At 39.6% G+C, this 144179-nt stretch overlaps 1 protein-coding gene across 4 annotated transcripts; it reads left to right on the top strand.

The window, feature by feature from the left end:
• Positions 1-64542: 64542 nt before the first annotated feature.
• LOC131230285 (uncharacterized) lies at positions 64543-127004 on the top strand. Of its 4 annotated transcripts, XR_009163970.1 has the most exons (16): positions 64543-65087; positions 65542-65620; positions 78917-79006; positions 79087-79131; positions 97528-97563; positions 107335-107370; positions 107493-107562; positions 107840-107910; positions 108875-108985; positions 109079-109218; positions 109323-109362; positions 115069-115131; positions 115244-115443; positions 119105-119668; positions 120126-120200; positions 126265-127004. XR_009163970.1 is itself a non-coding variant. In XM_058226125.1 (15 exons), the coding sequence occupies exons 1-14, from the start codon at positions 64690-64692 to the stop codon at positions 119631-119633; spliced, it is 1905 nt and encodes a 634-aa protein (XP_058082108.1). In that variant the 5' UTR covers positions 64543-64689; the 3' UTR covers positions 119634-119668; positions 126265-127004. The 4 variants fall into 4 exon arrangements, 3 of the variants coding, with proteins under 3 accessions (XP_058082108.1, XP_058082109.1, XP_058082107.1); XM_058226125.1 differs by lacking the exon at positions 120126-120200 and having other exon boundaries at positions 107496-107562; XM_058226124.1 differs by lacking the exon at positions 120126-120200 and having other exon boundaries at positions 64544-65087.
• The last annotated feature ends 17175 nt before the right edge of the window (positions 127005-144179 follow it).

Below are 144179 nucleotides of genomic sequence, written 5' to 3'. Positions count from 1 at the left end.
AATTTTGATAGCCTTTCTATCACTAGGCCTTCGCCTTTTGATGGCTCTAATTATGCTTATTGGAAAGCCAGAATAAGAATATTCTTGAGGTCTATTGATGAGAATGTGTGACAAACTATAGTAACTAAATGGACTCCACCTACTATTGAAGTTATAGGCCTTAATAGAACTAAAACTCTAAAATTTACTCCTTATAGCACTTGGACCACTCTTCAGAGAACTGAGAGTAGTGCCAATGCCAAGGCTTTAAATGCAATTACTTGCATACTATCACCAGATGAATTCAAGAGATTTATATCTTGTGATACTGTGAAACAAGCCTGGGATATCTTAGAAATGACACACGAGGGTACGACTACTGTCAATAAATCTAAACTACAAATCCTCACCATTAGGTTTGAGGAAATACATATGGAAGAAAGTAAAACATTCATGGACTTCTATACTAAGTTAAATGACATAGTCAACTTTATGTGGGGTCTTGGAGATAGCATCCCAAAAAGCAAAGTCTGTGCCAAGATACTACGCTCACTACCTGAAAGGTTCAATTCAAAAGTCACGGCCATTCAAGAACTTCGTGATACAGACCATATACAAGTTGAAGAACTGGTTGGTTCTTTACAAACCTACGAGTTAAACTTTAAAGCTCCGAAAGGTAAATCTATTGCCCTTAAATCTTCTAAAAGTATTTCTCATGAAAATAACAATTTTGATTTAGAAAATTCTGAAGATGATATGACCCTTTTAGATAAAAAGTTTTATAAGAGTTTCAAAAGTAAAAAGAGGGTTGATGTTTAAAAACCTGTTGAAAAGAAAAGATCAAGATCTAAAAATTGGAAATCTTTAAAAGATAGCATTGCTACAGCTGCCATGAATATGGGCATCTAGCAAACAAATGTCCTAAAAAGGACAAACCTAAAAGGAAAGGTATGTTGGCTACATGCGATGAATCTTCCTACTCCGAAGCCTCTTCTGAGTCAGAAAATTCTAAAACCGAGTCGGGTAATGATGTTAAAGCCCTAATGACTCTAGCCAAGTTCACTTTCTCAAATAATGATACAACCAGTGAAGAAAATCTGGGAAGTGATCATGAGAATGAAGAAGATCTTCAGGATGCTTATGATGCCCTATATAGGGAAAATTGTAAAATATCTGTTAAATTAAAACTTCAAAAAGAAAAGTTTTTAAAATTGAAAGAGACTTTTGATAGTCTAGTTTTGGAAAAATCACACCTTTCAGATTGCTTTGAAAAAACTAAGTGTGACTTAGATTTCAAAACGTCCCAAGTTGAAAACTTAAAATCTGAAAATGAAAACCTAAAACTAGAAGTCTCTTCACTTTTGAGTTTGAAGGACACATGGATGTATGCCCAAGGTGATCCTAAATTAGAAAAACTTCTATCTGGATCCAGAAAATGTGGTGATAGATCTGGATTGGGCTACGATAAAAATACTCCTCTAAAATATAAGAATACTCCTCCTAAATTTATTAAAGGAGAGTCTTCTAACTCAAAAGAAAAAAGTCTAAATCAAAATATTTCTAAAACGACTAAAATTTTTCAGTCCTTAAATCATAAAAAGAACCATATCAACTATAAAAATTAGAACCGTAATCCTTTAGCTGAGAAAATTGTAGATTTGCTTCAGAAGCTCTTAAAATCTAACTCAGTGGGTAGGACGTATAACAATTATAATTAGAAGAAGACCAACTATGTTCCTAAACCCAAAACTGTAATGAAATGGGTCCCTAAGGTTGCTTGTTTGGTTGCCCACACCACATTCAAAGCCACGAGCCATTCAAAGTGGTACCTGGATAGTGGTTGCTCCAGACATATGACAGATAATAAAAATCTGTTCACTAGTCTTAAAGACATGACTGATGGATCAGTCACATTCGGTGATGGTAGCAACTGCAGGATTGTTGGCCAATGTACTGTTCAACTCTCTAACCTCTCTCTATTTGAGAATGTTTTATATGTAGAAGGTTTAAAACATAATTTACTAAGCATTTCTCAAATTTGCGATAATAATCATAGTATAAAATTTTCAAACTAAAAGTGTGAAATCTTAAATAAGAATGGTTCTGTAATATTAACTAGTCACAGAACTTCTGAGAACTGCTATATAGTTAGTGACTCAAGCTCATCTAAGCTATCGTGCTACATGGTATATACTGATGAGACCGAACTATGGCATAAGCGACTAGGATATGTACATTACCACAACTTGTATAGATTGAGCAAAAGTGATTTGGTAAGAGGTCTACCCAAAATAAAGAAAGTAAATAAGATATGTGGAGAGTGCCAAATTGGTAAACAAATCAGGAGTGTTCACAAAAAGATAAACTCCAATGCCACATCTAAACCACTCGAACTTCTCCACATGGATCTTATTGGACCAACAAGAACGGAGAGTCGGGGTGGCAAGAAGTATACTCTGGTCATTGTAGATGACTTTACTAGGTATACTTGGGTAGTCTTCTTAAGAGAGAAATCTGAAACTCTCGATGAAATAAAAAAGGGTACTTAAACGTATCCAAAATGAAAAAGAATTACAAGTCACTAAGTTCTGTAGTGATCATGGGTCTGAGTTTGAAAATAGCAGTTTTGAGAAATTTTGTAGTGACCAAGGAATATCATATGAATATTCTACTCCCAAAACACCACAATAAAATGGGATAGTGGAAAGGAAAAATAGGGTGCTTCAAGAAATGACAAATGTAATGTTAAATAGTATGAAGCTTCCTAAAAATCTCTAGGCTGAAGCCGTAAATACTGCTTGTTATATAATTAACCATGTTTATCTTAGAAAATCTAATAATAAAACAGCTTATAAGATGTGGTTTGATAAGAAGCCTTCTGTCAAATACTTTCGAGTTTTCGACAATAAATGCTATATAGTCAAGCATATCTGGTAAATTTGACACCAAAAGTGATGAAGGGATATTTTTAGGGTACGCTCTGAATAGTCGAGCATGTCAGGTACTTAACAAGAGGACGGGCGTAATACAAGAATCTATTAATGTGGTCATTGATGATCATTTGAATACACCTCTTACAAGTTCAGAATATGATGAGGCTCTTCTAATTAATAAACCAGACTCTTCATTTAATCAAAATAACACTGAACTACGAACAAATAAAGATCATCCTACTGATCAAATCCTTGAAAATCCTCTCACTGGTGTACGCACTCGTAAACAATTAGAAGATATGTGTAACTACGTGTGCTTTACATCTCAGATGGAACCAGCTACCATAAAAGAAGCCCTTACTAATGAAAATTGGATTGAAGCTATGCAAGAAGAGCTCAATCAGTTTGTAAGAAATAATGTTTGGTATTTAGTTTCAAGAGCAACTGATAAACATATTATCGGAACAAAATGAATTTTTAAGAATAAGTTTGATGAACTTGGTAACATAATTAGAAACAAGGCTAAGCTGGTTGTACAAGGGTACACTCAAATTGAAGGTATTGATTATGATGAAACCTTTGCCCCAGTAGCTCGTCTTAAATCAATCAGACTGTTTATATCTATTGCGTGCTTTAAAAAATTCAAAATATATCAAATGGATGTTAAGAGTACATTTTTAAATAGTGATTTGCATGAAGAAGTATACGTCGAACAACCAAAAGGTTTTGAAGACCCTAAGCATGTTAATCATGTTTATCGCCTAAAAAAGACACTCTATGGTTTGAAACAGGCTCTCAGGGCATGGAACGAGAAATTAACTAAATTCTTGTTAAGTCACGAGTTTGTTATGGGGAGTGTAGATAAAACATTATTTGTTAAGAAATATAAAGATCATATTTTAATTGTGCAAATCTATGTTGATGACATTATCTATGGATCTACCTGTGCTAACATGTCTATTGAGTTTACAGATCTTATGAAGTCCAAATTCGAAATAAGCATGGTTGGAGTACTAAATTATTTCCTAGGGTTGCAAGTCAAACAGTTTCTTGATGAATTATTCATCTCTTAAACCAAATATGCTCTAAACTTAGTTAAAAGGTTCGGATTTGAGAGTGAAAAAAATTTTGATACCCCAATGAGTACCACTCTGAAACTCTCTAAGGATTCAACAGATAAGAGTGTGGATCCTACGGTGTATCGCAGTATGATAGGAAGTTTACTTTATTTAACTGCGAGTCGACCTGATATTGCTTTTAAAGTTGGAATTTGTGCCAGATATCAATCGGACCCTAAAGAGTCCCAGTTAATTACTGTTAAGCAAATTTTACGATATGTCACTAGTTCAGCTAATCTTGGTCTCTAGTATCCACTTGATATTAGTGTGCAATTAGCTGGTTACATGGATGTTGATTGGACTGGTAACATTGATGATCGTAAATCAACCAGTGGTGGTTGTTTCTATGTTGGGAACTATCTAGTTTCCTGTCTAAGTAAGAAACAAAGTTTCGTATCACTCGCCACTGTTGACGCTGAATATATTGTTGCAAGTAATGCATGCACTCAGTTTGTATGGATGAAGAGAATGTTACGATTACGAAATTACGCAAGAATCTATAATGTTATATTGTGATAACACAAGCGCAATTAACATTTCTAAAAATCCTATTCAGCATTCACGAACCAAGCATATTAACATTAAGTATCATTATATTCGTAAATTAGTGGAAGAAAAGATAATTTTATTAGAATATATTCAAACCGAGAATCAACTAGCTGACATATTCACAAAACCGCTCGACATATTCAAGCCCAACCACGACCGGTCAAACCCATCTCTGATTATTTTCCGGTTAGTGCTTCATTTTTTATTTCCTTTTTGGATTTAAGTTCTTTGATCATCCTTAATCTTAATTTTGCTTCTTGTTTCAAGATTTATGGTGGTTTGAAAGTATTTCTTCCTTAAAATCTGATTTGCTTGGAATCCTTTCATTACTTTTTTGCAAACCTTTGTTTTCTTGTTTTCTTATGACAATAGAAGGAAGAAATAGGAAGAGAACCACTCGTAGTCCCTCTTCATCTCATTCCACACCCATTACCGTGCGTCACCTTCAACCTCCCGAAGAGGATCCCGAGAGTATGTGGGATTTTCGTCTTAGAAATGTTATTGTTGAGCGTGTTGTCATTGTTGATCATCTTGAGCGCTTCAACATTGTCCCTCTCCTTCAAGCTGTAGGATGGGAAAACATACTATCTTGGGGCGGTCTTGCATACCAATCCATTGCGCGGGGCATGTATGCTTGCATTACCGAGTTCTCTCAAGATGATTTGACATTTACTGTGTCATCTAGAGAAGGTCCAATTAAGGTAGACCATCATTTGATTTCAGCAATCATGAATATACCTGTTGTTGATGACGGTGTACCCATATCCACTTTATAAGCTAGACATTCTGAAAATGCTAAATAATTTATTACGAGAGTTCTCTATAACATGAATGTAGAATGGAACGGCAGTACTGTGCTAAGTTTCAAATATATGTTAACCAGATACAGGGTCTTGCATCGGATTTTTATTTCGAATGTCTATCCTCGCGCAGGTAATAAGACTGAACTGACCTCTTTTATGGCCCACATTATACATTCTGTTGTAATTGGCATCCACATCTGTCTTCCTTCTCTTATCTGTCATCATATTATTTAGTTTCGTTTTCACACTGCTCATAACGATATTCCTTTCGCTTATCTTATGACTGCCTTAGCTAATCATGCCTTGATAGTTATGCCTGTTGGAGAAGGTTCTATTAATCTCTGTCCATTTAACAACTCTAATATTAACAAGATGAACCTGGACTTGTCACTTGGTCAAGTTGATGGGAATGCTGGAGGAGATGAAGAAGCTGATGCTTTACCTCAAGAAGACGTTAATAGGGATGATTTATTTGATGAACTTGAATTAGATTCTGAGGCTGACCCTGATTATCAGCCTTCTGATTTTAATGAGAGGTTGTATACGCTTGAGAAACAGGTGGCTCAGATTTGTGTAACCTAAGATTCTCAATTTGCTTATATGCGCAAATATATGAGGCGCATTAATAAGAGTTTACATCAAATTGATCCATCAATTCCTGCTCCCTCTTTAGGATCTGATTAGTTTTCTTTTGATTTGAATGGTATATGTAATAACTTTATTCTCACTCTTTTCCTTATGACTGCTTGGATAATGTTGTTTAAACTCTTATCTATTCAGTTCAGATACTTTGTTTTATTTGATTTGGATGAGTTATTAATTCTACTTACTCTCTTATTATCTTCCTTTATCATTATTCGCTTCCTTTGTTATATTGTGACAAAAATGGAGAGAACATTGTTGAATGATATGAGGATAATGATATGAATATGAGATGATGAAATGTGACTAATATTTTTTTGCAGAGAGTAGCGGATGAAGGGGGAGAGTTGATTATTATACATGATATCATAATATGTTTGTGCAATATGTTATTTGAATATCTATTGCATATTGTCATTTTGATTTTGTCACAAATTTGACAAAGAGGGAGATTGAAAGTGCCATGTTGATAAATCCTAAGTATTGTCAAATTTGGGTGTGCCAAACCAATTCAGGTTTGTATCTTGATTTGTATCAAGCTTGTGCATCTGTTCACATTCAATCTTTGATGTTCATTCTATTTGTGCTAAATCTATCTTGCTTATATTTACGACGAACTTACCGAGATCTTCAAATTAGAAGAAAGTAAAGACTTTCATATATTGAGTGAAGATAGAATTTTCAAGAACATTGTGGTTCAAGATCTGGAACCAAAAAAGTACAAGAACTCAAGACCTGGCTGAATATTTTGTTTGGTATGTCGAGTTCAAGCTTTAAAGATCGTGAGAATTAAAGCTACTGAAGTAATCGATATATCAAGTGTTCATATGTTCTATCTCACAAGTAAGGTATGATTGACTTAAATTGACCTTAGATCATGATTAGATCATTTCATACTTTTAGTCGGTCATTTTGGTTATTTTATAAGTGTAAAATTCTGTTCCTTCAACTAGCCCTACCACTGGCTCGACTAATCCTAGTATTTCCTCGACCTGTTCTAGATTTGTCATGGATTTTTAAAATTTTTCTGTTGGTTTATGACCAGTCCTGGAAACTACTCAACCAATCATATGAATAGTGCTCGACCAGTCGAGTAGTGCTCTACTCGTTTTCCAGCGTGTTATCTAGACTCACACGACCAGTTGTGCGGTGTCCATGACCAGTCGAGCAGGACACTCGACTAGTCATGGGACCCACAAGGCCAGTCGTGCAACTGAAAAATCTTATCGCGCCAAAATTTTTGAAAATTTGTTTGGATAAGACCAGTTGTAGCTAACCAAAGGCCAGTCGTGCGAACGAATTTTTCACTTATAAATAGTGATCGAATTTCAGAGTTTTCTATTCAATTCTTATCATTCTTAAGCAATCACTCTGAGTTTATTTTAAATACATTCTAAGCTATTTTTGTGCATATTTTAGATTCATTAAAGTAGCCCTTGTAATTTGATTTTGAATCTCTATTCCATTCTTTTATTAAAAAGGGATATTCGATTTACCCTTTCTTGGAATCAAAATCAATACAAAACCCTTGCTGATTTAATTAAAAATCATCTAGACTTAGAACCTTATACACTTGTAACACTGAACGTTAAACATTTACGTCGTCATCAAGTTTGTTCTACCGGGCTGCTTCAGAATCGTCATACAGATAAGTATTTTCTTTTTTATAATTCAATTCCTTTTTGGTTTGTGAGATTGTTCCAATCTCATTTTTGGTTTGTCTGAGGTGATCCAAAAAACTCAGAATATGGAGTTTTTGAATTGTGTAAGCCCACTTGAAAGACACAATTGTGAAGGTTTTAGGTGAACCATGAAAAACCTATTTTGATTAGTGAACGCTAATATCCCGAGGGAGTGGATATTATGAGTGGAGTAGTTGTGTAGCTATTGTTTAATAGTTGGTGGACACACAAGTGAACCACTATAATTCTTTGTGTTTAGTGGATGTGTGGTTTATTTCTTTATCTTTTATGATTTAAGATTGTGGGATGTATTTGTGGATGTGATTGTTATAATAGATTAAATTCTATTTCTTTCATTTCCTCTTCAGTTTGAGTTTTTGATACTCACCCACGTTCTAGTAAGATTGTCCTACCATAAACCATTGGTTTTTGGTGTTAAGTTGTCCTTAGAACCAAGTTTGCATCAACTTCTCAATACTTGATTTTTTAGGTTGTTATTTCCTTTGGTTATTTTCATTTCATTTGGCTATCTATTGTTTATATTCTGCTTATTAATTTTTATTTGGCATAGTCCTATCCTCCCCCTCTAGGACATATAGCTCGGCCTTTTCAGACTGTCATTTTCCAATGACAATCTTAACACGGTACCCCATTGTACGATGAACAGACTATCGAAGATCCACCCACTATCAGCTATCTTGCCATGGAACCTAGTCCTGTGCGATGAACAAACAATTGCTGCAACGATTATCCAGCTATGAAGCCAACTGAGGGACGAACAGACGTCCACCATCCCGTGAACCACGAATGTCTTGCATAACAAATTGTTGCTTCTATTGTAATGGAAACATGAAAATTTTGATTGAAATAAAGAGCAATAAAGGAAATCCCACACTTGGAATGGAGATCTGTGATATCGGCAGTAATAGAGTGTCGATGGTATGAAACAACGACTGGGGAGAGGCGTGTACATGATCACTATCTTTGAGATAGTCCAGGCCCCTCGGTATGCTGAACCGGTGCAAAAGGTGGCCGATGTGACTATCTCCCAGGATACAACTCCCTAGCAAACGATTCTCCATGGTGTGCACTGGATGTAAGAAATCCACCACTAATCCCACACCACATAACACACCCCTTTCTTTTTGCCTAAGAAAAATAAAAAAGTTTTGATCCCAGAAATAAGAAGAGAAGAAAACCATAGAGAGGAGGAAGAGGTTTTTTCATTTTTCTCTTTTTCGTAATATACGAAACCCTAACCCTAACCCCTTATAAAGGACCTGATTATGATGTTTCGACTAATAGCCCTGTTAAGAGAAAACAGTTGTGTCGTTTAGATATGCCAGTAACGAAGGCACATTTCACATTATGAAAATGAGCTTATCAAGTGGGCCACATCCAACGGCCGTGATAAAAACAACGAATTAAAAAATATTTTATAAATCTGGACAAAACCTAGCCCATCAAGACTTGACTCAAGGAAGCCCATTCAGACCAATTGGGGTCCGATTGCACTCCCCCTGCACACGAATTTACGAGGGCATGCACATGTGCACACTCTTGGTTAAAAGTTTCTAAAGGATTTCCTATCAGGCCAGGGTTGCGTATGCATACGAGCTTAAGTATAGTTTAACACACTTCACAAGAGTCTATGGAGGACAAAAGCATATAAACCATTTTGCGTCTCCCATTCTATTCAATATGTGATTAAAGAAATTCACTAAAAGGCAAAAAATGAAGTAAATGCACTTTTTCTTTTTAAATGTGCATAACACAAAGTTCAGCTCGCAAGGAATGGATTGTTGTTCCTAACAATCGTCTAGCTACAAAGCCCGTTGAGTAGGCAATCCAACTTTCATACCTAAAACTTTCTTGCCAACAATAGAAAATCATTTCCTAAAGACCGTTTTACTATAAACAAATTGTCATTGGTTATCCTCTTGTTTTTTTTACACTCTTTTTAGTCAAGTGTAGTTAAAACTTCCTAGTTTATTCTTTTTTATCATATTCTTATATTGTTGAATGTGTACAAGTAAATCACATGCTTAATCATAAATAAAGTTCTTGTTCAAAATTTTAAAAAAAAAAATCTTTTTAAAAAAAAAGAACTTATTAGAAGTACCAAATCCTCCCTTTGTAAATTGCTTCATTTTGTACAATTAGTGGCCAAATAGTCACACATCTAGTCCTAAACTGACTATTTCAATGCCTGGGGTCACAAGGCGTTCGATTCAAATTAAGCCACTATTAATTCTAGTACTCCTGCACACACATGCATACATAACATTGAGACCAAATTCAAAACTAACAGTATCATGAGCCAGAACTTAGGCTTATTTGACTATCTAATTATTGGGTTGGTGGACCTTTGTTGGTCCACACTTTTGCATTTATATTTGTTCAATCAATCTAATTTTGGGAAATTTGCCTTACCGAGTGTGGTTACCTGGTTTAGTCGGTTTATTTTGAGTTGATGTACACCATGTGTACAATATCTAGTGCCTGTGTATTAAGCCTGGTACTCGGCCAGAGTATCAAATAACCCCGTAAATTAATATAGTTGACAGTTAGGACAGCACACAGCGAAATGGATTGCATGTCGCATGTAGTTTCCCTCACGTTGTCCCCCAAAGTACTCAACACCCATTTACTAATTATGTATATAAAGATTCCATTCTCTTCATTTTCATGAGAGAGAGAATGTGTGTGAGAGAGATGGGAAGGGCATTGGCGTTGGTGGTAGCTGCTTGTCTATTGATCGGGGTGCAATGCCATGAAAGCTTCGAAAAATGAAGCAAAGGTCATCCGAGTGGGTGGGAAGGTAATGTGCCAGGACTGCACCCAGGGCTGGAATGAATGGATACATCCGGCCACTCCTCTCAAGGGTACTCCTCTCCACTTCTTCCTTTTTCTTTTCCTTGTGAAATAAATTAGCTAAAAGGGTGCGTTTGGTTGTAACCAGTCTAATTAATTAACAGGCTATGCCTCCAGTTAAAGCGGGCCCCATCATTTTGGACTTCTCGGATTGAGGTAGTCGTTTGCGCCATTGCATTATAATTTTACAAGTGTATGAATAATCATACTCATGCGGAGGATCAACGCTCCAGATGAAAGGTGGTACAGTGTTATTTGGGTTTCATTTTGTACAAGTGGGAATATGGTACATTGATCCAAATATAAGGGAACTTACGGTGGATGGCCCATGTATCAAAATATCTCTAGCTGAAAGACCCCATCCTTTTGGGCCGTTTGGATTATAATTAGTTCACATAAGCTACTCATGCCTAAGTAGCTTATCTTGGTTTTCACTTATTAAGCAGATAAGTGTGTTTTCTAAACAATATACTTATCAGTAAAACAAAAGTAATAAAATAAGTTTGGTTTCTAACATCGTATAAGTACTTATCTCTCAAGTTCATTTGATCCGCCCTTAATATCTATTGTCCATCATGTGGGCCCAACCTTTAATGTGGCATGTTCATTATGTTGGGCCCACCTTCACCCTATCTTCAATGTGAATTGTACATCATGTGGGGCCTACCTTCAATGTGGACCATCCACCTTGCGAGGCCCACCTTTGATGTGGACTATCCATCATGCAGGCCTACTTTGGATATGGGTTGTCTATCATGCAGGCCCACCTTCCATGTTGACTGTCCATCATGTAGGCCTAAATTTGAAGTGAACCATCCATCAAGCGAGGCCCACAATAGGTGTGAGTCAGTCATCAAGCAGAAATGTCCTCATGCAGGGCCCAACTTGATATGGGTCTCTATCATGTGGGGCCCACCATCAATGTTATCATCTATCATGTGGGGCCTACCTTTGATGTGGACAATCCATTATGTGGCCCCACCAAAATCATAAGTCAACCTAATTATTTTTGGTCTTTGGTTCTAATATTGTACCAAATATTAAATGGTCGAGGTGTATCTTACATAAACATCAAAGTGGGTCTCATTAAGATCAACATTCATAGAATTCCCCTTTTTTTCTCTGAATGCTTCATAATTTGGAAAGGGATGCTGGGACTTTTTCGTCATGGAGCCCACCATAATATTTATGTAAGATCTACTCCGACCATTATGTGTGATCCCAGTTTAGGTCCTTAGTAAAACAAATTAGGCTGACTTGTAATTTAGGTAGGAAACACCAGAGAAAATAATTGGGAGAGAGACGTTGACCCTTGATTTTCCCAAAGCCCGGTGTGAAGATTATATGAAATCCACTCCAACCATAAGATGCCACACAAAAATTTAAGCAAGGGGCCTAAAATTCAGGCCCATCAATGATTTAGGTGGGCCATATCAAGGGAAACAATTTAGAGGGTGACTGTTGGCTGTACACTATTTCTAATCATGTGGTCCACCTGAACCACGGATGGGGTGATTTTGGGCCCTTAAATTAGTATGAGGTGATGCAACTGGTGGTTGGGATGGATTTTACATAAACATCACGGTGTGGGCCCCCTAATCAGACCCATTTGCTCACACGCCTACCCAAACGGCTGTTAAAAAAGGTGCAACAAAAGATACTGGGATGATAATAATATCTATTAATGGGGCAGTTATTTGAAAAACTTTTTGTAAAAAGATACTAGAATATAAATTCCTTATTAATTATGTAGTTAGTTGTAAAATTCCATTTAAGACTATGTTTAATAAGAAATGTGGCTATCAAGCAGAAGGTTATGAATGATTTTTTATTTTTTTTTATTCCATAAGACTGACAAAAAGGGCGTTGTTAGGCCTCCACACATTTTCACACTAACAAGTAGCTTCTCTTAAGAGGGATGGACAATTAAATGTTGGAAACATGTGATCATTCGAATCATTTTATCAAAGTGATCACTTCTTAAGAGGGATGGATGCACAGTCTAAGTTAAGACCTAAATAATGGAGGATTTAAATCAAAGATGACATGGTTTGTAATATGGTCAACATGGACCATCATTTCTTGGCAATTCATTGTACAACTAGAATGACAAAGTGATTTTGAGAAGGATGAGAACCAAAAGTGGGACCCAAATCATTGATAGTTTAGATCAAGGATTGGACCATTTATAGTATGAGTGATATTAAGCATCCATTTTTCTAGGCATTGATTGGACAGTTAGGATCATCAAACCAATGTGATCTTTAAAAAGGGGTGGGAATCAAGGGTGTGACCAACATGATAGATGATTAGATTGTTGGGATTTGGTCTGTGAATCACACAAATATATATCTATGATAGCAATCCAATGGCGCCAAGCAATCTCAAGTAACATAGAGATTTAACGTGGAAATCTTTTGTTGGAAAAAACTACGGCACAAAGCGATAAAAAATTTTACTATGAAAGCACAAATTACAAAGCTAGAGGACTTATCCGGCTTGAGCAATCCTCAAACCCCACATTTTCTCCACTCTTTGAAACCCTAGAATCCTTTTAGAAACCCTAGCATCCTTTTAGAAATACTTAGAACCTCTTAAAATACCTCATAGTCCTGTATCCACCCCTATTTATAGACTTAAAAAGAAGTAGAACTGGAATAGGAAAAAAAATTCGTAGAATCTGTGTTTCCGCAAATGAATCTGCGTAAACCTTCGATGTCATCGAAGAGAAACTAAAAGAGTCTAGTTACTAAACATGGATTTTGCAGAAATTTTTGATTACTCGACCTGGCTTCGATGTCAATGAACATGTCTTTGATGTCATCGAACACCCTTCGATGTCATCGAAAATTAACACCAATATGTCCAATGACTAACAGAAGAAATCCTGAAAACATTCGATAGATCGAGCACTGTTCGATGTCATCAAAGCTGACATCGAACAGTCAGTCGATGGCATCGACAAACTCTGTATCAGACTAGATTTAAGACATCTAATACAACATAAATGTGATTAGATCATTTATAATATGATTAATATGGATTGTCAATATCCATATACATTAATTGAAATATTGGGATCTTTCAACCAAAGTTAGATTTTGAAACTATGGGGAATCAAGTGTGGGTCCAACATCATGGATGGTCTAGATTAATAGTCAGACCTTTTGTATTATGATTAATATAGATTGTCTATTTCCCTTGGAATTGAATAAAACAGTTAGGATCATTTAGCAAAAGTTGGTATTTGAGAGGGATGAGCAATAATGGTGGGACCCACAAGATGGATGATCTAGATCAATGATCTTTTATTTATACTATGACCAACATGAGCCATGCATTTCCTTAACCATTTAATAGATTGTTAAAATCATCCATCAAAAAGAGATCTTTGTAGCGATAGGCAATTAAGGGTGTAACTCACATGATGGAAGGTTAAACTAATTATTAAAACATTTATAGTATGATCCATATTGACTATTCCCTTCCATAGCCATTGAAGACCGTTTGACAAAATTAATTTTTAGAAGGGATGGGTAAGGTGTGGGAACAATATGATGGATGCTTTATTGGACTGTTTTGTAAAATGATCAATACAACTATTAAATTCTAACCTATAATTAAGCAAACACAGGTATTCATGTTCAAAGGATCATAATCACCTACTCCAAATTATTATCTAAAAAAGGGATGATAATTCATGGCACTTATAATATTTGGGTATTTCAATACCTAGTAATTGAAATATTCAGCTCGCCAATACTTATTAAGTAATTGAAATATCCTCATCAACTTACTTGTAGACCATGTAAATACAAATATCAATACCACCATTAATTTCCAAACTATAATTAAGCAAACTCACCATCACCTACTCCAAATGTTATGATAATTCGTAGCACTTATAATATTGTAGACCATGTAAATGCAAATTGACTAGAGTTGTATGGCAGGCTGCAGGGTTGCCATAACGTGCATGGAGCAAGGAAGAGTAGTCCACTATGCAAGCGACGAGACAGATGAAAATGGTGATTTTGAGATGCATGTTAACAAATACATCAATGGGAAGGAACTGAATTGTGAGGAATGTCGGTTGCGGTTAATGTCATCGCCTGATCCACAATGCAACATTCTCCCCTACTTTGGTGGGGACCGAACTGGCGTGAAGCTCACTCAACCCTCTCATGTCTATCGCAATCTGATTACGTACACGCTGGGCCCATTCTACTTCACATCTCCAATGTGCGACGAACCTGACATGATTGAATCACAGGACAAGGAAGCAACTAGCGATTGATAGCTTCTTTTTTTTTCTTTTTTCATCATGCTTTTTTAAATGTAATTATAGAAGAGTTACTTTTTTGTTTGTTTACAATATATGTTAAAGCTTTATTAACAAAGTAGACCCAAGGTCTAACTTAATTAGATAATTGAGCAGCCTTTTTAAATTTTGTTTTAGACCTATGAAAATGCCCCAGCTTCTTCGTCTCCTTCTTCTTTTTCTTCTTGCTCTTTTATTTTTTTTTCTCCTGAAAAATAAAAATAAATAAATCAGAAAAATATTGGTAATTACCTTTAATTCCTTCTTCTTCTTCTTTAGAAAACAAAAAGAGAATGGAATAAAAATATTTAACAAATAAAATACTCATATTTCTTTCTTCTTCCTCATTTTCTGAAAAAAAAATGGGATAAATAAATTAGAAAATTAACGAATAAATAGAAAAAAAGCATTCTTAATCTTCTTAAATAAAAAAAAATGAAAATACAATATTAAATAAATAAAACAACTTACCTTCTTCCTCTTCCTCCCTTTTTTGGAAAAAAGAACAAATAAATAAGAAAATTAACTAATAAAAAATTCTTAATTTTTTAAAATATAAAGAGGATGAAAATAAAAATATCAAGTAAATAAAACAGCTGACATTCGTCTTTTCATTCTTCTTCTTCTTCTCCCCTTTTTTGAGAAAAAAATTGATTAAAAAAAGTTAACTAATAAACAGAGAAAAAACCATTCTTATTCTTCTTAAATAAAAAAGAGAAAATAAAAAGAGAAATAAAAAAAAATAACAGAGAACTGAGAATTGAGAATCGTGACCGCAACAGATAAGTGTACAAATGGAGAATTGAGAACTGCGACCTATGCAGCGCCTGCGCGTGTACCAACAGAGAACTAAAAATTGCGACCCCAATAGTGATGTGTACCAACAGAGAATTGAGAATAACAACCTATGCCGTATAGTTTACCAATAGAGAACTCAAAACCATGACCTATGAAACATAGTAAAGGGAGTTGACCGTGCAAGGCATTGGATTGACCGTGAAGTAAAGGTAATTGGCCGTGAAATGTTGAATTGACCATGAAGTAAAGGGAATTAACCATGAAGTGAAGGGTAATCACCGGAATTGACCGTGAAATGCATTGAAATGACCATGAAGTGAAGGGAATTGACCGTAAAATGCATGGAATGACCGTGAAGTGAAGCGAATTGAACATAAAATGCATGTACATGACCATGAAGTGAAGCAAAATAACTATGAAATGCATTGAAATGACCATGAAGTAAAGGGAATTGACCTTAAAGTGCATTGAATTGACCGTGAAGTAAAGGGAATTGACCGTGAAATGCATGGAATTGACCGTTAAGTGAAGGGGACTCATCCAAATTGACTGTGAAATGCATGGAAATGACTGTGAAGTAAAGGGAATTGACCATGAAGTGAAGGGGAATCGCCGGAATTGACTATGAAATGCATGGAATTGACCGTGAAATGAAGGGAATTGACCGTGAAATGCATGGAATTGACCGTGAAGTGAAGAGAATTGACTGTGAAATGCATAGAGCGCGAAATGCATGGAAATGACTATGAAGTGAAGCGAATTGACCATGAAATGCATGGAAATGACCGTGAAGTAAAGGGAATTGACCGTGAAATGCATTGAAATGACCGTGAAGTAAAGGGAATTGACCGTGAAGTGAAGGGGAATCGCCGGAATTGATCGTGAAATGCATGGAATTGACCATGAAATGAAGGGAATTGACCATAAAATGCATGGAATTGACCGTGAAGTGAAGGGAATTGACCGTGAAATGCATGGAATGACCATGAAGTGAAGCGAATTGATCGTGAAATGCATGGAAATGACTGTAAAGTGAAGCGAATTGACCATGAAATGCATTGAATTGACCGTGAAGTAAAGGGAATTGACCGTGAAATGCATGGAATTGACCGTGAAGTGAAGGGGAATCACCGGAATTGACTGTGAAATGCATGGAATTGACCGTGAAATGAAGGGAATTGACCGTGAAATGCACGGAATTGACCATGAAGTGAAGAGAATTGACCATGAAAGTAAATGAAATAAATGAAATTGACTGTGAACTGATTGAAATTGACCGCGAAGTGAATGAAATGGATTTTTGACCATCGACATGATGGAATCTTGGAAAATAACCACGTTGGCTAGAGTAGCTCCTCCTACCCCAAAATCATATAAGGTACGTCAAGTAACTAATTTTGGTTTAGAAGATATTCTTGTTAAATGAATAAAGAAAGAAACGAAAAAAAGAGAGAATTTTTTTTTATATGCTTATATATGCATATTTATATAAATATGTATTAGAAAAAATTGTAGGTAGAATAAAGTTCTCCATGTAAAAAAAAAAAAATGCACAGACTGCCGCCGCAGCAGTCCGTTTATGGCTACGGTTATAATCCGTAGCCATAGGGTGCCGCCAGATCGGCGTGGCCCCACCGGACAGGCCAACAACTAGGGGGGGGGGGGGCAGATTAGCGAGCCCACCCCAGGCAGTCCCTTTATGGCTACGGATTATGGTATCTATGGCTATGGTTATAATCCGTAGCAATAAATCTGAACGTAGCTTTCTGATACCACATTTCTGAAAAAGCAGGGGCATTTTTGACCTTTGGCAAGTCATTCGTACGGCTGGGGCTTATTCTGGTGAGGTAAAAAGAAGTGGGCTAAAAAAGGTAAATGGGCCGTAAATGGGTCGTACAGTGGAAATTTCTCAAAATTGAGCATTGCAACCCCAACAGAAAGCTGAGAACCATGACCTTAACAAAGAAGTATTGATAGATAACTGAGAATCATGATCATGCAATGCAGTATACTAACATAGAAAGAACTATAACCCCAACAGAGAACCAAGAACCATGATCCATGTAACGTAGTGTACCAACGAAACTGAGAACCACGACTCCAACAGAGAACTAAGATCCGAGATCCCAACCAAGAATTGAGAACTACGACCCATTCAGTGTAATGTACCAATGGAGAACTGAGAATCACAACCCATGTGGCGTAGTGTACTAACAAAGAACTGAGAACTGTGACCCATGTGGCGTGGTGTACTAACAAAGAACTGAGAACTGTGACCCATGTGGCGTAGTGTACTAACAACGAACTGAGAATCGTGACCCATACAGTGTAGTGTGCCAACAAAGAACTGCGACCCATGCATTGCGATGTACCAACAGAGAACTGAGACCCATGCATTGCAATCTACCAATAGAAAATCGCAACCCTACAGCACAATGTATTAATATAGAACTGCAACTCATGTAACACAGTGTACCAACAACAAACCATGATCGATGCCATGTGGTGTATGATGCAGGATATGAAATTAAATATGACATGCAAGATTTCAAGCTATATATCATACCAATTTTAAACAATTACAAAATTTCATATCCTACATACGATCAAACATTCAAAAAGGGAAATCTATGTGGGTCCAAGATACACAAGTTTAGGGCTGGATCAAATAAATTATAAACCAAACAAACCCAAAGGAGTGTAAGATTCATTCGTTCTTGTAAAGGATTGTTCCCTAATTCAAGAAATTCACCATGTTTCAATTCGAGGGAAAATTTAGGGTTTGCAAATTTGGGAATACTTGGGATTTGGGATTCTCTAGGGTTAAGGGCTTAGATTTTAAGGTTAAAGAGGAGGGAAATAGGGAAACCTAAGGTGAGCCACGTGCGTGGATAGCAACTGGGCCTGGGCGCACGTGTGTGATCCCTCGTCCGCACATGTGTGGGGCCTACAAAATCGAAAAGCGATTCCTAGGCTAGGATCGGCAAGGGGAGGACCACTTCCATACCAAATTTTGTGTCGATCCAATGCACGGTTCGTATATGGTGCTCCGTCGAAGTTTCGGCCCCTCTAATGGGCTAGAATCTAAAAATCTGTTGTAGAAGAGCACTTAGGTACAAGAAAGGGTGAATCTGAAGATGGGAGGGATGTAGAAGACGATGGGTGTGGGGTGTAAAGAAGTGGGGATAATTTGGGATGGTGTGGCTTCGCACCACGGTGGTTAGCCCTTTAAGGAAGGAAGGGTTTTGCACCCAATTCGATTCTTCAACCTAAAGAGATAGAGAAGAAGAAAAATCTAAAATTTTTATTCATAAACTTCATTAAAAAATATCTACATGGGGTTGCTTATTTATAAGAAAACTCTAAACCCCAAAAGCCAATTTTACCCTTGCGCCATGTGCACACACTAATACTTAAAGCTGAAGTAAATAAAATAATAACCAATCTACGCAATCAAATTAGCTGTTCATGATGTTTCTAATAACGAGAATAGTCAAAACCCAAAATCCTAGATCATCTAGGGTAGTGGGACACGATCATGAGATCCGATAGTAGAATCCATATGATGATCGGGTTCACTCCAATGCTCCATAACACAACCCATAACTAAGAGGCCCTCGATGAATGTCGTCGTCAATCCAGATCGATAGTGGGGCCGTCCTCCTCCTTGAATATGTGCATAGGGTGGGGGCGTGGGCGTGTGCTGATGTCCCCATCAGTATACCAACAATGAACCGCTACCCCCTTAATGCAGTTAATTTTTTATTTAGTTGTCTTTTTTTAAAATAAAAAAAATAAAAAAAAAAAAAGAGAGAGAGAAGGAAGAATGAAATGATGAAACTGAATTATTTTATTTATTTTAATTCTCTTTTCATTTTCTCTTTTTTATTTACGATGATTAAGAATGAAATTTTCTATTTCTTAGTTGATTTTCTTATTTATTTATTCTTTTTTCAGAAAATAAGTAAGAATGAAAAGAAGAAGGTAAGTTGTTTTATTTATTGGATATTTTTATTTAAGAATATTAAGAATATTTTTTTCTCTTTATTAGTTAATTTTCTAATTTATTTATCCTTTTTTTCTAGAAAAAAGGAGTAAGAAGAAAAATAAGAAAAACAAAAAGAAGAAGGTAAGTTATTTTATTTATTTGATATTTTTATTTTCATTCTCTTTTTTTCACGTTTTAAGAAGATTAAAAATTTTATTCTGTTTATTAGTTAATTTTCTAATTTAGTTGTCCTTTTTTCAAAACAAAAAAAGGAGGAAGAAGAAAAGAATAAGGTAAGTTATTTTATTTACTTGAATTCACTTAATCATAGAAAAAATTGATTATACACCAAATTTTATAACCATAATGTGGGCATGCCAGTAATATATCCTTGAATCTCTCCCAACATTGGAAGAATATCTCGTCTTTCTTTTGGGAGAAATTCATGATAGCACGCCTTAAGGTATTGGTTTTGTGAACTGGGGAGAACTTTTTAAGGAACTATTGGATCATCTCAGCACACGTGCCTATTGAGCGTGGTCTTAGTAAATGAAGCCATCACTTTGCCTCTCCTTTAAAGAGGAGAAATAGCTTAAGTCTAATGATGTCTTAAGAGATGTTGTGGTAATGTCAAGTCACTAAAATCTCATCGAATTCCTTGAGCTGTAGGTACGAGCTTTCTGAGTCAAGTCCATAAATTTTAGGAAGAAGTTGGATCACTCCCGGTTTGAAATCCAGGTTACCTACATTGACCAAAAAAATCATACAAGATGGTGTGATTGTTCTTACCAGTTGTAGGTAATCTCTTAAAGTTCTAACCGGGAGAATGTAGTGTGCTTCGTTCTTGTCATGCATCGTCATAGCCGGTGTCGCGTTCCGCACATGAATCGCATTGAAATTTTTTCTAGTTTCCACCACATTCTCATCAAAGAATGGCCCCTGCTCATGCATATTTGAAGCATTCACAGCCATGGTTTGAGATGATTCAGGTATACTCAGATATTTTCTAACTCGACGATAGATGGAAAGCTTATTAACTAGACCTCCTTCACTTAGAAGTCAATGTGTATGGTCACTTACCCACTTGGGCATGAACCAAGAGCATGAAACTAAATTCTAAAGCTAAACCTAGAAAATAAAATCCTATAGTAATTAGAATCAGCAAAAAGAAATAATAAGATGAGGGAACAAAGTTACCGGTCTAGGAGTGTCACGTCCCAAACTCGGAAAACGGGCTCACAAAATTCCCGATCGCCGAATCCAGTTCCGACAGCCTCCGTAGTGCCCCATTCTCGGATTCCGGCACTCTCATGCCAGATTCCGATCCTGGGATCCTACAAGGAGGATTTTCAGTAAAAAAAATTTTATAATAGAGCATAACCATAAGCATAACCAAGTCACAAAACAACATCACCACATATCCACTATATCGAAAACTTTTAAGTACAATGCAGAAAGGGAAATACATGGTGATAAAAGCTTCAAAATAAACTGATGTGCACTCCTGCCTCAGCCCTGCTGCTGTCCAACACTACCTGCACGCAACGATCGTGCATAAGCTTACAAAAGCTTAGAGGGTGGTGTAAGTGTGTGTGCAAGGCCAGCGCCAAGTGTGCAGTATCAGAGTAATGCGAAAATATGCGATAAGTCCATGAATGCTATCAGCTGTACCAAAGCTATATGATGCAAGACATGAATGCTATCGGCCATACCAAGGCCATGCGATGTGAGGCCTATGTAGCCAATGTCATATGCGAGATGCGAAGTAAGCATGTCAGTCCTCATCAAGTACACATATCAGTACAGTTCCTCTCTGGATATCACCGGGGTCTAATACACTCCACACAGACTGCCTCCTCCCTATCTACACAGTCGAGCAAGTGGAATAGACCTCACTATCCGCCTAACCAGTAGTCTACCAATACCTACCCGGCTCGTCGATAGTGGACTCATTTACGAGCTGGTCAAACTCAGCCTAGCTTATAGCCCCCTCACTCGGGCGGGTAAGGCCACACCCCCTTCCAACCGACCACGACACAGTGGGAGATGCGGCCTACTGGTATTCGGCACTCGGGCGCTCATGTATCCACTCGGTCTAGACGTTGGAGCATCTCCTGGTACCAAAAAGGTTCTGGGACTTTCACCCAAGGACATCCTAAGTGCCACAATGCTAGAGCCAATATTTTCGGTATCTGATACGACCATCCACGATGTGCCTGTGGAGGCCACGGCCCTGATGTCGCTAGGGCATGCAGTGATCAAGTCACACATATGCGGAATGCATGAGTCACATCGTCAAATCATGCAGTAATCCTGTGCGTACCACGCACTCATGTGGGGGCACTCCGTCTCATAAGGAGTCCCGTAAATGTCACAGCCCAACGGCTTATGCTATGATCAAACATTCCTCATATCAAGCATACATATGATGCGTATGGGCATGTATCATGGAGCTATACTAAGCATGTTATAAAGTAATGAACTATCAACAAGTATGGGCCTATCAATAGGCCTTAAGGAGAGTTACAATGCGGACATTTAACCAACATTGTACTTACAATGTGGACGTCAAACCAACATTGCTCCCAAGGCATGGCCCGCCATAAAATATCATTACACAAACCATAGGGAATCACACACTGTAATGGACCTATATATATCTCATTGGGCCTCAACCCATAGTCCTCAGATACATCAAATGGGCCGCCTTATAAGGGCCTTATATAAATCAAGTGGGCCGCATCAATGGGCCTTATGTACATTGCAATGGGTCATGTCCCATGGGCCTTTGAAAACATCACAATGGGCCTTGTAACATGGGCCTTATGCATGCCAAATGGGCCTAATCATATGGGGCCTTATGCATGTCAAATGGACCTAATCATATGGGCCTTATACATACCAAATGGCCCTAATCATATGGGCCTTATGCATACCAAATGGCCCTAATCATATGGGCCTTATACATACCAAATGGCCCTAATCATATGGGCCTTATGCATACCAAATGGCCCTAATCATATGGGCCCTAGATATATATACCAAGGTGAGCCTTAGTGGGCGGCCATAAGTAAATCAAGATGGGCCCCAAACATATGCCAGGGTGGGGTCCATTTGAACTACAGATCTATCTTATTATTATTATTATTTTTTTTTTAGTCTCAAGCCTTAAAATGGGCTTTCAAAACGATTGGACAGCTTGGATGCAGCACATGCATCATGATGGACCCCACTGTCATGGGACAGTGTGAATAAAACACATGAAGGGGGGTCCCACCGTCTGCCTGGACGGTGTGACTAAAACACATACATCACCTGTGGGCTCCAACCTTCCACTGCCTGTGGACGGTATGAATAAAATATATGCATCATTGTGGGTCCCACGTGGGGCCCACCGTAATGTTTGTTCACCATCCAATCCATCCATGTGGTCACATAGACCTGGACGAAGAGTAAAAACAAATTTCAGATTGATCCAAAACTTCTGTGGCCCAGAAGAAGTTTTCAAAGGCAGACGTTCAGTCCCATTGTTTCCTACGATGTGGGCCACCTGAGCTTTGGGTGAGGCTGAAATTTGGAGGACGGCCCTCTGCCCTAAGGGCCCACCATATGAACGGCTTAGATGACATATAAACATCAAGGTGGGGCCCACGGCTGGAGCCGTGGGACCCTGTCCGCTCGCCCGCCTGGCGCTGTCAGTGTCTCTGACGCCACAGCAGCAGCAACGCTGCTGCTAGTTAGTTATTTTTATTTTTATTTTTTTAAAAAACCCTTTGTTCTCAAGGTTTTGCACACGTGGGGCCCACATAACGGAAATCCGACCTCACCATCGATCCCCATATCTCAAGACTAGCAGGATGAGCCCAATATTCAGTATATTTTGGTGAATAAAAACAGCAGTTGGTTTTTCAACGGTAACCACCACTATTTTTCATACTATGGCCCACCAAATACTCGGATTTGCTTCATTTTTCGGCTCAACGCCTAAAATAAACTCGAGAATGGAATGAACGGCGTGGATTGAACACTTACATCAAGGTGGGGCCTACATGAATGGCACACCCAATAAGCTTTGGAAAAGCTAATATTTGTGTTTTCAATTAACGTCCAGGGACGTCCCTGGACGTCTGGACATAACACGTGCATTGGGGTGGGCCCTGCTTAGGCGGGCCATCACATGGTGAGGTGGTGTGGAACACATACACATGCAAGATGGGCCTCACCCACAAATGGATTGGGTCCAAACCATGCTTCATGGTGGGGTCCATTCGGGTGGGCCATATGGCCATTCCATCATACACAAAATACATAAATAACAAGAGAGGGAGAGAGAGAAAAAGAGAGTGGGACACGTGTGATGGAGGGACCCCGGCACTATGGGCCCTCCGTTTTAAACATCCAATCGTACATCAAGTGGGTCCCATTACATGTGGGCCCATTAAATTGAAATCCAACGGTAGAGATCCCTTCTCCACTAAAATATACGGTCTAGATGACCTTATGCATGTAAGAAAATAAACATCATGATGGGGTCCATGGAGAATGGCCCCATCATGGAATGATCTTAAGCATCAAGGTGGGCCGTTAGCCACATCAAGGGTCCAAAGTGAGATCCATACCATTGATTCGGTAGGCCTCACTTTGCCCATCATAAAACATGAAAAATCTAGTCTAATAAGCACCCACCGGTCGATCTTCTCGGTCCGTTGGAATGCCGGTCTCCTTAAGCTTCACTTTGATGGTGGAAGATGACAAGTGAAAGGCTAGGATGGAGGGATTTTGGGATGGGAAAGTGGGCCACACACATGCACTCTCTCACATGGAAAAGAGCTTGGATGTGAGCTCTCTCTCTTGCTTGGGATAGAGTTGAGAAATGAGAGAGAGAGAGAGGGAGAGATGGGATGTAAAGAGAGAGAGTGATGGATGTGAGTGATGGGTGAGGTGATGTGTACTTGACTAGCATGGGTGTGTAAGAGAGAGGGTGAGAAAGGGTTGACTTTGGAGAGAGAAAGCATGGGTTGCTTGTACTTGACATGAGGTGATGGATGGGATTGATTGATGGGATTGATTTGACATATTGTAGAGATTCTCTTGGGATTGCAAACGCGCGGCGTTTTCTTTGAAATAAACGTCGGCTCACATCTTCCTGCCAGGGTATCGGATCGGTGCGAGAGATGCGGCGTCGGAACCGCGGCGACGGTGCGGTCGCAATGGTACAAGTCTTGATTTAAGCCGACTCAAATCTACAGCATAAGGCTTAGGGTCGATCGCAACGTCGATTATACGTCACAGGTTGCCGAAATTCAACAGGAAGGATCGCGGGATTCGACGAAACAGTACGGACTAGGATACGGGTCTTACAAGGAGAACTATGATTAATGATGTTACGAAACAAAAATCAAACAACGATGTTAGTTTTAATATAGTTTGCAACACCCCTAACTAGAACTAAACTTCCTAAAATTAATGCCTAAAAGTAAATCCCTAGGTTAAAACTATATATCAAAACCTAACCAAAACCTAGGTATTCTCAGCATAAAATTCCCGGAAAGGGCGCTAAAAACTTGATAGAACCTAAGGGTTGACAACCCCAAGTATAGAGTTGCGATGTAGTAATAATTTGTTAACAACAAGGTCAATGCATGGGGAACTTGGTGAGAATATGTTAATAACTAATTTTATGAAAATGGTTAGTCTGGGTTTTTAATCCAACATAATAGAGTTGTAAAAACAAAGATAAAAAATACTAAGGATCTAGGAATCCTCAATCAATAGATTTTGAATTCAATTCATCTTCACGAGTTGATAACTCAACTAGAACTAGGTTCCAATCCATTCTAGTCGAAAGATAACATGTTAATATCAATCAAAAACATCCAACACATATTAGAATAATGATAGGCTTGATCTCTCACGAAGATCTAGGTAATCACATCGCAGGGAATTGAAAGCATCTAATATACCCGAAGGCGACAATAGATCAAACAACTTTACATATTGATTCCTTTCTCAATCTAGGAATTCAATAATATTAAATCACAATTTAACATAAAAATCTTAACTTTCATTGAAGAAATGAATTAAACATCAAATATCCATTGAAAGGTTTATCCCTTAGCCTTAGCTAAGAGATTAGCTAAGCATGACTAACATCGTTAAAATATATAAGAAAAACTAGAAAATACAAACTATAACTGAAGGATTGAGAAGGATGATTCCAAAGAACCTCCATAACTCCTAAGTCTCTCTCCTCTACCCTAATTCGTACCTAGGAAGGCCTAAAATGTCTTTTTAAATAGAAAAAGTTCACACCGACTTAAATTTTTGCACTTTTGTTATGCTTCGGCTGCAATTGACTATGGCCTTCAGTTGCACTGAATTTCACTTTGATTGCAACGAATTTGGTGCTCGGTTACAGCCGAATTTCTCAAATTTTCATATGAAGTCTCTGTCTTCCTTAGGTCGCACTGAACATGTTTTCAGTGGTACCGAACATGGCCTCGATTGCACCGAATGTCTACCCAAATTAAATATGAAAATCACAGTTTTGTTATTGGACTATTCTGTGCACATTTAGTCAAACCGAACCAACCTTAGGTAGGACCAAACAGTATGTTATTTTTGTTATTTGTATTGCGTGATTTTTCAATCTTTTCTCCACCTTTTATACTTGGTTTTCTTGGATATTTGGAATTCTTCATTAATAACTCCAAATTCTCCAAGTCTTCTCTTGATTAATCTTTTAAGGTTTAATCATCCTTCTTAAGCTTGCTTTTGTCTTTGCTTTATGGATTACCTCGTATGTATAAAATAAATATTAATTAATCAATTAAGCACTTCGAATGCATAGAAACTAATACAAATGAAAGGATAAATATACAATGTTTAGATGTTATCCAAAAAACCTCCAGGATTTCCCATAGAGGTTCGTCAGTTTTGTCCGCTTCAACTACATCCTTAGTAAACGGATAGATGTTGTGAAGGAGAGGAAAATGCAAGAAGTATTGGATCCCATTTTCGAAGATCTCCTTCAGAATGGTCAACGACTATGAGTGAAACATTGTAGAGGTGATGGAATTCGAAGCTTATTGTAGAACAGAAGCCAGAGGTGCAATGCAAATCTGGGATGAGTGATGTTTTTATAAGCAGTTCTATGAGTAATTAATTTCCCATTGGGTAAGGCATGGCGGTTGGGATATCCAAGTCAAGAAGTGCGGTGCTAGTTCGTTTCCCAGAAGGTTGGGATGTGTAACTGAAATAAATGAAAATTCCTTAGAAAGCAGCACGCAGATCCCTGTCCACATCAGTCCAGTTAGCAAGTGGCTATAAAAAGAGTCTAAGTGTTGGGCGACCGAGCTTTGAAGAAAAAGTCTTATTGATGAAATCACCAATAGCTTAGTCGACATCATGGTTTTGCATCAGCCAACTACAGATGTAATCATTTAACAAAAGTGGATGGTTCTAGCTGGCACATCACTTTGAATATCTCGAGTAATGACCAAGCGAAGTGGTAAGACTAATACTCAATATTCCAGAATGACAATTTAATGAGGAATACGTCATTCTACATTGTGGAGCAAAATATATCTTGGCAGATACTCGAATAATATGAAAATTAACAAATGCAAAGTTTATTCGAAAGTAAGCTGACCATTAGCCACACTATAGAAGTGGGCAAAAGTGGAAAAAGCAAAGAGAAAAGTAGATTAGCCGAGCGGCTCAAATGTTCAGGCATTCTTTACCTTTATTTTCTCAAACTCCTTGAGGAGTTGCTATTTCTCGGCCTCAACTTGTTCTTGCTATGATTTCTAGTCAGATACTTTTTCCATAAGGATGGGCATAAAATGCAAGAGACTCGGTCGATGTGGTTGCCATGCGAGGAGACTTGGTCCTCGACCTCTCTTTTCTCAACCAGGCTTACCTTCGACTGAGCCTGGTAGTTTAGTAATTTGTGATTTAATGAAGGAGAAGAGATCCCTTGGGACGACATGGTCCTTAGGAGCGTAGGAACACTCTTTTTCCTTAATGTGCTCTAGTAGCTCATTGTGTTGTGCTTGTAACACACGGAGTAGGGTATAGTTAAACTGGTGAATCCGATTCCACCCTAATCGGTCGTTCCATGCCAGTTTGTAGGCTTCACTGGCTGGTAGGGTATCCTCTCTGGCCGCAGCCTATTGTCTCAAATATTCAGCAATCTGCTCGAAATCGAAGATGAGTTGGAAGTAGCACTTCCCAAAGAAATGTAATTGTTTCAGTACTTGCTAGAGCTCTTCCAATGCAGTGTTTGATTAGGCGGTCACTGAAGCTCCCCTGATGAAGAAATCAGCATCAAAGAGCAGTAGGGATTGGTTGTGGTCGATGAGCCCCATGTCAAGGATTTCCTTTAGGTAGCACTTTTTGCATTTGAGGAAGAAAGAAAATCTTGGGTTGGAAGCCATGACTGTAAAGTTAGAAGGTTGGAAAGTTCAGTGTAATTATGATGGGCAAAGACACTTCGTGTTCCAGGAAAGTAGTAACATGCAGCCATCATGGCTATTATTTGAAATGATCATGTACGACCGCTCCAATTCTGGGTGCCATGTCATCAGTTGGTTATAAGGAAACAAAAAAAAAAATGAAAGAGCTAAGTAAGCGATTAATGATGAAATAAGGCTTGACGACCAATTTTATTGATCAATTGTTATAGTATAAAGGATAAAAAGTTACAATTAAAATGAAGAAAATTATTGAATTATCATTTCAACCTTTTCTAATCGACCCTTCGCCTTGTACAGAATAACTTCATGTTTGACGACCACTTGATGAACTAGGCCAATAACCTCTGTTTGAGCTTTAGCGGATGCGACCTGGTCCTCGACTATTTTCTTCTTTTGATCACATTCACCGCTCCTCTCTTCAAAATTTCTCTTCAACGTCATCAACTCTGCCTTTAAAGTAATAATTCATATACTCATTTCCTCCAACTTGGCATCAGATGTCTTCAACTTTGTGTGGCAAGCCAATAGTTTATTGACAATATCATTGGCCATAGTCGTTTGGGATTTTTTTATTATGTGCACAGCCTCGAAACGATCGATGATGGATTAGAGATCGTATTTTTCTTTAATGCATTCCAAGAAATCCCCTGAGACTCTCGTCCGAACAAGAGGATGCTTGATATTGATCGATTACCTGGGTAACCCTATCGATCATCTCGACCGATACAGTCCCTGACGACCTTAAATGCACAAGGGTTTTGAGTTCCTCCTTAAGACACTACAATTCGATTAAAAATGTAGGGGGCTTGGCCACCTTAATATCGTCGAGAAGAGAGTGATAGAAGGAGGAGAGTATGCCTTTAACTGGAGGAGAAGAGCTCAAGGCATCATTGACGATCATTGGCACTTGTATGGGAATTGGAGCCGTGCAAGGCAAAGGGATATCGGTCATGGGGATCTCCTCCATTACCTGATCAAAGACGACCACCTCGTGTGCTACATCTAGTTGAAGAGGTTCTTTAATGTCTAAGAGATGAGATTTCATGGTCGAAGGAAGTTGCTGAACGAATGGAGGGATAAGTCGAGTGGATGATCCTTTCTTTCAGCTCTGAGGAGTGATGCTCATCTTCTTCTTCTTCTCAGTCAATGACAATGGTCAATGTTTGAGGGATATTAACAATGTACTTAGACTCTATGATAAGAGTCATAGCTTCAGGAGAAGTATGAGAAGGAAGAGCTTCATTGCTTATGATTCCTTCAAAGTCAATAGTTTGCACATCAGCAATCTCAGGGATATCGGTCGTCGATTGGTGTTGTTTTAGCATTTGTGTCACGCCGATTTATTTTTCTGTGGCTGATAGTTCTCGAGTAACTACAAAAAATATATAATTAGCAAAAAGATGAGGTAAAAGACTTAGAGCAGTTACAAGAGTGAAAATAACATCCACCTAAATCAGAACGAACGGTGAGTGTAATGAATTGTTTGTCTACAGATTGAGGATTTTTTTATAACCTTCGCCATTACTCGAGTAGAAGTGGGGAATTGTAGCAGATTGGGTAATAGGGGGTAAGATATTTCTCATCAGAAGATCATGATTATTTACTATTTTCCTATCCTGCCACAATTTATTTCAACATTTATTATAATGAGCTTCTTGGTGACATTTCAGACCTTCTTCGATTTCTTTAAAATAGTCTTCAATAGAGAGCCCTAGCAAATATTTAGTTTTGAAGTATTTTTCAAATGATGACACAAGTTTAGTCGATGAAGTACCTGATTCTCGTTATCCTTTGGATGAGATCGGTAGTGGCCAATTCACTATGTCTGGCTAAGGAGGTGGATCAGAGCGTGTGAAGACTAAAGTAGGAGGTCATGGGGTGGGCTGAGAGGAGTTCTTAAGTCAAGAATCCTCTTTGGGCTGATGAAGACAGTCAAATCAATGGAGACGTTGGAGCAGTAGGTGCCTTTACCATAGCTTCTGGCGCTTTGGTTGAGAAACTGCCTCAGTCATTGAAGCTTGTAGAATAGAGGTAGTAGCCGATTTGGTCTTTGGCTTATTCGATTTTCAACTAGGAGTCATGGATGGTTGAGGTGCTGTTTTTTTCTTTTCTCGAAATTACATAGAAGAAGAAAGTTGAGTTATGATAACTTGAGGTGACTTATTAACTAACTTTTTATAATGACTCTTCTACAAATTGGTAAATGTTTCCATTACCTGTTGATGATTTAGGTAGATGGGAAGATTGAGAGTTAGATTGGTCGACTAAAAGTAGAGTTAAGAGACTGATAGAGATCAATTCGATCAATGATCAACCAAGTGAAGGGAGGTTGGTTGCAAGATGCCTGAATGAATGAGCAAGGAATGCACTGGACCAGACCAAACTAACTGGCAAGTAGGTTTGGACAATATTGCTTGATTCCGGCTTTGATATTCTTGCCAATGTCAATCATGTAGCCTTAGGGGAGATCCCTATAAATGAGGTAACTCTCCCAAGCGAGATGCATCTGAGACGCTTCCTAATTGTATTCATTCTCATAATGGCCAATGAACTAAGTTGGGCCACTCTTTATCAAGAAAAGGGGTGAACGACCAACTCCATTTACTTTTGTTCAGGGAAAAGAATAAGGAGTCCATATAGTCGGAAAATGTATGGATCTCCTAGGGATAATGGATGGCATGTTGACCATCGAAAGAATGAACAAACATCAGAATGAATGAGGGCATGTACAAGGGAAAGACTAAAATATTCGTAGATCCACATCGAAGAAGTCATAATGATCCTTCTCTAAGATACAGATCTTTGGTGGTGATTTCAAAAATACATTTGTACAGGTAGCGGAGTATAAAAGGTGTCAGAGTAAGTTTTTGACCCTGTGCAAGCACCTCAGCTAGTTGAACATACTTATTTGTGATATGAAGAGTATTACGCAGAGTAAATATCGATAGATCTAGAGTAACATGAAGGCCATATGTTCTTCATAATCGATCGATCCTTTACTTTGCAGTACATTTTGCATGAAATGTGAATAGGCCTTGCTTGCCTTATTTGTAAAACGTCTTGGTTCTTTCTAAGCGAAACTTGGGAAAAAGTTGGGTCAAAGCTGCAATGTCCAAAATTTGTTAGACTCATAGGGCCACATCCAAAGAAGAATGTATTTGTGAATGAGCTCCAAAATGTTAGTGCTGTTGTAAGAAGAGCAAGGTCTGACGGATAATTGTAGATGGAGAGTTTTATGCATTTATAAATGCCGGAGTTTCTCCATGTTAAGAAGAAACGCGAGCAAACCAAACATCCCATTCTGGTAGTAGTTTCGGCTAGGATTGAGGATTCTTTAAAGTGTTGGTTGTTTTTGGGATAGATTTAGATCGAATCAATAAAGTCTCACCTAGGCAAATAGGAAACATATGCTCCATCATACTAACTTCATCAGCATTAGTCCTAAGGAAGAATATTGGTCCCATACAGTGATAGTCTCTAATAAGTGATTTGAAAACTATTTCATTGGAGTATTTCTCATAAAGGGCATCTTTCACAGTGACAAAATCATCTTGATGAAAAAATGAGGAAGATGATGATGAATTCGAATAACGTAGAAACTTTCTGATATAGCTCCCTATCGCGTGTGCATTCGAGAGTGCCCGAGGATGATAGGCCCTTGTTCCTTCTTATAGGACATGGCACCCAAGCGAGTGACCAAAACAACTTTTGCTTCCCCGCCTGAGATTCCTGTTACCCCACTAGAGACTTCTACACCCCCATCCGAGTCTAGCACAACACCGACCATGTCCTTAAGTGCGGACCAGCTATAGCAGATGTTACAAGCAATGACCGTCATTCTTCAGAGAGGAGGCCGGAATAGGAAGGCCCCCTCCGATAACTCCCAGCAGCAGTGATGTCAACGGCCCCGGAGGCATAGGAACAATCCATCCTTCTGAGTATTTGCACCACCTATACGTCAGTCCTCCAGTGTATGCTTTAGATGTGGTGTGACGGGGCACCACATCTGGGAGTGCCCCCACCCTCGGCAGCCCCTACCACCCTGGCCGTTGTCAGGTGCTTGCTTTGGATGCAGTGGGATAGGGCATCGTAGGAGCGAGTGTCCCCGTCCTTAGCAGCAGCCTCCACAGCAGCAGCAATAGGATCCTCAGATATTAGGAGGAATCGTCGACGATTCGTGTGACTTGGCCCCTACACCGTCTTGCTAGATTACTCTTGAATGATGTGTCTTGGGAGTTAGAGCTTGAGATTTATGGGCGTAATCCCCATCTATTAGGTGTTTGATGATATGTTATGTTTTGATTATATATGATGTTATGTTCCATATTCCCTTATGAGTTATGCTTAATGTGATGGTAGTATAAATTTCGAGAATGAAATTTTTTTTAGATGGGGAGAGCTGTAAGACCCGTATCCCAGTCCGTTCTATTCCGTCAACTCCGGCGATCCTTCCCGTCGAAGTCCGGCAATCCGCGAATTATAATCGATGTTTGCGCACGACCCTAAGTCGTATCCTGTAGATTTGAGTCGGCTTAATTCGAGATTTGTATCATTGCGATCGCACCGTCGCCGCGGTTCCAACGCCGCATCTTGCATATCGATCCGATACCCTAGCATGGGAGATGTGGGCCGCCGTTTATTTCGAAGAAAACACCACGCATGTGCAATCCCAAGAGAATCTCTACATCATGTCCCATCAATCAATCACTCAGATCAATCAATCAATCACCTCATGTCAAGTACAAGAGCAACCCATGCTTTCTTTCTCCACAAGTTAAGCAAACCCCAAAAGTCAACAAGTCTCTCACCTCATCCATCACTCACCTCACATCCGTCACCCATCACTCCCTCTCTCTTACAACCCCCTATCTCTCTCATTTCTCAAACACAAAATTCCAAGCAAAAGAGAGGTGCACGTCCATGGTTTTTCAAGAGAGAAAGTGAGATGTGTGTGGCCCACTTCCTCTCCCAAAAACCTTCATCCTAGCCATTCATTTCTCATCTTCCACCATCAAAGTAAGACACAAGGAGATCAGCTTTCCAACGAACCAAGAAGATCAAACGATGGGTGCTTTATAGGCTAGATTTTCATGTTTTTATGATGGGCTAAGTGGGGCCTACTGTTGATGGTATGGATCTTACTTTGGACCCTACGTGTGGCTGATGGCCAACCTTGATTCCAATGATCATTCCATGATGGGGCTATTCTCCATTGACCCTATCATGATGTTTATTTTCCTCGCATGAAAAGAGATCATCTAGACCATCCATTTTGGGTGGAGAAGGAATCTCCACCATTGATCTTTGATTTGGTGGGCCCACATGTATTGGGACCCACTTGATGTATGATTGAATGCAAGGGAGGGCTTATAGTGACGGAGCCCTCCATCACACGTGTCCCTCTTCTCTCTCTCTCTCTCCCTCTCTCTTTCATTTTTTTCCTATTATATGTGATGATGTGGCCGTGTGGCCCACCCGGATGGACCCCACCATGAAGCATGTATTTTATCCAAGCCATTCGTAGGTGGGGCCCACTTTATATATGTATTGTATCCACACCATCCACCATTTGGTGGCCCACCTAAGCAGGGCCCACCTTATGTACCTGGTTTGCCCAGACCGTCGAGCGTCTAGGGATGCTGGATGTATGAAAACACAAATATTAGCCTTGGTTCAAAGCTATTTGGGCGGGCCACTTGTGTAGGCCCCACCTCGATGCATGAATGTAATCCATGTCGTTCATCCTATTTTTCAGATTATTTTAGGCGTTGAGCCGAAAAATGAACCCAATCCGATTTTCTGGCGGGCCATAACATAGAAAATATTGATTTTTACCATTAAAAATCGACTAGGACCCACCTTGAGCCAAAACATACCGCATATTGGGCTTGTTTGGTTGGTCTTGAGCCATAGAATGCAATGGCTGGAGTGGATCCACCTGATGCGGGCCCCAAATATGAAAAACTGTGAGAAAACATGATTTCAAAAAAATAAATAAAATAAACAAGTAACAGCAGAACGCTGCTGCGTTTTGGCGGACAGACAGCAAGGACCCACGGTCCCAGCCGTGGGCCCCACCATGATGGGTGTAGAACATCTACACCGTGCATTTTTTAGGCCCCTTCTTGAAGTGGGCCCCCTCCAAAAATCAACCCTATCTGGAACTTAGGTGGCCCACATCACAGGAAATAGTGGGATTGAATGTCTACCATTGAAACCCATTTGGGGTTTTCACAGAAGTTTTGAATTAATATGAAATTTGTTTTTCCCTTTCATCCAGGTCCGTGTGACCTTATCAACGATTGGATGTCAAATAAACATTATGGTGGGCCCCATGTGGGACCCATTATGGTGTATGTGTTTTACCCACACCGTCCATACCATTGGACGGTGGGACCACTAACATATGTGTTTTATCTATGTCGTCCAGCCAAAATGGCTGGGCTGCTGGACGACAGGGACCCCACCATGAGGTCCATGCTTTATCCATGTCGTCCATCCCTATGGGACCGACCATGATGCATGTGTTGCATCCAATCTATCCAACCATTTTGAAAGCTTATTTTAGGGCTTGAGACTAAAAATAAGGCAAATCTAGGATTAGGTGGACCACACTATAGAAATCAATGGGTTTGATTGTCCACCATTAAAACCCCTTTCAGGTCATTGTGACCTTATGATTAGATTGGATGGGAAAAAAATGTTATTGTGGGCCTTGGGAATTTTAATGGTGGAAATCATTATCACCACTTATATTGGGTGTGGCCCATTTGATGTACATATGGGGCCCATTGGTGTGGCCCATTTGATGTACATATGGCCCATGTGATGTAGCCCATGTCATATTTATGGCCCGTTGTTGAGGCCCACCTTGATGTGTATGAGGCCGTTGTTGAGGCTCACCTTGATATGAATATAAGGCCCATGTTATGAGGCCCTTTGTGATGTATTCAAGGCTCATGGGTTATGGCCCATTGCAATGTACATAAGGCCCATTGGTGCAACCCACTTGATCAATATAAGGCCCATGTGATGCGGCCCATTTGATGTATCTAAGGCCCATGGGTTGAGGCCCAACGGGATGTCCTTAGAGTCTATTGCAATGTGTGATTCCCACGGTTTGTGTAATGATGTTTTATGGTGGGCCATGTCTTAGGAGCAATGTTGGTTTAACGTCCATATTATAAGAATAATGTTGGTTAAATGTTCGCATTATAACTCTCCTTAGGGCCCATTGATAGGCCCGTACCTGTTGTGTGTATGCCATTTAGGCCCATCTTCATTGTAAGGACAGTTCATCACTTTATAGCATGCTTAGTATAGCTCCATGATTCATGCCCATACACATCATATGTATGCTTGATATGAGGAATGTTTGATCATAGCATAAGCCGTTGGGCTGAGACATTTACGGGACTCCTTATGAGATGGAGTGCCCCACATGAGCATGCGGTATGCGTGGGATTGCTGCATGATTTGACAGTGTGACTCATGCATCTCGCATATGTGTGACTTGATCATTGTATACCCTAGCGACATTAGGGCCGTGGCTCCACAGGTACATCGTGGATGACCATATCAAATACCAAAAATACTTGGTTTTAGCACTGTGGGCACTTAGGATGTCCTTGGGTGAAGATTTCAGAACCTTTTTGGTACAAGAGCTACTCTAAAGTCTAAACCGAGTAGATACACGAGCACCCGAGTGCCGAATACCAGTAGGCCACGTCTTCCACTATGTCGTGGTCGGTTGGAAGGGGGTGTGGCCTTATCCGCTCGAGTGAGGGAGCTATAAGCTAGCTGAGTTTGACCAGCTCGCAAATGAGTCCGCTATCGACGAGTCGGGTAGGTACTAGCAAACTACTTGTCAGGCGGATAGTGAGGTCTATTCCGCTCGCTGGGCTGTGCGGGTAGGGAGGCGGCAATCAGTGTGGAGTGTACTAGACACCAGTGATATCCCAGAGAGGAACTATACTGATATGTATACTTAATGAGTCCCGGCATATGTGTTTTGCATCTCGCATATGACATTTGGCTACATAGGCCTCACATCGCATGGCCTTGGTATAACCGATAACATTCATGCCTAGTATCACATAGCTTTGGTACAGATGATAGCATTCATGGACTTACCGTATATTTCCGCATTACTCTGATATTGTATACTTGGCGCTTGTCTTGCGCACACACTTACACCACCCTCTAAGCTTTCTATAAGCTTATGCACAATAGATGTGTGTAGGTGGCTTTAGGTTGCAGCAGCATTGAGATGGGAGCATGCAGCTATCTTCTGGATCTTTGATTTTGACATAAGTATTTCCCTTTCAGCATTGTATTCAAATGATTATATTAGTGGATATGTGGTGATGATGTTGTTTTGTGACTTGGTTATGCTTGTGGTTATGCTCCATTACAAAAAAAAATTATATTGAAAATCCTCTTTGTAGGATCCTAGGATCGGAACCTGGCGTATGCGCGTTAGGAGCCGAGAATGGGGTACTACGGAGGCTGTTGGCACTGGATTCGGCGATTGGGAATTTTGTGAGTCCTATCTCTAGGTTTGACACGTGGCAGAAGGACTGTTGCATTAATAGGGGGTCATATGTCACTTTCACCCTTTTTCCAAAGGCAAAGCGATGCAGGGGGCAATGTTCATCCCTGTTGATGTCAATTCCTACGAAAGCCAATCAGAGTGAGTTACATGTGATCTGGATGGATTTGCGTGGTATATTTGGAGATCAGTGCGGATATACAAAGAGGATTCTACAATATTACAACTGGAGAGCATCGAGTAACGCCACAACATCCATTAAGTGGTTGATTGAAGAACGGTCGTTTAAAAGTGGCTACAGGAGTAGAAGCAAAGAAAGTCATGTAATGTTAAACGGTTATAGTAACCGTTAGAACGTGGGAGGCATCTAGATGGCCGAAGTAAGAGTATAAATAGTAAAGGAATTCAAAATGAAGATTTTATCTCATACCAACTCAATCAAACCCAATATTATCTTTCAATTATCCTTTCAGTTACATGCCATTTACATTCCTTGGTGTAATCATTTTACCATTTTTGCAAGTCCATTATATTTCCTATTATAATCATTTACTTTTCACCTGCTATTTACATTCCATAGTGTAATCCATAACGTTAATCAAGTAGCTGGTAATCTTAGCTGTAATTTGGGTTTACATTTATACGCTGGATTCAGTTCTCCATTCAAGAAGGTGCTTCGCAGCTATTCTCCGCGATCAACTGTAAGAATTCCTTTCTTGATCTTTTCTCAGTACTGAAAAGTCCTTTTGCATGGAAGGCAAAGATGTAACCCATCATCAGAGGACGAACTCTACCCTCTGAATATCGCCTGATCCTATTTACATATTGAGGAAGTGGCTGAATATGAATACTACCCTCTGAATATCGCCTGATCCTATTTACATATTGAGCAAGTGGCTAAATATGAACTCTACCCTCTGAATATTGCCTGATCCTATTTACATATTGAGCAAGTGGCTGAATAGGCAGCCGATCTCATTTGATCTTGATCATATACTGCGTATCTGCCTATCTTGGCACTTAGGATCATAGTTATTCAGTTTGAATTGAGTTGCAAATTCAATTCTGGAATATCACATGACCAAATTTGAAAAGCAACCACGATGGATGATTCTCTCACGATTCTCCTAGTCTAAAAGACTGTCAATCATCCACGGTCGTCTTACCTGCTTGAACTATTACCAATAATTTAATCTACTTTATTTACTCTTATTTGGCTATTGTTATGTATCCAGTAAAATTGACACTTGGTCTTTTATTTCCTTGATTTTTTAAGACTTTTTTATTGACGAACGCAACTAAGTTACCACTGTCATGATAAGATTTCTTATCTTTGAAGCAAAAGATAGCTCATCCGAAGGACTAAGTCTTTTTTTTTTTGTTTATTTTCATAAATCGCTTGATTCTTTGTCAATAGTTGGCTAGGTAGTCAGGCCAATTTTCTTATATTTGGTCATAATCTGGCTATTTCGACGCTTGAGGTCATAAGGCGTTTGGTTTAATTCAAGTGGAATACGATTTTGGCACGTCCGACACAAATATACACACACTCAATCAAAATTGAGCCATGGGGTATATGTGGTCGTGTATTAGAATTAAATACCAACACCATCCAATCATTTGATAGGAAAATGGATGACCCATTTTATTGTAGAAAAAATGACTCTAAACATTGATCTGGACCATTTATGACATGGGTCTCTTCATGGACTATTGTAACACCTTGGTTCCCGAAACCCAAGTACACTACTCGTTTTCCAAAAACCCGAGTGTTAACCTTTAAGGGTGGCTCAAATTTCATGTACACAGTTTTTTTCTCTATCAAAGTTAGTTATATAGAGGAATAGAAACAATTAAGTATAAGAGGGAGTCTAAATATACAAAACCAAATATTTCAAGCGGTTACCTGAAAACTTATATAAACCAATGTCTTAATGTTTTACAAAACATGACAGTACAAATTTAATACAAATGAAGTCAGGAATAGAGAGTCGCAAGAGTATTTGGCTCCTCCTATTCCATATGAACGCCAGCATATGCGTCATCTGTGTCTCCTGCACACTTAGTATGGTTTGATAGCGTCAATGGCTATCCTAGTGAGGTATAACCCCCAAGATTTATCATATCATCAAGATAATTAAGCATAGTTATCGGGAATAGTGTATAACAATTATTCCATAATGATTATCATAGAAATTAGATAAGGTTCATCAGATACGCATTCATCAGATAAATTCCACAATAATGATCTTGTTTAAATGCATGAATGCATGCACATACTCACAGACCTGGGGATGCACATCTAGCTGGTAAAAAGTCACCCAAGGAGAACTAGCCACTCGAAAAAGTACTCAAAGGTACGCCCTAAGGAGAACTAGTCACCTGAAAAAGACCATGTAACAAGGACACCTAAGGTGAACTAGTCTCCAGGAAAAGTACTCAAAGGTACGCCCTAAGGAGGACTAGGCACCCGGAAAAGTCCATACGACAAGGACACCCATAGTGGTACGAATGCATGAAATAATAATTTATGATCACCAGGTAAAATACTCAATGGTACAGCCCATAGTGATCCAAGAAAACCCTCGTGTCTTACATCGATCACCCGGTAAAGTTCGCATGCCATGAAAATGCATGATTAGCCCAACCATTATTATTCCAATTTCAAACAATCATGTTTAGAAAGCACGAAGGTCACCGTGGGAGGTTTGTCACCTAGCATAGGCAGACAGCTCAAGTATAGTGTCCCATTCCACCATCCCTGGCTCATGAGACTAACAAATGTGATGTTTTAAGGGTAACCTCTTCAACTAGTGACCAATGGTAGTCCAACAAGTGGAACTTACCATTACAAAGTTATACGAAGACAATCTATTAAAGCCACATGAGGCAATTGTAACATAAAAGCCGTATGAGCCGAACATTCCATTTATTGGTGAGATAAGAAGGGATTATTCCCCAAAAGCCACATAGGCACAAATGATCCACGAGGAGGTAAGTCCATAATGTAAATTTATTTAATCCATTACATAGATGGCCACTAGTTCGAGGATTTTCTAAAAACACTATCAAGTAAGCACCAGTGATAGAATAAGCCACGTACAATGTCCTTACCATTTACACATATAAAGTGCGTATCTTAAATCAGAATAGGGATACTAGAGATTCATAGCATATTAAATCACTTGAATTTAAATCTAAACATGTTGTATTTATAAAGAGTTACTCAAATGGAACTAACATTCATCATTATTTTCACATTGTACTATATTAAGTAATCAACAAACTAAAGGGACTAAGCTAACTATCATGATGTAGAAAAGTTTGAAGGGTGATCCTCACCTTATGTAGAAATTATGGATAGTCTTAAGATTAATTCCAATCCCTACTTCTTGAATACCATCCAACAATCTTAGATTATCCTACAATTTTTATATAAGAATTAGAATTAAGACCTAATTCTATCTCGAACCTAGACTTGTTCTAGGGATTAATATAGTAATAAAATCTTCACATAGAGATGATTAGATGTCTACTACTCGAGTAGAAATGGAATGGATTCTATATGACTTGGTTCCACTTGATGCAATTTAGTGCGACTTGGGAACGAGTCTATAAGAATTCAACATGGTGCACCATAAGTTTGATGTTGGCAAGGTTCTTAGTTGGTTGAACCCAAGCTTGATTCAAATCCCAGCATGCCTCAATGAGTCAACACTAAAGGCTATTACCTTAACTTTAAAATGCTACAAAACTTGCATTAAATAAATGAAATAAACGAGGGTCAGATATAAGAGGGTCATTTACCTGATGTAGTGCCGCCAACATAGCCGACCTTAACTTGTAATTGTCTGAACTCACTCGTAGAGTAAATTATTTAACTCACTTAGTTCAGGTAGCCCTCATTCTCACACTCACTTGTTCCTTTTCTTAATCTCTCCTTCTTGTTTTTCTTCCAAAACTCCAATGTCTAACAAGTTGGCTGGACTCAACAAACTCTCCCTGACTTGGTGGGACGAGAACCAAGTTGACTAGGCACAACTCAACCATCAAATTTGCCCCACCTTTTCCTTTCTCCATCTTCTATTCACCTTCTTCTATTCCTTCTTGCTTCCCTCGACCCAATTACGACCAACAGCTTTGTAACATCTCGGAAAAATCCATACAAAGACCTGAGTACCACCTCAGGTAGAAATCACTAAGGACCAAATCCTTTAGAAATTAGATGTGGATTAATTGGGTGCTAAACTAGATTATCTATGAAATTAGCACTAATCACTTTAAATACGATCTGTATAACCCAAAATCTGCAGGATTGCTAACGCTACATTACCTAAAAACTTAGGATCCATCTCAAAACCCAGTTGCTCTTTAGAGCGCATCGAAACTCCATATTGGACATGGACCGCATGTCGGAAGTCCGATTTCTCCAAATCTATACGGTTATGACCGCCTTACTGGACTTGGCAACCATCTCGAAAATCAAGTCCTAAAGGTATCCAGAAACGCATAACATGAGCTCGGAGCGAAGTGTGTGAGAAACGCGAATATCTTTAGGAAATGAAGTGAAACTTAAGTGAATTGAGTCATTCGCTTGCAGACCGAATCTAAAGATTCAGACCGTCAGATTCTGACCTAATCACACCCTCGAATCAGGAAAATTTTCTAACACATGTCAGTGCACTTATGACCTTAATCGAGTACTAGTGACCGTTGAATTGAAACTGGTCCCCCGCGGCCAATCCACTAATCCGATCAGACCGAGATCTTAACTTGACCTAGATCCAATGTCAGGGAGCTTAAGTCTGACTACATGTAGAAAAGAGGCCTCCAAATGTGCTCCGTTAGACCGAAACGACCACTATTTGGTTATAACTTAAGTATACCATGGCCCTGGGGCCATTGAGTTCAGTTTTGGGCCTATATGAGGGCCTTAAACCCTCTCTCTCCCTTCACATACGAATTTGCAAACCCTAGAGAGAGAAGAGAGAAGAAAGAGAAGGAAAGAGAGTGTGTGTGTGAAAGTGGAGGATTGTTCCTGAGATTCTTCTCTGCCATTCCACGTGCTTAACCACCATTACTGTATTGCTCTTCTGGCGATTCTGATTCCATTCTTGGGTAAGAAATCCTAACCCTAATCTATTTTAGGGATTTAACTAGCGTAAGTGCTGAAGTAGCTAATTTATTTCATGCTATAGGTTGTTGTTGTGCCGTAGGCGAGACTTAGTGTTTAAACTAAATTGGTTACGAGTTTACTGGCGAAAGGTGTGGACTATAAATGTTTAGGTTATGGTTTTCAAGGCTTTCAATGTCAGTAATGATTTATGACTGGCTTTATTGCTATCACATGTGCTTAGATACGAGGTTTTTCGTACATTTGCTTATATATAGACTGTGTTGATTTATAACGCATTCCATGTGTTTGTTGAAATGTTTGAATGAACATGGAATTTGGATTTATACTCGCCATGATTATTGATTGTAAATACATGATTGTTGTGCATGTGGCAACCCCTATGTGAAGGAATTTGCCGTAATATGTGTTTTACTAATTTATTTACATATGTGTGATATGTGTAGTCTAAGTGTTTGATAAAATGCTTGAATGAGAAAATGCTTGTGTAAAGGTATGTAATGAGGGTGGTGAGATGGGACTCTCAACTCCTTTATCTATGGTTACAGTTTTCTCTATGTAACCTATCTTACTACTATATGGCTTAGGGATGAAATGCCTATGTATGGTAATATGTGGTATGTGTTTTGTTGAAATTTTCAAGTAATACTTATATTCAGTTCTAGTTGTTACATGTTTTCTTTGACTACCGCATGTAAATGCTATTGTTTGGAGTGTGTTTGGGGCTACGACGTAGTCCAGGCGATCGGTAAAGATTCCCGAGTTAGTGGTCGAGGTCGTTCCGCTACATCAGATGTGTTCGGGAAATCCAAGTCGTATGCAACTTTGCCGACAGTGGTTTGGCCACACGGAGTGCTTACGCACTCTATGTCGACTAAGTCAACGTACACTCGTACTAACCGAGCTTGTCAAGTAACTCGATTGACCCATTATATGTTCACCATGTATGGACGCTACTGCTTGAATATAAGGTACCAACTTACCAATGAAGATCTCGTTTAACCTTGGTACCTCGATCCGATAAGACTCATGAGCCGGACATGGTGGTATATGGGACACCGTGGTCGAGCTGTCGGCCTACGCTAGGGTGACAATCCTCCCCGTAGTGACCAGTGAGCAACCTAAACTAATGAGCCAAATATGGTAGTGTATGAGACACTATATTCGAGCTGTCGGCCTATGATCAGGTGATGAGCCCGTAGTGACCACGAGTATACACTAGGACTACGCTAAGGTGACGAGCATTTCCGTAGTGACCTCGAGTATAAACCAGGCCTGCGCTGAGGTGACGAGCCGCTTGATAGCGACCAAAAAACTGCCTATTGTATGTGACTACTAGGATTGACGACCCTAGATGGATCAATATTTGGGCATATGATATAAAGAGAGGTGCCTTAGCTTTTCAATCCTGCTGTATAAATATATTTAATTAAGAACTTGGTTAATCAGCACATGCACTACATTGCATGTGCCTTTGGCATTGGAGTTGAGCACAGCGGGAGTGTTGTATGCCGCGATCGTGAGATGATGTTGCAGAGGGAGTGTAAGTGAGGGCATACATCATTATCCCATATCATCTTTGCATTAACAAGAGCATTAGGACATGAGTGTTGTACTGCTTTATTATTATTGTTTGATTGAATTGATAACATGTTAACCTTTGCTTTATGGCTCCACTGAGTTGATCACTCACTCCCACATTCTAGGACGGTGTTTTAAACAAACCAGACCTTGTTATAGATGCAGATGATGGCAATGCTTTTGAGGCAGAGCCAGACTTTTACAATGATGAGGAGGATTTCTCCTACATGCATCTATCAGGCGGGTCTATGTAGACCGTGTTTTGATCGACGAGGTTACAGGGATGCTGTCTAGATGACATTACACTTGTCATTTTACATTTTGGAGCACCCATGTATATTCATTTTGTCCATTTTGGGAGTATATATGTATATATTTAACCTGGTAACATGTTCGCACTTTGGAGACTTACAATAGTTTATACATTTTATATAATTATCACAGTCTTCCGCTTGCATAATTTAATTGTCTCTAAAGTATGATATGCTGTTTGGTATAATCCCACTCATGTTTAAGGCACTAATACATATAACATTTAATCATCATTTTCTATGTTGCATAAGTGATGTGTTGGAACTCGGGAGTTGGGCTCCTGCTCGACCCTCGATTTTCAGGGCGTTACAAGTTGGTATCAGAGCATGATTTAGATTAAAATGGACCTGTGTTATGGTCACATGATGTACACTGACGTATTTTGACGTAGGAGGGTGCGAGAAAACATAGAAACGGATGTAGAATTCCCAACTTCGCCAAACGGCAAGATTGATCGAAATCAACTATAGAAATTAGATCCGTAGGCCTTTGTGATCATGTGAAATGATCCCAACACCTTTTCAGACCATCAATCAATGGGCTTAGATGGAAATTTAACTAGTTCCACATTTAAAAAAATAAAAGAGCGCGAATATACCCGAGATGGAACCCGAAACGACTCGATTGGAGTCGAGGGGCCAAATCGATACAATTCGGGGGGACCCGAAGTGGACCCCGCACATATATGGCACCCCAGGGGTGAGCCCTTGCCGGGGAGTCTAGGGACCAGCGATGGCTTCGCCGGATCGGCGAGGCCTCGCCGATCGCCTGGACCGGGCTTGTCAGGCCGCGTCGGGCCGAGCCGGCCGGCACTTGTGTGATGCTATGGGGCCCACGGAATCACGTGGGGACCCTAATAACCCTTCCATTTACTCCCCTCTGCCCTCTTGCACACCTCTAAGCTTCCCTTTTCCTCTACAAATCCCTTTTTCCCCTCTCAAATCACCCCTCCAATCTCATCTTCTTCCCTTTTCTTGCACCACCTCCACTATTCTCTCAAATACATCTTCCACAACTACCTATCTCCCTTAATCCCTCTCATTTGAGTACACAAACACTCCTTGTGCCTCAAAAATCTCTCAAAGTCCAATAACCTATCCTATCCCTCCACATTATTTCACTCCAATGGCTCTTTTCGAGCTTGTAGTGGTTATTTTCTTCATTTCCATACTTCTTTCTCTCATGGGGAAGAAGAGAGCCTCCACAGAGGAAGCTGAGCTTAGCCGCCCTACTCATTCAAGGAGGCCGAGAAGCGCCGCCGCAGGTACGAGTACCGATCGAGAGATAAGGACAAAGCGAGACCTCGATCCCTAGGCTCCCCTCGAGAGAGCTCTATTGGAGGATGGCCGTAGGGTCCTTTTCGAAGCACATGTGGATGAGAAGCTCTTTGGGGAATATCTGGTGATGGACCACCTGGTGGATGCTGGGTGGGGTCCCATATTTGAGGGCAAGTTCCACGCAAATATGAGCACTGTCCGAGCCTTGTACGCTCATATACGTACGGGAGCCAACGCTGGAGCCTTTGCAGTTCAAAATTCACATGGAAAGGCGGGAGGACACGGTTGATGTTAGCTTAATAGCCTGACTCATGGGGATACCGCTTGGCGAAGTCCATGCTAATGAGAAGAGTCTTAAGAGTGCATGTGAAGGGGATCACCACACACGATTCCTTTGTGGCCAACTGGCCCACTGGAATCCAAACAACAGCCTCCTAGCATCCAATATGACCAACGACTTCCGCCTACTCCACCACATCTTCACATACAACCTGTACCCCAGGTGGAGCAATCTCAGTGAGTGCATGCGCCTGATGGTAGACTTTCTATGCCGAGCTGCACAGGGAGAAAATTTGTGTGTGCCTACGTATGTACTACTACAGATAGTGCAGACGGCGCACTCTTCTAGGACGTCTGTTTCACTCCCCTTTGGCCGACTTATATGCAAGCTTGCACGTGAATTCGCCTACAGACTTGGCACAGAACTTCCTGTGCCGATCCATTTCATCAATAACACTATTCTCAACCAACATGGAGATTGGGCCACGACAGCGTCAAGCCCGACTCGACGAGAGTGAGGATGAGACGGAAAGTGAAGATGAGGGGAGTGAGGAAGAAGAGGAAGAGAACGAGATAGAGGAAGAAGGAGAGCAGGAAGAAGAAGAGGAGGCCGAAGACATTGATGAGGGCTCTCCTCCTGCTACGCAGGGGCGTGACAGTGATCAGGCTGCTATGTGAGCCCGCTTGGCTCGACTTGAGGAGGGTCAAGCTGCCCTACGACAAGAGGTTGGTGAGACCCGAGCCTTAGTGAAACGAAAGTTCAAGAAAGTGTCTCGTGCTTTGAGGGCTATCCTGTGTTGTGTGCAGGACAAGGATGCCCCTCCTCCATCGCCAGACTCGAACGACTAGTCGTATATATAGTCACCCTTTAGTTTGCTTTATTGCTTGTTGGCTTGTTTTTATGTATAGCCTTGATAGGCTTAATGGTGCGGTAGACTAGTTAGTATGTTTCACTGTTTGAAGCCTTGCTTAGGTTATCTCACATGCATCTTCTGTCATGATTCATGTAATACTGCATCTCATGTACCGTGACAATTTTGTTAAATGAAATACATGAAGTTTCTTTGATCTATAATGTAAATGTTGTGTTGTTGAGTTTGTGAGTATGCAGAATCTGACCTAGGTCGCACCATATGTTGTATATAGGGAATGCCACCTAAGGCCACAAGGAGCACGGCACGTCTCACACTTGGCGATTCGATTGACGGGGCACCCCTCTGAAGTGATTGCCAGACGGACCCCAGTTTGGGCCCGACTCACGACACTATGCCAGATTCTCAGCCAACCACTGGCCCCACTAATGGGTCGACACCAATTGCACCATTGGTTCCTGAGCAGAACCATGCGTCTACTTTGATGCTGCACGTGCCTTAGTAGGCTCCCCCTACTAATAAGTTGGAGGAGATGATGCTCTTGATGCAGCAGCAACAACAGCAGTAGCAGAAGTTTTTGGCCACCATTGTAGGGGTCTTTGCCCAGAGCATGGGTGTGGTTCCACTTGCACCTCTTGTGCAGCTTGCTAGCTATATGAGCGCTAGCGGTCTGTTTGAGCGATTCCAGCGCTTCCGACCTCCTACCTTTGCGGGTACTCACAAACCCGAGGAGGCCGAGTATTGACTTGACCGCATCTCTAAGATACTGAAGCCACTGCATTCCACTGAGGCAGAGCAGGTGGAGCTGGTCACCTACACGTTTGAGAAGGAGGCTAGCCTCTGGTGGGATAGTGTCCTCTGGACTATTGCTATCGGATACGTATGGATATGGGCGGCTTTAAGACGCGCTTCCACGAGAAGTACTATCCCCTATCGTATCGGCATGAGAAGGAAAGTAAGTTTCTTCGCCTCCGTCAGGGAGGGGTGTCAGTGGCAGAGTATGAGAACAGATTCACGAAGTTGGCTAGGTATGCTCCATTGATATTGGCTGATTAGCTGATGCGGATGCGGCAGTTTTCTGAGGGCCTGCGACTCGAGATACGCTCGAAGATGTGTTGCGCTAGCATATCTACCTATGTTGATCTAGTGAGCATGTCTCTGCGAGCTAAGTAGGATGGGGATAGATTGTTCCGCATTGGCGTTCCTATGCTTCCTAGGCCGCAACCCTAGTTGCCGAGCAGGTTGTTCCTCGGCGAGAGGCCCTGTACTGACTCGCCTCCCAGGCTTACGACCCCATCGACACAGCCGAGGTGACCTGATATATAATGCACCTACTGCCAGAGGTCGGGCCATGCTGACACGTACTGTTTCACCAAGATGAGGGACAACGGCTTTAAGCCCCCTCAAAGGATCAACCATCAGATGTCACCACTTCTCTCGACTCCACCCCTATGGTCAGCACCACCACATCTATCTTTTCGGGCGCCCGCACCTTAATTTAGGCCACCTCAATGGCCCACGGTACCGTAGCTGAACCGTTCTTAGCAGGCTCATGTGCACTCACTTGCAGCTAAGGCATCTGAGACAGTAACCGCAGTACCACTGGCTTTTGAAGTCACTGCGCATATTCAAGGTACACCAGTCTTCTTATTGGTGGACACCGAGTCCACTATCTCTATAATATCATGCGCAGTAGTTAAGCAACTGGGGTGGAAACTAGTCCTATGGTTGGGGTGAGAATCCTTACCGCCACAGGGACTTTCTCAGACGCTACCAGGATATGTAAGGGTTGTTCAATAAACTTAGGGAGCATAACAGTGCTCATTGACCTGATTGTCACTCCGTTACAGCATTATGACATCATTCTTAGTATGGATTGGCTCACGGAGATTAAGGCAGAGATTGACTGCGATACTAGAGTGGTGACAGCCCATGGACGAGAGGGTACGACCTTTACATTTCCCGTGCAGGTCAGTTGGCCCTATCGCATTAGTTGTTACGCTTCATTATTAGAGGATGTTAATGGTCCAGCACTTGAGGACACCCCTATAGTCCAAGAGTTCTCAGACGTATTCATAAAGATACCTGGATTATCTCCTCAGTGCGAGATTGATTTTACCATCGATCTAGTGCCTAGTGCGACACCTATATCTCTTTCGACTTAGTGCATGCCTCCATGTGAGATGGAAGAGTTGTGGAAACAGATCGATAATCTGTTGGATGCGGGCTTCATAAGACTGATTGTGTCTCCTTAGGGAGCACCTGTGTTGTTTGAAAAGAAGAAGGATGGATCTCTGCGATTGTATATTGATTATCGCAGGTTGAACCAAGTGGCGGTGAAGAACAAATACCCTTTGCCCAGGAATGATGATCTATTCAATCAATTGAGGGGAGCACAGTATTTTTCGAAGGTTGATCTGCAGTCAGGGTACCACCAGTTGCGCGTCAAGCATGAGGACGTGCAGAAAAAGCTTTTAGGACCAGTTTTGGGCACTACGAGTTCCTGGTGATGTCGTTTGGACTCACGAATGTACCAGCCATGTTCATGGATCTGATCAACAGGGTGTTTGGGCTGTACTTGTACCAATTCGTCATTGTATTTATGATGACGTCCTGATATACTCCAAGAGTCGGGAGGAGCATGAGAAACACATGCGAGCAGTCTTTGATACTCTCAGGAAGAACCAGTTGTTTGCACAGTACAAGAAGTGAAACTTCTGGAAAGAAGAAGTCAAGTTCTTGGGACATGTGGTGTCTAAGGAAGGGATAACTATGGACCTTGCTAAGGTAGCCGTAGTTCAGGACTGAGAGCAGCCCAGTTCAGTTACTGAGATGAGGAGTTTTTTGGGCCTGGCAAGTTACTACTGTCAATTCATTCGAGACTTTTCCAAGATAGCCAGACCGTTGTCTTAGCTGACTCGGAATGATCTCAAGTTTGCCTGGAACGAGATGGCAGAAGTAGCTTTCCAGGAACTGAAGGACAAGTTGACGTCCACCCCTATGCTAGTATTGTCAGAGTAAGGGGTCAAGTATAAGATATACATTGATGCTTCTCGTGTTGGTTTAGGTTGTGTTTTGATTCAGAAGGACAGGGTTATTGCCTATGCATCACGACTGTTGAGGAAACACGAGGAAAACTACCCTACGCACGACCTAGAGTTAGCGGTCGTCATCTTTACATTGAAGCTCTGGAGACATTACCTCTATGGAGAGGAGTTCGAGCACTTTTGCGACCACAAGAGCCTCAAGTACATATTCACGCAGAGGGACCTAAATATGAGGCAGCGGCAATGAATGGAAACCTTAAAGGACTTCAAGTTTGAGGTCTCCTGCCATCCTGGCAAGGCTAACCTTTTGGCAGACACGCTAAGCCGTAAGAAGGCTATAGCCTTTGCGGCTCTGCTGATGATAGGCGAGTAGAACATGGTGGAATTTGTGCGAGACTTCGAGCAGAAGCTTACTGTAGATGAGCCGTTCGAGAGCGTCACTCATGTTCGTGTGTAGCCACTTATCGATGACTGAATCATAGTGGCTCAGGGGGAGGATAAATGGTTAGTGAAGATGAGGAAGTGAGCTAGTGATGAAGAAGACTCTGAATGGAGAGTTGGTTCGGATGGGGGTCTATGTTATCGAGGCCGCCTATGCATCCCAAATCTTCATGATTTGAAGAGGAAAGTTCTCGAAGCCGCTCACAATTCGAGGATGGTGATGCATCCTGGGAGTATGAAGATGTACCAAGACATGAAGCATTCGTACTAGTGGGACAACATGAAGGCCCACATAGTAGAGCATGTATCACGTTGTCTCACGTACCAACAGGTCAAGGCCGAGCATCACTGACCTCCTGGACTGCTTCAGCCCATGCCCATAGCTGAATAGAAGTAGGATTTCATCTCTATGGATTTTATTTTAGGGCTACCGAAGACGAGGAAGGGACATGACTCCATCTGGGTGATCGTAGACCGGTTGACAAAATCGGCTCACTTCCTCCCGATTAGAGTTTTGAACTCAGTAGACGATTTGGTCAGGTTGTACATCCAGGAGATAGTGCGTCTATATGGAGTTCCTATGGAGATCATGTCGGATAGAGACACGCGATTCACATCTATCTTCTAGACTCGTATCCAGGAAGCAATGGGTGTGAAATTGAAGTTCAGTACCGCGTTTTACCCACAGACTGACAGGCAGATGGAACGGGTAAATCAGGTGTTGGAAGATATGTTGCGAGCTTGTGTGCTGGATTTTAAGGACAGTTGGGACGACTCTCTTCCTTATACGGAGTTCGCATATAACAACAGTTTTCAGGCGAGTATTGGCATGGCTCCCTATGAGGCCTTATATAGGCGTCCCTGTCGAGCACCGCACTGCTAGGCAGAGGTTAGCGAGAAGAGCTTGATTGGCCCAGAGTTAGTTCAGGCGACTTCAGAAAAGATCGACATTATCAGGCGTCGACTCTTGGCAGCATAGAGTAGGCAAAAGAGCTACGCTGATATGAGGCGACGACCACTAAAGTTCGAGGTCGGGGACCATGTGTTTCTAAAAGTTTTCCCCATGAAGGGAGTCCTTCAGTTTGGAAAGAAGGGGAAGGTTACGCCTAAATTCATTGGCCCATTCTAGATACTGGACTGAGTGGGTGTGGTGGCCTACCGCTTCGCTTTGTCCACACCACTCGTAGGCGTACATAATGTATTTCATGTATCTATGCTGAAGAAATATGTTCCTGACCCTTCCCACATTATCAAATGGGAGCAGGTACAGTTGAGTGAGGATGCTACTTATGTACTGCAACCGAAGCGTATCTTAGATAGGAAGGAGCAGGTGTTGCGCAATAAGATTATCCCGCTGGTGAAGGTATTATGGACGCATCACACTGAGGAAGAGGCTACTTGGGAGACAAGCCGAGGTCTGAAAGAACTACCCTCAGATTCTCGAGGAGTACGAAAAGGTACTAATTTCGAGGATAAAATTTTTCTTTAAGGGGGGTAGATTGTAACGTCTCGAAAAAATCCATATAAAGACCCAAGTACCACCTCAGGCAGAAATCACTGAGGACCAAATCCTTTAGAAATTAGATGTGGATTAATTGGGTGCTAACCTAGATTATCTGTGAAATTAGTACTAATCACTTTAAATACGATATGTATGACCTAAAATCTGCAGGATCACTAATGTTACATTGCCTAAAAACTTAGGATCCATCTCAACACCAAGTTGCTCTGGGGAGCACAACAAAACTCTGTATCAGACCTGGACCGTGCATCAGAAGTTCTATTTCCCCAAATCTATACGGTTATGACCGCCTTGCTGGACTTGGCAACCATCTCGGAAATCAAGTCCTAAAGGTATCCAAAAATGCATAACATGAGCCCGGAGTGAAGTGTGTGAGAAACGCGAATATCTTTAGGAAATGAAACTTAAGCGAATTGAGTCATTCTCTTGCAGGTCGAATCTAAGGATTCAAACCGTCAGATTCTGACCCAATTACACCCTTAAATCAGGGAAAATTTTTAACACATGTCAGTGCACTTGTAACCCTGATCGAGTACCGGTGACCGTTGAACTGAAACTAGTCCCCCACAGCCGATCCACTAATCTGATCAGACCGAGATCTTAACCTAACCTAGATCCAATGTCAGGGATCTTAAGTCTGATCGCATGTAGAAAAGGGGCCTCCAGATGTGCTCCGTTGGACCGGAACGGCCACTATTTGGTTATAACTTAAGTATACCATGGCCCTGGGGCCATTGAGTTCAGTTTTGGGCCTATATGAGGACCTTAAATCCTCTCTCTCCCTTCACATACGAATTTGCAAACCCTAGAGAGAGAAGAGAGAAGAAAGAGAAAGTGTGTGTGTGTGTGTGAAAGTGGAGGATTGTTCCTGGGATTCTTCTCTGCCACTCCACGTGCTTAACCACCGTTACCGTATCGCTATTCCGGCGATTCTGATTCCATTCTTGGGTAAGAATTCCTAACCCTAATCTGCTTTAGGGATTCAACTAGAGTAAGTGTTGAAATAGCTAACATATTTCATGCTATAGGTTGTTGTTGTGCCGTAGGCGAGACTTAGTGTTAAAACTAAATCGTTACGAGTCTACCAGGGAAAGGTGCGAACTATAAATGTTTAGGTTATGGTTTTCAAGGCTTTCAATGTCAGTAATGATTTATGACTGGCTTGATTGCTATCACATGTGCTTAGATACAAGGTTTTCCATACATTTGCTTATATATAGACTATGTTGATTTATAACGCATTCCATGTGTTTATTGAAATGTTTAAATGAACATGGAATTTGGATTTATACTCGCCATGATTATTGATTGTAAATACATGATTGTTGTGCATGTGGCAACCCCTATGTGAAGGGATTTGCCGTAATATATGTTTTACTAATTTATTTACATATGTGTGATATGTGTAGTCTAAGTGTTTGATAAAATGCTTGAATGAGAAAATGCTTGTGTAAAAGTATGTAATAAGGGTGGTGAGATGGGACTCTCAACTCCTTTATCTATGGTTACAGTTTCCTCTATGTAACCTATCTTACTACTATATGGGCTACGACGTAGTCCAGGCGATCGGTAAAGATTTTCGAGTTAGTGGCCGAGGTCATTCCGCCAAATTAGATGTGTTCGGGGAATCTGAGTCGTACGCAGATTTGCCGACAGTGGTTAGGCCACACGAAGTGCTTACGCACTCTATGTTGACTAAGTCAACGTACGCTCGTACTAACTGAGCTTGTCAACTAACCCGATTGACCCATTATATGTTCACCATGTATGGACGCTACTGCTTGAATCTAAGGTACCAACTTACCAGTGAAGATCTCATTTAACCTTTATACCTCGATTCGATAAGACTAATGAGCCAGACATGGTGGTTTATGGGACATCGTGGTCGAGTTGTCAGCCTACGCTGGAGTGACGAGCCTCCCCGTAGTGATCAGTGAGCAACTCAAACTCATGAGCCGAATATGGTGGTGTATGGGACATAGTATTCGAGCTATCGGCCTATGATCAGGTGACGAGCCCGTAGTGACCACGAGTATACACTAGGACTATGCTAAGGTGACGAGCCTTTCCGTAGTGACCTCGAGTATAAACCAGGCCTGCGCTGAGGTGACGAACTGCTCCGTAGCGACCTGAAAACTGCTTATCGTATGTGACTACTAGAATTAACGACCCTAGATGGATCAATATTTGGATATATGATATAAAGGGAGGTGCCTTAGCTTCCCAATCCTGCTGTATGAATATGTCTAATTAAGAACTTGGTTAATCACGCACATGCACTGCATTGCATGTGCCTTTGGCATTGGAGTTGAGCACAGCGGGAGTGTTGCATGCCGCGATCGTGAGATGATGTCGCAAAGGGAGTGCAGGCGAGGGCATTCATCATTATCGCATATCATCTTTGAATTAACAAGAGCATTAGGACATGAGTGTTCCACTGCTTTATCATTATTGCCTGACTGAATTGATAAGATGTTAACCTTTACTTTATGACTCCACTGAGTTGATCACTCACTCCCACATTTTAGGACGGTGTTTTAAACACCAACCAGACCCTGTTGTAGATGTAGATGATGACGATGCTTTCGAGGCAGAGTCGAACTTTTACGATGATGAGGAGGAGTTCTCCTATATGTATCTATCAGGCGGGTCTATGTAAACCGTGTTCTGATCGACAAGGTTGCAGGGATGCTGTCTAGATACCATTACACTTGTCATTTTACATCTTGGAGCACCCATGTATATTCATTTTGTCCATTTTGGGAGTATACATGTATATATTTAACTTGGTAACATGTTCACACTTTGGAGACTTACAATAGTTTATATATTTTATATAATTATCACAGTCTTCCACTTGCATAATTTAACTGTCTCTGAAGTATGATATATTGTTTGGTATAATCTCACTCATGTTTAAGGCACTAATACAGACAACATTTAATCATCATTTTTTATGTTGCATAAGTGATGTGTTGGAACTCAGGAGTTGGGCTCCTGCTCGACCCCCGATTTTCGGGGCGTTACAAGCTTGTTGGACCCAACCGACTCAAAGCATTAGCGAGTCAGTGATCTATTCAACTCGGTGAAGACTCGACTTAGCCCATCATGGTGAATCGACAATCATGGTGAGCAGCGGCTCTCTCTCCCCCTCACATTTCTCTCCCTCTCTGCTTCTTCTTTCTTTGCTACCAATGTCCAACAACTGGACTTGATGAACCTAACCCGACTTGCCAGAACTGAGTGAATTAAGTCATTGACTCGGTCATGACTCAACAGGGCTCGATGCGGCACGACCAACAGCTGATCGTAATGCCTGATCCTCATCTTTCTTTCCCTTCTTCCTTCCTTTTTTTTCCCTCTGCTTCCCTTCTTGCTAGAACACCCATCAGCGTCCCTGATGCGAACCAAACTCGGACGGAACTCGCAACAACGAACCGAGTCGACTCACTCAATGCGTCACTAGAAATGACGCACTTTCTCCCTTTTCTGATTTCCATTCTATTTTTGGAAAGGAGATGCCCTAAAAGGAAGCCATTTTAAGGCTCTACTAATCTAAATCTAGAAGTTTCGGATGCTAACTAATCACTAGATTAGTTAGCCAAGTCGATCGTGAACCCAAGTGCAATATGGTGGCATTCGGACGATTCAGATAAAACCTATCTTGCATGACTCAGATCAGCCATACAAGATCAATTTTTGGGACCTTGACCTACCCATCCAACGTCTTAGATCAACATGTTATGATCAAACCCGGTGATGGGTGTTTTCAGCCAGACTGAGAAGATAACAACTTCATTAATGGAAAAATACAAGTGGATGGTTTATCTTATGATTCGGTCCTTTTATACAGACTGGATGAGCCCACCGACCACTGTGGGGCCCACCATTAGCTGTCAAAATCCCTACACTAATAACAGGTCTCAATATTTTCGGTCGCGTGCGATTTTCTCACAATAAGGAGATCTCATGCAAGATCTCCAAGCTGGATGCTTGAGAATGCCCTAGTTTATAGTGCCAGGATGTATTTGGGGAGGTTGTTAGAGGCAGGAGTGGATGGGATTGTACCAACACAGAAGTAGGAAGATTCCTTCTGTAATTCCTCTCTCTTTCTCTCTCTTTCCTTTTATAACAACCTAGTTTCTAGGGCTAGGATTTCCTTAGAATGAACGGTCGAGATGGCAAAGAGAGCTTTCTCCTAATTGCCATCTCATCCTCAACAAAAATAGAAATTTCATTTCCAAAAGAGTAGCCGCACATAACTCAAATTGTGCCTACAACTGTGTGCATGCGCGTGTGAAACCTTTTAGGGTTTGGTTGGGGCCACGTCCTAAACGTGATGGACGGTTTGGATCATCGATCCGTGACTTGATGATGGGCCTAAATTCAAATGGACGGATTTCGTTCGTCGCTGGCTAGAAAAGAAACAAAGGAAAGAAATTCTCTATTTTTTTTCTAATTTTGTCGGGTCAATGTTCATTTGACTGATTCTCCGGTTTGATGTACTGCTAGTGCACCATCTCTGATTCACACACAATCTTATGTGGGGTCCACTATGATGTATTTTGTAGATCCAGACCATTCATTTGCTTCTTGAGGCCCCATTCAACGTCTCAAACCAAAGGTTAGACATATTCAAAGCTTAAGCTGGGACACAACTCTTAATTCTAGTGTGGTTAATGACAATTTCTAACAATCCAGTGGTTGGGTTGTCATCTAGAGTCGGACAAACGATTTAGCTTATTCAAGTGAATGATCATGGTGGGCCATGCTACTTTATTTATTTATTGCTTTAAGTCACTTATCATCTTCGATCTGAGGGTCATATTGACATTGAAGCTGAAGATCAACTGTCTTAAGGGCCTTATGACTTGTTTAGATGAAATTCGATAGCAGATTCGGTGATAGGATGGCTCAATGGGGCTAACCAAGGGGTGAGTTTGTTAGATTGAGCGCTGTGAGTCTAATGAACAATGAATCTAATGATCTAGGTCTCGAATTTGAATATGGAAGGTTATATTTATTTATCATAAGAAAATAAAATCTAACATTAAGTTTTACTAATGATTGATGGTCCATCTTGAAATTCAACGGGTGGATGACTCGATTTATAGATGGGAATTACTTTCCACGGTCAGATTTAGACTAGAGTGAAGCTAAATCTTCAAATAAGTTAGGTTTGTATTTATACCAAGTTAGGTTACATAGTAACACCCGAGTACTGAAAAATACGGGGTGTTACAACTATGTACTTGCAAACTCTCATTAATCACTTTGATTAAAGATACTAAATTCATCAATCAATGAATCCATGAAGGTCCATATTGACTAGAGAAAAAGGAACTAACATGATGAAACATTCCATAGACAAACTTTGCACAGCTCTACCCCCAACTTGGGCCGATTCAGCCCCAAATTGATTTAAGCCCCCATCAAGTCAGGTCAAGTTACTGTTAACAGTGGAAATGAGCTGGGTAACCTGCTCGGCCTGGTGAGTATGACCTAACGTTTTGGCTGGGCTTGGCTACTTAGCTTGGCCCATGGTTAAGGCTTGGGCCTAGCATGCATAGTCCGATCAAATTCAGGTCTTGGTAGAGTTATTTTAGCCCAACCCAACCAAACCCAATGTAGTCCGACCTAACTTTATACATAGCATGTCGTATCCTAAATATTGTCATTTCAATCCTTAAGCAATCAGTCCATTTTGAAGGTGGACTGTTGGTTTCGTCAAAAATGTTTATCATTTGTTGTACATGTGGCTTCCTTATCAGTTGATAAATTAGAAATATTTAAGTGGAAGACAAGGGGTCATTCGACACCATGGATTTGGGGGGATTTCAAATCCCCTAATTGTTTGACACTATCAAGTAACTGGAGTTTCAAATCCCCTTAAAGAGAGGGTTTGAAATTCATGGTGTGAGCTTGGATTACATCTAAAATCCTTCCAAGAGTGCATGTGTCCTTCCAAGAGTGCATGTGTAATATGTGTGTCACTGGACTATTAAACTATTGGGCACATGGCCCACTAATGATATCCCCAACTAACTAGATTATCAATTGCATCACTATAATTACTTTAATATGATGATTGGAGGGTCTTGAGGGCTTAGCTTGATGTCGGCCTTCTGGAGAGTGCCTCGAGGCAGTCTGCTCTGGAGGACCTGAAGGTTGAGAAGCTGTATTCGGATGCAATTCTGGAGGTCGATAAGCTAAAATTGGAGCTTGCCCTTGTGGAGGTAGTCTTCAAGTTGGCCGAAGTCGAAGCATCTATCCCCGTCATTAGGTTGGAGGCGATGGAAGCCTTCAAGGCTTTTGAAGAGCACACTAATGAGCTCGAAGACTACTTTAGTCTAGGCTTTGCTCGATTTGAGGAGTTAGTCAAGCTAACGCATCCGAGCATAGATTTGGACGGCTTGGCAGTGGTTGCTCCTATGACTCCTGCCGAAGTCCCCACTCGTACTCCCGCTGAAGCTCTTTTTCATGTCGTTGCTCTTGCTCCCATTGAAGCTCTTGCTCCTACGGAGCCCAGAAGATGCAATAATTTTTTTTAAAAGTATATTAATGAAAAGGGAACTTTTTGTTAGAATGGCTTGCCGCGTGAATTTTTTTAAGTGTGCTTGTTGGTTTGGACTATCATTTATGGGCTGCTTGCCCAAGTAATGTCGAAAGTTGAATGCCCTACCTCTTTGAGGGTTGGATCATGGGTGAAGTCATTTTTTCCCTGTTTGGGGGAAAGCCTTTAGTAGATATCTACAGGCCAAGCACTTAGTAGATTGGAGAGTAGAAAAGATTCCCTTAACTTGGGAGTTTTATTGCAATTTCTCAAAGAAGTAGATTTCAACATTGCAGATTCAATCGAAGTAGAAAACAATAAACTGTGATCTTGAGCTCAGTTGGTCATGCGTGGTAGATTATCAGGTGCTCGGCGTGCTAAGGGTGCAGTAGGGGTTGTCCCTCCATGTCCTTGAGTCGATAAGTTCCTAGACAGCTCGTGCTCGTCACTGTGTAAGGGCCTTCCTAGTTTGGACCCAAAGTTCTTGAACCGAGTTCCATAGTATTTTGGAAGGTCCTATGAAGGACTAGGTATCTCGCTCAAAATCTTCGCATTTTCACTCTGGAATTGTAGAAACGAGCTACTTGCTATTGCTGAGCTGCCACTTTGAGTTGGGCCTACTCAATTCTTTCTTCGATTAAGTCTAGCTTTAAAGTCATTTGCTCGTCATTCTGTTCTTTATTGTAGTAGTGGGTCCGAGCAGTAGGGAGTATGATCTCAACTGGGACAACAACTTGTGCACCGAAGGCCAAGGAGAAGAGTGTTTCTCTTGTGGCTGTTCGAGCAGTGGTTCGCGGTATACTCAGAAGACGAAAGGGAGTTCTTCTATCCAGGCCCCTTTAACTTTTTCAAGCTTGGTTCGGAGGTGGACCTCGAAGATTTTGTTGACCGCCTCGACCTGACCGTTGGCTTGGGGATGCCGAGGTGACGAGTAGACGTTACAAATTCTGAGGTTTTCACACATTCTTCGGAATCGGTTGTTGTTGAACTGTTTCCCATTGTTCGAGATGATCGTGTGGGGGATTCCGTACTGGCATAAGATGCCCTTCCAAATGAAGTCGGTGATCTTTTGTTCAGTAATGGTTGCTATGGGCTCGACTTTGGCCCATTTAGTGAAATAGTCGACCGCGACAACTACGAATTTGGTCTTCCCTTTGCAAGTTGGTAGAGAGCCGATGACGTCGATTCCCCACTGGGCGAAGGGCCAAGGTACAGTCATGGGAATTAGTTGCTCAGGGGGTTGATGGGGTATTGCCGCGAATTGTTGACACTTGTCACATTTTCGAGTATACTGTCTGGCATGTACCTGGGTGGTCGGCTAGAAATATCCTTGTCGGCTAACTCTGTGGGCGAGGGCCCGACTGCTGGAGTGGTTACCACAAATGCCTTCATGTGTTTCTCTCAGGACATAGTTGGCCTCGTCAGGTCGGTGGCATCTGAGGTATGGCAGGGAGTGTCCTTTCTTATCCATGACGTTTGCAACCATGGTATACCGAGTTGCCCTAGGTCGAAGTTTTCATGCTTCCAGTTGATCTTCAGGCAATTTCCCTTCTCTGAGATAGTCTATTACTAGATCCATCCAAGCCAGTCCTGAATTAATGAGGAAGACTGTGCTTGAGCCATCCTCGTAGATACTTGGCTTTGTTAAGAATTTGACTGGGGTCGACTTCAGGATATCGTCTTCTAACGATGAAGCTAGCTTTGCCAGTACGTCTGCCTTGCAATTTTTTAATCTGGGGATTAGGCTAATATTGCACTTAGGGAATTACCAATCATTTCTCGAGCTTTCTGCAGGTAGGCTTTCAACCTTTCCTTTTTAGCATGATATTGGCTGGTTATTTGGCTGATGACGAGCTACGAGTCGCTGTGGATTTCCAGATGTTGAGCTCTCATTGCTGATGCCAGCCTATGTCTGGCCAGCAAGGCTTCATATTCTGTTGCATTGTTCGACGCTTGGAATCCAAATCTTAAGGCATATTCGATGCAAGTTTGGTTAGGTGCTTCCAGCACTATCCCGACCCTGCTGCCTTTAGATTGGATGAACCGTCTATGTGCAATGTCCATGTCTACCCATTTGGCTTGGCCTGCTGGTCTTCAGTTTGTTCGATCTGCTCATTGGGGTTGGTTGCTTGATGGTCCTTGGTCATGAGCTTGACGATGAAGTCAGCCATTGCTTGGCCTTTGACTGCTGTTCAAGGCTAATAAAGGATGTCGGACTCGCTGAGTTCGACTTCCCATTTTGTTAATCTTCTTGAGACTTCGGGTTTCTGGAGTACCTGGCGAAGGGTTTGGTTGGTCGGGACCACAATAGCGTGGGCTTGGAAGTACGATCGAAGACGTCTGACTGAAATAACTAAGGCTAGGGCGAGCTTCTCGATGCCTGGGTACCTGCTTTCTCCCGGGACCAAGGCCTTGCTGAAATAGTACACTGGTAATTGCTTTCTTCCCTGTTCCCTAATGAGGGCCGAACTAACCACGGCTAAGGAGACTGTTAAATATAGTAGAAGCGGTTCGCCCTGCTCAAGTTTTGAAAGTAGTGGCGGAGACCCCATGTATTTTTTAAGTTCTTAGAAGGCGATCTCGCATTCCTCTGTCCATTCTGATTTTTTATTTCTCTTTAATTGTTTGAAGAAATGAAGGCATTTATTTGTAGCTCAGGATATGAAGCGGCTGAGTGGAGCTATTCTCCTTGTGAGGCATTGTATATCTCTTGTTGTTCTTGGTGAGTTCATGTCGAGCAAAGCTTGAATTTTTTCAGGGTTTGCCTCTATCCCCCTTTGACTGACCAAGAACTCGAGGAATATCCCTGAACCGACTCCAAAAGCATATTTTCTTGAATTTAACTTCATTTGATATTTTCTGAGGATTGTGAACATTTTCTCCAGATCAGAGAGGTGATCCTTGGCTCTGATGCTCTTGACTAGCATGTCGTTGATATAGACTTCTATAGTACGCCCTATCTGCTGGGCAAACATCTTATTGAGTAGTCGCTGGTATGTGGCTTCGACATTCTTTAGTCCGAAGGGCATGACTTTATAATAATAGAGGCCCTTGTTGGTGACAAAAGTTGTCTTTCGTTTATCATGAGGGTGCATTGCAATTTGGTTATAGCCTGAATAGGCGTCTATGAAGCTCAAGAGCTCATGCCCAGCTGTGCTGTCGACAAGCTGGTCGATCCTGGGGAAGGGAAAGCTATCTTTGGGGCAGGCTTTGTTCAGATTGGTCTAATCTACATAGACCCGCCGCTTCCTATTAGCCTTTTTTATTAGGATGACGTTAGCTATCCAGTCTGGATAGTATATTTCTTCCACGAATCCTGCTTCGAGTAGTTTCCTGACTTCCTCTCCAATGATAGTGTATCGTTCGACTTCGAATGCTCTCCTTTTTTGCTTGACTGGCCTGTGGTTCGGGTTGACATTCAGCCTGTGGACCATTACCCTTGGATAAATTCTGGGCATGTCCTGGCGCGACCAGGCGAACATGTCAGAATATCATCGGAGTAGGTTTATTATCTCTTCCCGTTGTGCTGGAGCTATAGATGACCCGACCTGGACAGTTCAGGACGGGTAAGATTTAGCAAGCGAGATTGATATAAGCTCCTCCATAGGTCTTCCTCTCTTGGCGGAATCTTCTCGGAAGTCGAGAGGAGTTATGGTCATGTTTGTTGATTTTTCAGTGCCAAAGAGTAGCATTGTCGAGCTTCTTGTTGATCTCCTCTGATTAGCCCAGTCCTGTTATTAGTTGAGAACTTCATCGCGAGATAATATGTTGACACGGTTGCTTGGAAAGTGTTGAGGGAAGGTTGTCCGAGAAAGACGTTGTAGACAGAGGGGCAGTTGACTACCAAGAAGTCGATCATGGTCGTTGATTGATTTTTCCCTTCTCTTGCGTGATCGGGAGCTAAACTGACCCTTTCAAGGTGATTTTATTCCCTGTGAACCCGAGCAACTGAGTCTTGATAGTCGGAGTCGAGACCTTTCGATATCCATTTTATCAAACGCTTCGGTGAAGAGGATATCTGTCGAGCTGCTGGTGTCCACCAAAATTCGAAACACCAAGCGGTTGGCTATGGTCATAGCCACCACTAGTGCGTTGTCATGGAGGTGGTGGACACCTCGGGCATCCTCTTCGGTAAAGGCTAGATCGCAGAGTATCATTCTCTGCTCCTTTAGAGGTCTACTAGTGACACAGATCCGTTGTTCGGAGCCGCAACAGCTAATACTTAGGGCGTGGGCTCTCCATGCTCTATTTGAGTCGCCTCCCCCGGTGAGTTCGCCAAAGATAGTGCGAATTTCCTCAATGGGTTCGTTGTTGATGGGCTGCTCGTTCTTCGTGTCAGCTCATTTTTCCTTCCTACTGACATATTTGCGTAGGTGCCTATTGCGGATGAGAGCTTCAATTTCCTCTTTCAAATCGAAACAGTCACTAGTCGAGTGACCATGGTCTCGATGAAAGTGCGCTTATCTGCATTAAACTTCATCTTGTTTGACCATTTGAGGATACATTTATCTCTGACTTCCATAAAGACCTGCTTGGTCGTAGTGTTGAGAGGGGTGTACAAACTGAATCTATTGTTAGGTTGTCTGCCTAGGCGTTGGCTTCTAGGGAGTTCGTCGTCGGCTGCTTCCTCGGCGTTAGAGTATTTCTAAGCTCTGTCGAAGAGGTCGACCATTGTCATAGGAGGACTTTTGTCGAGCGAAAAGAGAAACCTCCCTCCTCTTAGCTCTCCCATCATGGCGTTAGAGTAATAGCCTCTGAATGTGCTTATACTTGCATTGTTTCCAGGTTAGAGCGCTTGTAGTCCTTGAGCAGCTCGCCTTCCTTCTGAATGATATGGAGGAGGTGGGAAGCCGGTTTGAGGCTTTCTTTCCCCTCGATGAAGTTGGTGATGAAGGCTTTGCTGAGCTGTGTGAAAGAACTAATTAATTGCGGCTTTAATTGTCGAAACCACTTCTGAGCTGCTCCTGTCAAAGTTAGCGGGAAAGCACAACACATGACCGCGGTAGATGCACTGTGCAATTCCATCCAAACCCCAAAAGATTCTAAGTGCTCGGCATGGTCGGTGGTCCCAAAGTATGGGGTGATCTGGGGCATATGAAAACTCGGTGGGAGTTGCGCTTACATGATGTCGGTAGTGAACGGGGGCTTGATTTCTTCCATTATTGCTTCCACTGAAGTCGGTTTCCCAGGAGTTGGGACGTTCAATCTGTAAGCTTGCCTCATGTCGTCGATTTGACCTCGCGGGTCTTTGAGCTCGGCTTCCCAAGGGTCGCCGCTTTCAGCTACGACCTCGATGGCTGCCTCGAGTGCCTTGTCATGCTTTTTTTTTTTTTTTTTTGTCCAACTCATGTCATAGATTGGAAGCTGCTAGAGTGACGGTGCCAGATGTGTGAGAGGATACCGGCCCTGACGTCTCAAGCTACCGGCTCTTGTGGGAGGTGGTAGGCACCTTAGATGACTCAGAGAGTTCTCAAATTGTTGGTCCCACCACTGGCCTGTCCCCTTTTATAAGGCGGGGTTGCAGCTACTCCAATAGTTGTTTAATGGAATTCATGCTATTGTTCAACATCTCAACTTGTTGCTCGAGGGAGACAAGTTGTCCTCGACTCCAACACCTTTGCGCCGGTCCTGCAGGTGTGGATCAGCCTGCAGTTGGGAAGAAGAATCTCGGTGGTTGGCAGACTGATCTGGCGGTGCGAGATGGGCACAACAGAGGAGGTGGGAGCCTTCTTCTTCCCTTTCGCCATTGTCGAGGTACGATGGAATGAGAATGACTTTCAATGTCGTTTCCACAGACGGTGCTAAACTGTTGATGTAGAAATTTGGTTAACCCTCCCTGGGCTCGTGAACCTACACAAAGAACAAACAAGGAAGACCCTGGCTCGTGCTAAGGGACCATTTGACGCCTAAGTCAGAAATCTGGGTCTAGTTGAGTGTTGAGAGTTTAGGGTTAGAGATTATGCGTACCTTTCACCATAGGAGGTACCTTATTTATAGGTGAGGAAAGGCAGTGTCATAGAGGGCTCTTATCCTGGTTTGGCAGTAATTTGATTATAGTAGGATTCAGACTCCTTGCGTTGCGGATCTTTTTAAATCCTTGGCTAGAATTTCAAGGTGATCCATGTGGAAGTTAGTTTCCGTGATCTTTGATTGAGAACGCGGATAGAGCTAATTGCGGTCCGACCTGACCTCACAGAGGGCGGGCTCAGTTGTCCCGAAGTAGTCCGAGCTAGGTCGTGTCTGAAGTCGACACTGCGTTCGTCTAAGGATGGGTCTCGCCGACCTGAGGTGGGATAGCTTACTTCACATTGCAGTTGGCTAGTGGATGCCTCGTCTTTGCCAAAGAGGTCAAGCTCGGCCTTTCCTCGTATTTAGTCGAGTAGGTCAAGGTCTAGCCACTGGATCACACTAGTCGCTTACTCAAATTGTTGATCTCCCTTGTCACTAGTTGGTTGGTCTATTTCTACCATAACAAATATAATGTTCAACGCCGTCCAAACATTGTCCATTTAAATCAACGGTTAAAAATCATTGGTTAGTCACTAAGACATGATCTTATGCTTTTGGCCCATTCGAGACTTGAAATTTCATCATTTTCGGGCAAAGTATATATTTCAGCAGGCTTATTACAACCATCGTGTCAAACATTACATACGTTCACTAATTATACATATTAAAGTTGATTTAATAATTAAATTCAAACCCTATAAATATACCATGCAGACTGGGGGGGGGGGGGGGGGGGTTATCAAGTGTTGGGTGGGCCCAGGCCCATGCCGAGCCTGCCGCACGGCCCATTGCCACCCTTTAACCATGGGGTAGGAAACCCCTAGCATCGTTCGGGTCTCCTATAAATAATTTCTCAGGTTGATGTTGGGGCCAGTAAATTGATAGAGAGGCGGGGGCTTCTCCCTCCATTTTTATTTGACCCCCCTGCTCAGCGTTTTCTTTTAGCAATGGCAACCAACAACGCTTCTCATATTCTCGAAGAAGAAGAAGAAGATACTGATGAAGAAGAAGAAGAAACTGATGAAGAAGAAGAAACGAATGATGAAGGAGAAGAAACGGAAGAAGAAGAAGAAGAAGATGATGATGGGAACGACGTTCCTCTTAGAAGAAGTGCAAGGCATCCACAGTCTCCTCTCCCGAATTCTCCTGTTCCCATTGTCATCGAAGAAGAAGATGGAGAAGAAGAAGCAGCGTCTCCTCTGCTGGTTTCTCCGGACACAGCCCGGCCCACTTCAGTAGAAGGAAAAGGGAATTGTACCACGGGTTCCTCACAGAACGAGCCTGACTCCTTCTCTTGCCCAATCTGCATGGAGCCGTGGTCTGCAGTTGGCGTCCATCGAACATGGTTTCATCTTCATAACCCTCATTCTCTTTTTCTTCATCCAATATGTTCCGCCATAGGGCAATTCGGACCGCCCAAATCGTCATCCCCATTTGGGATGGAGCTTTGTGTGAAATTCACGCCAATTGGATGATCTTAACCATACGATTAGACTGCTGACTGGTACTTTAAAAAATGCAATTGATGTGGGTGAATTGGTCGATGGTTGGGATTGTTCGATCAGTGTGATTTTTGGGATATACTCCATAGGAGATGTACACAATGATTTGGGTTCTCTGAGTTGGTGTACGTGTGCACTGTGAAATTGGTTTTATGAGGAGAGCATCAGTGCGGTGTTTCAACCGACAGAATCTCATGGAAATACAACCACCTCTGTACTTGTGTTCTCTTGCAATTTCTAATTTTCATTTTGGAAACTACATTCTAATTGGTCGATTTTCAAATTCATGGAATGTAGTTGTCTTCCTTGTGGACATGTATACGGGAGATCTTGCATAGAGAGATGGATTAGGCAAGGCAGTAAAAATTTTGGGAAGGTATTTTTTTTTCTTCCTTTTATTCTTTTAAGCTCTCCACCATCACTCTTGTATTTATTTGAGGTATTGTACAATGCTTTTACCAATTTATATCTATTGTTTTCTAAAGTTTCCAGTTTCTAGAAGAGGGGCCATGCTTCTGTGATCCTAACCACTGACATGAGGCCCACTATAGATGCCGCACACACCAAAAATCTCCTAGATTGGAAGGTTCTATTGAATTGTTTGAATGTGGTCTATAGCTCTATTTTCTTTCCTAACTGTCTGTTTGGTGGCAACGAATTGAAGGCTCAGGAGTACACCATCTGAGAGACTAGTTGCTTGGGCATGCAAATGCAATCAATAACTCTGAAAAGAGAAAAAGAAAAAGAAAAAGAAAAAGAGACGAAACAATAGATCTTATTTTTGGTAGAAAAACATTGATGTCATGGCATTGACAATCTTACAGTGAAATACTCGTTGGCCGATGCCTGCAAGAGACATACAGGATGAATTTCATCAAGCTCTATTTTCTTGTGAAGAAGTGATAGTGTGGCTCAACGTTTTATGTCTGAGCATGAAAACATTGATGGGCATCTTCATGAACTTTGACTATTGCTGTAGAGTGGCTATGACACAAGACGACAACCAAGCTAACCAAGTAAATGATGCAGCCAGTAATCTCAGTAGTTGTAGCATCCATGTCTCGATACTTGTGTCAACAAAGGTTTAAACAATTGTTCAACACAACTCAGTTTTGTCTGAGTTTTATTGGTTCTGTCCAAAATGAAACGAGTCAACCAGATCGAGACTGACTGATGCTGGGTGAGTTGCACTTGAAACACACACACACACACACATATTTAAATTCATGACTAAAACACTAGAGTGAGAAATGGAACACTGCTTCTTTCTAGGCTAAGAAATCAGACCATGGCCTGTAATTAGAGAAAATCCACTCGTGGATGTGAGTAGGAACACTGGTTGAATTAACCTTTTCAAAGATTGAGAAATATAAACCGTTGGTTAAATGGAAAATAGAGTTTACGTTCTATTCACCTTTGTATCTAAAACATAATGCATTTGGTTGTTGCAAGATGAGGCTCCCTAGGGTCATGAAGGAACTGATTGACTTGGTTAACAACAAAGGAGAGTGAAGATCAGGTGTTGAATGCAGAAACCATTCTACGAAAGGTGAAAGGATAAAATCAAGGGTCCCTCATTTTACTTATTTTTGTGTTGAGGAGAAACAGGAGTTATGCATGCTAAGTTTGTCTAGAAGTCCCAGGGCATATTTTTTTTGTTGCCTGCAGGAGATTTAATGTAGTGTCCGTGTGTGCATTTGGTATTGGTGTATGTGTGGAGTATTTTAGTTTTATACAAATGTCCTGTCAATTGGTCCTTAACCTTTGTTTAAGGGGTTAACTGATTGTTGTTTTGCTAGCTTATGATTGGCAGGACACTGAACCTTTTTATGTTGCTTATGGTTTTATGATAAAGTATTAGCATGTGAGAGATTCAGTTATTCTCTACACAACCATCTTCCCTCCAAAACTCTCCTCCACATTGACGAAGTTGCACTCCCGTATTAGTCTAGATATTGCAATACCAATAAAGTGATCCAAGATGCCCAACTCCTAGATTGAAAATTCCTTATGAAAAATGCACTTGAGAGTAACAGTTGTTGTGGAGTCATTCACAGTAATGATTTTATCATAAGATAGCAAGTATGATGGTAATGCCTGTAATGGTTTGGGAATGAAGACTTGAGGGATCAGAGATACTTCTGGTATAAACATGATTGTGGAGGGCTGATCGGAATTTTTTGTGGCCCTTTTTTTCGTGAAAAATGATCAGGAAAGGAGGTAAGAAATGTAAAACACCAGAATCTATCATTTTTGTATGCTTTTGACATGAATTCAATGGTATTTTAAACCATTACTTGATAAGAATGTTGTTTGTTGGCTTAGTGTTGTAGGATAATTAACCACTTGCTATAAAAGCTCGAACTTTTAGAGCAAGTGGTTAATTGTCCTGCATTAAATTGGTATCAGAGTGGGAGGTCTCGTGTTCGAGACTCCTCACCGGTGGTGATTAATGTAGGGGCATTTTCACACCGAGCTCGAGTGGGTTTGCTTGTGGGATGCAGGGGCATACTCGGGGTGTCATTACCAAGGTATCCCGTATCGGTATCGGTTGGCGTAACGGTGACCTCCAAAACCGATACGGATACAGGGGCGTAACGGTGATACGGGGGCGTAACGGCGCAACGGCGCAAATTATTTTTTTTGCCAAAAAAATATGAAAAATATGGATTAAATCCGGAATATTCTAAGCATTCCAAATATGCATACATTAATAAATTGGAACATGTTTATGGTGGTGTAACGGACCACTCTTTAGAGAGAAGTTGTATCGGACAGACTGATGAATTTATGAAACAGATAACCTGAATTTGACTACAAAATTCATATATTTAATTTTCTAACTATCTACTATCAATGATAGATATATTAGAATGAATGTAATATGAAAATATCTTACATTTAGGTGTTTGCAATTATTTTTGAGGGCCAAAATTCATGCGTAAATAGAAAAAAATATAAAATGGCACCCCAAATATGTAAAATGCACATTAACATGTTCTACTATGATTAACACATCATATGGCATCATTAAAACAGCAAAAGAATCATTAAAAATGATTTTTCGAATTTTCAAAAAAAGGGCCGAAATAAATGCGTAAATAGAAAAAAATATAAATATATATAAAATGGCACCCCAAATATGTAAAATGCACATTAACATGTTCTACTATGATTAACACATCATATGGCATCATTAAAACAGCAAAAGAATCGTTAAAAAATGATTTTTCGAATTTTCAAAAAAGGGCCGAAATAAATGCGTAAATAGAAAAAAATATAAAAAAATATAAAATGGCACCCCAAATCTGTAAAATGCATATTAGCATGTTCTACTATGATTAACACATCATATGGCATCATTAAAACAGCAAAAGAATCATTAAAAATGATTTTTCGAATTTTCAAAAAAAGGGCCAAAATAAATGCGTAAATAGAAAAAAATATAAAAAATATATAAAATGGAACCCTAAATCTGTAAAATGCACATTAACATGTTCTACTATGATTAACACATCATTAAAACAGCAAAAGAATCATTTAAAAATGGTTTTTCGAATTTTCAAAAAAGGGCCAAAATAAATGCGTAAATAGAAAAATATTAAAAAATATAAAATGGCACCCCAAATCTGTAAAATGCACATTAACATGTTCTACTATGATTAATACATCAAATGGCATGATTAAAATAGCAAAACAACCATTAAAAACTGATTTTTCGAATTTTAAAAAAGGGGCCAAAATTCATGCGTAAATAGAAAAAATATTAAAAAATTATTAAATGGCACCCCAAATCTGTAAAATGCACATTAACATGTTCTACTATGATTAACATATCATATGACATGATTAAAACAGCAAAATATATTAAAAAAGTATAAATACCTATTTTTGACGAATTTCTGAAAAATGGCCCACCGAGCTTTGATTCAAAAAAATCTATAATATAATGTGTTTTTCTATCAAATACCTAGCTAAGGTTGGTCGAAATTAGTAGCAGAAAGACTTAGAAACAGTTTGGAAGCAAGATGTTTCAAAAAAACAGCAAAAACAGAGCTAAAAAAAAAGTTACCGTTATAATGCAAGGGCATTTTCACACCAGGCTCGAGTGGGGTAGCTTGTGGGATGCCGGGACACTCTGGGTGGGCGGCCCGTGTGAGGCGGGTGGCTCATGAGAGGCGGGCCCCACCCGTGTGATTCGGATGGCTCGTGTGAGGGGTACCCATGTGATTTGGGGCCCATGAGGGGGGTTCGGCCGAGGTCCTAACCCATGTGATGTGGGGCCTTGGCTATAAGATGAAGGGATTAATTCAACATGCTCTAACAGTTCGAGCTTTTAGAGCAAGTGGTTAATTGTCCTTCATCACTTAGTCTGCCAAAGGTCAACGAAATAGGCTCTAATCAAACATGATCTAGTGGATTAGGGCCTGTTACATTGAAATTCAACAAAAATTTAAAAAGTGATAGCTTACCTTTGCTTCTGACTTATCTCAAAATCTTCCTTTTGCTTCAATTCATGGAATCCCACATATTTTATGTTTTGATCCCCAAAAGGGGCCTACTTGTAACTTAAAATGAATTTCTAAGCTTCTGTCATGGTTTAGTGAGGAAAAGAAATAGAAAAAAAGAGAGAAGCATTAGAATTTTATTTTCTGAAGGGGGGCCTTTATGAGCACATCAGCCCAGTATTGTCTTATATTAGCAAGCATGGGCTCTTACGACACATTTATTGATTTGGACTGGTTCATCCCCATGTCGCATAATGGCCAATATGCTTATGATACAATTGTACGACACATCATAATTGATATGCAAAACCAACAAAAATAAGAGGCTGCTTCGTATAGTTTTCTTTTTTCAAGATGCTATGAAAAAAAAAATGCATTTCTAGCTGTTATATATTACAACACTTACCTCCTAATATGATAGTCCTAGAGTACACAAATTTGTGTAGTTTACAAGAGAAGTATGGTAAACCACGGGAGATGGATTCCATGAAACTCCTTTTCCATCGATACTTTCCCTCAAGCTAGAGAGTAGAACTTGGAGTCAATTTTCTCGCGAATGACATGACACTCTATTTCAATGTGTTTAGTTTTTTTCATTGAAGATTGGGATCTAAGATATGTGGATTGCAAGTTGGTTGTTGCACCCTATTTCCATAGGCTCATGAACTGAGAAGCATAACTCCCCCAAGCTTCTTGAGCCATAAGAGCTCACAACTAGTGTGAGTTATGGCCCTGTAATCTGTTTCAGGACTGGATCAATAACTACAAATTGCAAGGTATTAGAAAACGGTTACATAAACTATTATGTGATGGTAACGGTGGGACCCGTTACATGTTATGGGGGTTGTTGACATGGATTTTTGGTGGATTAGATTAGGGATGATTTCCACAGACATTATTAGAGCATTGTTGAGCTACACATAAGAATAAAAGCACTCCCTTTTGAAGAGGCTTTTGTTGATATGGGTTCAAGTATACATTTCAGGTTGTGGTCTGACGCAAGCCCTTATTATATTCCATAGGTAAATATCCTTAATTCTAAGGCAAGGCATAAATATTAGCAAAGGCATGCATCATAGGAATGAAATAATAACTATTATGAACTCACTGCTTGAGGGGGATCAATATAGTCAAAATCCATAAGGGTCCGTTAGCTTGTTCAAGGTGGAGCCTTTGAGAAGATGTAAGGTGTAGTAAAGAGGGCTTAGGCTCCTAAAGGTTTAGGCCTCAAGGGCGATCAACCACCAGAAGGATGTGGGCTTTTATGGGGTAAGCATCAGGCCTGCCCAATGTAGGCCGCATAACCTTTATGATGGCGCCATATGCTTCCTCTTCATTCCAATCAAACCACCAAAATACAAGAGGTACAAAGATTTATGTGGTTCGACAATATGCCTACTCCATGGGGTAACAGTAGGAGCTTTCACTAAAATGAAGGAAATCAGAAGTACAAGTATTGCGTTGTGCCAGGTACAAGATAGACAACGTAGTGTTGTGTCATACGGGAGATAGGGAGCTCGGGGCTGTGTCTAGGCAAGTAGGGGGCATAGAGTTGTGTCTGTGTGGGCAAGGAGCTCATAGCCGTGTCTGTGGACATCGTGGGGTTGTGTATATGCAATAGGATGATGAGGTCAGTGCATGACATTACCTATGTATGTAGTTCAACCAACATTTGATCATGTAATGGGTAGCACCAGAGTGAGCACAGGTAAGAACAAAATCGACGATGCTCGTCTGGATAGGTGAACTTGGATCTGTGCTCCATGTGGGCGCTGTCCTGGTGGCTCTGTTGGGGTTGTCGCCCTAGCCCACTAGCTTGTATGCATGAGCAGAGGTCTCTCTTCACCTGTTCGTGAGCGGGCGTAGAAAGAGCGAGTAACTGCTGAAGGTCTTAGAGAGGTTTATTCTGAATGAATGGACTAAAGGTCCCCAAGGGGCAATGTTTTTAGTATCTTGCAATATCATCGATATATCCCACGATATATTGGTTATTGCTGCTAGGTGATACAAAACCCAACTTTAATATCCATTTTTCATGGGATCATGCTAGTGATCGAAATATCGATACTATCGGCCGATATTATCAGTATCGCACCACTGCAAGACGAAACTCCTCCGATAACCCCCGGAAGATACCAAAAATCCAAAACTTTAGATATCGCATGATTTTATTGTCAATATCGTGTGATATATCGTCGATATCTGCGATACATCGTCGATATCGCCGATATTATCGGTATCGCAGTCCAACGATACGAAACTCGTCCGAAGAAAGTAAGAAATTTTTTTGTTGTGCGTAAATGTTCCGAAAAAATCGGAAAAAAAATGGGGAAACTTTCAAGAGGGTGGATTTCCATACCTGTAGAGGAGATTTCCCTGATTGGAAGCCGCATTTGGTGGGCCATTCGAATCGAAGCTCACCATTCGTAGGTTAGGGTAAAGAAAATCTCCGATTCCTTTTTTTTTTTTTTTTTCCTTGAATAGATTTTTGCTTGAAAATGGAAGTGATTTTGGAAGAAAATCTGAAAAAAATCAGAGAAATCCGGAGATTTGGGGAGAGAATTTCGGGGTTTTAGCATTCCGGAAGGCCGGAACCCTCTTTCCGGAACCTCTCTGCAATTTAAAAAAAAAAAGGCTTTCGAGCCTTTTTTTATTGGGCTAAACGCGCGCGCATGAAGTTTCTGCGTTGGGATGATAGGTGGGGCCACCGTGTTGTTTGTTAGAAATCCGCCATGTCCATCTGTTTTGCGAGCTCATTTTAAGACGTGACCGAAAATGAGGTTGATCGAAAGCTCAGGTGGGCTGCACAAGAGGAAACAATAGGGAGTCGGTGAGACCGTTGAAACATTTTTATGGCCACAACAGTTTAATATCAGGATAATTTTTTCGTGTTTTCACTTCATCCCAAGGGAATGACCTTATAAAGGGTTTGGATGTCATATAAACATCAAGTTGGAGCCCAGGAAAGTTTCAACAGTAGGAAACTCTTTCCCTAGTTTCCCTCTTGTATGGCCCATTTGATTTTTGGATCTACGTCATTTTCAGTCGCATATCCTAAAATGAGCTTGCAGAATGGATGGATGGGGTGGATTTCTGAAAAACATCACAGTGGGCCCCATATTGCATCCCAGCGCAGGAACTTGCAAAAGCTTTTCGCAAGAAGAGGCATCCTCACCTACGCATCTAGGCACGTGCGCACCTTTGCACACCTGTCATGGGCCTCCAATCTGAACAGTCCATGTGATGCGGCATCTCATGAAACTTACAAGGACCAATTTTCACCTTGATATAAAACTCTGGTAGGCCATAGCAAAGAAAGATGTAAATCAAGGGAGTAAACTGTTTTCTTTTTCCATGGCCAACCAAAGTTTTGGATTAAAGTAAAAGTTGCGACATAGGGATTTCATGGGGTACTGAATCACGTGGACCATTCAGATTTTGGAATAGTATCACTTATGGTGAATTATCAGAAAGTTCTCATGATAACCCGTGCGCAACTGAGCATTTTGGTTGGCAGGAAATCTGCTTCCGGCACGGATTGGGAGCTAGAGACAGATGGCGGTCCTGTCAGGGGCTCTGTATGGCCCACCATGATATATGTGTTTTATCTACACCATCCATCCATTTTTTATAGGTCATTTTAGTGCATGATCCCAAAGTGTAGCCAGATATGTGGCTCAAATGGACTACACCAAAGAAAACAGTGGTTTCAATGGTGGCATCTTTATTCCCACTGTTTTGTCGTGATGTGGTCCACTTGATCTCTGGATCTGCCCCATTTTTTGGCTTATGCTTTAAAATTATCCGAAAAAATGAATGGACAACATGGATACAATGGATGGGGCCCACACAATCTGCCTCTTTTTTTGTGCCAAGACCAATAAAAAAGTAAAGACGTGTGTATTATAAAAAAAAAATAAAATAATAAAGTACATTCAATTATCGAGTGAACCATGCTAGAGGAAAAAGTGGTGATTGACTATTAAAAAGCCACGAAAGTTTTGGATCAATCGTATATTTGTTTTTTCCTTTCATCCAGTTCATGTGAACTTATCAACATAGTGGATGGTAATTAACACTAAAAAAACATTAAGGTGAGCAGTAAGAAGGTTTTAATGGTAGGGACTTTAATCAATACTCTTTCTTATGGCATGGTCCACTAGATAATTGGATCTGCTTCATTTTTGGGATGGTACCTTAGATTAAGGTGGCAAAATAGTTGGACGGTGTGGATATACATGTCTTAATACATTTATAAATGTTATGCATTATATTTGAATATAGTTGCCTTAGTTCAATCAGACAACGCAAACTTAAGATCCTATACAAAGGAAACATATTGTGTGCACTTGTTTTTAAGATGTTATGATTTAAAAGTATGTATTAATATATTTTTTTAAGAATATCTGAAGTTTCATTGAAAAATTCAATCATTTTTCTAATGTTTCCCCATGTTTCCCAAAAAGTGCGATAAATTATGTGATACAAACGATATATCCCATGCGATAACCGATATGTATCTGTATCCCAAGGGTGCGATACATTGTGCGATACCAATATTTCGAACACTGGATCATGCGATATATTTACACTCCTTTATAAATTCTTAATGTATCGTGCAATATATAGATATCGAGTGTGATATCGAAAAGGATAAAAGGAAATCGACGCTATTTTATTTGAAAATCCCTAAAATTCACAGAAATTGATTTTTTTTTTTTTACAAAAAAGAAAAAGAAAAAGAAAAAACTTCTAAGTACATTGTAAGGTGATTTCGACTAGTCCACTCTAGTTTGTTGGAAGAAAATCTTTGAAATTTCTTCGAAATCGGGATTAGCAGCTTCTTGGGGTCGAATTCTAAAGGGCGCATATTTTTTAGTTTTGATTCATTTTTATATGTTATAAATAGTGTTCAATGGCAATAAATCTATGATTCTTCATGTTTTGCATGAAAAATTATGGATTTGGAGCTTAAAATTTGAAACTTGGGGGAGTTGGGCCAAGTTACAGAAAATTGGGAAAAAATTGAAAATTTTCAAAATTTTCCCAAATCAATTGTAGTCTTAGCGTCCAAATATGAAATCAAACATGTATATAACCTGATCTACACATTCTTGGAAATTTAGGGATTGTTCGGAAATTTTTTTAATTAAAAAATAATTAAAGCATCTTAAATTTTTTTTTTTTTCGAAATCCATAGCCATATTTCTAGTTTTCCACTTCTTCTTTTGCCTTTGACTGTAATGCTTGTGTTTCCATACATGTCTTCTTACATATACAAATTTTATAAATTGACTTTGAATATAGTTGCATCAGTTCAGTCAAATAGCTCATAGATTAGAACCTCACACATAGGAAACTTATTATGTGCACTTGTTTTGTTTTTTTTTTTTTTTTTTGTTTTTAATGATTTCTTGATTTCTAAGTGTGTATTGGTTTCTTTTTTTTTTTTTTTTTAACAATCCGTTAAGTTCCATTGACAAATTCAACCAATTTCCCAATATTTCCCCATGTTTCCCAACAATAATGATAAATTACGCGATGCAACCGATAGATTCCATGCGATAACCGATATGTATTTGTATCCTAAGGGTACGATACGTTATGCGATAACAACGTGGAAAACGTTGCTGAGGGGTATTTACAAAAGTTGAAGCATCTGACCTCACGTAGGGTTCGATGGCGCGACACTACTGCTGGGCTATGGTGGCATTGAGTCGGGGCTTTGTTGTTGTGACATCACGGTGCTGGGGGGCCGCCGTGGGCTGAGATTGTGTTGGCGCTGCGCTACCTCGAAGCCGTGATGATGCTAGCTGCATGATGGGAGAGGCAAAATCTTTTTGGTGTCAATAGGGGCCATAATAGCTGTTATGGAAAAAATGGCCCATAATGGCCTGATAGGGCCAATATAATTTTTTATTTTAATTGGTTGTATGACCGTTACGGGGGCCTTTAATTTCCAGTATGACCCAAATTGTATAATGGTAACGACAATGGCGGTCATGGCCACTTTTACTATTATCAAATAACTTTGATAGATTGTTTTTTGCTTTTCTTGGCGACCACATTCCTTCTAACTAACCTATAGTATCCGAAGGTAGATTGATGTTCACTAGAATTTTCCAATTGAATTAGCATTAGATTTAGATTTCAAGTGTTCGAAGGAAGAATAGAGAATACCTCAGATTTCATGTCCAGAGTATTTTAAATAGGGGCGAGAGAACTGGCAACAAGCTTGGAACAGGTTGGATTTCGATCAAGCTTATATTTGTATTTTCCCTTCTTTAATGTCTTTGTTAACTTTCGAACAGGTTGGATTTCGAAAAAACATCATGGTGGGCCTTAGAAAGGTTTCAACGGTGGGCATCAATCTTCCCGCTGTTTTCTATGGTGGGGTCCACTAAAGCTTTGGATCTGCCTCATTCTCTGGCTCATGGCTTAAAATAATGTCTCCAAATGGATGGACGTTGTAGATACTACACATACATCATAGTGGGGTCCACAAAACTTGGTAGCCTGCTATGGGAATTGGACCGCAACAAGGTAACCTGCGGGATGGTTTGCAGGAGACCATTACTCTCTCTATATATATACATATATGGGAAATGGGAAATGGTACTATGAGGTCAACCTCATGGGAACTTCCCATGAGGTCGAGCTGTGTGGCCCCACCGTGATCTGTGTCGAACATCTACCCCATCAGTCAGATGCACCATTACATGGTGGGCTACTGTCTTAAAAATCAAGTCAATCCATGACTTACGTGGGCCACACCACATACAGCAGTTGAGAGGGGTTACCGTCCCATTAAAACATTCATAATCATTATTGGGCCCATTGTGATGTGGTTCATAAATCCAGCCCACTTTTATATGTTTTAGGCATGTCATCACATGGTTTAGATGGTATGGCCCACTTGAATTCCATATACAGATGATTTTCGGAATATCCCATAGCCTAAAGGGGACCCATCAAATGCACGGTGTAGATGTTCGACCCACATCACGGTGGGGTCCACATAGCTCAACCACATGGGAAGTTCCCATGAGGTTCTCATAGTACCATTTCCCTACACACACACACACACACATATATGAGGTCGACTTCATGAGAGCTTCTAGAGGTCGAGCTATGTGGGTCCTACAGTGATGTGTTGGACATCCACCCCATCAATTGGATGCACCATTCCACATTGGGCCACAGACCTAAAAATCAGGTCAATCCATGACTTAGGTGGGCCACACCACAGACAACAATTGAGAGTGGTTACCCACCCATTGAAACCTTCATGATCATTTATTTGGCCCCTAAGATGTGGTTCAAACATCCAACCCATCCATTATGTGTATTCCACTTGGATGAGGGGTCACACCAAGTTTTAGCCACATCTACAACTTAGGTGGGCCCCACCAAGTGCTTTTGGATATTTTAGCATGTTTTTACATGGTTTTAGATGGTGTGACCCACTTGAGTTCCGGATACAATTGATTTTTTTGGATATCCCATAAGCTAGACGGGATCCACCAAATGCACGGCATGGATGTCTGCTGTGTTTTAAATATCGACGATATCGGCCGATATATCCCACGATATATCTTGTATCCCACTAGTGTGATACGAAACGCACAGGTAGTGCGATATAATCCCACATGTTCGATCTGGTGAGCATTTTCAAATTTCGATCATTTTATTTTCTGTAAATCATGTTAAATTAGTGTCAAATTGTTACAAATTTATGATTTTTCATATTTTGCATGAAAAATCATGGATTGGGAGCTTCGGTTTCGAGATTTGGAGGAGATGGGCCGAGTTGCTGAAAATTGATTTTTTTTTTTTTTTAAAAATTCCCGATTTCTCACAAATCGTTTGCAATCTGTGTCCAAACATCAAAACAAACATGAAACCTAATCTAGTGATTCTTTTGCTTTTGAATATATCGCTTGTGTTTCCACACGTCTTTTTACATTGATAAATTATATGAATAGACATTGAATATACTTGTATCAATTCTGTTTTAATGCAGGGGTATTTTCACACCGGGCTCGAGTGGGGTCGCCTGTGGGATGCAGGGGCACACTCGGGGTGGGCGAAGCCTACGGGGGAGGTCTCGTGTTCGAGACTCCTCACCGGGGGTGATTAATGCGCATTTCACACCGGGCTCGAGTGGGGTAGCCTGTGGGATGCGGGGACACACTCGGGGTGGGCGGCCCATGTGAGGCTGTACCAATGTGATTTGGGGCCCGCGAAAGGGGTTCGGCCGAGGTCCTAACCCATGAGATGTGGGGCTTGGGCTATGAGATAAAGGGATTAATTTGCCATGCTCTAACAGTTTGAACTTTTAGAGTAAGTGGTTAGTTGTCCTGCATTATGTTTTTTGTAATGTTTTGATTTATAAGTGTGTATTGATGTCTTTTTTAACAATCACCGAAGTTTCATTGAAAAATTCAACCAATTTCCCAATGTTTCCCCATGTTTCCAACAATAGTGATACATTACACGATACAACCGATATATCCCATGTGATAACTGATACATATCCGCATCCCAAGAATGCGATACCTAACGCGATACCGATATTTTGAACACTGGATGTCCGTTACAGATCACGATGGGGCCCGCATAGCTCTACCTCATGGGAAGCTCCTATGAGGTTGACCTCATAGTACCATTTCCATATATATATATATATATATATATAAATATAATAGTAGAGATGTAAATGACCAGAAATGCCCTTGGTCAGTAATAAAGACGGATCACAATGGGGCCTGCACGGCTCTACCTCATTGGAAGCTCCTATGAGGTCGACCTCATAGTACCATTTCCCTATATATAAATATGATGGTAGAGATGTAAATGACCAGAAACGCCCTTGGTCAGTAATAAAGACAAAAAAGCGAAGTACTCCAGGGAAATTAGAAGAATACTAAAGCCAAGAAAATGAACTATCTTTTACCGTTATAGGGCCATCCACAATGGGGTCTATCATGTCAACGGTCTTGATCATTAAACTGAACCAGGGCCCTAGTTGTAGTCCTGAACAAATTGAAAATCCAAGCAAGCTGAAGATGTTACTGCATTTAGCTTTTATGTTATTCTTGATCTCTTAGCAAAATACACTATTTTTTGCTTCTTTATTCACACCTTTATCTGTTCTTTTTCAGTGTCCACAATGCAATAAGAAGTCTAAGTTGTCAGAGATCAGAAATCTTTATGTTCCGCATGTAGTCATTGTTGATGAAGATCTACAGAAGGTAACTTTATTTTTCATGCAATGATTTTGTAAAGGTGTTCATGGATTTCATTTTGATCGATTGGATTCAATTGTCTACAGGAAGTTGTCTCTCTTCGGTCTGAAAATGAGTTTCTTAAGATGCGGGTAAGGCAATTCAATAATAACGAAAACCAGATTACTGAATTTGTTTATTTCTTTTTATGGGCTATGTTGGACGCCCTCCATATGATGAGTTAGAATTTATTAAGCATTCTTACATTACAGATGGGTAATGTGGTTGCCATATTTGGATCCTGCCATTCAGTCACCACTCAATGGCCCATGCTGTTCTCTTCTTTCCATTTTTGTTTCTGTTTCTGTTAGGCATGGATGGATTATTTAGTAAATAATTCTTGGAGTTGCTTGTGATCACAAAAAAAATTAGATTTAATAAGAAAACCAAGCATAGTTTAGAAATTTTTATTTGGTTTACTTCCAGTTTAAACTCTCTGGTAATGATGTGATTAATAGTTCAACTTGCCTGAAATAAATTTGCAGAGAGCCAAACTTTCGATGCTTCACTGAAACATTGGAGGAGAACCATCTCCCACGTACTTAATGATTGCTATCCTACCGTTGATAATGTCCAAACTAAGAGCCTCGATTGTCTACAAACTACCCTCATGGAAAAGGCTCCACAACATTGCAAAGGTGTAAAGGTGTGTCATTTTATTGCCTATAATCAACATCCAACTCCATTAAAGATGATTCACGGTTTTGTAGACTATGGATCACTTCTAAGGCAATAGGGAGATGGAGATGCTCCATTCTTTGTGAGAATGAAGATCTACTCAAGGGTTAAGTGCTCACCTCACATTGGGAGCAAAAATGGCAACATTCAAGGAAAAGAAAGCTCAGCATCGTTAGTTGATCATTTTTGAAATTTTACTGTTGTCTGCTTGGCAAGAAAAAGCCTGGGTGGCTAAAGAATAGCCTATAGATTACTCAATGCCACAGAGGGTGGAAATAATCTTGGAACCAAAACTCTCTTGTATTTAACATTTTACAAAATGGTACCTAGTGTTCTTTCTTGACAAATAAAATATATTATTGACAGTGGAAACACTTAAAAACTACTCAAGAGGGCCAGATTGCCTGATACATAACAAGCTCTAGCTATTATTATACAAGACTTGCTGTTGCTTGTTACAGAAAAATAAGAGAAAAGGACTTGAGTTCCTCTTCCATTCCCTCCATCTATCTTTTACAACTGGCTTCACTCTAGTCCTAAAACAAGCTGACTTGATTGCTTTTCTCTGCTTTGATATTGTCATAATCTCATCCCTTAGGGCCTGTTTGGTAATAGTATACAAAATATCTTTTGGTGGGACATCTACTGCAAAAATGCAATAACCGCATCTTCGTACAGTTTGTTTGGCTTCTAGCAATAACACCTTAGCATTAAGATGAGTAGCAGGGTATTGTTGTAAGAGCAAGAACAACTTGTGTAAGATGAGTTCCTTGTAGAAGTGCATTTTCATCCAGGTGTAGTATTAAGAAAATGCCTTTTAATTTTGGTTATAAATGAGTTGACTGCAAGTCTTTTGCAATAAGTTTCTTGGTGTATGTTGTTTGCAGTTACGAGGTTCTGGTTGACTAGACTAGAGAGGGTAAGAATGCTAAATTGAAGGCCCTGGAATCTAGAGTTTTAAAAATGAGAACCAAGTGAAGAGTATTTGGTGCAAGTTCAGTACGAATATTATAGGGGCAAGACTTTGGTTAGAATTGGACATGAAATTCCTCAAAACGTCATCTTTTATTGGAAGGATGGAGCGTCTCAAAGGCCATTAGAGCCGGGTGAATGAAAGAGCTCAATGAATAAGTAGGGATATGCTTTTGAGTGTATGCCAATGAAACTCAAGCGAAAATTTCATCAGACCGCTATTCGACAAGCTATACTATGTGGGGTAGATTTTGGTTCAAGGCAACATGAGTAGATGACCATTGTAGAGATGATGTTGAGGTGTGGGGTAGACTGGAACTGACAGAATCAAGTGTGAGGTTGAGTCGAAGAAGAAGCCCAAGGGTGGCCCCAATAGGAGATCAAATGATGGAGAAATGGTTGAGATGGTTTGCCCACGTTTTAGAACTAGAGACAGCCCTGCTAAGAGGGGAACTTTGATTAGTGTGGTAGGGCCTAAAAGGATGATGAGGGGAGGACCTAGAAAGACTTGGATTGATTTTTCATGTTGCACTAAATGTTTTTCCTTGTCAGATGTGTTCATGCAAGATTGATCAATCTTGTTAGATTGTTCATTGTTAAAAAAAAATATTTATTCTTTTGGATTAATCAAATGTGTATCTATGGAAAGAAGTGAAAGATGCTTCTCTTTGTTATTAAAAATCTGTGAGGATTTGTCATTCTGTTCAGGAACTATAATTTTCTGCTTCTTTTGGACATGCATATTTGATAATAAGATAAGATGATACACCCTAGGTTGGATCTTTCTAGAGTGAAAAGTAGTTGGTTTTATGCAGTGTTTTAAATATCGACGATATCAGCCGATATATCCCACGATATATCTTGTATCCCACTCGTGTGATACGAAACGCACAGGTAGTGCCGATATATCCCACCTATTCGATCCAGTGAGCATTTTCAATTTTCGATCCATGTTTTTGTTGTAAATCATGTTAAACCAGTGTCAAATGGTTACAAATCTATGATTTTTCATGTTTTCCATGAAAAATCATGGATTTAGAACTTCAATTTTGAGATTTGGGGGAGATGGGTTAAGTTGTAGAAAATTGAGAAAAATCAAAAATTTCTCAATTTCTCACAAATCAATTGCAATCTTTGTATCCAAACACAAAATTAAACATGTATGCAACCTTATCTAATGATTGTTCTTTTGCTTTTGAATGTATTGCTTGCGTTTCCATGACCCCATACAAAGGAAACCCCTATTATGTGTACTTTTTTTTTTTTTTTTTTTTTGTAATATCTTGATTTCTTAGTGTGTATTGATGTTTTTTTTAATAATCCCTAAAGTTTCATTGAAAAATTCGACCAAGTTCCCAATGTTCCCATGTTTCCCAAAAACAACGATACATTACGCGATACAACCGATATATCCCATGCGATAACCGATATTTATCCGTATCCCAAGGGTGCGATACTTTATGCGATAATGATATTTAAAACATTGGTTTTATGTATTATTCGATCATATTTATTTATTTATTTATTTTTTGAGTTGGACGCAGTAGTGAATCTCATGGGATTTTTCCCCCACTCACCAGTTTTGCTTTTCAACATATGGTATAATATATCTTTTTCATCTTATGAACCCAAGTTTTACATGCATGACCTGATCATCTCAAGTTAGGGCTGAAATCAAGGTCTGCTGAAACAGTTATGGCTGTTATGTAATGGTACCCTTTATGAGCGTTTCATGGGTGAAATGGCACTCCCGTAAAAAATAACACTGTAATGGCCATTACAGTCTAGCGTGGTGACTTTGCAACGTAACGACCAACAAGAAGAATAAGAAAAAAGGTACTTCGCCAGAGATGCCTTTCTTCTTCTTCCTTCCCTCTCTCTCTCTCTCTCTCTCTCTCTCTCTCTCTCTCTCTCTTTCTTTGTGCGTGTGTCTTGTGCATGTGTACATACGTGTTGTTATTTTTATACTTTCCTATTTTGTTATACGCGTTACCGGAATATGCATAGTTTCTATCTCTACATGTGTGTCTTCTTCACACGGTATTAGAGCTTGGATCTGATCCAAGTTGTTCATCTCGAGCCTGTAACTCCGACTGTCTTCTTCTCCACCCGTGGTGATTCTCCATCTAAAATCCATATGAAATTTGGAGATCTGCTCTTGTTTGAAAGCCATCCGCACTGATCAGCCCTGAACCTGGTTGAGGCTCATCTCCAATGACCCCCCGTCAAAGCCCCGAGCCTCGTTGTAGCCTCATCTCCAGCAGTGGCCTCTGTTCGAATTCGGTCCATCCCATCTCCATCGTCGACTCTGACAACCTTGTCGATCTACCAGCTGTTGAAACCAGGGTGTCCCGTATCCGTTACGATACGGCCGTATCGGTCGATACGTAATAGTAACGGCCGACACCGTTACGCGATACGGGGTCGAAACGGGCATCCCCCCGATTCTGCGACCGTAACGGCTGTTACGCGCCTAAAGAAAATAGGAAAAAAAAAAAACCATACCTTTTTTTTTTTCTTTCTTTTCTTCTTCTTCTTCTTCTTCCTCTTCTTCTTCTTCTCGGACTGCTGCGGCTGCGGCCCTGCTGCGGGCCTTCTTCTTCTTCCCTCTCTCTCTCTCTCTCTCTCTCTCTCCCTCCCTCTTCTTTCCCTCTTTTTCTTTTCGGTTTCCCTCTCTCCCTTCTTTTTCATTTGGTATTGGAAAAAGAAATCGGAAGCGGATTGGCTGGTGTACCACACACCAGCTATATAGCTGCTGTATGTACGTGTCATGCTAAGACGAGCGCTGACACTCCTCGAGCTCTGAGTTGTACGAACGGTTCAAAGGAGATCAAAGTTACATGGGCTCCACAGTGATGTATTTATTATATCTACACCGTTCATCTATTTTTAGAGATCATTTTAGAGCATTACCCAAAAAATGAATCATATCCAAAGATCGTCTGGACCACACCAAAAATAGCAGCGGAGATAATGATTTTCACCGTTAAACAATTCGTAGGGCCCACCATAACGTTTATTTTCCATCCAATCTGTTCATAAGGTCAAAAAGACCTGAATGAAAGGGAAAAACAAATTTCATATTGATCCAAAACTTCTGTGATCCCAAAAAGGGTTTCAATGGTAGACGTTCAATCCCCCACTGCTTTTTACAGTGTGGTCCACTTGATAATTAGATCTGTATTATTTTTCGTGTCAAGCCTTAAGACGAGCTCGTCAAATGAATGGATGGTTTAGATATAACACATACCTCATGATCAGACCCAAAGGACTTGCTGACGTCAATACAGCGGCTATATAGCTGGTGTGAGGTACACCAGCCAATCCACTTCCAAAGAAATCGGACTGCGTAAGAGTTACACAACACGCTTTTATGCAAGAGTTAATAAAAGGTCCACGTGCCGTGTGGGCCCCACCATGATGTATATATTTTATCCATGCTGTCCATTCATTTTGCCACATCATTTTAGGTCATGATCCAAAAAATTAGTAAGATCCAAATCTCAGGTGGACCACACCATAGGAAACAGTGGTAATAGAATGCTCACCATTAAAAATTTCTTAGGGTCCACTGTAATGTTTATTTTCCATCTAACCTGTTAATTGGGTCACATTGACGTGGATGAAGGGAAACCACACATGTCAGCTTGATCTAAAACTTTTGTAGCCCCCAATAAATTTTTAATGGTGGACATTTAATTATTGTTGTTTCTTATGGTGCAGTCCACCTGAGCTTTGGATCTGCCTCATTTTTGGGCTCATGCCCTAAAATTATTTGGCAAAATGGATGGACGGTGTGGATATAACACATTCATCACGGGTGGGGCCCAAAAAATTTGACACGTGTGCTACACTTCACAATCTGAGTCCCGCCTAATTTGGGCCCTTAAAAAATTGTACACGAGACATGTATTAACTTAAAATTTACCAATTAAATTATAGACTGTAATTGCTAACTCACAATGCCAAAATCAAATTGTTTGAATAGTTTTAATTGTTAATTTGTGGACGCTTATTTTTTAAAGTAGGGCCTTTTGATTTTTTTTTTTTTTTCATGCTTCACTATCCAATAAATGTCCACCAATTCATAAGCGGGATAATGTCAATAAATTGCATGAATTTGAGGCTGATTTGGGGCATGGATTGGTCCTCCAAGTCAGCCCCAAATTGGCAACGCCATCTACTTTAATTTAATTTCATTTTTTTAAAGAACTATTGGGAGAAATGATATCAAATTGTTAAATATATAAATTAGATATTTAGAAAATTAAATATATGAATTTTGTAGTCAAATTTAGGTTATCTAGTTCATAAATTCATTAGACAATCCGATACAACTTCTCACCAAAGAGTGGACCGTTACATCACCATAAACATGTTCCAATTTATAAATGAATGCATATTTGGAATGCTTAGAATATTCCGGATTTAATCCATTTTTTTTTTTTTTATATTTTTTTGGCAAAAAAAAATAAAATTGCACCGTTACGAGCCGTTACGCCTCCGTCTCGCTGTTACACCCCCATATCTGTATCGATATTGGAGGGCACTGTTACGCCAATCGGTATAGAAACAACAGATTGCAGCACCCATTGTTTCAAACCCCCCCTAGATTAGGTGTTGAAATTCCTCAAATCTGATACCTTCCAATCTGCTTCCACACCTTCTCCAACAATCTCCATCTTTGTCACTGCTACCTGAGCATCTCTCGCAACCACATCTCAGATCGAGGATCCACCTCCAACAATCGTTTGTTGTTCGTGTTAGCATTGTGCCTGATAGACAATGGCCATCATCGCACGCCTGCTGTCCAACCGCAAACATTTGACGGCTGCACACCTAGTGTTCAGCCCTGCTGCTGTTCCTGCTCTCGGTGTCGTCGCTGTTGGCTTTTTGTGCATCCTTGGCCCCATTTCTGATGAAATTTGTTGTAACATTAAGAAACGATCTTCAGATATGATCCATTAAATCCAGACCATCTGGTCAATCGAGTCACAAGTAGTTGTGACTGTCTACCCTTAGATCTTGTTGTTTATCGGATCAAGCTTCTTCCGCCCAGATCCAGCAGATTCATTATCAGAACCTCTTCCCAACTTCTCCACCTCCGATGGGATCTCCATTAGCGCATCGACATCTACTTCGTCGATCATCATCAATCTGTTGTTTCTATTATTACTCAGGATTATTGGCGCTCCTTCCCAATTCATCACTCTCAGCTTGGAGTTGCTACAGTCCATGCTCTCTTAGGGGTTGTTTGGCACCATGGATTTGAGGGGATTTCAAATCCCTTGGTTGTTTGGCACAATAAAGTAACCAGGGGTTTCAAATCCACGTTGAGAGCTTGGATTACATCTAAAATCCTTCCAAGAGTTGCATGTGTAACATGTATGTCACCGGACTATCATTCTATTGGGCACATGGGCCACTAGTGATGTCACAAAACAATTAGATTATCAGTTGCATCACTATAATTACTTTAAAATGATTATCAGCACCGTCCAAACATCGTCCATGTAAATCAACAGTTTAAAATTGTTGGTTAGTCACTTGGACATGATTTTGTGCTTGTGGCCCATCCAAGATTTGTAATTTCATCATTTTCGGGCAAAGTATATATTTCAGCGGGCTTATTGCAACCATTGTGTTAAACACTACGTACGTTCACTAATTAGAGATATTAAATTTGATTTAGTAATTAAATTTAAGCCCTTGTAAATATGCCATGCATAACTCCTTTTGGATTAAAGTTGATTCCCAATCCAAGGTGCCAAACACAATAGGAGGATTTCAAATCCAGGGGGTTTCAAATCTAGGGCTTCCAAATACACGCTCCCAAACAGGCCCTTTGTCTTGCCCATCCTCTGGTTTTACTACTTTTTCAGGTAATACTGTTTCTCCTTCCTGGCTAGTCGATTCCGGTGCTTCACATCACATGACGGCCAATGAGTCTTTTTAAACCATTGTCAATCATTTTGTGACTCCATTTGTACCGTAGATATTTCAAGTTGGTTCTATCACCAGTAAAATCTTGAACGTTTTTTATGTTTACCATGTTTCCTCCCTTACCATAAACTTACTTTCTGTCGGTCAAATTACTTGTTCTAATTGTAATGTTGTCTTCTCTCCTGTCGGTTGTTATGTGCGGGATTGGCAATTTAGGAAGGGGATTGGGCCTGGGAATTAAGTTGGAGACCTCTACTTTCTGGACTATTTGCATATGGATGCTTCATTTGCACATCTGTCTATGCTACAAATACTTTTGGTACTCCATCTCTATGGCATCATCGTTTAGGTCATATTTCTTCTTGATTGCAATTTCTATTGTCTCGTGGTAGTCCTGGTTCTTTTTTCTTGGCAAAATTTCAGTAATGTCTGAGACAAGGTGTCCCGTATCGATATCGGTTGGCGTAACGGTGCCCTCCGAAACCGATACAGATACGGGGGCGTAACGGCGATACGGGGGCGTAACGGGCCGTAACGGTGCAAAATTTTTTTTTGCTAAAAAAATATGAAAAAGTATGGATTAAATCCGGAATATTCTAAGCATTCCAAATATGCATTCATTTATAAATTGGAACATGTTTATGGTGATGTAACGGTCCACTCTTTGGTAAGAAGTTGTATCGGACTGTCTAATAAATTTATGAACCAGATAACCTGAATTTGACTACAAAATTTATATATTTAATTTTCTAAATATTTAATTTAGATACTTAACAACTTGATATCATATCTCCCAATAGTTCTTTAAAAAAATGAAATTAAATTCAAGTAGATGGCGTTGCCAATTTGGGGCTGACTTGGAGGACCAATCTATACACCAAATCGGCCTCAAATTCATGCAATTTATTGTCATTATCCCACTTATGAATTGGTGGACATTTATTGGATAGTGAATCATGAAAAAAAATCAAAAGACCCTATTTAAAAAAATAAAAGTCCACAAATTAACAATTAAAACTATTCAAACAATTTGATTTTGGCATTGTGAGTTAGCAATTGCAGTTCATAATTTAATTGCTAAATTTTAAGTTAATATATGTCTCGTGTACAATTTTTTAAGGCTCGAATTAGGCGGGACTTAGATTGTGAAGTGTACCACACGTGTCAAAGTTTTTTGGGCCCCACCCGTGATGAATGTGTTATATCCACACCGTCCATCCATTTTGCCAAATAATTTTAGAGCATGAGCCCAAAAATGAGGCACATCCAAAGCTCAGGTGGACTGCACCATAAGAAACAACACTAATTAAACGTTCACCGTTAAAAATTTATTGGGGGCTACAAAAGTTTTAGATCAAGCTGACGTGTGTGTTTTCTCTTTATCCACGTCAGTGTGACCCAATTAATAGGTTAGATTGAAAATAAACATTACAATGGACCTTAAGAAATTTTTAACGGTGAGCATTTTATAACCACTGTTTCCTATGGTGTGGTCCACATGAGATTTGGATATTATTAATTTTTTAGATCCTAATGTAAAATGACGTGGCAAAATGGATGGACGACATGGATAAAATATATACATCATGGTGGGGCCCACTCAGGTCTGATCAAATCAGATTGGATGGAAAATAAACGTTACCGTGGGCCCTTCGATTTGTTTTACGGTGAAAATATTATCTCCGCTACTATTTTTGGTGTGGTCCAGATGATCCTTGGATATAATTCATTTTTTGGGTAGTGCTCTAAAATGATCTCTGAAAATAGATGAACGGTGTAGATGTAATAAATACATCACTGTGGAGCCCATATAACTTTGATCTCCTTTGAGCCGTTCGTACAACTCGGAGCTCGAGAGTGTCAGCGCTCGTCTTAGCGTGACACGTACCCCTGGCTGGTGCGCGGTACGCCTGGAAAAAAAAAAAAACAGAGAGAGGGAAACCAAAAAGAAAAGAGGGAAAGAAGAGAGAAGAAAAAAGAGGGAAAGAAGAGGAAAAGAAGAGAGAGAGAGAGAGAGAGAGAGAGAGAGAGAGAGAGAGAGAGAGAGAGAAGAAGAAGAAGAAGAGGAAGAAGGCCGCAGCCGCAGCCGTAGCCGCAGCCTCAACCTCAGCCGGAGCCGGGGCTGCAGCCGCAGAAGAAGAAGAAGAAGAAGAAGAGGAAGAAGAAGAAGAAGAAGAAAGTGAAGAAGAAGAAGAAAATAAAGGAAAACAAGTATGTTTTTTTTTTTTAAAAAAAAAAAGCCCCGTAAGGCCGTAACAGCTGTTACGGGTCAGTAATGGCTGTTGCGTGTACAGAATATGGACTCGGCTGATACGACCCCGAAACGCGTAACGGGTACCACCGTTACCGTTACGTATTGGCCGTTATTGGCCGTTACGGCCAATACGTAACCGTTTTGGGACACCTTGGTCTGAGATTGAATCATGTAAACTTGCCATAAATCATGCTTTACGTTTTAGCCATAGTGACTCTATTTACTCTCCTATGTTTGATCTTGTCCATACTGATGTTTGGGGACCCGCTTCTATTGCTTTAAAAGGAGGATCTCGTTACTATGTTTCCTTTTTTGATGATCATACTCGATATACATGGGTGTTTTTCATGTGTAGTCGTACTGAACTTTATGACGCATTTGTTAAAATTTATACCTATGTTAAAGTTCAATTCTCTACTAAAATTAAAGCAATACACTCTGACTTTGGAGGTGAATATATTGGTGGGAAATTTCAAAATTTCCTTTTTGATTCAGCATCAGAAGTCTTGCCCGTAATACCCCAGAGCAAAATAGTGTCAGCTAAGTGTGAAAATCACCACATTCTGAAAACTGCTCGGGCTCTTCTTGTTTACCTTTGTTCCAAAAGCTTTATGGCTAGAAGCTATTTGCTGCTGTTTATTTGATTAATACCATGCCTTCGTCCATCTTGTTTGGAGATTTACCTTTTGAACGATTGTTCTTTCAAACTCCAGATTATCTCTCTTCGAATTTTCGGATGAACTTGTTTTATCTTGTTACCGGCTTCTGAAAACGATAAATTGTCTGCCGAATTTGTTAAATGTTACTTTTTGGGCTATTTGGAAAATCAGAAAGGGTATAGATGTTATGATCCAGTAGCTAAAACACTTTGTATTTCACAGAATGTTGTTTTTTTTTTTTTTTAGAACATCTTCCCTTTCATTCTATAGCAAAAGAAATTGACTTCTCTATTGGCATTTCATTTCTTCCTTTTTTGGAAGATTCTTCTCTCTAAGATATCATTTGTAGGCCTTTATTTTTATTTTTATTTTTAAAATTTTTTTTTTTTTTACAACCAGTCAGTAGATGATCCAACTCTTGCCCATGATATGTCTTCGGCCTTTGGACCTATTGATCATGCACATTTTGCTTGCTATGAAACCTTCATATCTCTGTATTGTGCATTTCTTACCTTTGTTCATTCCTATTCTGAGCCTCAGTCTTATAAGAAAGCTGCCAACAACCTGAGTGGCAATAGGCTATGATAGAAGAACTTGATGCTCTTGCCCAAGTGCAAGCATAGGAACATCTTCCTCTTTCTCAAGGGAAACATCCCATTGGTTGTTATTGAGTGTATGAAATCAAAACCAAAGCAGATGGAAGTATTGAATGTTATAAAGCTTGTCTTGTACCTAAGGGCTACAATCAGCAGTTTGGCATTGACTTTGTTGAAACTTTTGCTCATGTTCCTCATATGACAACAGTTTGGACTTTGATTTTTATAATTGCAATTTGCAATTCGTCAGTGGCCTTTATATTAACTTGATGTAAAAAAATGCCTTTCTTAATGAGGATCTTCAAGAAGTGTTTATGCAGTTACCACGTGGAGTTTCTGATCTTGAATATCGTGTGTATTGACTGCAAAGTGCTTTGTATGGATTGAAACAAGCTTTTCGTGCTTGGTTTGAGAAGTCTAGCTCAACAATCTTGGTAGCAGACTTCTAGCAGAGTACTCATGATCTGGCTTTGTTTGTTTCCATCACTCTTAAAGGAAGAGCTGTTCTGTTGCCATTTGTTGATGATATGATTATTTTTGGTGGTGATGAAGCTACTATTCATATGATCAAACAACATCTTAGTCAACTCTTTGTCATAAAAGATCTTGGCTTCTTGCATTATTTTCTAAGTTTAGAAGTTTCTTATTCCCCCTAGGGCTATTTACTTTCTCAAATAAAATATGCTACTGATCATGTTTCTCGAGCACAATTGACAAATGATACAAAGCACATTGACACCAACTGAGATCAATACCTAACTTAGCTTTATGGATGGAGAACTCTTTCCATATCCAACCCTTTATAGACAGCTTCTTGGTGGATTAATTTACTTAACAATTTCTCGACCAGACATTGCTTATGCTATTCATTTGGTTAGCCAATTTTTGAGTACTCCTCACTTTGTTTATCTAGCAACTGTGTTGCGCATAATTCAATGTGTTTGAGATACTCTTGATCGGGCCCTCTTCTTCTAATCAACTTCCTCTTGAGCTTCAAGCATATTTAGATTCTAATTTTGCTGGCACTATCTTTGATCGAAAGTCTACTATAGGCTTTTGTATATTTCTTGGAGATTCTCTTCTTTCCTAGAGAAGTATGAAGCAACAATGTCATTCCCAATCCACACTAAGGTAGAGTATGGGGCTATGGCACAAACCACTACTGAGATTGTTTGGCTGTGCTAGTTACTAGTCGACTTATGCGTGCATCTTGACACACCTACCCCCCTTGCACTATGATAATAAGAGTGCCTTCCAAATTGCACGCAATCCAAAATTTCATGAACCACCAAGCATATTGAAGTGGATTGTCATTTCGATCATCACGGGCATCTGGTAGGCACAATTTCACTTTTGTATGCATCATCCTCAAAACAGCTTGCCAACTTCTTCACGAAGACATAATGTTTTCTACTCCAAAATTTCAATGTGATTATTTTTATACTTTCCTATTTTATTATACGCATTTTATTCGCGGTATGTTTTTGTTTTGTTTTGTTTTTTTTTTTTTTTGAGAGAGGTGGTATGTTTTTGTATTTATACCCACTCATTCTTAATGGAATACGCACAATTTCTATCTCCATCTGTTTGCCTTCACACTTTCTTCTTCTTCTTCTGACACGACATGGACTAGGTTTCTTCTTCTTCTTCTTCTTTCTCCTCCTCCCATGCAAGGCTGGAGCTAAATCCGGGCTATCCTGCAATGAACCTAGTGGCACCATTTTCTGCCCAACCAGGATCAAATATGCTGCTGAAATCTGCACTCCCCCTCCGCCGCCGTTCTCTCTTACTCTAGTCAAAGTCAAAATCAGCAACATGGCGTCATATGAGCCATATTTTAAAAAGAGAAGTCTTAAATCCATCAGGCTAGACCATAAGTTAACGTCCAACCAACAACTAACTTAAAACCTTTCATATGTATTCGTCATCCAACCTATCCAATTGGTTGGCCCGATTATGAGGATCACCTTTTCAAAAAGTCAGCAACATCCACTCATTGAGTGGACTGCGCTTGTGTTTGGCTATTTGTCAAGGGCTAGACATTGTTTTATATGGTGTGGCTCACTTGATGAGCAGATAGGGCTGAATTTTGCACTAGGCGATCTTCATGGTGGGGCCAACCTATTTCAAGGGTTTGATGTCAAATGCACTTAGTAGCTTGGAAGTTATCATCTAGGTGGACTGTAACTTGTGGTCCAACTGGTTGGACTTGAGACTTCTTTTCAAAAAAGGGGATGTTTGATACTCTGGTGAAAAGGGGATGTTTGATACTCTGGTGGCATATGACGCTTGATATAGTTGCACTTAGAAAATTACACACATGGCATATATTAAGTCAAATTACCAATTAAATTATGGGACCCATTCTTGCCATGTCACAATCCCAAAATCAAATTGTTTGAATGATCCCATCCATTGATTTTTGGATACTTATTTTTTGAAATAGTATCATTGGATATTTTTCATTCTTCACTATCTAATAAATGTCCACCAATTTGATAGTCGGATGATGAAATAAACATAATTTTGGGCCAACTACATTAGTGGGATGAGTGCCATAGATTGCATGAATTTGTGGCCGATTTGGGGCATCGAGTGGTCTCTCAAATTGGTGATATTATTAATATGAATTTAATTTCAATTTTTCTAGAAATTTATTGGGGGAAATGATGTTAAATGGTGAGGGATAGGCAATAGTGGATGGGTGCCATGGCTTGCATGAATTTGGGGCCAATTTGGGAGCATTTAAGTGGCCTCTCAAATAGGCGACACTATACATCCGAATTTAATTTTAATATTTTTTCTTATAATTACTTGGGGAGAGTGATGTCAAATGCGTAGGGATATACATTAGTGGGATTAGTGCCACACATTACATGAATTTCGGGCTTGGTCCCCTAAATCGGTGACATTATTCATCCGAGTTTAATTAATTAATTTTTTCTTATTTATTTATTTATTATTATTATTATTTTTTTTTTGGGAGGGGTTGCAAAAATGATGTCAAATGCTTAGGGATGTGCATTAGTCGGATTAGTGCTATATTACTTGCATGGATTTTGATCCAATTTGGGATCAATCTAAGCCTATCAGGTTAATAAAATCATTAGACAGGTTGGGACAACATTCTTACTAAAGAGTGGACCGTTACACCATCATAAATACGTTCGGAATCATAATGAACACATATTTGGAATCCTCTAAATATTTGAGATTTTTTCCATACTTTATCAGAGTTTTTTGGTGAGAAAAAAGACCATTACGTAGGTGTAATGACTGTAATGGTCGTCATGCATAACAACAATGGTGGGGATAGTTATGCCCTCAATTACATTCAAGGTATCCCGTATCGGTATCTGTTGGCGTAACGGTGCCCTCCAATATCGATACGGATATGGGGGTGCAACGGCGAGATGGGGGCGTAATGGCCTGTAACAGTGCAAATTTTTTTTTTTGCCAAAAAAATATGAAAAAATATGGATTAAATCCGGAATATTCTAAGCATTCCAAATATGCATTCATTTATAAATTGGAACATGTTTATGGTGGTGTAACGGTCCACTCTTTGGTGAGAAGTATTGGACTGTCTGATGAATTTATGAACCAGATAACCTGAATTTGACTACAAAATTCATATATTTAATTTTCTAAATATCTAATTTATATACTTAACAATTTGATATCATTTCTCCCAATAGTTCTTTAAAAAAATGAAATTAAATTCAAGTAGATGGCGTTGCCAATTTGGGGCTGACTTGGAGGACCAATCCATGCCCCAAATCAGCCTCAAATTCATGCAATTTATTGGCATTATCCCGCTTATGAATTGGTGGACATTTATTGGATAGTGAATCATGAAAAAAAATAAATCAAAAGGCCCTATTTTAAAAAATAAGTGTCCACAAATTAACAATTAAAACTATTCAAACAATTTGATTTTAGCATTGTGAGTTAGTAAATGTCTCGTGTACAATTGGTAAATTTTAAGTTAATAAATGTCTCGTGTACAATTTTTTAAGGGCCCGAATTAGGCGGGACTCGGATTGTGAAGTATAGCACACGAGTGTCAAATTTATTAGGCCCTACCCATGATGAATGTGTTATATCCACACCGTCCATCCATTTTGCCAAATAATTTTAGGGCATGAGCCCAAAAATGAGGCAGATCCAAAGCTCAGGTGGACCGCACCATAAGAAACAACAATAATTAAACGTCCACCATTAAAAATTTATTGGGGGCTACAAAAGTTTTAGATCAAGCTGACATGTGTGTTTTCCCTTCATACACATCAGTGTGACCCAATGAACAGGTTAGATGGAAAATAAACATTACAGTGGACCCTAAGAAATTTTTAATGGTGAGCATTCTATAACCACTGTTTCTTATGGTGTGGTCTACCTGAGATTTGGATCTTACTAATTTTTTGCATCATGACCTAAAGTGATGTGGCAAAATGGATGGACGGCATGGATAAAATATATACATCATGGTGGGGCCCACGCGGCATGTGGACCTTTTATTAACTCGTGCGTAAAAGCGTGTTGCATAACTCGTATGCAGTCCGATTTCTTTAGAAGCGGATTGGCTGGTGTACCTCACACCATCTATATAGCAGCTGTATTGACGTCAGCAAGTCCTGTGGGTCTGATCATGAGGTATGTGTTATATCTAAACTGTCCATTCATTTGACGAGCTCGTCTTAAGGCTTGACATGAAAAATAATACAGATCTAATTATCAAGTGGACCACACTGTAAAAAGCAGTGGGGGGATTGAACGTCTACCATTGAAACCCTTTTTGGGATCACAGAAGTTTTGGATCAATATGAAATTTGTTTTTCCTCTTCATTCAGGTCTTTTTGACCTTATGAACAGATTGGATGGAAAATAAACATTATGGTGGGCCCTACGAATTGTTTAACGGTGAAAATCATTATCTCCACTGCTATTTTTGGTGTGATCCAGACGATCTTTGGATATGATTCATTTTTTAGGTAATGCTCTAAAATGATCTCTAAAAATAGATGAACGGTGTAGATATAATAAATAGATCACTGTGGAGCCCATGTAACTTTGATCTCCTTTGAACTGTTCGTACAACTCGGAGCTCGAGGAGTGTCAGCGCTTGTCTTAGCATGATGTGTACCTACAACAACTATATAGCTGGTGTGTGGTACACTAGCCAATCTGCTTCCGATTTCTTTTTCCGATGCCAAATGAAAAAGAAGGGAGAGAGGGAAACCGAAAAGAAAAAGAGAGAGAGAGAGAGAGAGAGAGAGAGAGAGAGAGAGAGAGAGAGAGAGAGAGAGAGAGAGAAGAAGAAGAAGAAGAAGGCTTGCAGCAGGGCCGTAGCCGTAGCGGTTCGAGAAGAAGAAGAAGAGGAAGAAGAAGGAGAAGAAGAAGAAAAGATAGAAAAAAATGGTATTTTTTTTTCCTAGTTTCTTTAGGACCGTAACAGCCGTTACGGGGGGTGCCCGTTTCGACCCTGTATCGTGTAACGGTGTCGGCCGTTACCGTTACGTATCGCCTGATACGGCCGTATCGTAACGGATACGGGGCACCCTGGTTATATTACAACACACTATGGCCAAAATCCAGATTGTTGGTTCCATATCATGTGTTCTTGTGCTTTGTCCTTTATAGTCCCACTCCTCTATCACAGAGAGTCGTATATTTGTGAGTAGCATTAGATATTTCCATAAAGCATCTAGGCGTAAACATTGGATTGTCTTATGCTTCTTGTAGCTCCTTATGAATGGTTCTTTCAAGTAATGGAGTCTCTTTCAAACTTCATTCGGTAACTTGATGAAGTCCTTTAGTTTGTTCAAACCAGCTTACCCTTTTACTTGTCAGGTCACCGTATTCATGTTCTCACTATCATTTCATCTTATCTAAGGTTTCATTTCTCAGAACCTGAACGTCCACGTCTTCTCCATTTCAGTGAGTCCATGGGTCAAATTGTTTTGTGATGATTAATTATCCAACATATAGCTACAAAAAGTGTGAAGCAAATTGGGAATAGATTCGGGTGTGTGAGAGGAGAAGCGCCTGTTTCAAAACTTTAGCAAGCATAAATGGCTAGGAAGCGGTGTGGGAGCATGAGTCAAAATGTGATCTGAAGTGGGAGTGACAGCCAGTTTAAAGGATCTTGCTATTCCAGCATTGAGCTGGGCTGTTCTCTGGTTTTGCTCAAGAGCAGTGTTTTAAATATCGACGATATCGGCCAATATATCCCACGATATATCTTATATCCTACTTGTGTGATACAAAACACACAAGTAGTGGGATATATCCCACATGTTCGATCCGGTGATCATTTAAAAATAAAAAATAAAATTTCGATCTTTTTTTTTTTTTGTAAATCATGTTAAATCAGTGTCAAATTTTTACAAATCCATGATTTTTCATGTTTCGTATGGAAAATCATGGATTAGGAGCTTCGATTTCGAGATTTAGAGAAGGACGGAGTTGCGGAAAATTGAAAAAAAATAAAAAATTTCCCAATTTCTCGCTAATCGATTGCAATTTTTGTGCCCACACATAAAATCAAACATATAACCGAATCTAGTGATTCTTCTTTTGCTTTTGAATGTATTGCTAATGTTTCCACACGTCTTCCTACATTTATAAATAATATAATATACTTGCATCAATTCAGCTAAACAACGCATAGATTAGGACTCCATACAAAGAAAACCTATTATGTGCACTTGTTTTTTGTAGTTTTTTGATTTGTAAGTGTGTATTGATGTCTTTTTTAACAATCACTGAAATTTCATTAAAAAATTCGACCAATTTCCAATGTTTCCCCATGTTTCCAACAACAGCGATACGTTACGCGATACGACCGATATATCCCATGCGGTAACCGATACATATCTGTATCCCAAGGGTGCGATACGTAACACGATACCGATATTTTGAACACTGCTCAAGGGTTCTCCCTCTCTGAAAATGCTTTTCATGTCCCTGGTTCCTTTTGGTGAGAAAAATGAAGTGTTATTTCCCGATGCCTTTACTATTCCCACTGCAATATTCTGAAGGTTCGACTTTGTAAGCATATTGATTTTAACCTCTATAAAGGAATTAGTCATTGATTTTAACCACTTGCGGCCATCTTCCTAAAATTATCTCAATGAATTCATAGGCAGAAGCAAATGACACTAATCACCCCTGCTTAGATAGTGACTTCTGTGCAGTGGGTGTGAATTTCGACCACTCTTCTGTGCTGATTGCTATTTATCATTTCATATTTTGCGAGAATGAAAAGGAAGAGACTCATTATATTATGGAAAACATATTATGTGGGATTTATAGTTTCAAGTTTGACTGTTGCATTCTGTCAGTTCCTAGGCCAATGGGGTAATGCCTCTCTTGTTTGTGCAGAATGGTTCTTTGCTTGAGGAAGTACGTGGTCTAAAGGTACACTAATGTCATCCTTTTGTATCTCAGAGCCTAATTTATTCTCCTTGCCAAATCCCGTAGTTATTTCTCAACTTTCTATTTTATGGTTCTGGTCATTGCATGTATGCTGTTGTTGATTGTTGGTAACCTGTGCATGTGAGTCTCACTTTGTTTGCCGTGACTCAGGCACACCACGACTACATCTTTCTGTTTCTGAAAGATTCTTAGCAGTAGTACAGCTGGAAAATTTCTCTGTTTATTATGGTAATATAGAAAAGGTCTTAGCAGGGATTTCAGGTTCCTGTGGATTGATATAGTTGTTCTTCATTGTCTATTATGTATCAGAAATAGTATGGTCTTGAGAGTTGTTTATAGCAGGTTTTATTTTATTTTATTTTTAAACGATGTCGGTCAAGCCAGTTTTGAGTAGTCAAAAGCCTTTAGTACTTGGTTTATGAAACGTTCTTATTCTTAGTTGCGAGTTGGTTACTAGTTTTCTTATGAAGGATTAATTTATAAAGTTAACTAGAGAATGCGTTATTGTTTGAACGAGACCAAGACCTATGAACACAACGACTCAGGGGTTGGCTTTCTTCGGTGAGTATTCTGGAGAATAGATTCCAACTACTCCTAATGCCATCTCTTTCATACTAAGTCTCCTTATTCCATTGCTCATTATTTTTCATATAATCTCAGCAAGTTGAGTGGCCGCCCAATGATTCTACAAAAATATGATTGAAGTGTAGCTTGCCAGGCAAATGCAGCCTCTAATCCTTACTTCAAAAATATGATTAACGAGGTGCGGCCAATGTTTTAAATATCGTTGATATCGGACGATACATCCCACGATATATCTTGTATCTCACCTGTGCGATGCGAAATGCACAGGTAGTGCTGATATATCTCACATGTTCGATCCGGTGAGCATTTTCAATTTCCAATCCATTTTTTTGTTGAAATTATATTAAATTAGTGTCAAATGTTTACAAATCCATTGATTCTTCATGTTTTGCATGAAAAATCATGGAATTGGAGCTTTGATTTCAATATCCATTGGTTCTTCATGTTCTCCATGTTTTTTTTTTTTTTCAAAATTTTCCGTCAACCAGCTCTCAATTGAGACTAATTTTGAAGTATTTAGGAGTATTTGATGAAATGATCATCACAATTTGGAAAAAGTTGTGGAAAATTTGAAAATTTCCCAGTTTCTCCCAAATTGCTTGCAATGTTGCACTCCAAACATGAAATCAAGCATGTATGAGGGTTGATCTACTGATTTGTTAAGTCTTTGTTAATTTTCATAAAATAACAATTATTTTTAATTAAAAATTTAAAAAATATTAAAACATTAGGCTTTTTTTTTTTCCCCGAATTTTCCCTTTAACCAACCGTCAATTGAGACTAATTTTGAATTATTTATGAGTGTTTAATAGAGCTTGGCATCGAGTCGAGTCGGACCGAGTTAAGGCTGACTTGACTCTATCTAGTTTTGAAATAGGCCTGACCCGAACTCGACTCGGTACTGTGTCCAACATTCTTGAACCGATCCAAATTCGGGCCTGGATTGGACTAATCCGGACCGAGTCCGACCTGGTAAAAAGTACCGAGTCGGTTCGAGTTGGCATCGATTCGGATTGAGAGATGAGGGAGGGAGTGGAGAGGAGAGAGAGAGAGGAGGACGATGGTGAATCCGGTGATGGTGTTTAGTGGCTGCCGGGCTTGGAAGAGGGTGGGAGAGAGAGAGAGAGAGAGAGAGAGAGAGAGAGAGAGAGAGGAGGGTGGTGATGGTGGTGGGTGGTTGCCGGGCTTGGAAGAGGATGAGGATGAGGGAGGAAGAGAGTGTTTGGGATCGGGTTGGGATGGGGTCGGGTGCGTCGTATAGGGTTGGAGATATTTAAAAATCAGGGTTTTTATTATATATATATATATACCCGAATATGAGTCAAGTCGACTTCGGATCGAGTCGAGTCTAACTGGATCGAGTTACTGGGTAACTCGAGCTAGACTTGGTTTGAGTTCGGATTGGGTGAAGCCTACTCGGTTCAGATTGACTCACCCATTCAGTTCGGGTTGAGTCCGACGAGTCGAGTTAGGCAAGTCGAGTCGGTTCCTGCCCAGCTTTAGTGCTTGATGGAATGATCATCACATTTACTCTAAATGGTATGCATTCAATTTGAATATAGTGGCATTAGTTCAGTTAGACAACGCATAGCTCAGGACCCTATACAAAGGAAACCTATTATGTGCACTTCTTTTTTGAGATGTTATGATTTATAAGTGTGTATTAAGGTATTTTTTTAACAATCCCTGAAGTTTCATTGAAAAATTCAACCATGTTCCCTATGTTTCACAAAAAGTGTGATAAATTACTCGATGCAAACGATATATCCAGTGCGATAACCGATACATATCTGTATCCCAAGGATGCGATACGTAACACGATACCAATATTTTGAAAACTGGGTGTGGCTTGCCGAGCCCGGCATGAAGCCTCCTATGCCACATGAGATTCTTGGGGTCTACCTCGATCAGGACTACGAGGAGATGGGGGCTTGGGTATGTGCAATCAAGCCAAATTGAGTGCAATACGGGGTGACGGTAATGTGTGATGGGGGGACAGGACCTACGAAAATGTCAATTATCAATTTCATGGTGTACGGTAGAGGGTAGCCCATTTTCCTCAAATCTATTGATGCATCTGACAAAATAAAAGATCACAAATACATATATGAGCTCCTAGTGGAAGTATTTAACGATGTTGGGCCCTAGAATGTCATCCAAGTTGTCACGGACAATGACAGTGCGTTCGTTATGGCGGGGAAGAAATTGATGAGGAGGTATCATCTTTATTGGACCCCGTGTGCGACACACTGCATTGATTTAATGCTCAAGGCGATAGGCCAGGGGGATTCTGTCAGGAAAACCATTGATGATGTGAGAAAAGTGATGAACTTCATATATAATCACTCATGGTTGTTGGCTGTGATGCACGAGTGTTGTGGAGGGGACATCATTGGACCGGGTGTGACATGGTTCGCCACGAACATCATTGCACTTGACATCTTGTACAGGCACCGTGCGGGTCTCAGAAATTTATTTAGATCCGAGAAATACTTAAAGAGTGGAACCAGAGGAAGACCGAGGGTGTAAAGAAGGTTTCGAAAACGGTTTTGTCTGATTCCTTCTGGGATGGAGAAAGGCTATGCAGGAAGAACTTCAATCTCTTCAAGAAAATCAGACTTGGGACATGGTCCGTTGTCCTTCTCATGTCAAGCTAATTGGGTGTAAGTGGGTTTTTTCTGTGAAACTTCGGCCTGATGGGTTCGTGGACCGTTATAAGGCTCACTTGGTTGCCCTTGGTGATCGCTAGGAGTATGGGGTTGACTATGACGAGACCTTTGCTCCTGTCGCTAAAATGACAACTGTGCGTACTATTATTGCCATCACAGCCTCTCAGGGATGGTCCCTTTGCCAGATGGATGTGAAGAACGTATTTCTTCACAGTGATTAACAGGAAGATGTTTACATGACACCTCCTCCTGGCCTCTGCTCGTCATCAACGTCGAATGTGTGTAAGCTGAAGCGCTTTCTGTATGGTTTGAAACAGGCTCCCTAGGCTTGGTTTGATAAGTTCCGGGCTACCTTATTTCGATTTTCTTTCATCCAAAGCCAGTATGATTCTTCGTTGTTTCTTCGAACGACTTTTGTTGGTATCGTTCTTCTTCTAGTTTATGTCGACGATATTGTCATCACTGGGACTGATTCTGCCCTCATTGATCAACTCAAGCAACATCTTCATGATTCATTCCATATAAAGGATCTTGGTCCTCTCCGGTATTTTCTCGGTTTGGAGGTTCAGTCCGATTCCTCTGGGGTTTTCTTGCATCAGCATAAATACACGGAGGACTTGATTTCCTTGTCTGGTTGACAGGACTCCTCTTCAGTGGATACCCCTTTGGAAGTAAATGTCAAGTATCGACGTGAGGAGGGGGATCTCCTTCCTGATCCCATGGTGTTTCGACAGTTGGTAGTCTCAATTATCTCACTATTACACGGCCTGACATCTCCTTTGCTGTCCAGCAAGTTAGTCAATTTCTGCAATATCCTCGCCACCTTCATCTTGCCCCAGTCCGCCGAATTATTTGATATCTTCAGGGTTCCTCTCACCGTGGCTTGTTCTTCTCTACTAGTACTCCTCTTCGCCTTGTAGCTTTTAGTGATGCTGATTGGGCAGAATGTCCTAGTACTCGCCGGTCTGTCACCGGGTGGTGTATGTTTCTTGGTGATTCACTTATCTCTTGGAAGAGTAAGAAACAGGATCGTGTTTCCAAATCTTCAACCAAGTCCGAGTACCGTGCCATGTCGACAGCCTGTTCGGAGATTATGTGGCTCCGTGACTTACTTGCTGAAATAGGTTTTCCTCAGTCTATTCCCACTCCTCTTCATGTTGATAATACGAGTGCTATTCAGATCGCTACCGATCCCGTCTATCATGAGCGTACCAAACATATCGAAGTGGACTACCATTTTATTCGGGAAGCTGTTGATACTCGGGTTATCTCTCTTCCACATGTCTCAAGCGACCTTCAGATAGCGGACGTCTTCACCAAAGCTATGACACGACTACGTCATCAATTTCTTGTTGGCAAATTGATGCTTCTTGATCGACCAACATCAATTTGAGGGGAGATGTTAGTAGGATAGACAACAAACCTACCATATATTATTGTACCATATATTGCTGTAATTAAGGGCTGTAATTAGGGGATATAGATGTTGCTGTTATGCTGTAATTAAGGGCTGTAATTAGGGGATATAGATGTTGTAATTAGGGGATATAGATGCTGCTGTTATGCAGTAATTGAGGGCTGTAATTAGGGGATATTGATGCTGTAATTAGGGGATATAGATGCTGCTGTAATTAGGAGATATTATGCTGTAATTAGGGGATATAGATGCTGCTGTTATGCTGTAATTAAGGGCTGTAATTAGGGGATATAGATGCTGCTGTTATGCTGTAATTAAGGGTTGTAATTAGGGGATATAGATGCTGTTGTTATGCTGTAATTAAGGGATATATTGTAAGTAGGGAAAATGATTTCTATATAAGAAAAGGACCACTCGATTGAGGGTCATTGAGCAAATCTGACAATAAATAGGGCTCATTTCTCACTGTTTTGGGACGGAAAAAAAATAGGTAACAAAAACGAAAAATCTTCTTCTTTTCAAGCTATTGGCATTGTCTTTCATATAGTATATTTTAGCTTATTCAATTCTCTTCTCAAGCCTTGCTAAAATCAAATAGAGAGTGGCATATACTCAACTTGAGAATAGAGGACCAAATTTGAAAGCTTATAGGGATTTTCTTTTTTAAAAATTATCTATCCCTAGATCCTTCTTGGCTGTGCATACATTGAATTATCTTAATATGAGAAAAGAAGGGATTGTTGCATCTATCAAAGCTTCATCTTCAAAGGCTTTATTGAAATCTTCGCTTCGACTCACGTCTTTAAGAAGATACATTCTCATATGGAAAATTGTTTTTTCTTTGGGTTGAATGAAATTGCCCAAAAAAATCTCATTAGGTTGAGAAGTGATAAGCCTGTTAAAATCACTTGAGGTTAGTTGTGATAGCCTGTGAAAATCATAAATTGTAAGAGGTTGTTAAGGTAACTGTAAGAGGTTGTTACGGTTAACCTGTGAAAACCTTTGTTATAGTGGAAAGTAGTGTTCATAATATCGATACTATTGGCTGACCCTAGTAGGGCCTCTCTTTCTAGAAGAAGAAGAAGCTGACACAACTACATAAAAAGAATAACAATTATATATACACATCGTTGATTGCCGCCAAGATATAAGAAAAATGAAATCTACACAGCTAATTAAGGAGAACTATCTTATTACCTTTGGTGTTGCTCGCATCTGTACTCCTAAGCAAGTGCGCACCCAATGCCTCTGGTTGTGAATCCTTGTGCTTATTTCTTCGCTAATAGAAAAAAAAACACTAATGGTTAGGAAATAATTTAGATAAAATATAAAGTACAAACACTTCATTATATTATCCATACCTTGATTGAATTTCCTTCAATAAATATCATATTGTTACGTGCTTAGAAAATACAAACAATTCAGTAGATTCTCCTTGATCGATTTCTTTTCTTTGTTTCCTCGACAACAACATTGATGTCTTCAAGTCCATTGAATATCAGCTCATCAACAATTGCTAATGAGGTGAGATCAGGTCCTGCATTAGCATCAGTTACAGCCTTGAATAGTTCCGATAGAAGGCATGTCTCTTCTTTTACAACTTTTTTTGTTGGAACCTCCAAGACCACGTGCCAGTCAGAAATTTTTGGATCTCTGGAGTAGAAAACTTGCAAGGCATGTTCTGTAAGAATGAACGGCTTATCACCCACTTTGTTTGAACTTTAAAGACTAGACAAATTTACTAATCTCAGATTCGCTTCAACATCAAAAGAAACACTATGATGCGTCACCTTCACCCAATCATACTTAAATAGGACGAGCTTGTACCCTGTTCGGTACTCCAATTAGGTAATTCTATGGAGGACTTCGTAGTAAGGCTGATTTTCATCCACTGTATTCCCATCCTTGTAGTAGATCGGAAGGTGGTCATACCCTTTGTCATAACCCCATCGATGGCTAGCGATACGAAATCCCTCAGAAGGCCCTTGGAAATACAAAAAAGTCGAAGAATCTTATGTATCATGTGATATATTGCAAAATATTGTGAGATATCCCAAAACATCGTGCGATATCAACAAATATTATCACTTTTACCCTTTTTTATAACGGATTTTAACATTTTCTTTGCAATTAAAGGGTTGGGAATGTCGGAATAATCAGAAAAAAAGGGACAACCCTAAAAAATTGAAAAATATAAAAAAAGGGAAAAACTTTCAAGAGAGTATTTTGGTACCTGTCGAAGAGATTGCCTAATTAGAAGTTGCATTTGGTGGGCCAATCGATCAAAGCGGTGCGCCGTTCGTAGGTAAGTGCAAAAAAATGTTTGATTCCCTTTTTTTGAGAGAGAGAGATATTTTCGGGTTTTAGGGTTCCGAGCAGCAAGGACTTGGACCCTCTTTGCTTTCGAAAAAAAAAGAGGCTTCGGATGCCTTTTTACGGGCGCATATTGGGTAGTTGGAGACGGACGGTCTTGTCGGGGGCTCTGTAGGGCCCACCATGATGTATGTGTTTTATTGACACTGTCCATGCATTTTAATAGGTTATTTTAGGACATGAGCCTAGAATGGAAGTAGATCTAAGGCTTAAGTGGACCACGGCACGGGAAGCCATGGTGACAATGATTCCCGCTGTTGAAACTTTCCTAGGGCTCACCGTGATGTTTATTTTCCATCCAATCTGTTCATAAGGTTTGACAAACTCGGATGAGGAGAACATAAATATTAGCTTGATTCAAAAATTTTGTGGCCCCCATAACATTTTCACTGTAGGCGTTCAATCCTCACTGCTTCCTATGGTGTGGTCCAGTTGAGCCTTGTATCTCCCTACCTTCTTTAGCTCATGCTCTAAAATTATCTATTAAAATGGATGGACGGCATGGATAAAACACATACATCACAGTGGGCCCCACAAAACCCTTGATTGATCATATTGACCATTCGTCTTTAGCTATGTATCTGCGCTCCAGAACCCTATATTTGAGGAAGTGGATTGCATATTTGGCCTGGATTTGGGGAAGCGGACTACGTAGTTGGTCCCACCCAATTCTTTGGGCCCACCTCGATGTATGTATTGTATATCCACACCATCCATCTATTTGGACTGCTTATTTTAGGGCACGGTCCCAAAAATGAAGTAGAGATTAGGCAAAGGTTGTCTATGACTCAATTGAAATCAATATTAGTTGATGTTGTGAATTTCTTCTTTGAGATTGTTTTAACAAAACAATGGTTAAGTCCTATTCACCCCCCCTCTAGGACATAGATAGCTCCACTTTCACTAGGTGTTGTTACATGAAAAAGGTGATGGATGGGTGAGGTGGAATGGCCTTACACATGCATTGGCCAAGTTGGTTGGTTCCTAGGCATGCATTGGTGGTTGTGGAGGGAGTGTAGGTAGTGAATGTGAGGTGGAAGAAGAATGTGTGGTGATTGGTTGTAGGTGATCATGTAGCAACACAAAGGGGCATGCATTGGTTGCATGGCTTGTTGAGGTGGCAAGATGCATGGTATGGGTCATGATTTGGTGTAAAAAGCACGGCCATGGGCAATGATGGGTTGTAAGAGGCATGGGGGAGTGGTTTTATCCCCACATGTCACCTTGTTGTTTATCTTTTAGCAACATGGATCCTAGCATATGGGCTTGGGCCTAAGCCCATTACATATGGGCCTAAGTCCACTAAGGGTTACTTCTAATACAAGTGTGTTTGTGATTCTTCGCGCCATAACGTGCTATCGGTGTATCACATTGACACATGGGTGGCCTCATCATGACCGGGGCAACCGCTCGGTTGTCATGATGGGGGTTTCTGGTCTAACAGTCTCTGACTGTCCGGAAGCCTGTACTGTGAAATTGGGGTCTATAGTTCACTGGTTGGGTCATACATTCTGTGTACTTGATCGGAAAAGACTCGAAAGAATCGGGGCTCTACACAATCAGGTAATAAAAATTAGATAAAGAAAAAACTGCCCCCATTATTACAATATGCTGATGTAGAGATAGTGTGGACCATATGGCACACTATGTACTTTAAAAAAAAAACCTTTTGTGAGACCTATATATGGAGTTGAATTTTGTTGTTGGAGACCGGATGAAGTTATACTTGACCTCGATGTGTTTGGTTCTTTCATGAAACTCAGGATTACCGGTGATATATGAGACCACTGTATTGTCTCAATACAATTGCACTGGCTGATCCACCATGAATCCCGTCTCTAGAGAAAAAAGTCCTCAACTACACTCACTCACAAGTAGCAGGAGTCATGGCCCTTTCCTCTACGTCTGCATATTCTACTTTTGGTTTTTCCATGTTACTAAGTTTTGACACAAACATACAGTATCGATTAGTAGATCGTCTCTCAGATGGAGATCCAGCCTAGTTCGCAGTTGCATCCAGTCTTCCATACGTAGATGATTCTGCTGCCTATATAAATTTCTCTCCGTGGGACTCCTTTTATGTTTGCAGTAATTCGTTGTAGAAAATGTGTCAATGCATGAAGGTTTACATATGCTTGTCATAAATTGAGGCAAAATTTCCCGAGATATGCACTTTCACTGCACTTTTGCCTCTTGTTTTAGAAGCTGTTTGCATCTATAATGTTCAGTTGTAATGTTCTCCTGATGTCCTTCTAACCTTGTTGCTAAATGTTTGTCTCTAGTACCTTACATTTTTTTTTTACCTCTTGTTTTAGAAGTTGTTTGCATCTATAATGTTCTCCTGATGCCCTTCTAGCGTTGTTGCTAAACATTTGTCTCCAGTACATAAGATTTTCTTTTGCCCAATTATCCTTATTCATGTCAATGACCACATTTAGTGCTATGTTCTCCTGATGCCCTTCTAGCCTTGTTGCTAACCGTTTGTCTCCAGTACCTATCAATTTTTTTTTTGCCCAATTATCCTTATTCATGTCACACCCTCTCTCCCTCCGTCCCTCCCTCTGCCTTTTTTCTGGTGCTTTTTTTTTTCTTTTTTTTTTTTTTTTTTGCATTTTATATGTAAATCTTTGTTCTTCTGAAGGCCTATACTTTCAAATTCTCTTCAATATTGTAATGGACCACCTTTTGCATTTGTTGATTGTCTTGTAGAAGCGTCAAATGGAGAGAGAAGTTTATGATAAGCAGGTGGAAGTTCTCGTGAACATTGTTATATGTTATGTAAATTGACCTTTTCAACAATTTGTGTGCAGAATTTTTTTGTTAAATGTTCTTTTCCTTATGTTGGGTTTGATTTATTGGCTTTGTAGAAGGCAGCACGTCGTGAACATGTTCCATTAGGAGGGTTGAAGACGAGGTTGTTTGAATATGCTGACGATGGTAGGTGCTTTGAAGGACAGTCATTCCTGCTATCCTTCCATCAGAAGAAATGTTTCCTGTTCATTCATGCTTATTTTGGCAAATGGGCAGGGTGTTATCTTCTGGTTTTTGCTTATTACATTCTCTATAGTTGGGGCTGTCGCAAAAAGCATACAGAAATCTTACTTGAGCTGCATGGGAAATTATTGTTATAGTTTCTTGAGCATTTACTATGTATGGCTTATGGGTTTATTTATACTGGTGATTGGTCATGAACTATTTCACTTTGTGCCTGTAGAACATAACACTGGCTCACAAAATTATAGCCGAAGACGGCAAGGAGGGTCTTGTTGCAGCATTGCTTTAAAGGTGTGTCTTTGGTTTACTTTCGATGATTTAAAGAAATATCACTGGACAATGAACCCTTGAAATTAACATTATGAGAAATAGCTTAAAACTCTCATTATGTCTTATGTGCGCATGTGTGTATCTGATCCGTGCAATGGACACTGCAAGAAGTTGCTAACAACTCTCATTTCATCATCTATGTGTGTGACCCCTGAAATGGTCATTGGAGAAAAAGTTATGGTTCTCATTTCTTCTTATGCATGTATGTGCGCACGTGTATGTCTGTGTTTGTGCTTGTGTGTGTGCGGGGGCCGACAATATGGACAGCCTAAGTCTAGATCTGTATGTAGACTTTTTTTTTATATCATAAATGAAATGGACTGTCAAGAATGTTGGGACCTACATGATGGATGGTCCTTATCAATAATTTGACATTTCCAGTCATAAATGAATTGGACCATTACCTTTCAAAAAAAAGTAAAAAAAGGAAAGAACTGGACTGTCCATTTTGTTGACCATTAATTGAATGGTTTGGATCATCCGATGAAAATGATTGTTGACAGTCATGAGCAATAGATAAAATCTCCCATGAGATGTACGGTCCAACTATATATTTTGACATTTCATCACAAACAATTTGTAGCAAGCCTGGAATGGCTTCTCGAGATCTTTTTGAACATAAAGTCCTCTGCTGCTTTTGCTCTCTCTCTCTCTCTCTCTCTCTCTCTCTCTCTCTCTTTTCTCCTATTTATTTGCTTAAAGAGTTTTTTTTCCCCCCTACAAGTTCATTTGAATCAGATATATAGCTCATTTTTCTAGTTTTTACATCACTAACGTTTGATAGAAACTTCAAAGTATTAACCATACCATTTACTTATATATATGCTGCCAACAGGCTTTTGAATTTTAAACTGTGTTTTCCTTTTCTTGTCTTATATTGACCCTTGTCCATACACTTGCGACTAACAAATGTATTCTTTTACAGGATGAGTTTGGGGTTGATGGTGCTCGGGTTTTTGATATTGATGCTTCTAGTGAAATTCTAGTTGTCTCTCGTAGACCGTCTGGAATGGCTGGAGTGCATGTGCTGACCAAAGTAATATATTTAGGGCAAATACTTTATTTGGACATAGCAAAGGTCTTTTCATCAGCAAATTTAGTCATTGGTGTCATATCCCTTGATTTCCAGATTAGCTTGTTACCTCCTTATGAAAATGATAACATACAACTTCCACATGACACCAAAGCCGTTAGAGACGTACGCATTTCTCATCCTCCTGGAAGACTTGCACTTCTGGCTTCAATGGGAAAGAAACTGTCAATTGTCAGGTGCACCTACACATCACATTTTCTTCCTAGATGAGTAGTCTTATACTCTTATTAGACATCCCTTTAATGGAAATATTTGATCGAGTTTGTTCTGTTCTTTTCAGCATGGAAAGCAACAATGTTGTCCTCACCTACGACTTACCGGTACATCTTTTTATTCCTTTCTAGTTTCTATATATTGTTGTTTAGTACTTAAATATTGATATATGCTTATTATTCCTGTGCTTTCTTGTGGCCCTAAGCTTTAGATGGCATTGTGTTTGAGTTTTGCGTTGCACGATATCACATGAGAATGCTAACTCCTTGTCCAAAAATATCAGTATATGCTTATTATTGCTGTGCTTTCTCGTGGCCGTTATCTTTAGATGACATTCAGTTTGACTGTCGTGATACATGATATCACATGAGAATGCTAACTCCTCGTACAACTTCTCGTGGATTTTAACTCTCATGTTCGAATAGTAACTTTATGTGAAATAAATTGATCAAGAGTTAATTGTAACCAAAATCACGATGCAGTCAAGATGGGAGGTTGGCCCCACTATGAGGATAACCTGCTGTAATAATCTAACGGCCCCACTATGAGGATCACTTGCTGCAAAAATCTGGCCCATCTACTTATCAGGCGGGCCACACCATTAAAAACAATGTCTAGCTATTGATTAATAGTGCAGTCCGCTTGTTGAGTGGATGTGGCTGACTTTTGCACATGGTGACCCTCATGATGGGGCCAACCTATTGGACAGGTTGGATGTCACACAAACATCATGGTTTGGAAATTATCTGTGAGGTGGACTGTAACTTGTAGTCCGACTGATTGGACTTGAGACCTTTTCATATATATAAGCAAGTTTTCATTAAAAAAATGAGATTAGAAACTGAAAAGTTGCTAACCATGGTGTTTCCTATGGTGATACCTTCATGATTAGCCATTGGCCAATGAGGTACATGTCCATCCATTCCAACTATTGGTTGTGTGCCCTTGAATTCCAACCTAATTCTTTTGTTAATTAGAATTAGGTCAAGTGCGACCTCTTATGATAAATGACTTGAAGTTGATGTATTTGGGATTGATCTAATTTGACTTGAAGTTGATGTAGGTTAGGGCTCAACTTGGGCTGGCTTTAATTGGCTTGGGCCAAGGCCTACGATGTGATCTTGCTTGGGTTTGAGTTGCCCACTGGGAGGGCTCGGGCTTGCCTTGAGTTGGGCTTAGGCCACAACTCAAGCTCTGCTTATATTGCTCGTTGTGCCAAGCTCCAAAAGAGTATACGTGTATTTCTATTGAAAGTAGAGCTTTTTAAAGAAACTACCTTTAAGCAATTTCCTTTAAAAAAAGCCTTGAAAAAGAAGTTACTAGGCACCTTCTTCTTCCTCAAAGAGCTTCTAGATTCACACGAATGTAACCCAAGAAAAAATGGTAGAAATTGGCCAATGCCTCCTAACATAGATGGAGCAGCCAACAATGATGATTGACCAATTTAAGAATTATCGGTTGATGCAATTGTAGGAGAAAATTTACCCAGTTGAAGATGTGATTGCAGATTTCTCTGATATCAGTGAAATAAACCGATTAAGACCAATAATCGTCACCAAATTCATGAGGGAAAGATGTCGTGAGACGGGGAATCACAACGGGCGGTACGCTTTTCCAAAATATAGGGTTTTTTCGTGTAGTTTCTTGTTGTATCTAGTGTTTAAATTATCGGCGATATTATCGAATTATCGCTGATAATTTCGGTATCGCTAGAGTTGCGACACCGAAACTCCCTTTTTTTGTTTCTCTTCCTAATATCGCTGATTTTTCGGCGATTTTATCGATTTTTTGCAAAAAGTCCAGTTGTCACTCTGTGTTTGCAATATCGGCCGATAGTATCAATATCGCAGTCCAACGATACGAAACACGTTGAAAGAAATATTCCGAAAAAATTGGACAAAAAAAAAGAGAGAGAGAGAGGGAAACTTTCAATAGGGTTGATTTCCGCACCTATAGAATAGATTGCCCTGATTGGAAGCTGTATTTGGTGGGCCATTTGAATCGAAGCTCGCTATTCGTAGGTTACTGTAAAGAAAATCTCGATTCCCTTTTTTTCTATCTTCTATTAGATTGTTACTTGAAAATGGAATTGATTTAGGAAGAAAATGCGAAAAAAAAAAAATCCAGAGAAATTTGGAGATTTGGGGAAGAATTTAGGGTTTTAGGGTCTCTTGGACAAAAAATGGGTTCGGAGCCCTTTTTTATCGGGCGCGGATGCGCTACTGACAGGTTGAGTAGCAAACTCGCTACTGAAGTGACATCACCAAGTTCTGTGGGTCCCACCATGATGTATGTTTTGTATCCACACCGTCCATCCATTTTGAGAGACCATTTTAGGTCATGAGCCAAAGAATGATTCAGATCCAAAGCTCAAGTGCACCCCACCACAGAAAAAAGTGGAGAGAGTGACACTCACCATTAAAAATTTCTAATGGCCACAAAAGTTTTCAATGAAGCTGATACTTGTGTTTTACCTTATTTAATGTTTTTGTTAACTTATGAACAAATTGGATCTCAAATAAACATCACAGTGGACCTTAGGAAGGTTTCAACGGTGGGTGTAACTCACTCCACTATTTTCGGTGGTGGGGTCCATTATAGTTTTGGATCTGCCTAATTCTTTGGATCATGCCCTAAAATGTTCTCTCCAAATGGATGGACGGTGTGGATACAACACATACATCATGATAGGATCCACATAACTTGGTGACATCACTTCAGTAGTAAGTCTCGCTACTCAACCTGTCATAGCTAATCCGCATCCTTTTTTATCTGGCACGGCTAGTGCTACATGAGGCACGTAGGCATCTTTTCACACGTGTAATGGGCCACCAATCTGAACGGTTCATGTGATGTGGCATCCCATGAAACTCCCAGTGACCAAAATTTACCCTGATCTAAAACTCTAGTGGGCCATAGCAAAGAAAGATGCAAATCAAGGAGAAAAATGTTTTCTTTTATAATGGCCCACTGAAGTCTTAGATGAAAGCAAAAGTTGAACCATAGAAGTTTCATGGAGTGCTGCATCACTTATACCGTTCAGATTTTGGACTCACATCACATATGATGAGTTCTCAGAAAGTTCTCACGATAACTCCTCTTCGGGGAAAATCCGCGTTGGCGCGGATCGGGAGCCTAGAGATGGATGGTCTGTCAGGGCTTTGTAAGGCCCACCATGATATATTCGTTTTATCTACACTGTCCATCCATTTTGATATGTTATTTTAGGGAATGAGCTTAAAATGTAGCTAGATATGAGGCTCAAGTGGTCCACACCACAGGAAGTTGTGGTGGGAATGATATCCACCGTTGAAGCTTTCTTGGGGCCCATCATGATGTTTATTTTCCATCCAATTTGTTCATAAGGTCTAATAGACCTGGATGAAGGGAAAACATAAATATTAGCTTGCTCCAAAACTTATGTAGCCCCTATAATTTTTTTAATGGTTGCCATTCAATGATCACTTTTTCATGTGGTGTGGTCCACCTAAGATTTGGATTCGTTTCATTTTTTGGCCCATACCATAAAATGATTTGTCAAAATGAGTTAACGGTGTAGATACCAAATCATTTAAGCTTATTATCCAAAAAATAAGCACAACCAATTATCAAGTGGACCATACCAAAGGAAAAAGTGGTGATTGACGATTAATGGGCCACAAAAGTTCTGGATCAATCATATATTTGTTTTTTTCTTTCATCCAAGCTTATGTGAACTTATCAACAGATTGGACGGTAAATAAACACTACAAAAACATTAAGGTGAGCCCTAAGAAGGTTTTAATGGTAGGGTCTTCAAATCTATGGTGGACCACACCATTGGAAAAGCAACGAATGACTATTAAAAGCTTTTTGTAGGCCACAAAAGTTTTGGATCAAGCTAATATTTGTATATTCTTTTCATCCAGTTCTGGTTGAGCTTATCAATGGGTTAGATGGCAAAAAAGCATTACAGATCTGCTTTACATTGGGCCTTGGGAAGTTTTTAATGGTTACCCTTCAATCATCATTCTTTCTTGTAGTGTGGTTCATATAAGATTTGTATGCACTTAATTTTTTGATCCATGTCCTAAAATGGGCTGTAAAAATGGATGGACGGAGTGGATATACAATATATAATCAAGGTGGGCCCCACAGTAAGGGTAACACCCACTAAGCTGTTGCCTGGGTAACACCCAATCTGCGCCCTTATGAAACTAGGTGCGGATTGTGTGTGACCCCTGTGTGGGGCCATAGAGATGTACGTCACAAATCCACATTGATTGGATAATCCAATCCATCCTTGATTTCATTTACTTTTACGTGTCTTAATTACTGTATGCCAGCTGCATTTGTAATATATAAACTTATTTTGGTTGCTATTAAAGTGATTTTTTATGGCATCGCATGCATTTTGGGTCCCATTAAATGAAAAATTATTATGTAATGTATTCTTTTCGCAATTGTTTATTCCTAAATATGTAAATATGTGTATTTAGGCATGTCTTGAAGTTTCACTGAAAAATTCCATCGTTTTCCCCATGTTTCCCTCTTTTTCCCCGCATTTCTGGTTATCGGCGATAACGATATTATATCTTTATCTCTGGCCAACGAAACTTGTAGCGATACCGACAACTCGAACACTGGTTGTATCCAGCTGAGTGTTTTAATAACCTTTGCTACATGGTGTGTAGCTTATGCTACGTAGCGTTGTATAGCCTTAACGCCATGTAGCTTATGAAAGTAGCTTACATCATGAATCACATTTGGCCTATGCTACATGCTAATTTTGCATACTCTCCATGTTACATAGGCTATGGTACAAGCTACGTAGCTTACACTACAAGTTATTTCACTAAAACATTAAAATCAATTAATTCCTGCAATTATTGGTTACATTTTTCATTAAAAAAAATAAAAATAAGTAAAAATTTCAATGATTTTAGTAAAATAATATTAGTATTATATCGGGTAGGTTGCTCTTTCTTTACCTTCATACTTAATCTTTGCCTATTTTTCCTATTATTGTAGGCTGTGTTTGGTTGTCCCAAGACTAATTGTGCAAACTATCATAAAATTTGATGAAATGTGTCAGAAATAAGCACAATCTTAATTAAAAATCTAGTAGTGTTAGCTTAAGCTTCCTGCTTCAGAGGGACGAACGCTATGCTACACGCTATTCACTATATAAAACACTGATCCAGCCATGGGATTGCAATCCCATTTTATAGAATTCTTGAGCTCCTATATTGTTTGGATTTGATTACTACTGCTGAGAAATGACGCTCTTGAAATTGGTAATTTAAATAATTTTAATTCATTTCTAGCTTGATTGAAAACATTTTCATTGTATATGCACGCGCGCGCACACACACACACACACACACACTCTTCACATGAGGTATTTATTACTTTTCATACCACTGTCTAACAGGTGCACGTGTGAGGTATTTATTTATTTCTTTTTTGAACGGTGAGATCTTTATTTTCATACCACTATGAAATAGGTTTGTCTCAATTTTAGACAAGGCTACACCTAAAATGGTTTTCCTAGTGCTCTTTCACCTTGTCTCTATAGTACTTTCCATGTTACAAAAGGATCGGATGTCCGTTTAACATCATTGTTTTCTTTTCATACTACTATTTTTTTATCCATTGAAATCATGGGATTCTGTATGAAATTTAAATTGCCTGGAATTATAAACACGAAATAACTGCTTGTGTTGTTGTTGTTATTATTATTATTATTATTATTATTATTATTATTATAGTAAAGATTTACATAGTACTCAATTGAGTCAAGTTTGTTGTTCCTAAACATCATATTTTTCTAGGTACCTGCCTGGTCTTGTTCATGGGATTTCAACAGTCCGTATCATGTTTATGCTGGATTGCAGGTTCAATCTTTAACTGCACTATTATTTAAATTATACTCTTCATATATAGCTAGTAACATTTAGATTTTTAGTGGGACATAATTGCAATGTGCTTCTTATTTTACTTTTGCAGAATGGCATGCTAATGGTGTTTGATTTGCGTCAAACTGCCGGACCCATGGAATCAACTAGCGGTTTGACCACCCATCCAATTCATACTATCCACTCTATTTCACATGATAGGTTGCATAGTCCATCCTCTGTTGTTAGAACACTTTTAACTGCTTCTTCCATTGGTCCATGCGAATGGGATATTGGGGGTGTTTATGCAAGGTTGGTCTAAATCACTGATACATGGCATGCCTTTTTAATGCTTGTATTTGCAGTTTTTGTTCATTTAAAATCAAATTCAAGAGACCTAATCCTCTTTGCTTTGTCTTTGAGATGGATTGTTTTAGTTTTTAAGTTTCTCCTTTTTACAATTTTGTTCCCTTTTTATGCCATTGGAAGTGTTTTCATTTTTAAATATATTTTTTAAGTATGCTTTATTAGCTGTGATTCACATCTTTTAGGTATCACGCATTATCTTGGACCTTAATGAATCCATTATTCATTTGCCTTCTGTCATTGTTAGTTCTTCTTATTGTTTAGTGGAGTCATTTTTAGTGTTTCTTGAGTAATATTTATTTTTAATCAGTCAACTAATTTCTTCTGATGCCCTGAGGTACATATATCCAATGTTTTAAATATCGATGATATCAGCTGATATATCCTACGATATATCTTGTATCCCACCTGTGCGATATAAAACGCACAGGTAGTGCCAATATATCCCACCTATTCGATCCAATGAGCTTTTTCAATTTTTGATCCATGTTTTTACTATAAATCATGTTAAACTAGTGTCAAATGGTTACAAATCTATGATTCTTCATGTTTTCCATGAAAAATCTTTGGAACTTCGATGTCGAGATTTGGGGGAGATGGTTCAAGTTGCGGAAAAGTGAGAAAAATCTAAATTTCTCGATTTCTCGCAAATCAGTTGCAATCTTTGTATCTAAACATAAAATTAAACATGCATGTAACCTGATTAGTGATTCTTCTTTTGTTTTTGAATGTATTGCTTGAGTTTCCATACATGTCTTCTTATGTTTATAAATTATATGAATAGACTTTGTATATACTTGCATTAGTTCAGTTGGAAAGTACATATATTAGGACCCCATGCAAAGGAAACCCCTATCATAAGCACTTTTTTTTGTAATGTTTTGATTTCTAAGTGTGTATTGATGTCTTTTTCAACTATCCCTGAAGTTTCATTGAAAAATTTGACCAATTTCCCAATGTTCCCATGTTTCCCAACATCAGCGATGCAACCAATATATCCCATGCGATTACTGATATGTATTTGTATCCCAAGGGTGCGATACATTACGCGATAACAATATTTAAAACATTGCATATATCTAGGTCTTGATTTTAGAGATACCGCTCTCTCACAAGTTCACAACACTAACAAATTCGTTATTTACAAGTGCAAAAATTGCTTCTTTTTTTGTTTTATTTTGTTTTTGTTTTTGTTTTTCTGCCTTTGCTGTTATTTTTGGCCTCTTTTTTTTTTTTTTTTTTTTTCCTTTTTAAATGAAGTTACGATTCTCAAAGAAGAAGAAGAAGTCTTCAAAATAGGTGAACTACACATGTTGACACATTTGTGATCTGAGACTCCAAATATCAGATTTAATTGTTGATATTTTTGAATTTATTTGAATAGGCCCATTGTAATAAGTCCGTAGTGAACTCACAATGCCAGTTGACCCTTGGGTGATCGAACTGTTGAGTTATATTGTAACATGAACAAGAATTAGGCTATATCTTCACTACAAATGACCTTAGCAATTCGATCTACAAAATCAGAGAGCAAGAACTGTGCTAGTTAGGAGTTAGTTCGTACAAGTTGAAGGCTCGAAAAGGCAAGGGGAAGAACCAAAAGGACATTGGTGGAGCTAGGAAGAAAAAGACTTTTTTTTTTTTTTTTTTGAAAGTAATAGAAAATTCATTGATCAGAGAAAATTTTTACAGGGGAGAAACATTCAGGTAGGCCCGAGAGTAGTAAACATGGGCCCACCTATCATAAAAGGAAAAACAAGGACAGAAAATTTCTCTCTCTCAGGTTACCCAATCCCACCCTATCCAAAAACAGGAGGCCTTTGGGGATGCAGGGGAGATCCACGTGAGAGTTGAGAACAGAATGAGATTGGGAAGAGCTACCGAGCTTTGTGAGGCTATCAGCAACTGAATTCGCCTCTCTAGGAGTGGGAAATGGAAAATTTAAACACGCCCTTGAGCGCCTGGATCCTAGTCTTCCAATAAGACATGGACCAGGAAACACTCGAGATCTCAGAAAGAAAGGAGACAATAGAGAGGGAATTGCTGTCCACTTCCACCTTCTGAAAACCCAAATTTACACACAGGGAAAGGCCCTCCCAGATGGCTCTAATTTTTGCTCTGGTGTTGGATCCAAAACCATACTCGGAGTAGAAGGCAAAAAGAAAATCTCCTTTGCAGTCCTTGCCAATACCACCTCTGCCCGAGGGGCCTAGGTTCCCGAGCGACGATCCATCAACATTTAGTTTGATCCACCCCTTCTTCAGCCTCGACCACTTGACCACTTGAAGTTTTTTATGCTGCAAAGAAAACCCATCCACACCCAAGTCCTTCAGCGCAGAGGCTAGCAAGCGATTCATGGAGTGCGGAGGAGGAAAGAAAGGCCCTATCCAAGAGATCCAGCGATGGATCGCATCTACCACCTTATAGACAACGGGCTGGGAGTTGTCAAAACGAGCAGTATTTCTCGCTCTCCAAAGCTCCCAGAAAATGAAAATAGGAGTTAAACCTCTCAATGTTTGGAAACGATCAACATGCATAACCGCAATCCACCATCTATTAGCTCTGGCTGCTGCTGAGGTGGTAGAAGAGGGCTGAATCTTGAAAAGAGGTTGAAAATGGCCCCTAACAAATGAAGCTAAACCTCCAGAAGAGAGAACCGAAGTCTCACCTGCTGAGGTGGAAGAAAAAGACTTGTATGACCTATAGTCTCACCGAAGTTATGGCCTTGATAGAGTGGAATTGTGGAACAAGATTCATGTAGCCAACCCCAATTAATGGGAGATAGTGAGGGAAGACTTGATGACCTATAGTTTAGCTGAAGTTATGGCCCTTGGTAGAGTGGAATGGCTGAACAAGATTCATGTAACCGACTTCAATTAATTGGGATAAGAGTTAGATGATGTTGATGATGAATTTGATCTATAAAAAGCTAACATCATAGAACGGTCATCGCTTTTCATTCAGGTCCATCATTTGGATGTTGGGATCACTTCTATATAAAAGAGCATTGTCCATGGCCCATCCAATGTGGGCCACTGTCCACATGGTTGAACTGACTGACTACAATTTCACTTTGATTGTCCAAAAACTATACTCTACTGTTATATGAATTTCATAAAAAGTAAATTTACATCCACCATAGGACTATTGATGGCTGGGTACCAATAGGGGCCTGAGTCAGGCAGTCTTGGCCTTTTGGATATAATCCTTGGTCAAATGTTGGCTTGAGCCCATTATGTGCTGCCTGTCCCAAGCCCGAACTTAATTAAACCTAATAAGTCCAACTTGAGCCCTAGTAGGAGAGCAAGTAAACCTAATAGGCCCAATTAGCCTTTTGTCTTATCATGATTTATATTTCATACTTAGATGAAATCAGGCTGTAAAGAATTATATTTTGGCCAACTAGAAAATTAAGGTCTTTTCATATTTTCTATTGCTCTAGCAAAGATGTTTCCATTTTATTGATGGACACACTGTTTCAATGCCAGGGTAATTTTTATTGTGTTATAATCAAAGTATATTACAAGAATATTAACACCTTTTCATGTTCTATTCTCATTGCTGAGTGACATGTGCACTGATTTTTCTAACATGACTTCTACTTTAGGCCATTGCTAATTCCTGAAATGGAGAATCAAGGTGTTTGTATATCACTTGCTTATTGCAACTCAAGCAGTGACATCATTGCTTCCTTCCGGCCCAAAGTCCAGATTCCTAATGATAATGTGGCTTCTCAGGCTTCACTTTCTGCTTCACCAACTGTTTCTATACAGCCTTCACTTCCAGCTTCACCAACTGTTTCTAGACCAGCAATAATGGGTTCACATGTTCTTGTTAAGAGGGTGGGTGGAAACTCTTATCAGAGTATTGGATCTGCGCCATGCAATGTAAGTGAAGTTCGAATGCCAAAGTCAGCAATTATAAGCATAGAGGATAACAACCCGCTCTTTGCATTTGGAGATGAAATAACACATGGACTGTGTGTGCGAGACTTGCCTTCTTTCGGAGTTGTTGAGCATCTTAAACGACACCCACATCCCATCCTCGATGTAAAGTATGCACGTTCCACCAGCCTAGGTTTACTCAGTTGCATTAGTGAGAACAGGCTGCAAATTTTCACTTGCTCAGGACCTTGATGCAGTCCCTTGCTCTGGAAGCTCTTGTTATGGAGGTAATTATCACCACCAGATCTTGGTTCCTTCATTTTTTACTTGAGTTGGATTGTTGTAGTTTTTGATATTATTGCTCAGATAAATGTCATCTATTAGATGCCTGAAACTGCTGACGTTCCATTTATATTTGTAAATACGTCATTGATTCAGCAGATTATTGGTCTTGGTAGTCGCTGATCAACAGAACAAATGTTCTGGCTCATCTTTTAGTTCCCTTTGATCTGATCTGATATAAGATATAATATATGTACTGAGAGCCCTCCATTTTCTAGAAGGTTGATGTGTCTGACAGTCCATGTTCAACACACTTGTCAAACCATTTTGTAGGAACTTATCAGAAGGAATCTCAATTTATCTTTTATTCTTCTATTCTGGCCACGTTTATATAGTTTTAATGCATTTCTATTATCAACTAAACTACACATACATTTAATAACAAAAACTGTATGTCTGTAGGGATGTGCCAGTGTTGAGTTATCATCGTGCCTTGTGTTTGTGAAGAAAACCCCCTTCAGAGGCTATCTTTCTTGGGTTGAGTCTTCTACTCCTTTGCTTAGATCTTGTGGAGATTAATGCTCCAACGCCTATTTACCAGATTTTATTATTTTTCGCGTAGTGCCATCTATTTAATTATTTGTTATCTGGATCTCTTACAGTTCTTGTGCTAATCGCTTATTGTGATTGTGGGTGCATATTCTTGATTGGAACATCGTTCAGTAAGTAGATGGTCCATCCAATGATGTGGATATCTTGTTGCCCATAAGGGGCAGATTTGATCTTTGTACATGGCTGGCCAAATTACTTGAATTGTTACTTGGCCACCATGTAGACATCTATAATGTGTTGGTGCAACAGCTTGATTTCAGACCATGTTGATCTGGGAGATCCTTGCTGATACATAGCGCCCAGTCATATATATGGTTGCAATGGCTGCACTTGGGACACATGGAGGAGGAAGGGGTAGGATGCCTTCCAAGTTCCAACATCTCTAACAGAGACTCAACCACATAAGAAAGTCCTTGAGAAAAGCCCAATTACCACCTTTGGCTAGGGAAAATGTTAGCAATCATGGTCCAGAGCCTGGGGCAGGGAGGTGGCGAGATATAAGAGTTTGGCACTCCATTATAACCCGAAGAGGAACAGGTCAAAGATTGAATGGCTTATGCTTTAGGAAAACAAAAATTTCGGAGCTCATGTCGAAGTGGGTGTATTTTGTTGGAGGCTACGGCCTGCGGAATAAATTATTCCTTGGACTATTTCTACTGATCCTTTGAAGGGTAGGATATGCTAGACAATAACAAGGTCAAGTTTGTCACTGAGAAACTAAAGGGCCATACTCTACTTCGGTTTATGGGAAAGAAAGAATCAAATCTTGGGAAAAGGTGAAGGATAGTTTACTTTGCCAATTGTTGCCCGATGATTAAAAAGTCTCTATTCTGGTCCCATCATTTACGTTAAGGAAACAGGCACATGCATGAGTACTCTAGAGGAATTTTATAAGCTATTGATCCTCAACCTCCATGAGTTGTGAATGCCAATTCAGGACTAGGTTAGCTAAACTTTTCTGACAAGGAATTTGTTCTGGCTGATGGCAAACAATAAGGATATGGCCCATTGGTCGGTCTGATCTTCGTGTGGGGATAGATCTTGTCACTTGATCATGGCTACAACAGTTATATATAACAGGATCAAGGTGTATAATTATTTGGGTCCTCATCATACTTGTGCTCAAGGGCTTCTTTACCTTAGATTAATGCAAGGACAGGTCGTTTGTGATGATGACTGCTCCCCACCCCCAAGCGAACTTTGATGGTGCCTCACTAAGTAATCATAGATGCCCGAGGTCTATGATGTTGATGATTTTCCAAAGACACAGAAGCGTAAGGTTTTTAAAAAACTTTAGATTTTAATCTCTACATAATCCCCCTTGGATACAATCAAATCCCTAAAATATTCATGAACTTTATGTAGAGGAATTTTTACATAACCTTAGATGTGTCTCTTGATCACGTGATGATTTGCGATGATGCTTCTCTATTGTAGGAGCTCTTCCTGTTCCGTCCCAATGAGAGGGAACAAAGAGTTGTGTCATGCGCCCACACTACAGGTCTGGGTATGCACACTAGAGAGCCGTCTACAAGGTGGACCCACATGTGTGCATGTGTGAACGGAATGAGGAGATAATTTTTATTTTATACCATTAAGTCTCAACATGGCCTCAGGCAGTGTTCAAAATATCGGTATCGCGTTACGTATCACATTCTTGAGATACGGATACGTATCGGTTATCGCATGGGATATATCGGTTGTATCGTGTAATGTATCGCTATTGTTGGAAACATGGGGAAACATTGGGAAATTGGTTGAATTTTTTGATGAAACTTCGGTAATTGTTAAAAAAGACATCAATACACACTTATAAATCAAAACATTACAAAAAACAAGTACACATAATGGGTTTTCTTTGTATGGGGTCCTAATCTATGCATCGCCTGACTGAATTGCTGCAAGTATATTCAATGTCTATTCATATAATTTATAAATGTAAGAAGACATGTGGAAACACAAGCAATACATTCAAAAGCAAAAGAAGAATCACTAGATTAGGTTACAAACATTTTTAATGTGATGTTTGAACACAAAGATTGCACACAATTTGTGAGAAATTGGGAAATTCTGATTTTTTTTTTCTTCAATTTTTTGCAACTCGGCCCATCTCCTCCAAATCTCAAAATCGAAGTTCCCAATCTGTGATTTTTCATGCTAAACATGAAAAATCATGAATTTGTAACAATTTGACACTAATTTAACATGAATTACAAAAAATAAGAGCATTGAAATTCGAAAATGCTCACTAGATCGAACATGTGGGATGTCGCATTACTCGTGCGTTTCATATCGCACTGGTGGGATACTAGATATATCGTGGGATATGTCAGCCGATATCGTCAATATTTAAAATAGTGGCCTCAGGTTTAAGGATTAGTGAAAGCCAATACATGATCAAGTTGATCTGATCTATACATGATTGGTTCACTGGACTTGAGACTTGATACAATCTTCCAATGCAAGTGCTCAATCAGGCCTAAATAGAAGGACCTGCATGTCGTGAACACTCACACTCCTATGTGTGGTACGACCAAGGCACCAACAGCCCGATGTTGGAGATTTTCCATCCCAACTTGTGGCTAGTACCCAATGTTCGAATTATCTCCGTTATTATTGAAATATCTCTGATATTATCTTTATCTCTAGCTCAGCGATACCGATAACATTGGTAGTGATACCGATAACGTTGGTAGTATCAGAAATTACAGGTATTAGCAGCGTATCACTAAGTATCGCCAACGTATCGATATCGCCAATGTAATTTTCAATATTTTCAATTATGCAAATTTTAGGTGTCACTTGTATTACCAATTTATCAATATTGCCAATGTATCGCTAATGTTTTCGACCATGTAAATTCTAGGTAGTGCTTGTATCATAAGTGTATTGACGATATTTCAATAATATCGCCAACGTATTGATATCATCAAAATTTTGTTTATTAGAAAACAATTTATTTCAATTTTTTTCTCATGGGCACATCGTTGTATGTAGTGTTCAATTTGTCATTGATAATATTGATAATATCTTGATATTATCGATACCGCAACATGCGAGATATTGAGACCACAATCTTTCATTACCTTTCCAATTATTGATGATTTCTTGGTGAAATATCATGTGTTGTTGATATTTTGCAATATCGATGACTGTTTGGATGGAAGGTTGGATGGTTATATAGGCCGGAGGGGATGGTTGAACTGATTTCTTACAACAACACATGCTTTTAAGGCCCCATTAAATGGAAACTTATTATGCATGCATTCTTTTTGCTTTTTTTTATTTTATTTTTTAATTTTTATTTTTTTAATAAAATTTCTAAATATGCAAATATGTACATTTTAATATCTCTTGAAGTTCCGCTGAAAATTCCACCGTTTTTCCTATGTTTTCCTGCATTTTCAGTTATCAACGATATTATCGGCGATATCGATATTGTTTCTGTATCCCTGGCCAGCAAAACTTGTAGTGATACCGATACATCGAACACTGCTAGTACCTAAACATAGGATGACCACTTAATAGTTAGCCGATTGCCAATCCCACTACTATGGTCATAGAATTTATGATACTGAGATCCATGAGACACAACTCTCCCTTGGCCAGTGTTCATTGTGTTCACACTTACCTTCTCCTAGGACAAACGGATGAATCTCTCACCATAACCCATAAACCAAAGTTAGTAAAAGTTTCCCACGTATTAGTAATAGCATCCACGGTATATACTAGTGTTTTAAATAGTGTTAGCATGTTGCGTGGCGTTCAACCCTTTGTAGCATGTAGCTAAGCTACACGGTACTTTTTTTTTTTAAAAAAAAAATTTAAAAATAGGAAAGATATGGTAAATAGTAAGAAAAAAAACAAAATAAAAATAAAAATATGCCTAAACGATGATTCATTTTTTCAAGTATGTCCAAAGAAGGTTTTGATTATCATTTATCAAAAGCCGATCCACATATATAAACCAAACCAAATCATTATCACATTAACAACTTTCTAAGCAAACAACTTTAATTAATAATATCTAATTGAAACCACATGTCACAAGTATGAAAAGAAATTAAAATCCCACATGTTGAGAGTATTAAGTATAAAATACAAAATACAATTATCATTTATAAAAAAAAAAACGCAGCATATGCTACAAGAGATTTACGCTAGTGCCGTAGCTGCGCTATGCTACAGATTGATGCCCTATCATCTTTGATTTTTTAGGTCCTATCCCTGAAGGCGCAGCTAGCTCATGGTCTCATCACGTTGCACTTGAGCATTTGGCCTGTTTAAAAGTTGGGCAGGTTTGGCCGTTTGGGAATATGCACACCAGGTCCAGGCCTTGCCTATTGAAATTCCTATCTTATAACCTTAAATTTTGGCTTTCGGTATACATGCAAAGTTGTTGAAATAATCTAGAAGTATCTAAAAATGCTTATTTTCCGGGGTTGGCAAATTAAACTTTGATGGTTCCTTGGTAAACCATACCCTTGCAATACTAGAGGCGCGATTCGTGATGATAGAGAGTTATCTCCAAGTCCTACAAGTTCTTTTCCGGTCACGGTACATGGGGGAAGGTGAATATCCTGGACTCTCCATCCTGAAGGAAATGTCTTGGGGGCTGTGTAGCCCTTGGAGAAGGGTCAAAGATTTTCATCAAAGACTTCTCTGGGACATTGATTGTTGAGGGGGATTCCAAATGCAATTCTTGGGCTTCTTCCAATCAGTTTGGGCGGAGAAGTTGGCTTTCATTTTTTATGAGAACTGAAGGCGATGCATCTTGGTTTCACAATCCATCCTAGGATGTTCAGTGGATGTGGATCTACCTGGATGTGTAGCTCATCCAAGTCGTATCTGTATTAGTGAGACAACCTGCATTTGAGGCTGACCAAGTCAGGCACTGGAACCTCCATTTTAATACATGGCTAGCCGATTGAGGAAGAAAAACATGAAGATCTTGAAGTAGATAGTCAAATAATTGCAACAGTAGTGAAGGCCATGGATGTCAGTTTTACAATCCACCCTAAGATGTTCAATGGATGCAGATCTACCCTGACGGTATGTTTCTAGCAAGGTTTGAAGTATTGTCAGAAACCGGTATGTATCATCTGATATGTACTGGTATCCTTCATGAATGATACGGCTGTATTGGCCCAAATCAACCCAATTTAGGGGTTGATACAGGGCTGTTTCACCAATATAGGGGTAGATATGGGGCTGTATTGTTGGGGAATGATGTGATCACCAGGACACCAATTTAAAACCTTGGCTTCTAGTTTAAACATCAGCTCTGGCATGATCCAAAAAAAGAAAAAGAAAAAAGAAAATATTTCCATAGCATGTATTGACAATTTGACATTCTTACATCAGCATAGATTAATAGCCTTATATCCCCTGAAGCAATTTTATCATGCTTGGATGATGGTTTAACTGGCTTCGTGATGAAACATCAAAGTTACATTTCTTTGGGGCATGTTTGGATATCACCAATTCCATGGAAGTTGATGGAAATGGAAAAGGTTTACATTGATACGACTGTTTGAGATGTTTCGATAGTAACGAAAAGGGAGGATTCCATGAAGCAATCACTACACCTTTCCATAATTTGGATTCTCTGGCACAAGAAACTAGGTGACCCTTGTCTCACAAATATGAGATTTCCACTTGCTATCCAAACACAGTCCCTAAAAATGGAATCCATGTTTTCAATCGTGCTCATGGAAATAATTATTTGTTATTATTACCTTTTCTTTTCTTTCCCCTTAGGAACCTGTATCCAAACATGGTTTGTTATTTTTCCTTTACTCATCTCTCCCACTTATTCTATTTTAATGATTCCTAGAACTCATATTTATAGCAGCACTGTTACTCATTTTATACAGATTGTTTTCTGCTGATCTTAATCTTTCATTAGAGAGCAACACTTCAATTCTGCATGCATGGCTTAAAACTGCCAGCTTATATTAATACTGCTTCAACAAACACTCAAATGCAGGTCCAAAACAACAGTCGCCTCTCCCTTCACGGACCCATGGGTCATATGCTGCTAGAAATGGAACTGAGTGGAGGGCAGATTTGTGGTGCTTGATCCACAAGGGGCAGTTTGTTTAATTATAAGCATGGGATCAAGACCCTGTTTCACCAGTGACCTTTCTGAGTCAACCATCTGAAACATGAAAAGTTCATCTGAGTTCAAGGGACTCCCAACGGTTTTGGTCGAGTCAGAATGGGTTGCAGTGGTTTTTGTACCCAGTCAAGTCATTCTCCAAATCCATGTTTTGATCACTCGACCAGAAGATTAATGGTTGCTGCTGTGTTATATGACTGGCGGACAAGGAATAGCTGCTGCTTGATGGTGATCCGCTATCTTCACATGGGTGTTGGGTTTCTTATCCTGCATCCCACTCATCCATCCATGTACAATGTGTATGTTTATCAACTACCATTTCACTAGTCTATATGAGTGAACCCAACAGGTTTCACTAGCTTTGAACCATAGGGTCTGTGTTTTTATTATTTTTAGATTGTCACTTGCGAAAGCACCTGCCGCTCGTTGTTCTTCAAGGCAGATATTGCAGAGATATGTGGAGAATGTATCATGACTACACAACATACACGACAGTTTTCGAAATATCGGTATCGCGTTACGTATCACACCCTTGGGATATGGATACGTATCGTTTATCGCATGGGATATATCGGCTGTATCGTGCAATGTATTGCTGTTATTGGAAACATGGGGAAACACTCGAAATTGGTTAATTTTTTCAATGAAATTTCAGTAATTGTTAAAAAAGACATCAATACAGACAAATTGAAACAATATAAAAAACAAGTGTGCATAATAGGTTTTCTTTATATGGGGTGCGAATCTTGCGTTGTCTAAATGAATTAATACAAGTATATTCAAAGTTTATTCATCTAATTTATAGATGTAAGAAGATGTGGGGAAACACAAGCAATATATTCAAAAGCAAAAGAAGAATCACTAAATCAGGTTACATACATGTTTGATTTTATGTTTGGACACAAAGATTGTGAGAAATTAGGAAAATTTTATTTTTATTTTTTCAATTTTCCACAAGTTGGTCATTCTCCTCCAAATCTCAAAATCAAAGCTTTCAATCCATGATTTTTCATGCAAAACATGAAAAAACATGGATTTGTAATAATTTGACACCGATTTAACATGATTTATAGAAAAAATAAAAAAGGATTAAAAGTAAAAAATGCTCGCTGAATTGAAAATGTGGGATATATCCCACTATTTGTGTGTTTCAGATCGCACAGGGATATAAAAAATATCGTGGGTTATATCAGCTGATATCGTCGATATTTAAAACACTGATACAGGATACACTCTCCGTATATCTCTACATATGCATCTTTTTCCATCTTCACTTACGGTTTAGCATCTTCAGAAAATGGGTTGATTTATCAGGTAAGAAGCATAGCGAACACACCCAAGGCTGAAAATTAGGCTAGACCCTCAATTAAGTGGGCCATGAAATGAATAAATGATCCACATTCATCATACACTTGAATCCAGCTGATGATCTTACAATTTGGTTGTTGGACTAGGCCATGTTGACAGCCGTCCATACCTTCCATGTATTGCCTACATGTGCTGGATGTACATTTGTGCAGTGAAGTCCAAACACTTCCGTCTTGGATGGGTGAGATCTCAATTGGATATTAGAGCAAGTTTATGCTTGTCAAGATCAGCCGCAAATTTCCAAAGGATCTTCCTTTTTTTTTTTTTTTTTTGTGGGGGGGGTGGTCACTATTTTCAATAGGTCCATCTAACTAGTTCAAGATCCAGCCCGGAGATTAACCCCCACCATTTGCCATCCCTAGAAACAGGTGTTGAGATGAACACTTGTAGATGTGAGGATGTTGAATTTATATGTTATATGGTGCATGATGCTAAACAATCACAGGGCAATACAGGTGGAGGTTTGCATATTGCAGTGCAAGGATGTTGAGATGAATGTGCGAGAAGATAATGAAGAATTTATAAAGAATGGTAGTGATTAAGATGGTTTAGCTATGTAAATGTTAAAATGGTAAATGGTCTCGATAGGAGGCCAACTTGGATTGAGATGGACCGTAAAAAGACAGTCGATGTTGGGATGAATGTGTGGGAAGACAAGAAAGATAGATATCAAGAATGATAGTGATTAAGATTGTTTAGCTATATAATGCTAAAATGGTAAATAGTCTCAATAAGAAGGGCAACCTTTATTAAGATTGAAGGGCCATAAAATGACCACAGGAAGAAGTAATCAAGAATAGTAGTGATTAAGAGTGATAAAATGGTAAATGTTCTCAACAAAGAGGATAACTTGATTAAGATGAATGGCTATAAAAGGATCATAGATGTTGATACAAATGTGTGGGAAGATAAGGAAAACGTTTATCAACAATGATAGCGATTAAGATGGTTTAGGTATGTATTGCTAAAATGGTAAATGGTCTCAATAAGGATGGCGACCTTTATTAAGATGAAAGGCCATAAAAGGACAGCAGATGTTGACATGAATGGTGAGAAAACAATGAAGAATTTATCGATAATGGTAGTAATTAAGATGGTTTGGTTGTGCATTGCTGGTCTCAATTAAGTACCGCAGATGTTGAGAAGAATAGTGAGAAGACAAGGAAGAATTTATCTAGAATGGTAGCTGTTAAGATGGTTTTTCTATGTGATGCTAAAATGGTAAATGGTTCTGATAAGGAGTACAACCTCCGTTAAGATTAGGGGCCGTAAAACGACAGCATATGTTGAGATGAATAGTGAGAAGATAAGGAAGAATTTATCAAGAATGGTAGTAATTAGGATGGTTTGGCTATGCATTGCTAAAATGGTCCCAATAAGGACATCAGATGTTGAGATGAATGGTGAGAAGAAAAGGAAGATTTTATCAAGAATGGTAGTAATTAAGATGGTTTGGATGTGCATTGCTAAAATGGTAAAATGGTCCTGATAAAGACCTCATTTGTTGAGATTAATGGTGAGAAGAAAAGGAAATATCTATCTAGAATGATGGTTGTTGTTGCCTAAATTTGGCCAACAAATGAGGTTCATGTAGAGCTGAAACGGCTTATGACCTTGTTATCGCCATTTGATAGATCTCTACAAAATAAAGAAAATATGAGCAGTGGGAGGTGCCGGTGGCCGATTTTGGACCCTCCGATGCGTAAATCAGGCTTGTACAAGATGATCGCAAGGAGGTAGATTAAGACTTAGATGCATCACCTTTTTCCATTATCTCTTTTCGGGTTAGAGTCTGTGGTCGTATATATAGCGCATGTGAGAAGATTCCGGACCTCCAAATACCATTGTGCTACACTAGAGGACCCCTGATTTAGTGAAATTCTTATCCCAAATATGTCAGAGTGATCTTTGACTGAGATCAGGTTAGATCCTTATCTCTTACGGATCCATGGTGAGATTCACTTTGGATTTCTTGTACCGCATCTCTGATAGTGGTTGACTTGGTCAGCCTGAGATGGTGGAGAGTTTGAGCATCAGAGAACCTGAGCTCCTTCCCTACTAGTTCCTTACCCGTGTTGTAGATATTCCCAGCAGGGCGAGTCCTCTCCTATTGAGCTTCGTCCTCTAACGACTCAGCTTGATGGCTTGTCTCTGAGCTGAAGGAAATGCTCGTCCCATGTCGATGACGCTTCTACTTGGACCTTGGTCACCCTATCTTAGAGGGTCCACCTTAGCTTGGAGGCATATCACTTGTACATAACTGTTGCTCTTCCCGTGTGAGGGACCCGTTCGGTTTTCCCCACAATACCCCCCCCTCCCCCCAAAATAATAATAATAATAATAAAATAAAATTTCCGCATGAGCTCGGAAATGAGATCTTAAATTGGCTTTGGATATGCGGGAATTTCAAATTTTGACCTCAACTTGGATTTTCACTAATTTAAAGAGGTGGGTGCTGAAAAGTTGGCGGTAGGCACAGAAGTCGAATACGCATCATTATTGCACGCAAATTGAGAAGGCATGCCATTAGTGCACGTATGTTGCAATCGTCATCTTGCCTTTTGAGCGAGTTGGGAGGAGACAATCTATCAATTGAGACATCGTGTCTCTAAGAGAGGCGCGTCGGTCGAGGCATCGCTTCATCAGTTGAGTGAGTCCCGTGTTGACACGTGGTGCTGTATGGGAGTAGTTGTCATATGGGGGAAGTTTATAAATACCTTGAGTCTTCTTCCGGTTTTCCTCATTTATTATGTGAGAGGTTCGAGCTCTGCCCACTTATTGGTGCTTCTACTTTCCTCGTTTTTTCTGGTTTTTAGTATATCCTCTTCCTTGGAGTCTTCATGCCAGAGCATTATCTGGTTACGCTGTCTTTTCATTGCTCCCTTCTCTTCTTCTTCTTCTTCTTCTTCTTCTTCTTCTTCTTTTTTTTTTTCATTCTCCCTGATGTCTTTCGAGTAGGATTCCGGTGCGGCCACCATATCTGACCGTCTTCTAGATGAGTCAGTCAGTGGTGTCTCTTACTCCGGATCTTCGCCATCCATTGAGTCTAGCTCTGTTGTGTCTGGTCCTCTAGGGCCTGTCCCCCATTTGAGTGGAACTGCATGCTAACGAGCCGACCTCCTCATCCTTTGGCAAGCTCATCTTTACCATTGATACCTTCGTGTTGAGGTTGAGGGTGGTCAATCTACAAACTCTCAGGTCAGTCAATTGTATTCCCAGCTCGGTGAGTTGTCACCTTCCCCACGCTAGGGAGGTCTTGAGCCGACTTCTTGGGGGGGGGGGGGGGGGGGTGTTGTCATGTATTATTTGCTTGCAGTCTTCATCTGCCTGTCTACGCTCTAGCGAGAGAGGTACTCTTCGTCTTGGAGTCGCCCCGTGGCAACTGAACCCCGACATGTGGCGAGCTATTTTTGGTTGTGACATCCTCTTGCAACTAGTCGGGAACTTTGAGCTCACAGTAGGTGAGCTATTTTGCTTGTACCAAACCAAGAGCTCAAAGTGGCTAAGCTAGAGGGTTTACTATCTCGAGCTCCGACCTCCTATGCCCAACCAGGTCAGAACACACACCAAGTTGCTATATTTGCATCTCATTCACTCTTTCTTTTGGTGTTAACGTTAGGTCGTTTCTAACTACTGCTTTTTTCCTAAGTTGCAGCCCAGCCTGCCTAAATTCAACTATTTTAGTTTCCTTTTTTTAGTGGAGACTGGAGAGTCATACGTGATTTATCCATGGTCTTAAGCATTAGAATGCACCTTATATGGGTCTTTTGTAGGAATTTAAAATTTCAAAAAGCAGTACAAACAGCAGCAGCAACAACAATAATAAAGATTAATATTACTATTTAGTATTAATCTTAATATTTATTGTCGTTGTTGTTATTTTTGTCTTCATTGTCTTCATCTTCGTCATCATCATCATTATTGTTGTTGTTATTTTGGAAATATAAATTCATGCATAAACATTAATGATGTTAGGTGTGTCTACTACATTAATTACTTGTATTCACGTGCAAAAATTAGTCATATTATTATTAATCCTGCATGACTATATATATATATATATAGGGAGAGAGAGAGAGAGAGAGAGAGAGAGAGAGAGAGAGAGAGAGAGAGAGAGAGAGATGCTCAAACATGACTGGTTGGACCATTCAAATTGGTCCAACTAGCTGTACATTAAATATAAAAAACCTCTTTTTATTCCTACGTGATGCCTCCTCTTGAGAGCACATGACATCAAGATTTATATAGGTAAAGTAGGAATAAGTGTCACATATCCAATCCGTTTATCAAATAAGACATTAATTTAATTTTATCGGCAAAAAATTGAAAAATGATTCTAATTACTTCAGCTACACATGCAAGTTAAATATGGAATGTTAGAATGAATTTCTAACCACCCAATTTTCTTATATGAGAATATCTTATTATTAATTATAGAAAAATAATATTTTATATATTTCCCATGGTTATATGCTTATAAGGGACCCTAAATGTTTAACTAACGAGATTTGTTACACATATGATAGATCACCACGGTAAATCATAAGTGTACAACTTCTCTAAATATTGCTTTTCACTACACCAAAATCATCATTTAGGAATGCTTTTAAACTGTGCCTAACTGACGGGATTTGTTACACATGATAGATCACCACAGTAAATCATAAGTGTACAGCTTCTCTAAATATTCCATTTCACTACACCAAAGTCATCATTTAGGAATGGTTTTAAATCGTGCCTAACTGCTTCAGGAACTGTTTAAAACCGTTCCTAAATGAGGCGTCGCAGGAAAACAGGAACGGTTCAGAACCGTTTTGGGTACCGTTTGAAATTTTAGGGACGGTACTTTAAGAACGGTTTTAAACCGTTCCTTTGCCAACGGTCAGATTTTAGGAACAAATTTAGGAATTTAGAACCTTTTTTTTTTTTTTTTTTATAATTTTATTTTTAAAACCTAGAGAAACTTCACCGATGGAGATCCAATGATAACATCTATTGCATCCTTTTGCTGAAGCACATGCACCTAAACCTCAACAGTAAGATTACTCTATTTACAAAATATAGAAAGAGAAAAGAAAGCAATAATGACCATCCCAACACCAAAATCAAAATTACAAATTTGAAGAAATTCCCAAAAAATCCATTAAATAAGAATTACAAAGTGAGGCCTAAGCATTCATCCCAACCCAATCAATCCTTTTTTGGAGATTTTGAAGCTTCCTCAAACTTTGCAATCTCAAAGAGATTTGTATCAGTTTTCAGTCTGAAACTCACCCTGTAAGATGTATAGAAAGAAATGAAGTATGACATAATAACATCATTTGCAATAAACACCAACAGCGAAAACGTATGCTTGGTTTTTTGTTTTTGATACAGGAGTTTCTAGATTTCATGTATCAAGGCCATTAATAACAAATCATTAAGTGCATCAAAGAACAAACTAAATTGGAAATAAACGTAGTTAAAATGAAAACAATCTGCCTCCAACAAATGAATAAGATACTTGAAGGATGAGGGTGTAGTTTTTCTTGTATGTGTTTTTTCCTGAAGTTAGTCTGTAGCTGTGGATTAAACTGCACCTTTTTGTTAACAAAATCTAGCTTCGGAAATCAAAGAATAAGAGTTATAATGCAGTTCATCATTACCAATTGTAATTTGAACTGAAGCTAATAACGGTTCTTATCCATACTTAGTAAAAGTTTCTAAATAAAAATGTCAGAACAATCAGCTTCGATAAAAAAATGCCTATTGATTTCTTTCCTTAATAGAAAAAAGCAAAATCCTATATTGTAAGAGAGAAGATAATTGACTTATAATATCTACTATTAGTAATAATTGACTTATAATATCTACACCTGAGCATTGCATGGTACCTCATTTATCTTTGGAATTCAAGCATTATCAACCGTTGATTAGACTTTACCAGTGGCTTTTTTTTTTTTTTTTTTCATTTCCGAGGGTTGGGATCAATAGATGGTCACCTTTGAAATTGAAATTGAATAGTACCTGTTCTGTTGTGCCTGTTTTACACAAAAAATAAAAAAAAATAAAAAAAAATTTGAAATTGAAGATAAATAACATTATTAGTGGATCTCATGCTTCCTAACTCCCTATATACTATCAACCAAATCAAATCTCAAATTTTGATAACAAAAAGGACTATAAATCTAAATTAGGAGTGCAAAAGTTATGAGGGATTATTTACAAATACACTAACAAAATATCTAAATATTCATCATTAGTATGAGTTCAGGTCCATGGCCTTTCCACTGTATGGATATGATAAGCTAGAGTTGAATGGACGATCCACACCCTTTATTTTTCTTAGGAGAATCTGAGAATACTTCATCCTTACTGCGGTAGAAAGCCTTGTTTTGATTAGTGGATTGACAATGTCATTCTGATTGATTAGTGGACTCCATCTGGACTGAGAATGCTTAAACCCAAATCCCAAATTCCTTGAAACAAAGACTACACTTGGATTAATGTTGAGTTCTTCTGTCTACAAAATGACTAAGGAGGACAGCTGATGAATGTTCTACGACTAATTAATTCCTTAAGATCAATACCTTGGTTTGAGATTTGCACATGACCTTTATAAGATAATGCAATAGATATTGAGGATCAATCGTACCTTGAGATAGTAAGCCTTTTTAATCTCAGCCGCAGGTGCATTAAAACTCACACCCAAGATGTTATAATACTAGGTACTGATCTTATCACATGCAGTGTACAGAACACTCTTACGCCGACAATCTTCCTTTATTAAATTCAAGCAATACTCCCATGGAAATGGAGGATTTGAAAAGTAGGGAGAGTATTGGAATTGAACGAAGGTGGGGGAACTTAAAAGCAAAAGGCAGGCTGCTTTTAAAATTCAGGTGGAATGGCTATATATTCCAGTTTCACCTAAATAAAATTCAGGTGGAATGATTCCACCTTTCCTTCTAAAAATTAAAAAAAAATAAAAAAATAAAAAAAGCTACCATAGGCATATGTTTACAAATGTACCAAAGCAACAGAGACGTGCAGAATGAGAACTCATACCTGAGAGTCACTAAGATGGGCTGCCATGGTTAGCCCTCCGCTGGATGTTTCCTTTTGAACATTGGGGACTGAGTTTTTAAAGCATTACCAAATGTCTCAGTGAATTTGAATTAAAATACTACCTGACCTGTCGGGCCATAACAATCAAACAAAGTACATAACACCTAATCAATTAGTTAGTATACAAATTTTAACTGAATGAAATTGTTAAAAGAGCATCTAGAAATCCTCTTCATCTCACATAGGAAGATGGGCGTGCAAAAGGTCAAAGTTCTTAATCATTCAAGAAAACAATCATTAGGAACGGTTTTAAACCAAAAAGATAGCCGTCCCTTATTAATGATTTTGGTGTAGTGTTTTCTTTTACAACAAGCTTCCTCAATCTTTTTTTTTTTTTTTCTCTCTCTCTCTTCATTTAATCCCTCCCTCATTTAATAAGGCTCTCTACCCCCTGTGTCATTGAAACGAAGCTCAGAAGCATCCGGTAGCAACTGGTGGGGCTCACCACTAAGTTTGTTATAAATCTATCCCGCCCATCAGTTTTGCTAGATCATATTAGGACTTTGACTGAACAATGATATATATCCAAAACTCTAGTGGGCCACACGACAAGAAAATGTGAGGATTGAACTTCCACTGTTGAAATATTCATGCCGCAACAAAAGTCTTGAATCTTGCTATTTTTATTTTTATTTTTTAGTTATAATTTCAGTTCTTCCTAGTAGGAATGACCTCATGAACGACATGGATGAAAATTATACATCAGTGTCTGTATGACCTCATGAACATGATGGATGAAAAATAAACATCATTGTAGGCCTAGGAATGTTTCAATGGTGGACATTCAATATCCATTGTTTTCTGTGGTGTGGTCCACTTGAGATTTGAATCTGCTATATTTTTAGTTAGTTGTACTAAAATGACATGTAAAAATTGATTGATGGCCTGTATATACAACATATATATAATGGTGGGCCATATGGTTTGAGAAACACTCGCAGCATATGTTGCTCGGGTAACACCTAATCCACTTCTCGCTATTACCCAGAGAAATTAACAATTTTATGGAAACAATAATGGTTTGACGGTAGTACACCCCCTTCAATTTTTGAAAATGGCGCACCGTGACGTGTTCAATAGATCTACTCGTAATGCCATGTTGGGCTGCCCCCAAACAAAAAGTCAAGCCAATCAATGATTTAAGTGGGTCATACCAGTTGAAAGAGTTGGAAGAGACATGCATCCTTAATTTTTACAAGGCCCATTATGATGAGAATGTAAAATCTACTCCAACCATTAGTTGCCACACCAAATGTTAGGCATCGTATCCAAAAATCCTTCTCATAAATAAGTCAAGTGGGCCACACCAAGAGAAAGAGTTTAGAAGGTAAGCTTTCTATATACAATTGTTCCAATTGTGGATAGGGCTGGTCTTTTTGCACCGGTTGTAACATGCAATGACTCACCTAATGATTGGGTGGATTTCACAGTAATGCTACAATAGGGCCCATGCTAACAATAAACTCCTTTTCATCAATTAGGTGGAAAGATTTACTAACATTAATTGCTCATTAAATGACACAGCTAGTTGGACCAATTGTGTGTGAGTATTTCTCATATATATATATATATATATATATTACTAGTTGGACCGTTCAACTAGTTTTATTAATTAATGCTAATTAATGATTAGAAAGAGAGATGGTCGTTTCTCGTTGCTTTTACTAGGCTCTTATTAAAAAAAGATCAAAAGTCATGGGACCTACCACGGTGTTAATGTGAAATTTTCTCTGATCATCATGTGTGTTACCTCATGTTAGACCTCGGGTCCAAAAATTAGCCCCATCTATTATTCATGTGGACCACATAATTGAAAATAGTGTAAAAAAATCTTACCAGTCAAAATGATTCCTTTGATGGGGCCTATTTGAATCACATGTAAGCATAATATTTTGGTACCACACGTGGCTTTTGGTGTGGTCTCTAATGGCTGGAGTCGATTTCACATAACGATAAATGTGGGCCCCTATAAAAATTAAGGGTGGACATCTTTACATCAACTGTTCTATTTGTGTGGTCTACTTGAATCAAATATCAGCTTGATATTTTGAATCCTTAACTAGAATGAGATTACAAATCTGATGGTCGGAGGGGATCTTATATATACATCACACGCCCATCAAACCATTATTGTTTCAACTTGTGGCCTACTTGAATCAAACATCATGGTGGTCCACTTGAGATTTGAATCTACTATTTTTTTAGTAAGTTGCACTAAAATGACATCTAAAAATTGATGGACAGTCTGGCTATACAGCATATATATCATGGTGGGCCATATGGTTTGAGAAACACTCGCTGCCCGTTTTGCTCCTATAACACCTAATCCACTTCTGGAAAGAAAGAGAAATTTACGACTGTGGACCCCACCTTTTATCCAGTGGTTTTTTTGAAGCAATACAAACTTAGAATATGCACTTGGACCTCCTCATACGGAGTCGGAATTTCAGGACGAAAATACCCCCATCTTCCTTTCGAAGACGAGCGCTGACGCTCCTCCAACCGAGAGTTGTACGAACGGCTCAAAATAGATCAAAGTTACATGGCCCCACAGCTATGTATTTATTATATCCACGACGTTCATCCATATTTCGAGATCATTTCGGAGCATTATCCCAAAAAAAAAAAAAATCACATCCAAATATCAACTGGACTTCACCACAAACAGCAGCGGTAAAATTGATTTTCACCGTTAAAAAATTTGTAGGGCCCACCATGACATTTATCTTCCATCCAACCTATTCACAAGGTGACAAAGGCCTGGATGAAGAGGAAAAACAAACTTCATAATGATCCAAGATTCTGTAACCCCTAAAAGGGTTTCAATGGTAGACGTTCAATTCTCCACTGCCTTTTACAGTGTGGTCCACTTGATAGTTAGATCTATCTTATTTTTCGTCTCAAGCTTTAATATAAGCTCGCTAAATAGATAGACGGTTTGGATATAACACAGACCTCAGGATGGGACCTACAAAAATAATATGGCAAAAAAAAAAAAAAAAAAAAAAGCCACAGAGGGCTGCGGCACTACCGCCGGTTTGGCGGCAGGTTCGGCGGCAGTGCCGCCGGACCGGCAGTAGTGCCGCGGCAAACCGACTTTTTTTTTTTTTTTTTTTTTTTTTTTAAAAAAAACATGGAGAACTTTTTCTCCCTTACATTTTTCTCTAATACATAATTAAGTAAATATATACATATAAGTATATAAAAGTATTTTTCTATCTTTCAATTCATGTCTTTGTCTATTTATTTAACAAGCATATCTCCTAAACTAGAATGATTTACTTAATGTACCACATATGATTTTGGGGTAGGAGAAGCTAGTTAAACCAACCAACCCAGTTATTTTTCAAGATTCCATCGGGTCGATGGTTGAAAATCCATTTCATTTAGTTCGTGGTCAATTTCAATCACTTCGCGGTCAAACTGGAAATTCAGCGGGGCAAACATGAAATTGAGCGAAGAAAACTTGAAATTGAGTGGGGAAAGCTAGAAATTTAGCGGGTAAAACATGAAATTGAGCAGGGTAAACATGAAATTAGGGCTGAAAGTCGGGCCGGTTGGTTCGGGTTGGTGCTCAACCCTAACTCAACCCAAGGTTCCTTGACCTAACCCAACCCAAGCCCAACCCAAGAGGGCTCGACGGGTTGATTAGGTTGGTCGAGTGTATACATGTCTATTTGGGAGAGAGAAATCCGACATATCTTGTTAGCTTAAGTCCTTGGAAATGACGTGGACAAATGGGACCCGACATCACTAGTGTACCTTCTACACATACAATCCACACTCAATTATAATTTATAAGTAACTAATATATTGATTGGGTTCGGGTTGGGTCAGGCAACCTGAGACCTCAATCCAAACCCAACCTAAGTTTTATCGGGTTGGTGTTTATATAGCCCAAGCTTGAGATCGGACTGGATATTCTGCCCGAGCCTAACCCAATGTCGGCTCGGCACAGGTCGGTCGGGTTGAACTCGCCCAACTTTCAGCCAAACATGAAATTAAGGGGGCAAACTAGAAATTTAGAGGGACAAACATGAAATTGAGCGGAGGAAACTATAAAATCGTGGGGCAAACTAGAAAATCAGCGAGGCAAATTAGAAAATCAATGGGGCAAACTAAAATCAAAGGGGCAAACTATGAAATCAGGGCAAACTAGAAAATTAGCGGGCAAACTAGAAAATCGTGGGAAACTAGAAAATCAACGGGGTAAACTAGAAAATCAGGCAAACATGAAATTGAGTAGGGCAAACATGAAATTCAAAGGGGTAAACTGGAAATTCAGGCGAACTTAACAGATATTTTCATGGCTTGAGCCGATAAATCTAAACTTATCCAATGTTCAAATGGACCACACCAAATGAAATTTTGAATTGAACTTCTATTATTGATCATTTCTTAGGGGCTACAGAAGTTTTGGATCCAGCTTATAATTGTTTTTTCTATTAATCCATGTTTGTATGATCTTATGAATAGGTTTGATAACAAACAAATATCACTGTTGGGCCCATTATGGTTTCAACGGTGGAAATCATTATGCCCATTGTTTCCCGTGGTGTGATCCACTTGATCTTTTGATATGCTTTAATTTGGGGCTAAACTGCTAAAATTAGATAGAAAAACGGATGGATGGCGTGGATATACTACATACATTCAATGTGATTTTTATGTTTCCTCTGCTGATTTCCTAGTTTGCCCCGCTGATTTTTCTAGTTTGCCTCGCTGATTTTCTAGTTTCCCCTGCTCAATTTCATGATTCTCTGCTTCAGTCTATCTTCTCTACTTCTTCTAGTGGATGCTGCCTATGTGTTGTTGTGGTGGGCCTTCCCTTGGAGGTGTTGTCGCTAAGGTTAGTTTAGGGTCTTGGATGTGAGATCATAGCAGCAGACTGTAGTCTATGGTCAGAAGTTGGGAGGGCTAGATGGGAAGGTGTGGCAGCTGGTTGATTTGTATAAGTGGAATATTGTATGTAGGGAGAGTGGTCGCTTCCACCCGTGGGATTTTAAGAAGGTTGAAGAGTGGAGGAATAGGATTTGCCTCCGTGTTGTTGGTGAGTGAGGTGGTGTCTTCTTGGTAGTGTTTATGCCCATTGAGGGGCAGCTTGGCATGTTTTAAGATCCATGGGATTGCTGATACATGTCCTTTTAAACATAGACCAATGTTTGCCTCGCTCAATTTCATGTTTGCCCCGCTGAATTTTCAATTTGACCGCGAACTGATTGAAATTGACCATGAACTGAATGAAATGGAACCCGATAGAATCTAGGAAAATAACGAGCTTGGTTGGCTAAATTAGCTTCTCCTACCCCAAAATCATTTGTGGTACTTTAAGTATATCATTCTAGTTTAAGAGATATGCTTGTAAAATAAATAGACAAAGAAATGAATTAAAAGATAGAAAAATATTTCTGGGAGAACTTTTTCTCCCTTACATTTTTCTCTAATACATAATTATATAAATATTCTATATAAGTATATAAAAATATTTTTTTATCTTTTAATTCATTTCTTTGTCCATGTATTCAACAAGCATATCTCCTAAATTAGAATGATTTGTTTTTTTTTTTACACACACACACACACACCCCCACACACTCACACTAGTGGAATTTCACCACCTATGGATACTCGAACGCTTGATCGGGTGTTGAAACTCCTAAGAGTCTACCACCTGAGCAAGAGTAAGGATCTAAACTAGAATGATTTACTTAACGTACCATATATGATTTTCATGCAAACATGAAAATGAGCGGGGCAAACATGAAATTCAATGGGGCAAACATGAAAATGAGAGGGCAAGCATGAAAATTAGCGGGGCAAACATGAAAATGAGCGGGCCAAACATGAAAATGAGCAAGGCAACCATGAAAAAGAGCGGGGCAAACATGAAAAAGAGCGGGGTAAACTAGAAAATCAGCGGGGGAAACATGAAAAGCAGCGGGGTAAACTGAAATATGAGCGGGACAAACTAGAAAAACAGCGGGGCAAACTAGAAAATCAGCGGGGGAAACATAAAAAGCAGCGGGACAAACTAGAAAAACAACGGGGCAAACTGAAATATGAGCGGGGCAAACTAGAAAATCAGCGGGGGAAACATGAAAAGCAGTGGGGCAAATTAGAAAATCAGCGGGAGAAACATGAAAAGCAGCGGGGCAAACTAGAAAAACAGCGAGGCAAACTGAAATATGAGCGGGGCAAACTAGAACATCAGCGAGGGAAACATGAAAAGAAGCGGGGCAAACCAGAAAATCAGCGTCCCTTTTTCTATATTTAGAATGATTTATAACCGTCCATCCATTTTTCCATCTAATTTTAGCGGTTTAGCCCCAAATTGAAGCATATCAAAAGATCAAGTGGATCATACCACGGGAAACAGTGGGCATAATGATTTCCACCATTGAAACTATAGTGGGCCCAACAATGGGCATAATGATTTCCACCATTTACATGCTTGCCCCGCAAATTTTAATGCTTGCCCGCTAGTTTAGGATTCTTACTCTTACTCGGGTGGTAGACTCTTAGAAGTTTCAACACCCGGTCAAGCGTTCGATTATCCATACGCGGTGAAATTTCACTAGTGTGAGTGCATGGGGGTGTGTGTGCACGTGTAAAAAAAAGAAAAACAAACATTCTAATTTAAGAGATATACTTGCTTAATAAATAGACAACGAAATGAATTAAAAGATAGAAAAATATTTTTATATACTTATATATACATATTTACATAATTATGTATTAGACAAAAATGTAGGAGAGAAAAAGTTCTCTCTATTACAATTTTTTTTTAAAAAAAACAGACAGCTGCGACACTGCCGCCGAACCGGTGGTAGTGCCGTGGCTGTCTGTGCCTTCTTCTTTTTTTTCTTGCTAGGTTGCTTTCGTGGGTCCCATCATAATATCTGTGTTATATCCAAACCATCCATCTATTTGGTGAGCTCATATTAAGACTTGAGAAAAAAATAAGATAGATCTAACTATCAAGTGGACCACACTGTAAAAGGCAGTGGGGAATTGAACGTCTACCATTGAAACCCTTTCGGGGATTAATGAAGTTTTGGATCATAATGAAATTTATTTTTCCTCTTCATCCAGGCCTTTGTGACCCTATGAATGAGTGGAATATTGTAGGTAGGGAGAGTGGTCGCTTCGACCCGTTGGAAACATGAGCTCCGATGTTTTTCATTTTTCCCGTTGTTTTTCATGTTTCCACTGTTTTTCATGTTTTTCCCACTGTTACCATGTTTCTCCCATGCTTTTTCAACTTCCATGGCTCTTTTCATGAATTAGTCAAGCATTCTAGTTTGCCCATTGTTTTTCTAGTTTCCCATGTTTTTCATGTTTTTCTCTTGTATAGGTGTTTGCCCCGCCGTTTTCATGTTTCCCCTGCTTTTCTAGTTTGCCCACTGCTTTTTTAGTTTGCCCGCTCATACTTGATTTGCTCATTGTTTTCTAGTTTACCCCGCTCATATTTCATGCTTACCCCGCTAATTTTTATATTTGCCCCGCTCTTTTCATGCTTGCCCACTCTTAGGATCGATACCAAGACCTCAATGTTGAAACGAGGTATTTCCACTCGTGCCGGTTGAGCTATGGATCTAGGTGATAGCTAGATCTGTCTTATTTTTCGTCTCAAGCCTTAATACGAGCTCGTTAAATAGATGGACGGTTTGGATTTTCAACCATCGACCTGAGGAAATCTTGGAAAATAACTAGGTTGGTTGGCTAAATTAGCTTCTCCTACCCCAAAATCATATGTGGTACGTTAAGTAAATCATTCTAGTTTGGATCCTTACTCTTGCTCGAGTGGTAGACTCTTACGAGTTTCAACACCCGGTCAAGCGTTTGAGTATCCATAGGTGGTGAAATTCCACTAGTGTGAGTGTGTGGGGGTGTGTGTGCGTGTGTAAAAAAAAAATCATTCTAATTTAGGAGATATGCTTGTTAAATACATAGATAAAGAAATGAATTAAAAGATAGAAAAATATTTTTATATACTTATATATACATATTTACATAATTATGTATTAGAGAAAAATGTAAAGGAGAAAAAGTTCTCCCCAAAAAAAATAAATAAAATTTCCAGACTTCTGCGGCACTGCCGTGGCTGCCTATATGTTTGTTTTTTTTTTGTGCTTTTATGGGTCCCATCATGAGGTCTGTGTTATATCCAAACCATCCATCTATTTGGCGAGCTCATATTAAGGATTGAGACGAAAAATAAGATAGATCTAACTATCCAGTGGACCACACTCTAAAAGGCAGTGGGGAATTGAATGTTTACCATTGAAACCCTTTTAGGGGTTACAAAAGTTTTGAATCATTATGAAATTTGTTTTTCTTCTTCATCCAAGTCTTTGTGACCCTATGAATGAACTTAGGCGGGGAGGCAAACTAGAAAATCAGCGGGGGAAACATGAAAATGAGCAGGGCAAGCATGAAAAATGAGCGGGGCAATTATGAAAATGAGCGGGGCAGGCATGAAAATGAGCGGGGCAAACTAGAAAATCAGTGGGGCAAATTGAAATATGAGTGGGGCAAACTGAAATATGAGCGGGGCAAACTAGAAAATCAACGGGGCAAACTTGAAAATGAGAGAAAATTCACCCCAGAGAGAGAGAGAGAGAAAAGGGTTTCATCAGCCGAAAATCGAAGATAGTGAAGAAAAATCCCTCAATTTCAAGAGAAAATGAAAACAAATCAAAACTCATGTACTGCCAGTGCCATGCCAGTCCAACAATTTTTTATTTATTTATTTTTTTTTTACATAGAGAACTTTTTCTCCCTTACATTTTTCTCTAATACATAATTAAGTAAATATGTATATATAAGTATATAAAAATATTTTTCTATCTTTCAATTCATTTCTTTGTCTGTTTATTTAACAAGCATATCTCCTAAACTAGAATGATTTACTTAACGTACCACATATGATTTTGGGGTAGGAGAAGCTAATTTAGCCAACCAACCTAATTGTTTTCCATGATTCCATTGGGTCGATGGTCAAAAATCCATTTCATTCAGTTCGTGGTCAATTTCAATCACTTCGCGGTCAAACTGAAAATTTAACGGGGCAAACATGAAATTAAGTGAGGCAAACATGAAATTAAGTAAGGCAAACATGAAATTAGGGCTGAAAGTTGGGCCGGTTGGTTCGGGTTGGTGCTCAACCCTAACCCAACCTAAGGTTCATATACCTAAACCTTGACCCAACCCAACCCAAGAGGAATTCTCAACCCAAGCCCAACACAAGAGGGCTCGACGGGTTGATTGGGTTGGTCGGGTGTATGCATGCTAATATTTTCATTATT

This window comes from Magnolia sinica, chromosome 17 (genome assembly GCF_029962835.1).
Source record: "Magnolia sinica isolate HGM2019 chromosome 17, MsV1, whole genome shotgun sequence".
Taxonomy (NCBI): domain Eukaryota; kingdom Viridiplantae; phylum Streptophyta; class Magnoliopsida; order Magnoliales; family Magnoliaceae; genus Magnolia; species Magnolia sinica.
Note: the sequence above shows the minus strand (reverse complement) of the source record. Positions and strands in the feature narration are given on the sequence as shown.

Bases quoted from the DNA above. Each gene is read 5' to 3' on its own strand.
- LOC131230285 (XM_058226124.1), top strand. From the start codon at position 64,690: ATGGCAACCAACAACGCTTCTCATATTCTCGAAGAAGAAGAAGAAGAT. The intron at 79,132-97,527 runs GTAAGGCAATTC...TTGTTTGTGCAG, and splicing joins ATGAGTTTCTTAAGATGCGG to AATGGTTCTTTGCTTGAGGA. The intron at 109,219-109,322 runs GTGCACCTACAC...TGTTCTTTTCAG, and splicing joins AAGAAACTGTCAATTGTCAG to CATGGAAAGCAACAATGTTG.